Genomic DNA, 144,179 nt, shown 5'->3' with positions numbered 1-144,179 from the left:
GTTGTGTTGGGGTGGAGAAGTACTGTGCACTGGACCTCAAAGAGCTGGTTGGTTCCTGTAGCCTCATCTGTGCAAACAGTGCTGCGTGGTTCTGAAACAGTTCTCCGTTAATTTTAAATAGTGCCTTGTGAGTTTTCGACTGTTTTAACCACTGCCTCTGTATCTGCCTTAATAGATTGTACCATTGTTAGAAGCTGTCGTAGGGGCTCTTCCTGGCCTGTGACAGACAACGTGACAGACAACGTCTGGGGCTGTCGCAGGAAGCTAGGGACGATGGTTGTTGGTGTGGGGCCATGATGTGTGTTAAACTCAGATATTTCGAAATCACCACCTTTTCCCCATTGCCTTCATGCCTCTGTTTGCTGTTTGCCGTGTGTAGATTTGGTGCATTTGGGGATGGCTCCTGGGCCTCCTTCGGCTTGGCTGTTGTACTCAACCTCGTGTTCCTGGAGGCGAGCAGACCATTGAACAAAGCACCCAGAGTGCTGTGGTGTGGAAACATCAGGGATAGGATTATAAAATTATCCATAAACCTAAAACGTACTTACTTCAGCGTCAGGTACACACAACAACAACAGAACCGTACTAAGGACTTGGGCTGCCCCATGCCACCATAAACACTGAACAAACACTCAGCCAAAACAAGGTGCTTTTCAAGGTGAGGAAGAGAGGAATGGTGATTAACAGTGTGAATTCTGGTGTGGTGAGTTGGCAGGAGACCAAGCATGTCCAGGGGATAATTAGGTATTTGGTGAGATGACATGATCCTTCAAAACAGTCCCTTTGAGCAAAGCAAAGTCTACCTGGATCTGGGCCTCATTACTGTCCGTGCATGCAGCCTGGTTTGGAGTTGAGAGAGGAAAGTTGAGTTGTAAATGTCACCTTTGGCTCCTTAGCTTCTGGGAAAGGGCTACAAAGAGTAGAATGAGACACATTGGGATCTGCTGATCCCTAGCCTAGTGACAGATGGCAAGCTCGACCCCTTGGATGAGGGAAGAGTGGGCCATGCCAAACGGCGTAGGGTGCGGGGGCACAGGTCGCATCGCTCAATCAAGGCCACGAACTGCGGCGCCAACGGGGTGGGCCGGCCCCAGCTGCCGAGTTGGCCGTTGTGACTCTAACAATAGGTCAGTGGCCAAGAATAGGACTGAACTGGCCGAGAATTTATACCGCTCTTCCTCTCATTAAAAGACAGGCAGTAATGGAAAGAGTGTGGAGGCAGTGTCTTCACTATGGTTTAAGCCCAATTTGAATCAATTGAGGTTAAATTGCAAATGGAATTTGAAGTGAAAAACAAATAAATTAATGAATAGGGTTACTTGCTTTTCAATTGAGATGTCTTGTCCGAATCAGTTACGGATTGACTGTAATTGAAAATACATGGACCCTTCCTTGGAAGCCTGTACTCCCTTTTCATACAATGCTGATACTATCTGACACGAAACAATACTGGTATGTTTATTCTATTTCTCATGTCTTCTATCTTCGACCCATGAAGCAGGTTAGTTGTCAACACGTCACTGCAAGTGACATATTCGGTATTGAATTTATTGAGCGACAGCATCTTACGATTAATTTCCAATTCAAAAGAACACATTGTGATGTTTTCCAATTACAAGTGAAATGTCAAAAATGAAAGAGGAGTCTTACATGTGCTGAGGTTTTTTTCAAAGATCAAAACCGAGCCCTCAAATTCGAGTTATCCTTGAAATCCCCGTTGTCCCAGCAAGGTAAAGGTCAGCATCTGTGCAGTATTCTATCATCGCTGTAAGAGTGTGTCTCAGTGCAATCCAGTTTTAAATGTCTTCTATTTATTCTCACCGATCTTGTTCTACCATACACACAATGTCTTAGAAATTCAAATAGGGCTTGGAAAGATTTTCCACGTCGTGGACTTGGGGATTCGAACTAGCTTTCACTTATTAGCCTAGCGGTTAAGACCACTTGGACATCTGCCACCGCAGCTGTCACTTTCTATTGTCCAACAACTTTATAGACGCATTGGGAAAATTGTTCAACTAAGAAAATAGTAATTGTGTAATAACATGTGATTGTGCACTTGTTGTCAAAGTCATGTACAATGTATTCAAAAACACCTACTATATAACTCACATGTGTGTCAAAATCGCCAAGATTTTTCACATTGGCTTCCCTTGGGACCACAGCCTAAAAGGACATGTATTTCTTCATTATCACTTAGTTCTGTTGGGTAGGTGAAGACTCTTATTTTCCCACAGACACCCAAGTGTGATATGCATTCATATCATCAAAGCTATTGATCCGTTCCCACCGACACTCTGCCTCATCTCATATGCTACACTTTAGCCCAGTCTGTGGAAAGGAATCTTGACATTTCTATTGGTTTGAGCTCAGAAAGCACTCGCTGTGGTGACCTAATTTGCAAGGTGTACAGGGTCGCCTTCATTAGGCACAAAACGGACTGAAACAGGAGGGACTACTTTTAGTTTCCCATTTCTTAACCTAAAATACTCTACGGGTGGCAGGTAGCTAAGTGGTTAAGCGCATTGGTAACCGAAAGGTCGCTAGTTCGAATCCCTGAGAAGGCAAGGTGAATAAATCTGCTGTTATTCCCTTGAGCAAGATAATAATATAATGCCATTGATGTGTTTGACACTCTACTCCATGTCGTTGTCCTCGGGCAACAGAAAACTTTACCTCTCACGCCCCATCCCCAAAAAATCCTACACATGACAATATGCAATGACAAGTCTGTAAACAATCCAAAAAAGGTGCAGAAGTTGGTATGATGTATTAATTGGGGGAGGGACCTTCATTCAGGAAGCAGAGCGACGTGAGTGCATGGTGTTTTGCATGTTTAAATAGAGATAACTTTCAAATGGAAAAAACATGTACTTGTGTAGGAATCTCTAAAGCAACATATTTGATAGATTGTTTTACATATTTTGTTTCTCTATTCTATTTCTCTTGTTTCTCTATTCAACTATTTTAATATTTTTTTGTTACGTAAGGGCAACGTTGTGCAGTTCGGCTACTTTTCAGAGCAATATCATGCTCAAGGAAAGACTCAATGCTCAATGTATTTTAATGTAAATTATTGCTTTGTCAATGTTTTTGCCAACATATCCACTGACATACACAGAGACATTCTATGGGCGAAAGGAGCCTAAACGAGCAGTTTGAATCATACCCTCTTACAGTGAGGTCAGTAAGCTTGAGGAGAGTGACATCGAGGAAGAATGGACCCAAGAATCAGGTTTGAGATTAAGTGAAATGTTAGTTTAAGACGAACTTGTATGTTCTGAAAATAATGAATTTTCCCTGGTATTTCAGTTCGCCCTAAGGCAACAAAACAAATGCTGTGTTTGGGTGGTAAAAGTAAATATTTGAATTGGTGATATATTATCAGAAAACCTAATTCTTCCAAAAAATAGGATGGAATATTTGCTTGAATCAAAAACCAAAATGTGTGCAGTAGAGGGTTAATATCTTTCTGCCTTCTGGCAGTTTTCGAAAAGTTCAGTTTTTCAATCATTTACATTAACGCACCGTTTGGGACAGAAACAAGGTCAAATGGAAATATGAACAAAAATATTATCATTCACAGTCATTGGCTAACTCAGTGGAGGCTTTTAGTCCCTCCAATCAAAGACCATGAGGTGAGTTGAATAACAGGGCCTAGCAATCCCTTGTCCCACTTACAACTACACTCTTCTTCTGAGTAAAATAGATCAAAACAGTATACCTTTATGCAACAGTCTGTCCATTTGACCAAGCCAAGGTGGACTCTCTGTGTGTGTTTGTTTGTGTGTGTGTGTGTGTCTTGAATAAAATTTGCCGTTCAGTATCTCCATTGCCTGGGGCTGTGTGTGTCTGTTTGTTTTGTGTGTGTGTGTGTGTGTGTGTGTGTGTGTGTGTGTGTGTGTGTGTGTGTGTGTGTGTGTGTGTGTGTGTGTGTGTGTGTGTGTGTGTGTGTGTGTGTGCACGATAAATGTATGTACAGTCCGTGTGTGCTCAGACTCTGCATGAGACTATTACCACCAAGCACTGAATATGTCTGACTCAAGCTACAGTAGCTTCTACTTTGTCATCCGTATGTGCTAAGCCTGCAACCATCTTGTCCTTAGGCAGTATGTCAACCCATTGCAATTCCAGGAAGTGTGTGCGCGTGGTATATGGTATGACGCTATCTCTATGATCAAGGGTCTGACTGTACATGATCACCACTGGGTAGAGAGTCTGGGAATCAGACCTCTTCTCTAGTATGCAGTGAAACAGTGCCATCTATGGAGAGGATGATGCATTCTTATGATGAGTTTTGATGACAAAATGCAACTCTTAACTGCATACAGCAAACAGGATGTTAGCATATTATACAGAACAAAATATAAACGCAACATGTGGTGTTGGTCCCGTGTTTCTTGAGCTGAGATAAAAGATCACAGAAATTGTCCAAATGCGCAAAAGTTATTTCTCTCATGGCTGCATCCTTGCCCAGTCGTGTATATCAATGAACTGATTTCCTTATATGAACTGTAACTCATTAAATCTTTGAAATTGTTGCATGTTGCGTTTATATTTTTGTTCCGTAATTAAGATTGTCTCATGAACATTACAGTGTTGCTCAGTATGGCCAGTTTAATAGTATGAGCTGTTCTGCAATCTAAACGACCACACCTACAGTTGTATAGCGTAGCATCTACTACAACATGCATACGTGTATGTAACAAATGATATGAATTCCCTATGCTTCTAATAAAAAAATACCATAATACACAGAATATTTTCAATAAATAATGCATTCGATTCATTTACTTTGTATTTTCTTTCCCTTGAATTAACAATTACACAGTATCATAGATGCATATGTACTGTACATCCAGTGTTAAGCAAATGCACTGCTCTCATCTGTGTTTGATTGAGCTTGCCTGATGTAATGGACCAATAGAACAGTACCAAAACCACAAAACCTACCCATCTGTCACTCCAGGCAGGCTAGAGCAAACTCTCCAAGTATTTGAAAGATTTCAAATAGTGTTGGAACCCAGGTCTGACTAGAAGAGCCAGTGCCCTGGCTTCATTATTGTACAATATTCAGCTGACCAGAGGTCTCATATGTCAGTTTCCGGTGCTCTCAATCATACTTAATGTTGTTGTGAAAGCCCATCAACTCAGAGCAATATTCTAGCCACCACAGGATTCATCCATTTTCTCCTTATTACCAGCCCAATGGCATTTCCAGTTTACTGACGCCTTTGGACCCACAGGGGATGTAGATTAATTCTGATCTATCAATGCATGTTTCCTCATTTGAAATATGCTTTCAGGACTAAAAGTCTATTTTTGGAGAGGCTCCCCCTCCCTGTATTCTTAACCAAACTTGAAACTTGAAACAATATTGAAACAATATATTGCAATATAGTCTGATATAAACAATGTATATATTGTTCCAGCAGGTTTTCCAAATTGAGTGAAGCTAGCTTGAGTTTCAGAAAATACATAAAAGTCATATTTTGTTAAATGTACTATAACCTGCATGTAGAATATGTGTTACATTTGGTCCTAGAACTTCAACCATATTCTAGAACTTCAACCATATTCTAGAACTTCAACCGTAACCATATTCTAGAACTTCAACCATATTCTAGAACTTTAGCTATATTCTAGAACTTCAACCATATTCTAGAACTTTAACCATATTCTAGAACTTAAAACATATTCTCAAATTAGAACTTCAGAAGAATGTTTCAATTCAGTATACTACTTAGCAATAACAAAAATACTTTGTTACCACTTTAAAACCTGGGACAAAAATTTGCCTGCAATGAATGCAAACAAATAAGACATTGTATCAATCAGATAATAAAAGCTGTGCACATTTTATTGTCATCTCAACAGGTGTTCTTCAAGCCTGTACCTGAATCACTGAAGTGGCAAGAGAACAACCAAAGGGAATTAGCTTTTATGCTAATTTAGTGTCACACTAAAAAGCACCCCAAAAAGTAACCCTCAAAATTACAGTTACACTAGTTAGAACCTCAGTCTGAAAATGCAGCTATCGCTTCAGGTGATTCCCATGTTAAACCATAATCTTTGACTGTGAATGGATGACGATCATTTAGCTCAAAACATTACTTTAGAAAATTGTATTTTTAGAGCTGAGGACCTCAAGGTTAGTACCTCCCAAATGACTGTCCTGGTGTAAACTGAGTAGTTGTTTACTATGTGGTAGACTGCTCATATACCATTACCTCTATTTCAGATGTTTCATTTATGAAGTGCCCTAAGGTTTTTGTCCAAGACATATAAGCTGCTTTAGAAGGAGAGAACACCAGGTGCTAAACGTAGTCTGTGAGAAGATTCCCCTAACCACCAAGTAGAGATGAACCCACTCCTGATACTTCACCCCTTCACCATCCCGCTCTCCTGTCTTCTCTCTATCAAATAGGATATGTGCGGGGCTGCAAACAGTACAAAGTGTTCCTGTAAGGACCTAGAGTCCAATGAGTCTGGAAGTCTGAAAGCCTGGGGTCCTCCGGGGCCAAGAGTCAGTCGGTTCTCTCTCCACCCCACAGACCTCAATTACTGAATCAAAGGAGGGAAGAGGCCTAATCTCACACACACACTGAGTGTAGCAGAACCCTTTTGGGAACCTTGCAAGCGAGCTGGTGGTTGTGCTCCAAAGAAGCTACATAACTTTGTCTTAGTTCATTTCTTTCTACTATAGTTGCCTACACAGACACACGTCTCCATTCTCTCCATCACCCACCACCATCTTTCAGACATTGGTTGTATATACAGATTTTTCTGTTTCCCACAGCCACCTCTGCATTTAAAAACTGCTAGTCCTACGAAAGGAAAATGTACACTATATATACACAAAACCCCTTCAAATTAGTAGATTTGGCTATTTCAGCCACACCCGTTGCTGACAGGTGTATAAAATCGAGCACACAGCAATGCAATCTCCATAGACAAACGTTAGCAGTAGAATGGCGTTACTGGAGAGCTCTGACTTTCAACGTGGCACCGTCATAGGATGCCACCTTTCCAACAAGTCAGTTCGTCACATTTCTTCCCTGCTAGAACTGCCTCGGTCAACTGTAAGTGCTGTTGTTGTGAAGTGGAAACATCTAGGAGCAACAACGGCTCAGCAGTGAAGTGGTAGGCCACACAAGCTCACAGAATGGGGCCGCCAAATGCTGAAGCTCGTATCGCTTAAAAATCATCTGTCCTAGGTTGCAACCATCTGGTTGGTTTAACATTTTTTAAATCTATTAAGTGAAACTGTGAAAACATAGGCCTGTGTGAAGGATATCCCAAGTAGAACTAATACAATATTAAAATGTCCAACTGGTTGTCCTCGGGAGCTTCATGAAATGGGTTTCTATGGCCGAGCAGCTGCATACAAGCCTAAGATAACCATGTTATCAGGAATCAAGGTAAGACTCAGATGCAGACATATCAAATAGACAATGGTTTAATATTCCAACAGGGGCAGGCAATAGACAGGTCAAGGCAGGCAGGGGTCAGTAAACCAGAGGTGGGACAACGGTACCGGACGGCAGGCAGGCTGACGGTAAGGGGCAAGCAGAGTGATCAGGCAGGCGGGCTCAGAGTCAGGACAGGCAAGGGTCAAAACCAGAAGGGCGAGAAAAAGAGAAACAGGAGACAAAGGGCTGTGAGACATAGGTTTGACTCTGGACACAAAATAGGTGGGATGTGTATGAAGGGTAAGGGGCAACAGCAGACGAACATCAGAAAGGCTAATAATCTTGGAGATAGGAGATGGGCCTATAACCCGGGGGGAGAATTTGCGAGATTCCGCCCTGAGGGGCAAGTCCCGGGTGGGTAGCCATACCTTCTGCCCGAGACGATACCGGGGAGCCGGTGTCACGACTTCCGCTGAAGTTGGTCCCTCTCCTTGTTCGGGCGGTGTTCGGCGGTCGACGTCACCGGTTTTCTAGCCACCACCGATCCACTTTTCATTTTCTATTTGTTTTGTCTTCATTGTACACACCTGGTTATATTCCCATAATTATATGTTCCTTATTTAACCCTCTGGTTCCCCCATGGTTTTGTGCGAGTTTATTTGTTGTAGGTTGGTCTGTGTTTGTGAGCTTGATTATTTTCCTTCTTGGAATATTTGTTGTTTTGAGTAAAGTTACGTGAATTACTCATCTCTGTGTCCTGCACCTGACTCCGCCTTACCTGCTACACCTAGACGCCTCACAGCCGGGGTCCGATGGCGATCCGCTTGTCGTCGATACCTGGAAGTGGTCTTGAGGAGGGCCGATCGGGCTCTCCTCCAGGTACGACGAAGATTCCCCTAACCACCAAGTAGAGATGAACCCACTCCTGATACTTCACCCCTTCACCATCCCGCTCTCCTGTCTTCTCTCTGTCAAATAGGATATGTGCGGGGCTGCAAACAGTACAAAGTGTTCCTGTAAGGACCTAGAGTCCAATGAGTCTGGAAGTCTGAAAGCCTGGGGTCCTCCGGGGCCAAGAGTCAGTCGGTTCTCTCTCCACCCCACAGACCTCAATTACTGAATCAAAGGAGGGAAGAGGCCCAATCTCACACACACACTGAGTGTAGCAGAACCCTTTTGGGAACCTTGCAAGCGAGCTGGTGGTTGTGCTCCAAAGAAGCTACATAACTTTGTCTTAGTTCATTTCTTTCTACTATAGTTGCCTACACAGACACACGTCTCCATTCTCTCCATCACCCACCACCATCTTTCAGACATTGGTTGTATATACAGATTTATCTGTTTCCCACAGCCACCTCTGCATTTAAAAACTGCTAGTCCAACGAAAGGAAAATGTACACTATATATACACAAAACCCCTTCAAATTAGTAGATTTGGCTATTTCAGCCACACCCGTTGCTGACAGGTGTATAAAATCGAGCATACAGCAATGCAATCTCCATAGACAAACATTAGCAGTAGAATGGCGTTACTGGAGAGCTCTGACTTTCAACGTGGCACCGTCATAGGATGCCACCTTTCCAACAAGTCAGTTCGTCACATTTCCTCCCTGCTAGAACTGCCCCGGTCAACTGTAAGTGCTGTTGTTGTGAAGTGGAAACATCTAGGAGCAACAACGGCTCAGCAGTGAAGTGGTAGGCCACACAAGCTCACAGAATGGGGCCGCCAAATGCTGAAGCTCGTATCGCTTAAAAATCATCTGTCCTAGGTTGCAACCATCTGGTTGGTTTAACATTTTTTAAATCTATTAAGTGAAACTGTGAAAACATAGGCCTGTGTGAAGGATATCCCAAGTAGAACTAATACAATATTAAAATGTCCAACTGGTTGTCCTCGGGAGCTTCATGAAATGGGTTTCTATGGCCGAGCAGCTGCATACAAGCCTAAGATAACCATGTTATCAGGAATCAAGGTAAGACTCAGATGCAGACATATCAAATAGACAATGGTTTAATATTCCAACAGGGGCAGGCAATAGACAGGTCAAGGCAGGCAGGGGTCAGTAAACCAGAGGTGGGGCAACGGTACCGGACGGCAGGCAGGCTGACGGTAAGGGGCAAGCAGAGTGATCAGGCAGGCGGGCTCAGAGTCAGGACAGGCAAGGGTCAAAACCAGAAGGGCGAGAAAAAGAGAAACAGGAGACAAAGGGCTGTGAGACATAGGTTTGACTCTGGACACAAAATAGGTGGGATGTGTATGAAGGGTAAGGGGCAACAGCAGACGAACTACAGAAAGGCTAATAATCCTGGAGATAGGAGATGGGCCTATAACCCGGGGGAGAATTTGCGAGATTCCGCCCTGAGGGGCAGGTCCCGGGTGGGTAGCCATACCTTCTGCCCGAGACGATACCGGGGAGCCGGTGTCACGACTTCCGCTGAAGTTGGTCCCTCTCCTTGTTCGGGCGGTATTCGTCGGTCGACGTCACCGGTTTTCTAGCCACCACCGATCCACTTTTCACTTTACACAAAACCCCTTCAAATTAGTAGATTTGGCTATTTCAGCCACACCCGTTGCTGACAGGTGTATAAAATCGAGCACACAGCAATGCAATCTCCATAGACAAACGTTAGCAGTAGAATGGCGTTACTGGAGAGCTCTGACTTTCAACGTGGCACCGTCATAGGATGCCACCTTTCCAACACGTCAGTTCGTCACATTTCTTCCCTGCTAGAACTGCCCCGGTCAACTGTAAGTGCTGTTGTTGTGAAGTGGAAACATCTAGGAGCAACAACGGCTCAGCAGTGAAGGGGTAGGCCACACAAGCTCACAGAAGTTTGTTCGTTGTAGGTTGGTCTGTGTTTGTGAGCTTGATTATTTTCCTTCTTGTAATATTTGCTGTTTTGAGTAAAGTTACGTGAATTACTCATCTCTGTGTCCTGCACCTGACTACGCCTTACCTGCTACACCTAGACGCCTCACAGCCGGGGTCCGATGGCGATCCGCTTGTCGTCGATACCTGGAAGTGGTCTTGAGGAGGGCCGATCGGGCTCTCCTCCAGGTACGACGATAGCGGCGGAGAAACATCTGAGCATAAGGTACGCCACCTCTTCCTCCTGCTCGGGGAAGAGCGGGGGCTGATCGGGTTCTCTCGGCAACGAGACCGCTGGGAGCTTCGGGATGACTCGGAGGCAAGGTGGGATCCATGGGCGTGCGAGCAAAATCCAATTTCCTCTCCCTCCGTCATTCCCGTAATCGCCCATCGATACGGATGGTCAACGCGATGAGGGAATTGTGCTCTGTAGGTAACTCCTGTGCTGCCAACTCGTTCTTGACCTTTTCAGAGACACCGTGAAGGAACATATTGAACAGTGGCTCTTGATTCCAAGCACTCTCCACTGCCCACCTGCGGAAATCCACCTCATAATCAGCTACACTGCAGGAGTCCTGCCAAAGCTGGATAAACTTCCGGGTGGCCTCTCGCCCGGAAAATGGGGCATCAAAAACCTTCCTCACTTCTCCCACGAACCCCTCCAGACAGTGCATATGGCCGGCTGTTATTCCCACACGGCAATAGCTCAGGTGAGAGCCCTCCTGGACATCAGCATAATGAGGTAGGTTATCTTGGAGCGATCAGTGTGGAAGGAGGAGGACTGACGCTCGAAGACAAGGGCATACTGAGCTAGGAACGCCCGACAGGTGCTCGGCTCTCCATTGAAGCGTTCCGGGGGAGGTAAGCGAGGATCCTGAGAAGGTGGGTCACTGAGGAGCTGTGGAGTTACCACCATGGTAGGCGACCTACCAGACAACCAGAATAGGCAATGGTTTAATATTCCAACAGGGGGAGGCAATAGACAGGTCAAGGCAGGCAGGGGTCAGTAAACCAGAGGTGGGGAAAGGGTACCGGACAGCAGGCAGGCTCAGGGTCCGAGTAGGCAGAGGTCAAAAATCCAGAGGTGGGGCAAAGGTACAGGTCGGCAGGCAGGCTCAGGGTCAGGGGCAGGCAGAGTGGTCAGGCAGGGAAAAAGAGAGACTGGGAAAAGCTGGAGCTGAGACCAAAACGCTGGTTGACTTGACAAACAAGATGAACTGGCAACGGAGAACACAGGTATAAATACACAGGGGATAATGGGGAAGATGGGTGACACCTGGAAGGAGGTGGAGACAATCACAAGGACAGGTGAAACAGATCAGGGTGTGACACATGTGCAATGCCAAGCGTTGGCTGGAGTGGTGTAAATCTTGGACTCTGGAGCAGTGGAAACGTGTTCTCTGGAGTGATGAATCACGCTTTACCATCTGGCAGTCCGACGGACAAATCTGGGTTTGACGAATGCCGGTAGAACGCTACCTGCTCCAACGCATCGTGCCAACTGTAACGTTTGGTGCAGGACAAATAATGGTTTGGGATGTTTTTCATGGATTGGGTTTATTTCCAGTGAAGGGAAATCTTTACGCTACAGCATTCAATGACATTCCAGACAATTCTGTGTTTCCAACTTTGTGGCAACAGTTTGGGGAAGACCCTTTCCTTTTTCAGCATGACAATGCCCCTGTGCACAAAGCGAGGTCCATACACAAATGTTTTATCGAGATTGGTGTGAAAGAACTTGACTTGCCTGCATAGAGCTGATGAATTGGAACTCCGACTGCGAGCCAGGCCTAATCGCCCAACATCAGTGCCTCACTAATGCGCTTGTGACTGAATGAAAGTCCCCGCAGCAATGTATCAACATCTAGTGAAAAGCATCAGATAAGATTAGAGGCTCTTATAGCAGAAAAGGGGGGGATCAACTTCATATTAATGCCCAGGATTTTTGGAATGATATATTTGATGAGAAGATGTCCACATACTTTTGGTACTCTTTATCTGGTGCAATTTCCACGCATAGCAAAATTTAGAGGCTCAGCCCGGAAGAGAGGAAAAGATGACAGCTGGAATATTAATATCACTGGTACCACTCGACTAGTTTATTATGACATAGACAGGCTGCAAAAATAGCTTCATTTTCTCTTCTGCATCGCGTACACAGAGGATAGATATTCTCCAGACGATTTCTGCTGGGGATGTGCTCCAAAGCCCTGGAGAAAAGACTTCATAAAATCCTGCCCCAGTAAGGTAAAGCAGTGCAGCGCATGGCAAACCAAATTTCCAGCAGCAAAGGAGCTTGAAAGGTTCACCAGGAACCGTGGTACATTGCAAGTCAAGCTCCCTTTTTCGGAGGGGGGGCTTAGTTTTTATGTGAGGGTTTTGTCGACAAGGTTTTTGATGTTGTGGATTTAGGCTAATCCTGCTAGCGTGTTTGGAAATCTGATTTCCACATGTATTTTTTTTATGAAACAATGCATCATTGGAAAGCTTTTGTAATTACAAACTTTAGACTAGTCAGTGATGCTGAACAACATATTAAGCTATTACATGTTTTTGATTTAAACATTTTTTTTTACCTTTATTTAACTAGGCAAGTCAGTTAAGAACAAATTCTTATTTTCAATGACGGCCTAGGAACAGTGGGTTAACTGCCTTGTTCAGGGGCAGAACGACATGCAGTTATACTGAAATATATTGTCTGAAAGAGACATCTATCATGGGTAAAAAATTTATTTGAACCATTTCACTATCAACCTGGGCTGCTACCTAGTGCTACATTAGTTACTGTCACACAGAAACACATTCAAACAGGGTGTTCAAAGCTCTTGTGAGAGTTACAGTAATGGTAAAAGGTTACAGTCCTCGTACACTATACAGTATGGTTATAGATAAGGCATGTCACTAAAACAAACTAAAATGTCCGCCTCTAAGATTAGCTCCTAGTCCTGAAGCTTAAAAGGGTTTGGGAACCCATGACAGCAGGGGCCCTACCAAGATAATCACATTAAATTGAACTTTTTATATCATTTAACTCAACCGTTTAGGTTTCTTCTCATTAAGAAGTGCCCTAAGAGTTTAATCTGGTTGGTTTGAAAAATGTCAAATCTATTAAGTGAAACTGTGAAAAAAATGTAGGCCAATGTGAAGGATACCCCAAGTAGAACTAATACAATATTAAATGTTCAACTACTTGTCCTCAATGCCTTTTCCTGGTTCACTCATACTCCAGCCAAATCCTCAACTTCTAAATCATCCCAACACGTAGTCCATTTTTTTATTTTTTTATAAACAATGCTTATCAAATATACCATTCTGTCATGGCGAGATCTTATTCCACACATACACCCAATGATATATTTATCGGTAGACATTCATTAACACCTTCTTCAAGCTTCAATTGAACTTTTAACAGCAGAAGATCACATGAGAATTACATAAGCGTTACGAATTAGATTTATTTAGTCGAAATGGCATCTGCATAATGCACAACTGTCCCGTTGGACAACAGATGAGATTGCTCAATTGGACTAATTGTTAGATTACAATGCGGTGCAGTGTCATGTGATGCCGACCCTCTCCTCTCTTTCTATGCACAGTACCTGTGTCACCACACCTTTGCTGCAGCAATACACTCTTGGGGCTTTGCGCTTGATAAAGCACGATGTTCCCAGGAGTCAGCCACTGGGAGGAGACAAACATTAATTATCCGAATGTCTCTGACTTCCATTCCCCTCTGCTGCATGTGTCTCCCCTTCCTGCTTTCCTCTCCACGCCTTAGCATTTCTCTAATGAGCTTCCTCCCACATTACAGGGGAAGTCTCTAACGAGCTGCCTCCCACATTACAGGAGAAGTCTCTAACGTGCTGCCTCCCAATGACAAGTCTTCAGCTCAGAGAGTAGGAAGGAGTTTCAATATTCCTGAAAGAGAAAGAGATGCTGGAGTGAGAGTACTGTATTGTAGGTGCCTGAACCAAAGCCAAGAGTAGAGGCATTGGTAGTGCTTTGGGTCTGTGCTTTTGTTTAGCACTAAACTGTTGTTAGTTCAGTTTCAATGAAGTTTAGACTCATCACGTTCAGTGTTGTTGGGAAGATTATGGCTCATTCAGAGACTACATTTCTGTGTGCAACATTATGTCAAACTATCTTTTCCCTTGACATGCAAAGTGTTTGTACCAGTTTTCTTCAGTAAAGGATAAAATATCAAAAACAAAGCTAAAACGAGACTTAATTTGACATTTTTCATTATTCCCTTTCGGAGAAAAGAAACTGGTGCTCAAACGCTTAGTAAATCTGGGTCATAGTGTCACCTATTCCTAAACCAATGAGTTGCCTGACATGAATTGGCAAGTCAGTGAATACAAATGATGATGATATACGTGTAAATGTAAGGGCATTTGTCAACAATTGCTTAAGTACCACTGCCTTTGAAACGTGTAATAAACTCAGATTATTATTTTTGCTTGCTTGCTACAAATTCAGTTGCCTTGAACACTTTCAAACCAGGTGCAGTTCAAAAGGATTCTGACCATACTCACTAGGCCATGGGTAAGTAGGGTGTGATTGATAGGGAAATATGCCTTAAAACTACATGTACAGAGGACAATTAGCTGAGCCCCTTCAACAAGACAAAGCGACAACCCCAACAAACCTGTTTAATCCAGTCTCTAAATCAGTTCATTCTAGCAACATTACCTGTGCAAATTCCTCTCCAAAAGAGAGAAACCGGGCTGTGCTATGTGGGTAGAGATCCCAGACGCTCAATAAAGGTGGGGCACAGGTTCTGTTATTGAGTCAGCCTAGATGAGAAATTACTGTCTGCACAGGAGACTCATGGTGCATTGGCACCGGGCCACAATATCTCTCATTCTCTCACTTTCTCGCCTTTGCACTGAGACTGGCATTCTACTGACAACAGGAGAGGCGGTGGGGGGCGGCGCATTAGTCCTACCCGCCAACGGTATACCCCATTCCATTTTAAGACACCATCTCCACTCTTCACAGGCAGGAGATGGTTGGTGAACAAAGCGACTTGCTGGAATTGAGAGGCTGGAGAAAGCGCATGCTCACATACACACACAGACACTCTATTACATACCCAGACATACACACACACATTTCTCTATACCCACACACACACACGTTTCTCTGTACCCACACACATGCACCTCTTTGTACCTTATCAGTGACTTACATGGGCCTTTCCTTTTGGGGGTTCAGGATTTCCACCTCCATGTATCCCGACTTGTTTCCCCGGCCGAGGTGCAGTCCTTGAGGGCCTCCATCATTGGCCGCAACCTGTGGGAGTCCATGAAAGGTCCTGCTTGCATGCCATTGTACTGGAGGCATCTTTTGACTAGGATATTGGTCTCTTTTATCCACTGAAAGAACATCCTTTAGCCATCTTGTCCACTTATTGACTATGTGTCTGTACAGACACTGTACGAGCTTGCAAACAAAAAGTAATTATCTTCAATAGCTTGGTGGCCCAAACTGTCTTAGGGGACACAAAGTGACATGCCAGGTTAAGTGACATAATCGTAGACACCTAAACAGAGACAAATGATCTATCTTATCAGTGGCTATATTTAAACCTGTCTGGTCCACGCCTCAGCGCTCAGTTTTGCTACGAGGGAAACATGGCTGTCTGCTTATCTTGTTTGGCTGTTGAGGGCTTGGAGTGTTGGCAGCAAGGGCTACCTTTCACAAATTGTCCCAAATGTTGGCAGGGGAGAGTTTATAAATACCTAACCTCTCTAATAAGAATTCATGTTGTGGTAGAAAATGGATGGATGGAGCGACAGTTGGAGCGAAGAATGAAGCGAGGGATGGATGGATGACTTGTACAGAAATTGTGGCGCTACAGAGGGAAAGCGGAAACGAGGTCAATATACAAACATTGGGCACGTATAGCATCCATAACCACAGGCAACATGTATTGATCAGAGAACCCAGTCAAACATGAGGGCTTTCTCTTTTACGGTAGGTCGCCTTCCAGATGACGGGGTCTCACACACCATCAGCCAGGGATATTTTGATTACATATGAAGATAGGAACGTCAAACTTTAAACCAACTTGCCTAAATTATTTATTGAAGGCATTTCTTCTGGGACATTCTCAACGTGGCTATTTTTGACTTGACCCTCTAATGTCCTAGATAAAAATCCCTTTTAGGAAGGGTAAGCTCTTTAGATTTTGAGATATTATGTAAATACTACACTAAGTATTGAAACTGTTTTAAATAAATACTATATTTAAAAGGCAATACAATTCAAATAAATTGGTGCTCTATTCAATCCGTGTCGCTGAAGCTTTACAGATTGGGATTGGGCTGAGAAATGCAGGGTTTACCGTGAATGCAGTCTGCGCTAAAGCAGGAACATTGCCATTCAATTTGAATCCCGCTGTAACGCTGAATGTCCGCGATACGGATTGAATAGAGCCCTTAGTCTTCTCCGTCATGAAAACATCCGATTCTCCATTACCCAACCTCTGATGCGTCGAACCTGTTTCTCCATGCCTCTCAGAATTGAAGTAATAAGATGAGCCCACTTCTTTCCATAGGATGTTCTTTTATTGAAGGCAGAGGCAGGAGTGGTCACCTGATCCAGAGGATAGTAGATGCATGCTGCCATCAGATTAGAGACAGAGCAGCAGTACAGAAGAGAAGAGCCCAGGGTCTAAGTGAGGGCCTGGTCGGGTTTAAATTGTTTTACTGCCTTTACACCTTGTAATGGGCCTTAGGTGGCCATGACATCTCGATTGGGTTTCTTTTCACCCTGAATGAGTTCTAGTGACGCATCAGGAGTGCACTTACCTTAGCATTAGACTTGAGACTAAATTAAAGGGGAACTGCACAAGCTGATTTGGCGCCGTTTTTTTTGGCTTGCTCTTCAAGAACTGCTGGCGGCCATGACAGAGGCCAAGCGTGAGTTGGCTTGGGGGTGTGGTTTGATGTGGGTGTTTCTTGGGTGTGTCCTTGCCACCATCAAGACACACCCATCTGTCAGACCCCACTCAATCATAATAAACAAACCTCCTGCAGGTCGATGCCACATAGTCCGTTTTCAAAGGGATTAGTTGCATTTAAAGTAAAGTTAATAGTTCATAAGGGGTGGCAGGCAGCCTAGTGGTTAGAGCATTGGGCCAGTAACCAAATGGTTGCTGGATCTGAATCCCTGAGCTGACAAGGTAAAAATCTGTTGTTCTGAACAAGGCAGTTAACCCACTGTTCTCCAATAGTCTGTTAATGTAAATAAGAATTTGTTCCTAACTGACTTGCCTGCTTAAAAAAAACATCCACGGTTTGTTTTCAAGCTCTCTACAGTATGTGCCTACTTTGGTGAGTGTGAATCCCACTGCAGGCTCAGACGCTCCCTTACATTCGGAGTATGAACTGACTTTACAGAACTAGCATGTGGTTGGGAATGGTCCAGGACTCGCCGACCCTTGTAACACACTACTGATGATTGTGTTTTCGCCACCGCATGGATTCCAAATGCTTTGACTCCAAATGCTTTGACCCTTCCTCGGCGCTAGCTCCACACAGGCGTGTTACTCACACACACAGGAGAAGATGTTGCAAAGAAAACACAGCGTGACATGATTGTGATCGATGCAAGCTGTCCCAACGAAATCTCAGCATAATTTGGCGGATGGCATCAGGAGAAGAAAATGCATTAGCCAGAGACAGCTGTCGCCGTGGCGCCCGGGCAAAGGGGCAGCTCCGTTCTCCGCTTCTTATTTCAGATAGAGACAGGACAGACAATTAGAATGATTTACAGTTGGTGCCAAGACCACATTGAAGCCCATTCCCACGTATGCAAAAACAAAGGCAAGGCTACCGGGGGCATAAATGGGGATCCTATAGTATATGAAGACACTGTGAGATGTTAAGTCTTACAGTTGGTGGTAGCACCAGGCTAAACATTTTAAAAGTGCATATGGTTTTCCTTTAATTAATGAGCAAATGTAGCCTAACAATGATTATTTTGCCACTGTCACCTGTTGTTACCATTGTACAAGTTCAAATAATAGAATATATACTAGATCTATAATAAACAACAGTAAACATAATGAATTGATAATTGGGTCATTCCATAAAAAGAGTGCCCTTTGATATTTTAAATAGAAATTGTGCACCAATATTGACTTTTAAAAGCCTGTTATTTTAAATTAAATGCCATTTAATATAGACCATATGGAGATGTCAAACCCACATCTGTTTCACCTGTCCTGTGCTTCTCTTCACCCCCCAACAAGTGTCTCCCATTTGTCCCCATTATCTCTTGTGTATTTATAACTGCGTTTTCCATTATCTGTTGCCAGTTTGTCTTGCCCTGTCTCATCGGTTTCGAGTGGCTGTAGTTGCTGTTTTCTAGCCCTGCCCTGCCCTGCCCTGCCCTGCCCTGCCCTGCCCTGCCCTGCCCTGCCCTGCCCTGCCCTGCCCTGCCCTGCCCTGCCCTTCTGTACCTTTCTGACTCTGCCCTGGATTACTGACCTCTGCCTGCCCTGACCCTGAGCCTGCCTGCCTGCCTGCCGTACCATACTGACTCTGCCCTGGATTACTGACCTCTGCCTGCCCTGACCCTGAGCCTGCCTGCCTGCCTGCCGTACCATACTGACACTGCCCTGGATTACTGACCTCTGCCTGCCCTGACCCTGAGCCTGCCTGCCTGCCTGCCGTACCATACTGACACTGCCCTGGATTACTGACCTCTGCCTGCCCTGACCCTGAGCCTGCCTGCCTGCCTGCCGTACCATACTGACACTGCCCTGGATTACTGACCTCTGCCTGCCCTGACCCTGAGCCTGCCTGCCTGCCTGCCGTACCATACCGACACTGCCCTGGATTAGTGACCTCTGCCTGCCCTGACCCTGACCCTGAGCCTGCCGTACCATACTGACACTGCCCTGGATTAGTGACCTCTGCCTGCCCTGACCCTGACCCTGAGCCTGCCTGCCTGCCGTACCATACTGACACTGCCCTGGATTAGTGACCTCTGCTTGCCCTGACCCTGAGCCTGAGCCTGCCGTACCATACTGACACTGCCCTGGATTACTGACCTCTGCCTGCCCTGACCCTGAGCCTGCCTGCCTGCCTGCCGTACCATACTGACACTGCCCTGGATTACTGACCTCTGCCTGCCCTGACCCTGAGCCTGCCTGCCTGCCTGCCGTACCATACTGACACTGCCCTGGATTACTGACCTCTGCCTGCCCTGACCCTGAGCCTGCCTGCCTGCCGTACCATACCGACACTGCCCTGGATTAGTGACCTCTGCCTGCCCTGACCCTGACCCTGAGCCTGCCGTACCATACTGACACTGCCCTGGATTAGTGACCTCTGCCTGCCCTGACCCTGACCCTGAGCCTGCCTGCCTGCCGTACCATACTGACACTGCCCTGGATTAGTGACCTCTGCCTGCCCTGACCCTGACCCTGAGCCTGCCGTACCATACTGACACTGCCCTGGATTAGTGACCTCTGCCTGTCCTGACCCTGACCCTGAGCCTGCCGTACCATACTGACACTGCCCTGGATTAGTGACCTCTGCCTGCCCTGACCCTGAGCCTGCCTGCCTGCCGTACCATACTGACACTGCCCTGGATTAGTGACCTCTGCCTGCCCTGACCCTGACCCTGAGCCTGCCTGCCTGCCGTACCATACTGACACTGCCCTGGATTAGTGACCACTGCCTGCCCTGACCCTGAGCCTGCCGTACCATACCGACACTGCCCTGGATTAGTGACCTCTGCCTGCCCTGACCCTGACCCTGAGCCTGCCGTACCATACTGACACTGCCCTGGATTAGTGACCTCTGCCTGCCCTGACCCTGACCCTGAGCCTGCCGTACCATACTGACACTGCCCTGGATTAGTGACCTCTGCCTGCCCTGACCCTGACCCTGAGCCTGCCGTACCATACTGACACTGCCCTGGATTAGTGACCTCTGCCTGCCCTGACCCTGACCCTGAGCCTGCCGTACCATACTGACACTGCCCTGGATTAGTGACCTCTGCTTGCCCTTGACCTGTTGTTGGCCTGCCCCCTGTTTTGTAAATACACATCGAATTGTATGCATTTGGGTCTAATCCTGAGTCCTGATAGGAGAAATCAGTCAATCAGATTGATTAAAGGCTTGCTAAATGAATAAAGGCTTAAAGGCTTGCTAAAGTCAAGCTTCTAACCCACTTAATCACAAAATGTCTCCAAGTTTCACCATCATTGTAAAGTCCTAATTATTGTGTTGCTTTGACAAAGCCATTTCTGAAAAGCATTATTTATTTCATGTGATAAGTGATTAATTTATGTCTGTCCCTCATTTTAAGGTTAACCTTATGTGAACTGAACTGTCATTTTAATATGGTGAAACAATTCCCTTTTAAATAAAACAAAATGAATAAACATTCAACTAAAAATAACTAATGGTAAGCGCATGCAGCCAAGCAATCCCCTTTGCTTCAGCTGCATGTTCACCACATAACAGGGACAAGCGTGCAGATCTCCTGCACTAAATGATGCCAGGTTAGAATGTAAGGATTATGTGCCTTTATTCTCTAGGAGAGGACTGCAGATGGTTTATTATCAATGTACATACATTGACACGTCGAGTCCAAAACGGGAGGTTTAAAAAATAACAAGGTCATTTTCAATCTTCCATAGTTTCACTTTAAGGTTAGAAGTATAGATCCCCACAGTGGAGGTGTCATAATACCCATAAAACCTAGAGGTCAAAAAGTTTTTCTACCATTAATTTTTCCTATTGGGAATTCTAGAAACACTTCAAATAAGGGCTGTGTTTCGTGTAGGCTTATCCTGGCATGACGTTTTAAAACCATGTAAATCTCTTGGCCAAGGTAGCTTTTATCAATATTTTGGGCTCTATTTACTCTCAGATTAGAAAAGGCTTATTAGCATCAAAGTAGACATCATGCAAGACTACAAATCCCTGCAAGCTCCTGCACGTCATCTCTCGCTGATACCTTTGCTAACAGGTATTGTGTCCATTTAAAACTTGCACAAGACAGAATTGTCATTTTTAAAGAAATAGCCAATGTATTAATTCCTGAATTTAGCTAACAATAGAGAGTTAATCCAATTCTTACCTTTGCCTCGATTTGACAGTCTCGTCGAGATCATCATGGCATTTGTAGTTCTTTATGACAGCCACATTAGCAGATAATCAGCATTTCATTTTTGGGGAGTAAATGCATGCAAACATATTGATAAAAGTCACCTTGTCCTAGAGAGATTTACACGGTTATCAAAACATCATGCCAGGGTAAGCCTACACGAAACAAAGTTCTTCTTTTAAATGTTTCTAAAATCCCCTATGGGAAAATGTATGGAGGAAAAACTATTGGAAGCATTTCCTTGTTTGACCACTAGGTTTTATGGGTATTATGACTCATACTGTGTTACTCTATTAGAAAAGACAATAGCAGTGGTCTAAAATTGAGAGCAGGAGAACACTAGATGGCAGCAAACAATGACTACACAGTAGATAAAACATAGCAGGAGGACAACAAGGAAATATGTTCACTAGACGACTGCAAAGGGACCACTAAGACTCTACAGGAATGGTGAGAAATCAATTAATCCATTTAAAATAGGGTAGGCTACCTAGTGGCCAAGGGTTTGTAAGTCCAAACATTTTCCCTTTGGGAAACAAAGACTACCAGATGGCAAGACACAAGTCCTTACACCATGGCGACCATGCCTACCTACAGGATATGGGTGTTGATCATGTTCCGGCCTCAATTAGAAAAACAGTATGTGATTGTACTGCATTGTACTGTCAGAAAAAGTGGAGTCCTACAGACTGAAAAATAACATTTCCATGTAAAAGTTTGTCACAGACATCCAAAAGATAGATATAATTTATTTTATTGATATTATTTCTTAATATTCTTCCAAATATTTTGTCTTGTTCATTCTGTTGGAGAATTGTATTTCTAAATTGCTGTCCAAAGGTGATAGGCTATTTTTAGAGTACGCAATTGTAGAGACATGATCATATTCATTGCGATTGTAGGAAATCATAACTAGCATATGATTTCGCTGCACTCACATTAACATTTGCTAAGCATGTGTATGTGACAAATAAAATGTGATTTGATTTGACCCGACCCTGGAGGGTGCATCACTATTTTACACTTTGAGGTCAAAGTGACACTGGAGATCTAGCACTGACATTCCACAATTCCACAACAACTACCTAATACATGCAAATCGAAGTAAAGGAATGGAATAAGAACAGGCCTTTCACAAAGCACTTGTGGCTGGAGTGGCAATTTTAATGTAACTGTGCACCAGTGGCATTTTGCACTTCAGTTGTGTACACTTTGTATAAACGTAGGTACAAATATACATAAAATATACTGTAGCGACCCGCACAGACAGCTGTGTGTTATGTGTTAGGCTAGGAGGTGGTTGTGTTGTACTGACCAGTACCCGGTGTTCGCGGGGTCCGACATGTCAATCAACCTGCTATCTGCCAATCACGGGAATGCCTGGAATGTTCTGATGCCGGGCATCCTGGTGGTTGGCGGAGTGGCGTGGAGGGGGGTTGGGCAGGGGGGTGGAGCATTGGAAGTTAAGACCAGGTTCAGCCTTTGTTCTCTCTCTCTTACGTCTGGGCTTCACAAGAGAAGGTCACGATTGGCTTGTGGGTTATCTGTCATCTATTTGGCGTGTGCTACGGCCCAAACAGTAGCCTGTGTAAAGTTGGTTTCATAAACCGTCAATTCGCAAACTCAAGCCTCTGTCTGGACAATTGTTCATTTATGATCTAGTCAGGTCATTACATTGGTGTCAGAAGTAAAAACGTTGATACAAGTTAGCCAGCTAGCTAGCTGACTTATGTGGCTAGCTACCGTAGGTGAGAACGGGATTGAAAATGCTTCGAGGGAATCCGAAAGTGAAGGTGGAGGTAGGGGACGATTATGGCCAAGGAGGTGCGTGTGAATGGACGTCGGGGGTTCTGTCTGAGGAGATCACCAGGGCGTCGGAGCGCAGAGGCCGCTTGAGGGAGGACGTTAGAGCGATGGCGGCTGAAGCGGGCATGAGTGCTTCGTCGACTGTATTTCGCGCGGATTCTGGTGGGCGGACCGGTGGCGACGTCGACGCGGCGTGACGAGGAATCTGGGGCTCAGGATGTAAACAAACATGGCGGCGCCCAGTTCCCGGCTGCGTCCGTATCTGTTAAGACCCCGAAGTATTCCGGTAAGGCGGATTGGGAAGCTTTTCATGCTCAGTTTGAACTGTTAGCTCATTTTAGGGGTGGTCGGATGAAGAAAGGGCACTGCAGTTGGCTTTATGCCTCACGGATGAAGCTCTGGCCTGTTTGATATTGATTAGCCCCGAGGACAGGCATGATTATGGTGCTTTAGTGGGAGCACTGAGGAGGCGCTATGGACAGTGTGTACAGCCCGGGCTACTGCGCTCCGAACTGAGTAATAGACGCAGGCAGCCTGGAGAGCCTCTACGGGTGCTAGCTAATGACATTGAGAGCCTCTCTCGGCGGGCATATGCTCACATGCCCCCCTCCGTGCAGAGCGAGCTAGCACGGGACCAGTTCATACAGGCGCTCTCTCCTACGGAGCTGCGCATACAGACCCAGCTGGCTCATCCTGAGTCATTGCAGACAGCCTTGGAGATGGCTTTGGAGAGGGAGCTGGTGTGGGCTGGTGCTTCAGCTGGGGCTTTGGTGGGGGTGCAGGGAGACACACCCTCTGTGCGAGCTGGGGGGCAGAGCAGCCCGGAGCCGGAAAAGCCTGCTTGGGTGGCCAAAATGACAAAACTCGTTCGGGCTGTGTCGCTACAGGCGGCACGAAACACAAGCCCTGGTCCCAGGATCTGCTGGGGTTGTGGCCAGCCAGGCCATCTGCGCAGAGATTGGCCCATGTCCCCCAGAGCTCAGGGAAACGGCTCGGGGTCCGCATAGACCGGGTAGTGCGGACCCCTGGCTTTCTATCCCAACCACCATCATCTTCAGGAGGAGCCCACCGGCACAGACGGGGAAGCAAGGCTCCACTTCCCCCAGAAGCAGACGAGGGCAAGCGGATGGAGCCTGTTGTTGTGGTGGGCCGGACCTGTGTTGGGGACTTTTGTCATGTCCCTGTCACTGTGGAGGGGGTGCCCTGCTCCGCCCTGGTGGACACTGGGTCCACAGTAACCCTGGTGAGGCCAGATATTGTGCCAGGTTGGACTCAGTGTGAGCCTACAACTGTGCAGCTCTGCACAGTCACAGGTGAGCTGGCACCCATGAAAGGGAAGGGAATAATGACTCTGACAGTAGGGGGCAGGACTGTGCGTCATCCTGTGTGGGTGGCGGCTGTGCAGGACCCTTGTATCCTGGGGTTGGACTTTCTTAGGAGCACAGGCTGCCAGTTAGACCTAAATAGGGGCACACTGAGCTTCCAGGGAGGGACGGAAGTCACCATGGCCCCCCCTAATGTCACATTCACTCAACCCAACAAACCCTTTACTCCAACAGATAAAGCAGCAGAGACTCATGGATGCGCCCCCTCCCCCACAGCTGTGTGTGACTTTTCCCCAGTCCCCCTGTCACCTACGGCGGTGTGTTACATTCCCCCAGCTACCTCCATGACACAGCCCTCTGTGAGCCCGGGCCGCACCCCCCAGCCCAGCTACCCCAGATGGGAGAGGAGAGGACACTGTCTGCAGTGAGGGAGATATGGGGGAGGAACTGTGTTGGTCTTGACCCCGAGCAGCAGGAACGGTTGTGGCAGTTGCTGTTTGAATTCAGAGACAGCTTTGCGTTGAGTGAGGAAGAGGTGGGTCAGACTCATCTGGTGCAGCATGAGATCGACACAGGTGATGCTCGACCCATCAAGATGCGTCCCCGCCGTATCCCGCTGGCACGCCAGGAGGCGGCAGACAAGGCTGTGTTGGAGATGCAGCGGGCAGACTTCATTGAGCCCTCAGACAGCCCCTGGGCGGCGCCAGTCGTCATGGTTCCGAAGAAGGGGGGCAAGCTGAGGTTCTGTGCGGACTACAGGCGGCTGAATGAGGTAACCAGGAAGGACTCATACCCCATACCACGTATCGATGAGTCGCTGGACCTGGTTAGGGGTCCTCCTGGTTCTCCTCACTAGACCTCCGCAGTGGCTACTGGCAGGTGCCCCTCTCCCCAGAGGCCAGAGCCAAAACTGCGTTCTCCACTAACAGAGGACACTGGCAGTTCAAGGTCCTGTGCTTTGGCCTGTGCAACGCTCCAGCTACTTTTGAGCGTTTGATGGACAGGGTGCTGGATTGCATCCCCCGACAGCAGTGTCTGGTATACCTCGATGACATCCTGGCCCATGGCAGCTCCTTCCAGTCAGCCCTGGGGGCGCTACGGCGTGTGCTGGAGAGGGTGGCTGCCGCAGGTCTGAAGCTCCACCCCGAGAAGTGCCACTTCATGAGGAGAGAGGTGTCCTTCTTGGGCCACCGAGTGGGGAAGGAGGGGATCAGCACCATGGAGGACAAGGTAGGGGCTGTCAGAGACTGGCCCACCCCCACCGACCAGCGTCAGCTGAAGAGCTTCCTGGGCCTGGCCTCGTACTACAGGAGGTTTGTACGGGGCTTCTCAAGCGTTGCTGCTCCACTGAACCGCCTGCTGCCGAAGGACAAGGCTTTCACTTGGACAGTGGAGTGTGAGGAGGCGTTCAACATCCTCAAACGTGCACTGATCGAGGCCCCCGTGCTCGCCCCCCCTGACCTCACCTTTCCCTTTATCCTGGACACAGACGCGAGCAATGTGGGCATGGGTGGGGTGCTGGCCCAGGTGGGGCCAGAGGGGAGAGAGTGGTGGCGTACTTCAGCAAAACATTTGACAAACATGAGCGCCGCTACTGTGTCACCCGGCGGGAGCTCTTGGCTGTTGTGGCTTCCGTCAAACACTTCAAGTACTACCTGGGTGGTCTGCCCTTTACTGTAAGGACTGACCACTCTGCTCTCCAGTGGCTCATGTCTTCCAGAGAGCCAGAGGGGTAGGTGGCACGCTGGTTGGAGGAGCTTCAGCCGTATGACTTCACGGTGGTGCACAGGGCAGGGGCACGCCACTCCAACGCCGACGCCATGTCCCGTCGGCCCTGTACTGCAGACGGCTGCCGCCACTGTGAACGGAGAGAGGGACGGGAGAGAGAGCTGCGGGCAGAGGAGGGTGTCTGTGCCACAGTGTGTCGGGCGAGCGGGCCTGTCTGCTGTGAGCTGCAGACTGTCGACGTGGCTGAATGGCGGCAGCAGCAGGGACGGGACACAGACCTACAGCCAGTGCTACAGTGGGTAGAGGCGCAGGTGAGGCCACCATGGGAAGAGGTGACAGCGCTCTCACTCGCGACCAAAGGGTTGTGGTCGAAGTTTGAGAGACTGCGGCTGGCTGATGGCGTGCTACAGCGGGCATGGAAGGAGTCAGCTACGGGAGAGGAGAGGTGGTAGGTGGTGGTCCCAAAAGCATTGCGGGAGGCTGTGCTCCAGAGTACTCATGGGGGTGGGGACTGGACACTTTGGGGTCACAAAAACACTGCGCCGTCTCCGTCAGGGCTTCTACTGGGGGCAGCACAAGAGGGATGTGGAGGACTTTTGTCGCCGCTGTGACAACTGCACAGCGAGAAAGGGCCCCCCAGGCCGCTCTCATGCTCAGCTCCAACAGTTTCCAGTGGGGGCTCCCATGGAGAGGGTGGGAGTGGATGTAGTTGGGCCGTTCCCCACCACAGACAGTGGAAACCGCTGGGTGCTCACGGCCATGGACTATTTCACAAAATGGCCCGAGGCCTATGCTCTGCCTGACCAGGAGGCAGAGACCATCGTCGACGCCCTGACAGCGGGGATGTTCAGCAGGTTTGGAGCTGCAGATTCCATCCACAGCGACCAAGGCAGAAACTTTGAGTCCCGTGTGTTCGCCACCATGTGTGAGAGGCTGGGTATGCACAAGACCCGCACTACTCCTCTCCATCCTCAAAGTGATGGCCTTGTGGAGCGCTTCAACAAAACGCTTGGACAGCAGCTGGCCATCGTCTCTTCCAAACACCAGCGTGACTGGGACAAGCACCTGCCTATGGTCCTCATGGCATGCCGCTCCGCTGTCCAAGACTCCACCTCCTGCACGCCTGCTCTCCTCATGCTGGGGAGAGAGATCCGCACCCCTGCGGAGATGGCGTTTGGTCGGCCCCTGGATAGCCCTCATGTTCCTCCGGGGCCGGAGTATGCCCGGAGACTCCAGGACCGCCTGGAGACAGCCCACACCTTCGCCAGAGAGCAGCTGGTGAATGCAGGTGTGAGGCAGAAAAGGAACTATGACGTGCACACCCGGGAAGGCACTTTGTGGCTGGGGAGCTGGTCTGGGTCTACAGCCCCTAAGGAAAAAAGGCAGATGCCCCAAGTTGGACAGTCACTGGGTGGGACCCTGCAGTGTCCTGGAGAGGGTAGGGGAGGTTGTGTACCGGGTGCAGCTTCCTCCCAGGGGAGAAAGGTGGCACTGCACCGGGACAGGTTAGCCCCATACAGAGGGGCCTCTTCTCCCCAAACCCCAGGAACCCCCACAATTCCCCTCTCTGGCAATGACATTCTCCAGGCACCCACCCTCAGGTGCCGCAGACAAGGCTCCAGACAGCCCACTCCCCCTGTCTCCCCCCCCTGTGTCACCGCGTGGTTCCCCAGAGCCACGGACTGTATTACCCGTTCCCGCTTCCTTGTCCCCCATATCCCTGCCTTCATCCCCTGGTTCCCAGAGGGGCACTCTGCGACCATCACGCAGGCAAAGGAGACCTCCGGGTCGCTTCAGAGACTTTGTTTGTTCCCTCGGGGACGAGGGACTTTGTGGTGGGGGGGCTGTGTAGCGACCCGCACAGACAGCTGTGTGTTATGTGTTAGGCTAGGAGGTGGTTGTGTTGTACTGACCAGTACCCGGTGTTCGCGGGGTCCGACATGTCAATCAACCTGCTATCTGCCAATCACGGGAATGCCTGGAATGTTCTGATGCCGGGCATCCTGGTGGTTGGCGGAGTGGCGTGGAGGGGGGTTGGGCAGGGGGGTGGAGCATTGGAAGTTAAGACCAGGTTCAGCCTTTGTTCTCTCTCTCTTACGTCTGGGCTTCACAAGAGAAGGTCACGATTGGCTTGTGGGTTATCTGTCATCTATTTGGCGTGTGCTACGGCCCAAACAGTAGCATGTGTAAAGTTGGTTTCATAAACCGTCAATTCGCAAACTCAAGCCTCTGTCTGGACAATTGTTCATTTATGATCTAGTCAGGTCATTACAATACTAAAAGCATACTAAGTATGTATTACAAGTATACTTGAAATACACTTACAGTATACCTAAAGTATACTTGTAACACATTCCAAGTATACTTTCAGTCAATATGAAGAAAGTGTAACACAATATATGTAATTTAGCAGACGCTAAAGCAATTTACATTTATGTATAGGTGTCTCCTAGCCAATTAAACTTGAGCGGAGTTGAGTGGCGACTAGTGTGGTCGTACTGGAGCTCTGACGTTGCATAAAATGTTGTTTTATCAAAATCGACTGACTTCAGCACCCAAAGAATAGCACCCAATTACACTTTGTTAATGGCTTGAGAGCAGGCAGAACACTCATCATGGTGTCTCACCATCCACGCCATCTGTGGCTGTAATGAAGCCGCTGTGAGTCGAGAAGCAGGTGTAGGTGAAACGTTTAATAAAACAACAACCAAGTAGCAAGCCAACATAACAGAAGTGGAATACATGAACACAGGGATAATACCAACTGAGGAAGGAACAAAGGGAGGGACCTATAAAGGGGGGGTAATCAGGTCCAGGTGTGAATTATGATGATGAGTGCCAGGTGCGCGCAATGATGAATCCCAGGACCAGTGGTTAGTATTCCAGCACGTCGCCAGCCGGAGGCGAGGAGCCAAGAGTTGACGTGACAGTGGCTTCGTAGTAGGACTCAGTCACTGGACTAGCTAGCTACTCTTCCCTACTACCAAAATGAGGCACCCACAAGGTGCCAGAAACCACACCACACAATAGTAATTCAGGAGTAGCCTTATAACTTATTCCATGATTTCATACGGTAATAGTCATCTGTCATCTCTTTCCACCTCTGCCTTCAGGCTTCTCTCCATCCTCAACCTCCGGACAGTTGGCATAATCAAATCAAAACATTGCTAGCCAGCTAACTTCTGTCTTGAAAACGTGCTGGATTCAAATTATTCAGACTATAATAACAAGCTAAATAAATAGCTAATTAGTTACAAAAAACGTTTGCAAGGGAAAATGCTATACGACCTCACGGTGCCATGGCAACCACAGAACTCATTACGCTCCTCCTCTCTGGTGGATTGATCCACAATTTAACGCAATTAATAAATGCAATACACTATATGCTATCGTAAAAAATAATAACTTGGCTGTGTTGTGAAGGTCTTAGATAACATTAGAATATTGAACAAATATATATTTCAAATAACAAAATAGCATTTTCATTAGTTTATGTTATTGAGGCTTGAGTGGACAGTAGGCAGACCTTCCAATCAACATTTGAGTCACGTCATATAATTAGCAGCTCTGTGTGGGGCATCCGAACCACACATCATTCCAGATACACGCACCTGGGCTGGTGGGGCGAATCTCAACTGACGCACACCACCACTGGGACTGGCTGAGAAGGACGTCAACACCTGGCTGAGAAGGACGTCAACACCTGGCTGAGAAGGACGTCAACCTCCATCCTCCTCTGGTAGCACCTTACACTGGACCAACACTAGACTGTGAATGAGTCTCAGATGGGGTGCCATTTCAGAAAGGGCCCTGGTCAAAAGTAGTGCATTGTACAGGGAACCAATCATATCCCTGTATTGGTCCAAGGATAAAGAAATCTATATTTTGAGGGCACCAATGTTACGTGCAACTTCAACGGGGCTGTGTTTTGTATGTGGACCAAACAACCTTCTCTCAGATCCAGCCATTTGTTTTGTTCTCCACTCTAGGCTGGTTATTGTTGGACATCCAGTCTAAGATTATTACTGCTGAATATAGCATTGAAGGACACAATCGATATACATTTGAATCAATAGCCAAACATACGGACAGGGTAGATGCTGTGTTCCCAGCTACAGGTGTTACTGGTGGCTCTGCTTCAGTGTTGCTAGCGAGGGTCAGCGTCGCTCCACAGAGATGTGCTAAATGCACTACAGAGAGCAAACACATCCAAGGACAAGGTGAGTGGCTGACTAACTTGTGTCAATAGCCTCATTTATACCTAGTTCTTACATGAGTCCTTTGTCCAGATCTTCTCCACATTCTGATAGTGCCCACATTGTAGCCGTTCCAACACATGGTGGTAAAATGTGTCTCATCCATCCAGTATGTCCGCATTGTGAACAAATGTCCCTGTCCCTCCCTGCATTCAAATAATTTGGCATTCTTTCAAAGCAATAATTATTTTAAAGCAAAATATTGATGCCAAAACTCAATGGTTTCATTGTCAAAATCCATCTACACTTGTAACATGTCCAGATACGATGGGTGCCTACTTCCTTTGAAGGCGTTCAGGAAGATCTGGTCACGATCAGATAACTTATTTTGAAAGTCCACATGTTAGCGCGCCTCAACATCACCAAGCAGCCCCTTTCCATGTTGGATCATTTAATTCAACTTCTTTAGGATTGGTGGGTCCCCTGCAGGACGGTTGAACTATCATGCTAATCGCATTAGCCTGAAGTTGTAAGAACATTTCCCAGAACATAGACATCTGATATTGGTCGAAAGATAAAAATTCTTGTTAATCTAACTGCACGGTCCAATTTGTAGTAGCTATTAGTGACAGAATAAAATGCTATTGTTCGTGCACAGTTAACATGAAAAGTTAATACACATTTGGGCAGTCTTGATACATTTTGAACAAAAATGCAATGGGTCATTGGATCAGACTTAAACTCTGCACACAAACTACTGCCGTCTAGTGGATAAAATCTAAATTGCACCTGGGACAGTACATTATGGCGTTCTCTTGCATTTCAAAGACAGGTCAAAAAGTTAACCTTCTACCAGATGTAGTGTTATATTCTCCTACATTACTTCCACAAACTTCAAAGTATTTCCTTTCAAATGATACCAGGAAAATGCATATCCTTGCTTCAGGGCCTGAACTAGGCAGTTAGATCTGGGTATCATTTTAGGGGAGGGGGTCAAAGGGGTCTGAGCCTTGAGGTTAAAGACCTATTTCTTACAATGTCACAGGTACTGTAAATGACAGCTACTTAATTGGTTGCATTGAAGACCTAGATTGGTTATGCTTGACCTCAAATCAAATGAACTTAGTTTAATGTTCTACTAAGTACGTCGCCTTTCCATAGGTTGTCATGTGTAATAACACTGAATTGGTTGGGGACTAATACAGTGGTTTAATCAAAAGACATACACATGGTGTAGTTTAATAAAATATGGTTTATTGTCTTTGATCTTACTACAAATCGGCATTAAAGAAAAAAATAAAGCTAATCATTCACACACCTACTTCATATGCAAGTCAAATTGTACAAACCTGCTCAGTCCATTCCACTCAGACAAATATCATTATTCAGCAGTGGAACATAAAAGTTAAAGTGATGACCATTACCCTCATAATCACATTTACACATCTTAGTGACAATAGCGGTTAATAAGTGAAAAATGCTGTTCAACACAGGGACCATATTGTGCTCATTGACCTAGACGCTGAGAAGAATCAAATACTGAAACACATGATTCTGGACAAAGAAAACAATATAATTGATTTTAAGGGTCTTGTAGTCAGAAGAGAAGCTTCAAAACATACTAGCAGTTTTTACATTATAACAAAGACAGCGGGATGGAGAATCTCAAGGAGAAATTACAACACAATGTTTGAATAACTACAATGTCGCAGAGTTACTTAAACACGGCCAACAAAGCAAACTCCTAAGGCTAAGCTTACACGTGGCAAGCATGGAGATTCCCCTTTCTCAGTAAGACGAGCATACTTCATCGCACCGCATTCATCTTCATATTTAAGTATCAAATCAACCCAAGTGTTAAAAGGAAAAATATCTAAAAAGCACTTTCACATATTAAAAGATAGTTTGGACTGGTATACAAGTAACATTCTCTGAAATGCAGTACCAGTTTTGTTTACAAATCACTGTCCTGCGAAATAAAATATTTGTTATGTTCTGACATGTGGTTCAAGATTTAATTATATTGACAGATTAAATTCTGTAGTAACAGCCAATGAGATCAAAGCAATGACTTCAGTGATCTTGTTCGATCTAATCAGTCTTCCTAAAAACTCAATTCACTACACAACACACTGACTACACCCACTAGCTCTGCCATGAAAGGTCTCCAAACACATCCACTCCACAACCAAAAACACCTGTAATATAAAATCGGGTCACAGAAATACTTTGCATATGTGCACTTTGCTTATGAGGCAGTTCGGCACGGTTATTGACTTTAGTGGTATACAAAATATATGTTCCAATACCTGGACTGGTCAGTTACCCCACAGCCAGGTAGACACAGTATTCCTCATTATCCTCAATATCACCTCATTTTTCTACTTATCCTCCACAACATCAATCCCATTGGTGTCTGGCAGGATGGTGTGTGTGAGGGTGCGCAACATGCAGGAAAGTGTGTGTGAGACAATGTGCAACATGCAGGATAGTGTGTGAGATGAGCAGTGGTGCAGTCAAAGGTTTGAACGGGGGGGGGGGAGAGAAATAGTGCAGCCCTCAGCTTTATTCTTCAGATGCCCAAAGATAGGCCATGAGCTGATAAAAGTGAAGGGGGATGAAGTTGTCCTTCGACACTGATCTCAAGTCAGTTTAACATCTCCCCCTTGTTGTTAAGGTTCATTCCAGATCTGTTTAGGCCAACTTTTACCCCAGAGCATGTGAAATGGAAGGGTTGAGGGGGTCATCGGTTAAAGGTCAGAGGTGACTTCCTAGTTGGTTAGCAGTCAGTTGAGATTTTGGCTGAGGGGTTCAGGATGTGCTGGGCGCTGCAACCCTTACACAGGATGTGACCGTTCAGGGGGTAACAGCATCGCTCCTCACCCTCAGAGGACAGGAGCAGACCACACTCCTGGAGGGGACAAAGAAAATCCACAGGGTCAATCCAGGAACACTGGATTAGGTGCAACTGAGGTGGTCTGTGTACATTTGATGTGATAGCCTGCCAACCTCATTCAACTTGAGTGACCTTTTTAACTAACAGTGACCACTCACCTCACACGCATAGCAGTTGACGTGGAAGTTGCGGTCCAGCGCCACTATACTGATTGTCTCATCCTGGCCCGGTCCGGGAATGATGGCCTGGCCACACACTGAGCAGCGAGGGGCAAACTTCCTGTGTAGGACAGGAAGCACCAGTGTCAACACTAACAATAAAGAGATATAGTCTGTCCAATAGACTCATGTCTAAAACTTAAACTCGTAAAGTGCAATTAAGTATTGGACAGATATCTGATTGTTGTGCTAGTCTTTCAGTTGATTGCCTGCCTAAAGTAAATCAGTGGCGCAGCAGTATAAGGCACTGCTTTAGGAGTCACTGAAGACCAGGGTTCGAGATCTGTGAGGCGGCACACAATTGGCCCAGCATCATCCGGGTTAGGGGAGGGTTTGGCTGGCACGGATGTCCTTAGCCCATAGTGCTCTTACGACTCCTGTGGAAGGCCGGGAGCATGCACGCTGACACGGTCACCAGTTCTACGGTGTTTCCACCGACACATTGGTGCGGCGTGCTTCCAGGTTAAGCGAGCAGTGTGTCAAGAAGCAGCACAAGCTTGGAAGGGTCGTGTTTCGGAGGACGCACAGCTCTCGCCTATCCCGAGACCGTACGGGAGTTGCAGTGATGGGACAAGACTAACTGCCAATTGGATATCATGAAAATAGGGGTAAAAAAATAAATACAGTCAGTATCTGCCACCGAGTACTGTCAGTGTGGTCTGTGTTTCTGACCTGTGGAAGTCATCTATACAGTGGATCTGGGAGGTGGCGTCCACGGTGAAGGGCACGCCGTCCAGGCAGCAGCCACACACCACACAGTTGAAGCAGCGCGGGTGGTAGGCATTGCCCATGGACCACAGGACACGGTCCAGGATGGGCTTGGAGCACATGCAGCAGCGCTCTAGGATACGCTGAGGGGGGAGGGAGAGGAGCAGCACACGTTCAAATAGAATAGTGAGAATGAAAATCCAATAGATACGGATATGGAGAGATGTGGCGATCAACTGATGAATTGAGAGAACACTACTAAAAGGAAGTGTAGAACAAAAGAGGGAGAAAAAAACTTCTCAATACAAAAAGAGGACAGTCAGTGACAGCCACTCACAATGTAACAGCTCCTGCAGTGGCTCTGCTTGTCAATAGCGTAGAACGGTTGCCCCCGGAGATGAGCCTGGCAGGTGACACAGGTGAAACAATCCACATGAAACACCTGCTCCATGGTGATACAGTCGCTGCCGTCGTCAAGGACTTTGTCGCCGCAACGTGCACAGCAACCTGGAAGTATGGAGGGAAAGGGGAGAAGCGAGGAGACAAATATTGTGGAATTCAACTGAGTCTCCCAAGGAGAAATTATAATGTAAATAACAGTCCAGTCAACACAAAGGACATCCAATTTTATTAGAAAGGAAATCGGAACATACCAAAGTCTTCCTCTGTCGGGGGATGATTCATGTCATACACAAACTTCTTAGTGGGCTGGCCCAACTCTTCCTCTGGCCTCGGAGCTGCTGTCCCCTGCTGGACAAATATATGAACATTTTCCAGAAAAATCAGCATAGAGATTTTACTTTCCCATTTAGATCCGTGAAACCAAGAGACTGGAGATACAAGTATTCAAAAAAGGACCATAGTTTACCTTAAAAAAGAGACACCACAAACATTAGATGTCTGAACTCCAGACACTCACCTTGCTGGGCTGATAGGCGGAGCTTGGTGCCGAGCCTGACTGGTGAGTTTCTGTGACTCCATTGGATGTGGGGCACTGGGTAGCTCTCCCACCAAACCTTGCGGCACTCCCCTTGTAACCCCTCTCAGAGTGCAGATCCTGGACTTGGGATGCAGGGTGGCGAGGGAACCAGCCCTGGGGGCCAGTCTGATTCCTGGGCGGGGACCACAATGCATGCTGGCGGTGTGGGGGAGGGGTGTAAGCCTGCCCAGCTTGCCTACCAGTCTGGAAGTAGGTGACAGTTTGGGCTGTTTTGACCTGAAGACTGAATCTTGGGCCAGTATGGGTGGAGGCGGTATTGTAGGAGGCAGGGAAAGGCTGGGGGTAGGATTTGGAGACCTTGGTGTCGTTTTCATCTGGCTGGGGGAAGTACTGGAGACCCTGGTGGGGATGACTGGGGTTCGGGGTGTAGAATGGTCTGTGGACTGAGGTGGGAATCCCATAAACAGCTCTCCCTGAGATGGGGCTCCTGGCTGGGCTGAGGGTCTGTAGTGGTCCCCCAAGATGTATTTGTTGTAAGGCACATTGTGGTACAGCTGCGAAATAATGGATCATCATTTTATGCATTCCTTACAATATAACTAACCAAGGAATAAATATCCAGAGGACCCAGTGAAACACTTTCAGACAGATATGAAAATACACAAAGTCACATGTTTATGTTTTGGAGGAATCGTTTACTCCACAGTCCAACGTAGTCAGTCAGGTAGCCTACCTGTGTGCCGTTTAGTGTATGGCTGTCCTGATCAGCCAGCATGCAGGTGAGTGAGTCAATCTCCGCATCACTGTTGGAGTGGTGTCTAATCAGCTTCTCAGGAGTTTCCCAGTGCTGGGAAAAAGAAAAAAAATGGGTCCCTTCATAAATAATGTCAGAACAGGAGGAGATGGATAGGTAGAGGAAGTGTAGTCATGCATTTGTCCCAATACATTTTTATTTGAATATTCTGAGCAATTTCAGGCTTCATAACAAAATTACATTACTACAAATCTTTGCCTGGAAACTACATTAAACACCAGAGAACTGGACCAAGACAGTGAGAATTCCAGGCTACAGAAACAATTACAACCTACCATCAGCTGGTAGCGGTCCATGTGAAGGTTCAAGGATTGGTCTTCGTCGAGACCTTGGGGAAGTGGTTGGTAGTAGTGGTCATTAGAGTTGGGGTGAAACCCTGAGTCCTCTTGGTGGTGGTGCTGCTGCATGGGCCCAGCTGTAGAACAGACAAAACAGTGCACTTTACATTTACAAACAAGACTTAACTTGTTAGGGCCGTGGTTCCGTGGTGGGAACATAAATCAGCGGAAATGTTGAAGTGCGCCACCTATAGTTGTTGATAAAACTCAAAATTTCATTAAAATGACTTAATAACCACAGGGTACACACTTATCATTAATCACATGACAAACATTTTATTTACATCAAGAACTAATCACCAAAGCTGTTGATGTACTTAGTAGTGTGTCAGGTCCAACGCACTACTCCAAGGCTTGAGCTACAGAATAACAGACTTCTGATTTTCACAATAGTCCATCACAAGATCTCATTATAGTAAGGTTTCACACAAGACAAGCCCAGTGTAATGTAAGGCCCACCACTGTGTTCTTACCTGTGGGACTAGTAGCCAAGTACCTAGTGGCCATTCCTCCTCCTCCTCCTCCGTTCTGGTCATAGACCACATACTTGGGCCGGGTGTCCGAGGAGACCTTCTTGGGCGGCTGTCTGTACACGGCTGGTCCAGAGTCGGACATCTGGGGGACGGGTCTCTCCGGGCTACCAGGAGTCTTCGGGGGCAGCCAGTTAGGACTAGACATGTCAGGGTTCTGAAAAAAAAAAGGGTTGTCGTGATTAAACTGTTACACTATAACAAAACACTTACATGTTGGTATTAATAAGATTCTCATAATACATTTTTAAAAAGATGCACTAATATTTTGTCAAGAAGAATTCCTGTCACTGCCACAAAAACATACTTGCTGATTGCATATTTAGGTCACAGGTAAGCACTGGAAATCCAAAGATGCTTCAACCTGCATTTCTTATGTCAACTCACATACACAGTTAAACAACAGGCTTATAGTTGAGAAGCAGGAAGACAGCGACACTCCCAACTATCAGGGAATTCCAGCAGACAGAGACAAAAGAGTATACCACAAAGCAGGTTTGATGAGTTAAGCAGCTAACTTGCCTAAATAGTCAGAAAGAAAGGTTATTCTTTGGAAAGAACCTTGAAATGGGTAATGGGCTGATTCAGAGCTTCCCTGGGTGCAAGTTTTTATTTATACCCTAGCATTACACAGCTGATACAAATAATCAAAGCTTGATGAGTCAGTTATTGGAATCAGCTGTGTAGTGCTAGGGCAAAAGCCAAAACATTCACCTGGGGGCGGGGCATGACCGTGTTTGGGAAACCCTGGTCAATTGACTCAATAACCGAAACATATCTAAGTTTAACTTCCTTAATGAACCAGAAATTTCTGGTTGTTTATCAAAGTTAGCTAGCTCATTGATCCAGCTATGTAGTATACCACTATGTTCCACAGAGTGAACCAACACACGCACTCAAAAAACACACACAATCCCACAAGTGCGAAATCTATGGCTTGTCCTACAAGGACAAAGGATGCATGTTAGAACCAGGTATAAACAGGGAAAGTGTGTATATTGTTTTTATTCATTCTTGAAAGATTTTCTGTAATATTGTCAACTCAAAAGTGATACCATTTCAAGAGGACTGGTCAGATTAAATGACCATAACTTGTACTTGTTAAATGATTTGATGAAGCTTCTGATAATGTTTTGGTCCTTGAATAACTAACAGAAGTGGTCCCATGAAAACCCATCATGTTATGGAGTCTAGCAAAAAAGATCAAATATACATGGCCATATCCATGGTGCCAGTCAGGTAGTGGTTTCTGTAGTTGTATTTTATTATATTGTACTGTACTCTACAGGACCTCTCCCACATCCTCCTGCTGAAGATGTTGGACCTGATGACCACAGCAGCGGTGGAGAACGAGGTTCTACCAGACCTGGAGGAGGCACTCGGGGTGAGGTCGGAGGTGGTGCGCCAGCTACCCCTCAACCAACGGGAACGCAAGGCAGGATGCCGGAACTTCTATTGGAAGACCTTCACATCATATTAGCCCACCTCCTCACATTCACCAAGCAGCCCCTCTTCTTCCAGTTGGATCATTTAAAGACCCATTTCTTATGTCACACAGGTACTGTAAATGACAACTACTTATTTTGTTGCATTGTTTAAGACCTATAATGTTGGTTATGCTTGACCTCAAAATCAAATAAACTTCAGAGAACATTAAACTAAGTATGGTGCCTTTCCATAGGTTGTCATGTGTAATAATACTGAATAGGTTGGGGTCTAGTACAGCGGTCTAGCAAAAGACATACACATGGTGTAGTTTAATGGGAAAAAAGGATGGTTTATTGTCTATGTAGTATGATCAATTGCCATTAAAGACAAAAAAAAAGCTAATCTTTCACACACCTACTTCTAACTTGAGTCAAAAATTGTACAAACCACCTGCTCAGTCTATTCCTCTCATGGACAAATATGATTATTTTGCAGTAGTTATCAATAGGATGCTGTGGAACAAATTTACACAGTGAAAACAAAGTGATGACCCTTACCCTCATAATCACAGATAAACATCAACTGTGTGACAATAGCAGCACAATAGGAGTTGAAATAAATAAAGTGAAAAATGCAACTTATAGGGCTCAAAACAAGGACCTTCGTATCATTGTGCTCATTGACCTATACTCTGAGAAGAATCAAATACTGAAACAAAACATGATTCTGGACAAAAACAATATAATTGATATTGATATTTCTTTTAGTCAGAAGGGAAGCTTCAAAACCATCATATCATACTAGCAGTTTTTACATTAAAAACAGATGACAGCGGGGTGAAGAATCTAAGACACTTTCAACACAATGTGTGAATAATTCAAAATGTCAGAGTTACTCAAACATGGCCGATAGTGCTTTGACGGGGATTAGCAGCACAAATCATACTCCTAAGGCTAAGCTTAAACAAAAACCCATAATGAACACAAGAGGATATTCTCAGCCCACGTGGCCAGTATGGAGAACCCGGTTTCTCAGTAAGACAATGGCAAGCATACTTCATTGTGCCTTATTCATCTTAATTGTAAAGTATCAAAAATCAACCCAAACGTTAAACAAGGAAAAATATTTAAAAAGCGCATTCACATTTTAAAAGAGGGGGTTTGAAATGCAGTACCAATTATCATTATGCAAATAACTGTACTGTGGAATAAAATATTATGTTATGACATGTGGTGCCAGATATCATTATATGAAAGCCTGCATAAGGGCTCTCGAGTGGTGCAGTGGTCTAATGCACTGCATATCAGTGCAAGAGGAGTCACTACAGTCCCTGGTTCGTTTCCAGGCTGTATCACATCCGGCCGTGATTGGGAGTCCCTTAGGGCAGCGCACAATTGGCCCAGCGTCATCCGGGTTCGGCTGGGCTAGGCCGTCATTCTAAATTAGTGTGGTTAACAGAGTTACCTAGTAAAATTGAAAAGGTTGCATTTAAAATCAAAACTATTAACATCAAAGCATTAACTTCAGTGATCTCGTTCTCTAACCAATCTTTCTTACCATCTATTTTCTAAAAACTCTTCAATGCACAACACTGACTACACCCACTTGGTCTCCAAACACATTCACTCCACAACCAAAACCACCTGCAATATAAACTCAGGTCACAGAAATACCTTGCATATGTGCACTTTGCTTATGAGGCAGATCAGCACGGTTATTAACTTTAGTGGTATACAAAATATATGTTCCATTATCTGGACTGTTACCCAACAGCCAGGAAGACATTGTATTCCTCATTATCCTCTTCAATATCACCTCATTTTTCTACTTATGATCCTCCACATCGTGAATATCTATCAATCTTAATTTTCCATGGAGCTCCTTCCATGTCCCACCTGGGTCTGGAAGGATGGCATGTGAGCGACAGTGTGCAACATGTAGGATAGTGCGTGAGCGACAGTGTGCAACATGTAGGATAGTGCGTGACAGACAGTGTGCAACATGTAGGATAGTGCGTGACAGACAGTGCGCAACATGTAGGATAGTGCGTGACAGACAGTGTGCAACATGTAGGATAGTGCGTGACAGACAGTGTGCAACATGTAGGATAGTGTGTGACAGACAGTGCGCAACATGTAGGATAGTGCGTGAGAGACAGTGTGCAACATGCAGGATAGTGTGTGAGATGAGCAATGGTGGAGTCAAGGGTTTGGGGTAGTGCAGCCCCTGCTGCCTGCAGGTCAGGGGCTCTATACAGTACTGCTATGGGACTGAGGGGTAGGGAATAGGGTGTGGTGGAAAGGGAGCAGGGGGTCGAGAATATATATAGGTGATAGTGTAAAACAGAGGATACGGAATGGGATAGGGGTCGAACTATTTGTCAATCCATGTTTCAATACCCTGTCTTGAACCTGTACAAATAAACCTGGTCAAGGGAAATTAAATAATGACTTCATATTGAAGACTGTCAGATTGAGGTTCAATAGTAGGCCAACTACTACTGAGTCCTCAGCTTTGGGCACCAGAAGTATAAAGAAAGGCTATGAGAGGATAAAAGTGAAGGGGGATGAAGATGCCCTTTGACACTGATCTTCAAGTCAGATTAACATTTCCCCCTTGTGGTTAAGGTTATGAATAAGAGTATAACTGATTTAGGATCTATTACTTAGGGCAACTTCTAACGCAGTGCAGATTAAAGTAATGGAAGAGTCATTGGTTAAAAAGTCAGAGGTGACTTCCTAGTTGGTTATCAGTCAGTGGAGATTTTTGGGTGAGGGGATCTGGATGTGCCGGGCGCTGCAGCCCTGACATAGGATGTGACCTTCCAGGAGGTAACAGACTCGCTCCTCACCCTCAGAGGACAGGAGCAGACCACACTCCTGGAGGGGACAGAGAAAACAAGGGCAATCCAGGAACACTGGATTAGGATCAACTGAGGGGGCTGTGTACATTTGATGTGATGGCCTGCCAAACTGTGAACATCATTCAACTTGAGTGACCTATTCTAGTAACACACAGTGACCACTCACCTCACACCCATAGCAGTTGACGTGGAAGCTGCGGCCCAGCGCCACTATACTGACCGCCGCATCCTGGCCCGGCTCAGGCACGATGACATGGCGACACACTGAGCAGCGAGGGGAAAACTTCCTGTGTGGGACAGGAAGCACCAGCGTCAACAATAAGAGCTCAGAGGGTGGAAAACTAACAACAATCAGATATAATAATCTGTCCAATAGACATGTGAAAAACTTGAAATCTCAAAGTGTAATTCAGAAATGAATTGATCAAGTAATCTCTGAATTACACTTTACGAGTTTAAGTTCTAGACATGGGTCTATTGGACAGATAATTATATCTGATTGTTGTGCTAGTGTTCCATTTGATTACATTCCTAATGTACAGTCAGTGGTCTCCTGAGTGGAGCAGCAGTCTAAGGCACTGCTTGAGGCGTCACTAAAACTAGGGTTCGAGACCAGAGAGGTGGAGCACAATTGGCCCAGCGTCGTCCGGGTTAGGGGAGGGTTTGGCTGGCATGGATGTCCTTATCCCACCGCGCTCTAACGACTCCAGCAGCAGGCTGGGAGCATGCATGCTGACACCATCGCCAGTTCTACGGTGTTTCCTCCGACACATTGGTGCGGCGGGCTTCCGGAATACATGAGCAGTGTGTCAAGAAGCAGTGCGGCTTGGCGGGGTCGCACGGCTCTCCATCTTCGCCTCTCCCGATACCGTTTAGGAGTTGCAGCGATATGACAAGACTAACTACCAATTGGATATTGTGAAATTGAGGGTAAAAAATTTTTAAAAAAATGTTTTTAAAGTAAAGTCAGTATCTGGCGCTGAGTAAGTGTGGTCTATCCGTGTTGCTGACCTGTAGAAGTCGTCCATGCAGTGGATCTGGTAGGTGGCGTCCACTGTGAAGGGCACACCATCCAGGGAGCAGCCACACGCCACGCAGTTGAAGCAGCGCGCATGGTAGGCCTTGCCCATGGACCGCAGGACACGGTCCAGGATGGGCTTGGAGCACATAAAGCAGCGCTCTAGGATACTCTGAGGGGGGAGGGAGAGGGCAGCACACGTTCAGACAGAATAGTGTGTGTGAGAGAGAATCTAATAGATACGGATATAGATGGCGAGAAAGATAAAAAAAGATGGAGATCAACTGATGAATTGAGAATACTGCTTAAAAAGAAATGTAGAACAAAAGAGGGAGAAGAGCCTTCTCAATACATAAAGAGAACAGTCAGTGACAGCCACTCACAATATAACAGCTCTCGCAGTAGCTCTGCTTGCCTAGGGCGTAGAACGTTTTCCCCCGGAGACGAGTGTGGCAGGTGATGCAAGTTATACACTCCAGGTGGAACACCTGCTCCATGGCGATACAGCCGCTGCCGTCGCCAAGGACGTTGTTGCCGCAACGTGCACAGCGACCTGGTAGTATGGATGGAAAGGGGAGAAGACATGAGGCAAATGGGAGGGACATATTGTGACATTGAAATGAACTGTCACAAAAGGGGAAATGATGTAAATAACAGTCCAGTCAACACAAAGGACATACAATTTTATTAGAAAGAAATCGGAACATACCAAAGTCTTCCTCTGTCGGGGGATGATTCATGTCATACACAAACTTCTTAGTGAGCTGGACCAACTCCTCCTCTGGCCTCGGAGCTGCTGTCCCCTGCTGGACAAATATATGAACATTTTCCAGAAAAGTCAGCATAGAGATTTTACTTTCCCACTTAAATCAGTGAAACCAAGAGACTGAAGATACAAGTATTCAACAAGTATTCAAAAAAGGACCATAGTTTACCTTAAGAGGCTCCAAAAACCGTAGACGTTTACAGTGATGGAAGCATCTTACTGCAAAATTAAGCTTATCCGCCCCTAAAGGAAAAAAAACAAACAACTCCAGACACTCACCTTACTGGGCTGATAGGCGGAGCTTGGTGCCGAGCCTGACCCTGATTGATGAGTCTCTGGGCCTCTATTGGACATGGGCCACTGGGTGACTCTCCCTCCAGACCCTGCGACACTCCCCTTGTAACCCCTCTCAGAGTGCAGCTCCTGGACTTGGGATGCAGGGTGGGGAGGGTACCAGCCCTGGGGGCCAGTCTGATTCTTGGGTGGGGACCGCAACGCGTGCTGGCGGGGTGAGGGAGGGGTGTAAGCATGCTCGGCTTGCCTACCAGTCTGGGAGTAGGTGACAGGCTGGGCTGTTTTGACCTGGACACTGAACCTCGGGCCAGTAAGGGCGGTAGTGTAGGAGGCAGGGACAGGCTGGGGTACCGTTTGGAGACCTGGGCATCGGTGTAGTGTGGCTGGGGGAAGTACTGGAGACCCTGGTGGGGATCACTGGGGTATGGGGGTGTACGACGGTACTGGGGTTGGGGGTGAGAGGGGAAACCCATGGACGGCCTGCCCTGAGCGGATGCTCCTGGCTGGGCTGAGGCTTTATAGCGATCCCCTGAGATGTGGTCGTTGTCATTAAGCTACGAAAGAATGGAAAGGGACCATAAATATATATTTTATTATGCATTCCTTACAATGCAACTAATGACCGAGGCCTAAATATCCACAGGAGCCAGGAACACTTTCAGACAGACATGAAAACAATAAACAATGTCAAAGGTTTCTGTATTAAGATTCAGAAGAATCCTTTATTCCGCAAAGTCCCATGTAGTCAGTCGGGTGCCCTACCTGTGCGCTGTTTTGTGGATGGCTGTCCAGATCGGCCAGCATGCATGTGAGCGAGTCAATCTCTGCATCACTGCTGGAGTGGTGTCCAATCAGCTTCTTAGGAGGTCCCGGGTGCTTTAAAAAATGTAACAGGATCACATAATAAAGATGTGTGCCTTTATAAAATGTCACAACAGAAAAAGATGGATAGGTAGAAAATGTATAAATGTGAAAATGTGTCCAAATACATTTTAGTATTGGACATTATGAGCAATATCTGGCTTCATAACAATATTACATTACTACAAATCTTTGCCTAGAAACAAAAATAAACACCATGGTGAAATGGACCAATAATCAGTGGGAATTTCAGGATACAGAAGCAATTACAACCTACCATCAGCTGGTAGCGGTCCATGTGAGGGTTCAATGATTGGTCTTCTTCAAGCCCTTGGGGAGGTGGTTGGTAGTAGTGGTCAATAGATTTAGGGTGAAACCCTGGGGCCTCTTGGTGGTGGAGCTGCATGGGCCCAGCTGTAGAACACATACAAAACAGTGCACTTTACATTTACAAACAAGACTTAATAACCACAGGGTACACACTTAACATTAATCATGTCAAACATTTATTTACATCAAGATGTTTATTTACATCAAGTACTAATCACCAAAGGCGTTGATGTACTCAGTATTGTGTCAGGGTCAGCGCTGTACTCCAAGGCTTGAGCTACAGAATAACGGACTTCTGATTTTCACAATAGTCCATCACAAGTTCATTATAGCAAGGTTTCACACAAGACAAGCCCAGTGAAATGGAAGGCCCATCACCATGTTCTTACCTGTGGATCTTGTAGCCATGTACCTAGTGGCCATTCCGCCTCCTCCTCTGTTCTGGTCATGGACCACATACTTGGGCCGGGCGCCCAAGGAGACCTTCTTGGGCGGCTGTCTGTACACGGCTGGTCCAGAGTCGGACATCTGGGGGACGGGTCTCTCCGGGCTACCCGGAGACTTCGGAGGCGGCCGGGTAGGACCAGACATGTCAGGGTTCTGAAAAAAAGGTTGTCGTGATTAAACTGTTACACTTTTAAAACTATAACAAAGCACTTACATGCTGGTATTAATCAGGTTCTTATAATAAAAAGAAAACAGCTGGACTGTCCTATTTTGGCAAGAAGATGTCACTGCCACAACAACTTGCTGTTTGCATATTTGTCACAGGTAAGCACTGAAACCCAGAGATGCTTCAACCTGGATTTCTTATGTCAACACACATTTGCAGTTTAACAATACTTATATTTGAGAAGCAGGAAGACAGCTCCATTCCCAACCATAAGGGAATTCCAGCAGACAAAAGAGGGGTATACTAGAAAGCAGGATCAATGCGTTTGCCAGCTAACTTGCCCAAATAGTCAGAAATAAACTTTAAAAAGGTATGGCCTGATTCAGGGCTTCCCAAACTCTGTCCTGAGGCCCCCTGGGTGCACTTTTTCTTTTTGCCCTAGCAATACACAGCTGATTCAAATAATCAAAGCTTGATGAGTCGGTTATTTGAATCAGCTGTGTTGTGCTAGGGCAAAAACCAAAACATGCACCAGGGGAGGGAGCCAGGACTGAGTTTGGGAAACCCTGGTCTATTTGACTTAACAACCGAAAAAAAACCATCTAATTTTAATTTTCTTAATGAACCAGAAAATCTACAGTTATTTCTGGTTGTGTATCTGGATAACTCATTGATTAGCTGGCTAACTCATTGATCCAGCTATGTAGTATACCACTCTGTTCCACAGAGTGCGCCAACAGACACACACACACTCAAAAAAACAAAATCCCACAGGTGTGAGACTTATGGCTTGTCCCACTATTACCGATGGGTCTGTATCCACTACAATAGTTATTGTCTCTGACATTTACGATCAACTCTAAATGATCCCAAATGAAGTTGTAGCGTATCGTATATGAAGGCATTGTGAGATGTTAAGTCTTTCAGTCTGACAAACCTGCTGTTGGTAGAAGCAGGCTAAACATTTTAAAGGTGTATATGGTTTTCCTATAATTCATGAGCAAATGTAGCCTAACAATGGTTATTTTGACACTGTCAGCTGCTGTTCCCATTGTTTCCTTTTGGCGATAGAGGAACAAGATCAAGTAATATAGTCTATAATAAACAACAGTAATCTTGTCAAATCAAATTGTATTTGTCACATGCGCAGAATACAACAAGTGTAATAGACCTTACAGTGAAATGCTTACTTACAAGCCCTTAATTTAAAAGAAAATAGCTATGAAAAAAAGGTAAGAGATAAGAATAACAAATCATTAAAGAGCAGCAGTAAATTACAATATCGGGGCTATATACAGGGGTTACCGGTACATAGTCAATGTGTGGGGGTACCGGTGTCGATGTAATTGAGGGAATAAGTACATGTAGGTAGATTTATTAATGTGACTATGCATAGATAATAACAGAGTAGCAACAGCGTAGAAGATGGGGGTGGGGAAATGCAAATAGTCTTGGTAGCTCTTTCATCAGCTGATCTTATGGCTTAGGGGATAGGAGCTGTTTAGAAGCCTCTTGGACCTAGACTTGGTGCTCCGGTACCACTTGCAGTGCGGTAGCAGACAGAACAGTCTATGACTAGGGTTGCTGAAGTCTTTGACAATTTTTAGGGCATTCCTATGACACCACCTGGTATAGATGTCCTGTATGGCAGGAAGCTTGGTCCCGGTGATGTACTGGGCCGTACGCACTACCCAGTAGTGCCTTGCGGTCGGAGGCCGAGCAGTTGCCACACCAGGCAGGGGTGCAACCTGTCAGAATGCTTGATGGTGCAGCTGTAAAACCTTTTGAGGATCTAAGGACCCATGCCAAATCTTTTCAGTCTTCTGAGGGGGAATAGGTATTGTCGTGCCCTCTTCACAACTGTCTTGATGTGCTTGGACCATGTTAGTTTGTTGGTGATGTGGACGCCATGGAACTTGAAGCTCTCAACCTGCTTCACTACAGCCCCGTCGATGAGAATGGGGGCATCCTCAGTCCTTTTCCTGTAGTCCACAATTATCACCTTTGTCTTGATCACATTGAGGGAGAGGGTGTTGTTCTTGCACCAGACGGTCAGGTCTCTGACCTCCCTATAGGCTGTCTCATCATTGTCGGTGATCAGGCCTAACACTGTCATCGGCAAACATAATGATGGTGTTGGAGTCGTACCTAGCCGTGCAGTCATGCGTGAACATGGAGTACAGGAGGGGACTGAGCACTCAGCCCCGAGGGGCACCAATGTTGAGGATCAGCGTGGTGGATGTGGTGTCCCCTACCCTTACCACCTGGGGGCGGCCCGTCAGGACATTCAGGATCCAGATGCAGAGGGAGGTGTTTAGTCCCAGGGTCCTTATCTTAGTGTTGAGCTTTGAGGGCACTATGGTGTTGAACGCTGAGCTGTAGTCAATGAATAGCATTCTCACATAGGTGTTCCTTATGTCCAGGTGTGAAAGGGCAGTGTTGAGTGCAATAGAGATTGCATCATCTGTGGATCTGTTGGTGCGGTATGCAAATTGGAGTGGGTCTAGGGTTTCTGGGATAATGGTGTTGATGTGAGCCATGACCAGCCTTTCAAAGAATTTCACAGATACAGATGTGCTACGGGCACTATGTTGGTCTGCTTGAAACATGTTGGTATTACAGACTCAGACAGGGAGGGGTTGAAAATGTCAGTGAACGCACTTGCCAGGTTGTCACCTCATGCTCGGAGTACACGTCCTGGTAATCCATCTTGCCCTGCAGCCTTGTGAATGTTGACCTGTTTAAAAGGTCTTACTCACATCGGCTGCGGAGAGCGTGATCACACAGTTGTCCCGAACAGCTGAAGCTCTCATGCAGTGTTATTTCAGTGTTATTTGCCTCGAAGCGAGCATAGAATTTTTTAGCTTGTCTGATAGGCTCGTGTCACTGGGCAGCTCTCGGCTGTGCTTCCCTTTGTAGACTGTAATAGTTTGCTAGTCCTGACACATCCGACAAGCGTCAGAGCTTTTGAAGTACAATTTGATCTTAGTCCTGTATTGACGCTATGCCTGTTTGATGGTTCGTTGGAGGGCATTGCAGAATATCTTATAAGCTTCCCGGGAACATTGAAAGCGGCAGCTCTACCCTTTAGCCCAGTGCGAATGTTGCATGTAATCCATGGCTTCTGGTTGGGGTATGTACATACAGTCACTGCGGGTACGACGTCCTAGATGCACTTATTGATAAAGCCAGTGACTGATGTGGTGTATTCCTCAATGGCATCGGAAGAATCCCGGAACATGTTCCAGTCTGTGATTGATAAACAGTCCTGTAGATTAGCATCTGCTTCATCAGACCACTTTTTTATAGACTGAGACACTGGTGCTCCTGATTAAATTTTTGCTTGTAAGCAGGAATCAGGAGGACAGAAGCAGGAATCAGGAGGACAGAATTCCTTACAATGCAACTAATAACCGAGGCCTAAATATCCACAGGAGCCAGGAACACTTTCAGACAGATATGAAAACAATAAACAACGTCAACGGTTTCTGTATTAAGATTCAGAAGAATCCTTTATTCCTCACAGTCCCATGTAGTCAGTCGGGTGCCCTACCTGTGCGATGTTTTGTGGATGGCTGTCCAGATCGGCCAGCATGCATGTGAGCGAGTCAATCTCTGCATCACTGCTGGAGTGGTGTCCAATCAACTTCTTAGGAGGTCCCCGGTGCTTTTAAAAATGTAACAGGGTCACATAATAAAAAGATGTGCCTTTATAAAATGTCACAACAGAAAAAGATGGATAGGTAGAAAATGTATAAAATGTGTCCCACTACATTTTAGTATTGGACATTGTGAGCAATATCTGGCTTCATAACAATATTACATTACTACAAATCTTTGCCTAGAAACTAAAATAAACACTATGGTGAAATGGACCAATAATCAGTGGGAATTCCAGGCTACAGAAGCAATTACAACCTACCATCAGCTGGTAGCGGTCCATGTGAGGGTTCAATGATTGGTCTTCTTCAAGCCCTTGGGGAGGTGGTTGGTAGTAGTGGTCAATAGATTTAGGGTGAAACCCTGGGTCCTCTTGGTGGTGGTGCTGCATGGGCCCAGCTGTAGAACACATACAAAACAGTGCACTTTACATTTACAAACAAGACTTAATAACCACAGGGTACACACTTAACATTAATCATGTCAAACATTTATTTACATCAAGATGTTTATTTACGTGAAGTACTAATCACCAAAGGCGTTGATGTACTCAGTATTGTGTCAGGACCAACGCTCTACTCCAAGGCTTTAGCTACAGAATAACGGACTTCTGATTTTCACAATAGTCCATCACAAGTTAATTATAGCAAGGTTTCACACAAGACAAGCCCAGTGTAATGGAAGTCCCATCACCATGTTCTTACCTGTGGATCTTGTAGCCATGTACCTAGTGGCCATTCCGCCTCCTCCTCTGTTCTGGTCATGGACCACATACTTGGGCCGAGCGTCCGAGGAGACCTTCTTGGGCGGCTGTCTGTACACAGCTGGTCCAGAGTCGGACATCTGGGGGACGGGTCTCTCCGGGCTACCCGGAGTCTTCGGATGCGGCCGGGTAGGACCAGACATGTCAGGGTTCTGAAAAAAAGGTTGTCGTGATTAAACTGTTACACTTTAAAACTATAACAAAAAACACTTACATGCGGGTATTAATAAGGTTCTTATAATAAAAAGAAAACAGCTGGACTGTCCCATTTTGGCAAGAAGATTTGTCACTGCCACACCAACTTGCTGTTTGCATATTTGTCACAGGTAAGCACTGGAACCCAGAGATGCTTCAACCTGGATTTCTTATGTCAACACACATTTGCAGTTTAACAATAGACTTATATTTGAGAAGCAGGAAGACAGCTCCATTCCCAACCATAAGGGAATTCCAGCAGACAAAAGAGGGGTATACTAGAAAGCAGGATCAATGAGTTTGCCAGCTAACTTGCCCAAATAGTCAGAAATAAACTTTAAAAAGGTATGGCCTGATTCAGGGCTTCCCAAACTCTGTCCTGAGGCCCCCTGGGTGCACTTTTTCTTTTTGCCCTAGCAATACACAGCTGATTCAAATAATCAAAGCTTGATGAGTCGGTTATTTGAATCAGCTGTGTTGTGCTAGGGCAAAAGCCAAAACATGCACCTGGGGAGGGAGCCAGGACTGATTTTGGGAAACCCTGGTCTATTTGACTTAACAACCGGAAAAAAAACCATCTAATTCTAATTTTCTTAATGAACCAGAAAATCTACAGTTATTTCTGGTTGTGTATCTGGCTAACTCATTGATTAGCTGGCTAACTCATTGATCCAGCTATGTAGTATACCACTCTGTTCCACAGAGTGTGCCAACAGACACACACACTCAAAAAAACAAAATCCCACAGGTGTGAGACTTATGGCTTGTCCCACTATTACCGATGGGTCTGTATCCACTACAATAGTTATTGTCTCTGACATTTATGATCAACTCTAAATGATCCCTTAATGAAGTTGTAGCGTATCGTATATGAAGGCATTGTGAGATGTTAAGTCTTTCAGTCTGACAAACCTGCTGTTGGTAGAAGCAGGCTAAACATTTTAAAGGTGTATATGGTTTTCCTATAATTCATGAGCAAATGTAGCCTAACAATGGTTATTTTGACACTGTCAGCTGCTGTTCCCATTGTTTCCTTTTGGCGATAGAGGAACAAGATCAAGTAATATAGTCTATAATAAACAACAGTAATCTTGTCAAATCAAATTGTATTTGTCACATGCGCCGAATACAACAGGTGTAATAGACCTTACAGTGAAATGCTTACTTACAAGCCCTTAATTTAAAAGAAAATAGCTATGAAAAAAAGGTAAGAGATAAGAATAACAAATAATTAAAGAGCAGCAGTAAATTACAATATCGGGGCTATATACAGGGGTTACCGGTACATAGTCAATGTGTGGGGGTACCGGTGTCGATGTAATTGAGGTAATAAGTACATGTAGGTAGATTTATTAATGTGACTATGCATAGATAATAACAGAGTAGCAGCAGCGTAGAAGATGGGGGTGGGGAAATGCAAATAGTCTTGGTAGCTCTTTCATTAGCTGATCTTATGGCTTAGGGGATAGGAGCTGTTTAGAAGCCTCTTGGACCTAGACTTGGTGCTCCGGTACCACTTGCAGTGCGGTAGCAGACAGAACAGTCTATGACTAGGGTTGCTGAAGTCTTTGACAATTTTTAGGGCATTCCTATGACACCGCCTGGTATAGATGTCCTGGATGGCAGGAAGCTTGGGCCCGGTGATGTACTGGGCCGTACGCACTACCCAGTAGTGCCTTGCGGTCGGAGGCCGAGCACTTGCCACACCAGGCAGGGGTGCAACCTGTCAGAATGCTTGATGGTGCAGCTGTAAAACCTTTTGAGGATCTAAGGACCCATGCCAAATCTTTTCAGTCTTCTGAGGGGGAATAGGTATTGTCGTGCCCTCTTCACAACTGTCTTGATGTGCTTGGACCATGTTAGTTTGTTGGTGATGTGGACGCCAAGGAACTTGAAGCTCTCAACCTGCTTCACTACATCCCCGTCGATGAGAATGGGGGCATCCTCAGTCCTCCTTTTCCTGTAGTCCACAATTATCAGCTTTGTCTTGATCACATTGAGGGAGAGGGTGTTGTCCTTGCACCAGACGGTCAGGTCTCTGACCTCCTCCCTATAGGCTGTCTCATCATTGTCGGTGATCAGGCCTAACACTGTGTCATCGGCAAACATAATGATGGTGTTGGAGTCGTACCTGGCCGTGCAGTCATGCGTGAACATGGAGTACAGGAGGGGACTGAGCACTCAGCCCCGAGGGGCACCCATGTTGAGGATCAGCGTGGTGGATGTTGTGTCCCCTACCCTTACCACCTGGGGGCGGCCCGTCAGGAAGTTCAGGATCCAGAGGGATGTGTTTAGTCCCAGGGTCCTTATCTTAGTGTTGAGCTTTGAGGGCACTATGGTGTTGAACGCTAAGCTGTAGTCAATGAATAGCATTCTCACATAGGTGTTCCTTATGTCCAGGTGTGAAAGGGCAGTGTTGAGTGCAATAGAGATTGCATCATCTGTGGATCTGTTGGTGCGGTATGCAAATTGGAGTGGGTCTAGGGTTTCTGGGATAATGGTGTTGATGTGAGCCATGACCAGCCTTTCAAAGAATTTCACGGATACAGACGTGCTACTGGCACTATGTTGGTCTGCTTGAAACATGTTGGTATTACAGACTCAGACAGGGAGAGGTTGAAAATGTCAGTGAACGCACTTGCCAGGTTGTCACCTCATGCTCGGAGTACACGTCCTGGTAATCCATCTTGCCCTGCAGCCTTGTGAATGTTGACCTGTTTAAAGGTCTTACTCACATCGGCTGCGGAGAGCGTGATCACACAGTTGTCCCGAACAGCTGATGTTCTCATGCAGTGTTATTTCAGTGTTATTTGCCTCGAAGCGAGCATAGAAGTTTTTAGCTTGTCTGATAGGCTCGTGTCACTGGGCAGCTCTCGGCTGTGCTTCCCTTTGTAGACTGTAATAGTTTGCAAGTCCTGCCACATCCGACGAGCGTCAGAGCTTGTGAAGTACAATTTAATCTTAGTCCTGTATTGACGCTAAGCCTGTTTGATGGTTCGTTGGAGTGCATTGCAGAATATCTTATACGCTTCCCGGGATCTTTGAAAGCGGCAGCTCTACCCTTTAGCCCAATGCGAATGTTGCATGTAATCCATGGCTTCTGGTTGGGGTATGTACATACAGTCACTGCGGGTACGACGTCCTAGATGCACTTATTGATAAAGCCAGTGACTGATGTGGTGTATTCCTCAATGCCATCGGAAGAATCCCGGAACATGTTCCAGTCTGTGATTGATAAACAGTCCTGTAGATTAGCATCTGCTTCATCAGACCACTTTTTTATAGACTGAGACACTGGTGCTCCTGATTAAATTTTTGCTTGTAAGCAGGAATCAGGAGGACAGAATTATGGTCAGATTTGCCAAACGGAGGGTTAGGGAGAGCTTTGTACACATCTCTGTGTGTGATGTAAAGATTGGTCTTGAGTTTTTTCCCACTGGTTGCACATTTAACATGCTGATAGAATTTAGGTAAAACTGATTTAAGTTTTACTAGGAGCGCCGCCTCTGGATGAGCGTGTATTTATACCTGCGTTTTCTGTTAGTCTGTTGCCAGTTCGTCTTGTCCCGTGAAGTCCCACCCTTGTGTTTTCCCATTTTCGAGTTGCTGTAGTTGCTGTTTTCTAGTCCTCCCGGTTTTGACCATTCTGCCTGCCCTGACCCTGAGGTTGCCTGCCGTTCTCTACCTTTCTGACACCGCCCTGGATTACTGACCACTGCTTGCTCTTAGCCTGCTGTTTTGTACCTTACTGACACTGCCCTGGATTACTGACCTCTGACTGCCCTTGAACTGTCGTTTGCAGCCCCCTGTTTTGTAAATTAACATCTGTGAATCGAACTGTACGCATCAATCAGATTTGTAATTTTTTACCCTCTTATCTCCCCAATTTCGTGGTATCAAGTTGTTAGTAGTTACTATCTTGTCTCATCGCTACAACTCCCGTACGGGCTCGGGGGAGACAAAGGTCGAAAGCCATGAGTCCTCCAAAACACAACCTGCATGCTGCTAAACATACCCTCGTAAAACTGACTATCCTACCGATCCTTGACTTCGGCGATGTCGTTTACAAAATAGCCTCCAACACTCTACTCAGCAAACTGGATGTAGTCCATCACAGTGCCATCCGTTTTGTCACCAAATCCCCATATACTACCCACCACCGCGACCTGTATGCTCTCGTTGGCTGGCCCTCACTACATATTCGTCGCCAAATCCACTGGCTCCAGGTCATCTATAAAAGTCTTTGCTAGGTAAAGCCTCGTCTTATCTCAGCTCACTGGTCACCATAGCAACACCCACCCATAGCATGTGCTCCAGCAGGAATATTTCACTGGTCATTACCAAAGCCAACACTTCCTTCGCCGCCTTTCCGTCCAGTTCTCTGCTGCCAATGACTGGAACGAAGTACGAAAATCACTGAAGCTGGAGACTTTTATCTTCCTCTCTAACTTTAAGCATCAGCTGTCAGAGCAGCTTACCGATCACTGTACTTGTACACAGCCCATCCGTAAATAGCACACCCAACTACCTCATCCCCATATCCTTTATCCTTTTGCTATTTTGCACCCCAGTATCTCTACTTTAATTTATTTATTTTTATTTTACCTTTATTTAACTAGGCAAGTCAGTTAAGAACAAATTCTTATTTTCAATGATGGCATAGGAACAGTGGGTTAACTGCCATGTTCAGGGGCAGAATGACAGAGTTTTACCTTGTCAGCTCAGGGATTTGATTTTGCAACCTTTCGGTTACAAGTCCAATGCTCTAACCACTAGGCTACTTGCACATCATCATCTGCACATGTATCACTCCAGTGTTAATGCTAAATTGTAATTATTTCGCCTCTACGGCCTATCTATTGCCTAGATTTCTATATTGTGTTATTGACTGTACATTTGTTTATCCCATGTGAAACTCTATTGTTTTTGTCGCACTGCATTGCTTTATCTTGGCCAGATCGCAGTTGTAAATGAGAACTTGTTCTCAACTGGCCTACCTGGTTAAATAAAGGAGGAATAAAAAATAAATAAATAAACAATTATTTTTGGAAAAGACAATAGCAGTGGTCAAAAATTGAGAGCAGGAGAACACTCGATGGCAGCAAACAAGGACTACACAGTAGATAAAACATACAGGAGGACAACAAGGAAATATGTTCACTAGAGGACAGCAAATGGATGACTAAGACTACAGGAATGGTGAGAAGAAAGGAGAGATCAATTTATTCATTTAAAATAGGGTAGGCTACCTAGTGGCCAGGAGTTTGTAAATCCAACAATTTCCCTTTAGGAAACAAGGACTACCAGATGGCAAGACACAAGTCCTTACACCATGGCAACCCTGCCTACCTACAGGATATGGGTGTTGATCATGTTCCGGCCTCAATTAGAAAAACAGTATGTGATTGTACTGCATTGTACTGTCAGAAAAAGTGGAGTCCTACAGACTGAAAAATAATTTCCATGTAAAAGTTTATCACAGACATCCAAAAGATAGATATCATTTATTTTCTTGATATTATTTCTAAATTATTTCTAAATTATCCAAATATTTTGTCCATTCTGTTGGAGAATTGTGTTTCTAAATTGCTGTACAAAGGTGATAGGCTATTTTTAGAGTACGCAAGAGTAGAGACATGATCATATTCATTGCGATTGTAGGAAATCATAACAGACCATGATGACAGGGCATCCCCTATCCATAGGGAATCCCCTCTATCCACATCGAAGGGACAGAAGTGGAGAAAGTGGGCAGTTTTAAGTTCCTTGGCATACACATCAAAGACAAACTGAAATGGTCCAACCACACAGACAGTGTGGTGAAGAAGGCGCAACAGACACCGGAGATCCTACAGTAGTCATTGTTTGTTTTTTTTGTAGTCATTGTTAACTGAGTATAACCTGAACACTTCACTCGCCTGCCAAGCCAAAACCTACAGGCATCGACTACAAAACAACCCTTCAGGTCTCAGGCAAGGTTACGCATCACACAAGCGTGGTCAGTCACCAAACCACCGCGCGGCAGATGGAGTCTCCAGGGGCCTGTTCAGGAAGATGTTACGTTACAGAATGTTCAGATAGAAAAGTATTGTATAGATCAAATATGAGTGTCTGTGAGAAAGAAAAGGGAATCGTGTCTGTTCTATACATTACACTGAATTTATAGGTGCAGTGGGCATATTAATCACTCTCAATCAACTTGCGCCACTTAGTTCATAGAACCGTGTTACACGAGTAAACTCCGATAGCCGCTAAATGCAGTTGTGTCAAACTGAGCAGGTCCAGTTCTCTTTGGCTCTAACTATTGTACGGTTGGAGCTATCATTTGCTATTATGGCCCATCCCTGGACACCCATGTCTTCTGTTTCCCTCTACTACTCTCACAAGCCGCGCATGACAGGTTAGAAAGGACTGTGGCAAAAACGCATTTAAAAGCATTATGCACACACACAGAATGTCAATTTGGCCATATAAATTAAATCAAATGTTACTGGTCACACACACATGGTTAGCAGATGTTATTGAAAGTGTAGCGAAGTGTCTGTGCTTCTAGTTCCGACAGTGTAGAAATATCTAACAATTCCACAACAACTACCTAATACACACAAATCGAAGTAAAGGAAAGGAATAAGAATATGTACAGATAAATACATGGATGAACAATGATAGAGCGGCATAGGCAAGATGCAATAGATGGTATAAAATACAGTATATAGATATGAGAGTGATGCAAGATATGTAAACATTATTAAAGTGACATTATTAAAGTGACTAGTGATCCATTTATTAAAGCAGCCAATGATTTCAAGTATGTATGTAGGCAGCAGCCTCACTGTGTTAGTGATGTCTGTTAACCAGTCTGATGGCCTTGAGATAGAAGTTTTTTTCAGTCTCTCGGTCCCAGCTTTGATGGACCTGTACTGACCTCGCCTCCTGGATGGTAGCGGGGTGAACAGGCAGTGGCTCGGGGGGTTGTTGTCCTTGTTGATCTTTTTGGCCTTCCTGTGACATCGGGTGCTGTAGGTGTCCTGGAGGGCAGGTAGTTTGCCCCCGGTGATGTGTTGTGCAGACTGCACCACCCTCTGGAGAGCCCTGCGGTTATGGGCGGTGCAATTGCCGTACCAGGCGGTGATGCAGCCCGACAGGATGCTCTCAATTGTGCATCTGTAAAAGTTTGTGAGGGTTTTGGGTGACAAACCACATCTTCAGCCTCCTGAGGTTGAAGAGGCGCTGTTCACCACACTGTCTGTGTGGGTGGACCATTTCAGTTTGTCCATGATGTGTACACAGAGGAACTTTCCACCTTCTCCACTGCTGTCCCATCGATGTGGATAGGGGGGTGCTTCATCTCCTAAAATGCTTTCAAATAACTTATAGAAATGGATAAAAATATTTTACAGTTTGAAATTTGACACATACAAGACACCTGGAACCAACACAATGGCCTTGTCATTAAAAGTTGGGAGTTCGATCCCCTGAGTCCTACCAAAGACTCTATAAATGTAACCCGATGCCTCTGTTTGGCACTCAGCATGAAGGAGATAGATTGGTGGTAAGAGCCTGTGTCAGACTAGCGTCCTGGCCAATGGGTGTACTCGTACATCAAGTGGCTTCATGCCACAGAAACAAGAAGATAGGCTCCTGCCACTATGGACTGTTCTGTCTATGACAAGACTTACTTAATGGAAGCCTGGGCCATGACATGGATGAGAGCAATTACAAACATATTGGTGTAAGATATCTGCTTGACAAGATGATAGGGAGTCATCGAAGGGGAATATTGACCAACAGAGCATCATTGAATAGACCTCTTCATTTACAACTAAAAAAACAAGGTTATGTTTTAATTTTCTGTGCTGTAAATAACATGCCATATTGGGACGTAAACAGACACTTAAATACAGTTCAACTAAATATCTGACATGGTACAGGGGTCTTGTCAAATTTGAGCCAATAACCATATATGTGTGAGGTATATACTTTTGATACCATGAAGATTTGTAAGACTACCAAAATGAAACCTGTGTGACCATGTTTTAGTCCATTGTGACACAGGGGGGAAACACTATTTGGAAGTTTGCACTATTTGGCATGACAGGAAACTGCCACATTTTCCAAATCTGTTGGTGACAAGTCAACCCAATGGCTCCTTTAAAGGCTCTCTGAAATGTAATTGGTAAACATTTTCACACCCATTGTCTTTTCTATATTGTCCTTAAAAGTACACTTCTTACTTATGAACCACATTGGCTATTGAAATGAATGAGTAAGCCACTAAGGTTACCTTGACTAAACAAGGCTTCCTCTCAGCCATTGTTACAACAGGCCTTTCACAAAGCACTTGTGGCTGGACTGGCAACTTTAATGTAACTGTGAACCAGTGGCATTTTTCACTTCTGTTGTGAACACTTTGTATAAACTTAGGTACAAATATACTTACACAATACTAAAAGCATACTAAGTACATTTGCGATATGCATAAAGTATACTTAAATAATACTAGAAGAATACTTGTAATACACTTACAGGATACCTAAAGTACACTTGTAACACATTCCAAGTACACTTTCAGTCAATATGAAGAAACTGTTACAATACAATGTAATTTAGCAGACACTTATCCAAAGTGATCTACATTAGTTTTTGTATAGGTGTCCCCTAGCCCCCAATTACACTGTGCCAATGGCTTGAGAGCAGGCTAGCAGCAGGCAGAACGTTGTCATAATGGTGTCTCGCCATCCATGCCATCTGTGGCTGTAATGAAGCCGCTATGAGTCGAGAAGCAGGCGCAGGTGAAACATTTACTAAAACAACAACCAAATACCGAGCCAGCATAACAGCGCCGGGAATACATGAACACCGGGATAATAACAAAAGAGGAATTAATAAAGGGAGGGACCTATAAAGTGGAGGTAATTAAGTCCAGGTGTGAATCACGATGAGTGCCAGGTGTGCATAATGATGAATCCCAGGACCGGTCATTAGTATTCCGGTGACGTCGCCCGCCGGAGGGGAGGAGCCGGAGTAGACGTGACAGTGGCTTCGTAGTAGGACTCAGTCAGATGAAGTCACAGTTCCGTACTAGCCACTGGACTAGCTAGCTAGCTACTCTTCCCTACTACCAAAATCCAGCACCCACAAGGTGCCAGAAACCACACCACACAATAGTAATTCAGGAGTAGCCTTATAACTTTTTACATGATTCCATACGATAATAGTCATCTGTCATCTCTTTACACCTCTGCCTTCAGGCTTCTCTCCATCCTCAACCTCCGGACAGTTGGCATAATCAAATCAAAACGATGCTAGCCAGCTAACATTAACTAGTTAGCTATCCAAAAATTATATTATATTATATTCGAAAATGTACAGCAGCTCTCTGCCTAGACGACCTCACGGTGCCATGGCAACCACAGAACTCATTAGATATCAGTTTGTCTCTGTGAATGGTTTGTCATCTGACAAATCAACTGTACATTTCGGTGTTCTTCAAGGTTCGTTTAAGGACCACTATTGTTTTCACTATATATTTAACCTCTTGGGGATGTCATTCGAAAACATAATGTTAACTTTCACTGCTATGCGGATGACACACAGCTGTACATTTCAATGAAACATGGTGAAGCCCCAAAATTGCCCTCACTAGAAGCCTGTGTTTCAGACATAAGTAAGTGGATGGCTGCGAAATTTCTACTTTTAAACTCGGACAAAACAGAGATGCTTGTTCTAGGTCCCAAGAAACAAAGAAATCTTCTGTTGAATCTGACAATTAATCTTGATGGTTGTACAGTCGTCTCAAATAAAACTGTGAAGGACCTCGGCGTTACTCTGGACCCTGATCTCTCTTTTGATGAACATATCAAGACTGTTTCAAGGACAGCTTTTTTCCATCTACGTAACATTGCAAAAATCAGAAACTTTCTGTCCAAAAATTATGCAGAAAAATTTATTCATGCTTTTGTTACTAGGTTAGACTACTGCAATGCTCTACTTTCTGGCTACCCGGATAAAGCACTAAATAAATTTCAGTTAGTGCTAAATACAGCTGCTAGAATCCTGACTAGAACCAAAATATTTGATCATATTACTCCAGTGCTAGCCTCCCTACACTGGCTTCCTGTTAAGGCAAGGGCTGATTTCAAGGTTTTACTGCTAACCTACAAAGCATTACATGGGCTTGCTCCGACCTATCTTTCCGATTTGGTCCTGCCGTACATACCTACACATATGCTACGGTCACAAGACACAGGCCTCCTAATTGTCCCTAGAATTTCTAAGCAAGCAGCTGGAGGCAGGGCTTTCTCCTATAGAGCTCAATTTTTATGGAATGGTCTGAATACCTATGTGAGAGACGCAGACTCGGTCACAACCTTTAAGTCTTTACTGAAGACTCATCTCTTCGGTGGGTCATATGACTGAGTGTAGTCTGGCCCAGGAGTGTGAAGGTGAACGGAAAGGCTCTGGAGCAACGAACCGCCCTTGCTGTCTCTGCCTGGCTGGTTTCCCTCTCTCCACTGGGATTCTCTTTTTTCTCTGCCTCTAACCCTATTACATGGGCTGAGTCACTGGCTTACTGGTGCTCTTTCATACCGTCCCTAGGAGGGGTGCGTCACTTGAGTGGGTTGAGTCACTGACGTGATCTTCCTGTCTGGGTTGGCGCCCCCCCTTGGGTTGTGCCGTGGCGGAGATCTTTGTGGGCTATACTCGGCCTTGTCTTAGGATGGTAAGTTGGTGGTTGAAGATATCCCTCTATTGGTGTGGGGGCTGTGCTTTGGCAAAGTGGGTGGGGTTATATTCTTCCTGTTTGGCCCTGTCCGGGGGTATCATCGGATGGGGCCACATTGTCTCCTGACCCCTCCTGTCTCAGCCTCCAGTATTTATGCTGCAGTAGTTTATGTGTCGGGGGGCTAGGGTCAGTTTGTTATATCTGGAGTACTTCTCCTATCTTATCTGGTGTCCTGTGTGAATTTAAGTATGCTCTCTCTAATTCTCTCTTTCTCTTTCTTTCTCTCTCTATGAGGACCTGAGCACTAGGACCATGCCTCAGGACTACCTGGCATGATGACTCCTTGCTGTCCCCAGTCCACCTGGCCGTGCTGCTGCTCCAGTTTCAACTGTTCTGCCTGCGGCTATGGAACCCTGACCTGTTCACCGGACGTGCTACCTGTCCCAGACCTGCTGTTTTCAACTCTCAAGGGACAGCAGGAGCGGTAGAGATACTCTTAATGATCGGCTATGAAAAGCCAACTGACATTTACTCCTGAGGTGCTGACTTGCTGCACCCTTCACAACTACTGTGATTATTATTATTTGACCATGCTGGTAATTTATGAACATTTGAACATCTTGGCCATGTTCTGTTATAATCTCCACCTGGCACAGCCAGAAGAGGACTGGCCACCCCTCATAGCCTGGTTCCTCTCTAGGTTTCTTCCAAGGTTTTGGCCATTCTAGGGAGTTTTTCCTAGCCACAGTGCTTCTACACCTGCATTTCTTGCTGTTTGGGGTTTTAGAATGGGTTTCTCTACAGCACTTTGAGATATCAGCTGATGTAAGAAGGGCTATATAAATACATTTGATTTGATTTGATTTGACTACGCTCCTCTCTGTTGGATTGATCCACAATTTAACAACGTAATTAATAAATGCCATACACTATATCACATATGTCAGAGTCAAGGCCCGCGGGCCACATCCGGCCCGCAAGAAGGTATGCTGGGATGATCTTGAAAATAATAACTTGGCTGTGTTTATCTTTTAAGGGTGACGCTTGCTTCATTTCAATATTTATTGGCACAGCAGTCGTCAGCATCACAGTAAAATTAACTTTCAGATACCCATCAAAAATGGCAAAACGGAAGGTGGATACTGAGAACCGGGTTTCAAACAAGGTGGGAGTCGGAGTATATGTTCAAATAGCTGGAAAACCTGTTTTCTTCTGTGTGGAGAAAGTGTGGCGTTTGAAAGAGTATAATCTGAGACGACATTATGAAACGAAACACACGGACAAAAACAAGAATATGGACATGGAACAAAGACAAAAGGCAGAGGAATTAAAACCCTCAAATCTCGACAGGCTCTGTTCAAAAAGCCAAATCACAAGGCCAGGCTGCTGTCAAAATTTTGGCAGAAGAGATCGCTAAATCAGCCCGGCCATTTACGGAATCAAAAACTGCATGATTAAAGTTTGTGACGAAGTTTGCCCAGAAAAAAAGGCAACTCTTTTTAAATGTGAGTCTGAGCAGAAACACCATTGCCGAGAGAGTAGACCAGTTGTCCATCAATCTAAAAGAGCAGCTTGTGAAAAAGGGAAAAGATTTTATTGCATATTCCTTGGCTGTGGATGAGAGCACCGACATTTCTGACATTGCCCAGTTGTCAATTTTCATCCGCGTTAAGCGTGAAGAGGAGTTTTTGGCTTTACGTGCATGGCACAACTGGGGCATGATTTGTATGAAGAGGTGTCAAGATGTGTAAATGAGATGGAGCTGCCTTGGGAAAAACTCGGGGTTTGACACCGACGGAGCACCTGAGGAGCGGACTGGTTACGGGAAAAGATGCAAGAGGAAAACGCGACAGGTGAGCTGACAGCTTATCATTGTATCATACACCAGGAAGCGTTGTGCGGTAAAGCCTTGAAAATGGAGCATGTAATGAGCATCATCACGACAGTTAACTTTATCAGAGCCAAAGGTTTGAATCACCGCCAGTTCAAGGCATTTCTGACGGAGTTAGAAACGGAGCATGGTGATTTGCCTTATCACACAGAGGTGCGATGGCTAAGCCAGGGAAAGGTGCTTCAAAGATGTTTCGAGCTTCGTGAGGAGATTTGTCTGTTCTTGGACAGCAAAGGGAAAGACACAACACAACTCCGAGACGAAATGTTTCTGTGTGAAATGGCTTTTCTGTGTGACATTACGAGTCATCTGAATGCAATAAACTTGCAGCTGCAGGGTCGGGATCGTGTCATCTCTGATATGTACAGTACAGTGAAGGCATTTAAAACCAAACTGACTCTGTGGGAGACGAGATGCTTTGAGCCACTTTCCCAGCTGCCAGACCATGAAAGAGAAGCTTCTACCAGTGCCTGATAAAATAGGTATGCTGTGACTGGCCGATTTGCTGACTTTGAAGCACAAAAAAGCAGGTTGGAACTGCTCAAACCCATTTGCTGTTGACGTGGAAAGCTCACCACCAAACCTCCAAATGGAGTTGATTGACCTCCAATGCAATGATGCACTGAGGGCAAAATATGCGGCAGTGGGTGCTGCGGAGTTCGCCCGTTTCCTCCCGGCACAATGCCCCAGCTGCGCATCCAGGCTGCTCAAACGTTGTCTATGTTTGGCAGCACATACCTGTGTGAACAACTGTTTTCTTTGATGAACCTGAACAAAACATCACACAGAAGTCGACTCCACTCAATTCTGAGGATTTCTTCAGCTCAGAGCCTTACCCCGAACATTGATGAACTTGTGGAAAAGATGGGACACCACCAAGTATCACCCTCAACCTCAAACAAGTGAACATTACTGTGCAATCACACTATTTAGAGTTTTTACTCAGTTCAAGTTTAAAAGTTAAAATTTAATATTTGTTTTCACTGCATGTTACTTCTCCTTAAACAAAGTGTTGTTTTTGATTAATAGATTTTTGCACTTTATTTTTTGTATTTCAATCCAATTATATTTTAAAAATATTTCAGTTGAGTGGATGATAGAAAATTGCTATTATTGTTTTTTCTTTGAAGTAAATTTAGCCCACTTTTGCTAAAATAGAAAATATAGTCTACTGATGGTGCCTTGAATACCGGTTTCTTTCATTTAATGTTCATGTTATGGGGATATTTATATAAAGGAAATTTGTCTTTTGTGTCTGTTGAAAATTAAAGATTACTGACAGAGCCATAAGAAAATATTGCTTTATTTATCTGATCATATTGTAATATATTTGTTAGGTTTTCAGTAGGTTCAATTAGGTTCACTAGACTATATGCGTCATTTAAAAAATTTTCAATGAACATTCGAACAGTCCGGCCCTCGTCTTGTAGCTGATTTTTTTATTTGGCCCTCCGTCCATTTGACTTTGACACCCCTGCACTATATGCTATCGTAAAAATAATAACTTGGCTGTGTTTATGAAGGTCTTAGATAACATTAGAATATAGAAAAAATATATGTCAAATAACAAAATAGCATTTTCATTAGTTTATGTAGGCTAGATGTAAAACCCCCCAAAAATAAAAATGTAAATCAAAAAAGTATTCAATTTTATTTGTGGAGTGTTTAAAGTTACAACTATGAAACAGAAAGCATATGTGTTGAAACAAGGTAACGACTTCCACATTTATTTGTTTGAATATGCACCTGGCGAGATGAATGCTTACTTCTTCTGCGAACATGATGGGGGGGTGGGAAGAAGACGCTAGAGACTAAGGGTATGTTGATGGGACAGTAGGCAGACCCTCCAATCAACATTTGAGTCTCTTCATATAATTAGCAGCTCTGTGCGGAGCGTCAGAACCACACATCATTCCAGATACACGCATCTGGGCTGGTGGGGCTGATCTCAACTGACACACACCACCACTGGGACTGGCTGAGAAGGACGTCAACATTCAAACTCCTCTGTTAACACCTTATACTGGACCAACACTAGACTGTGAATTAGTCTCAGATGGGGTGCCTTTACTATTCCCAATAGGGTGCAATTTCAGACAGGGCCCTTGTCAAAAGTAGTCCACTGTACAGGGAACCAATCACATCCCTGTATTCGTCCAAGGGAGGGTGATCCAAGGATGAAGAAATCTATATATTGGTGGCGCCAATGTTACGTACAACTTCAACGTGGCTGTGTTTTGTATGTGGACCAAACAACCTTCTCTCAGATCCAGCCATTTGTTTTGTTCTCCACTCTAGGCTGATTATTGTTGGACATCCAGTCTAAGATTATTGCTGCTGAATATAGCATTGAAGGACACAATCGATATACATTTGAATCAATAGCCAAACATACGGACAGGGTAGATGCTGTGTTCCCAGCTACAGGTGTTACTGGTGGCTCTGCTTCAGTGTTGCTAGCGAGGGTCAGCGTCGCTCCACAGAGATGTGCTAAATGCACTACAGAGAGCAGACACATCCAAGGACAAGGTGAGTGGCTGACTAACTTGTGTCAATAGCCTCATTTATACCTAGTTCTTACATGAGTCCTTTGTCCATTTCTTATCCACATTCTGATAGTGCCCACATTGTAGCCGTTCCAACGACACATGGTGGTAAAATGTGTCTCTTATCCATCCAGTATGTCTGCATTGAGAACAAATGTCCCTGTCCCTCCCTGCAATCAAATTATTTGACATTCTTTCAAGTCAAATATTGATGTCAAGACTCAATGGTTTCATTGTCTAAATCCATCTACACTTGTAACATATCCAGATACGAATCCAGATCCACCAGATCCACCTCTGAAGGTGTTCAGGAAGAACTCAACACAATCAGATGAGTCTTTTAATCGTCTACTCTAAAAATGTGAAGAAAAATCAGGACAAACGATTCATGTTAGAACCAGGTATAAACAGGACAAATGTGAAGTGTTTTAATGCATTCTTGAAAATATAGTCATTTTGTCAACTCAAAACATTTCTAGAGGACTGATCAGATTAAATAATCCTAACTTCTACTTGTATGTTAAATGACTTCATGAAGCTTCTGATAATGTCTTGTTCCTTGAATAACTGACAGAATAAGTGGTCCCATGAAAACCCATCATGTTGCAGAGTCTAGCAACAAAGATCAAACATCCATGGTGCCAGTCAGGTAGTGGTGCCAGCACCAAGCAGCCCCTCTTCTCCTTGGATCATTTAAAGACCCATTTTTTACATTGTCACACAGGTACTGTAAATGACAGCTACTTCATTTGTTGCATTGTTTAAGGTCTAGAATGTTAGTTATGCTTGACCTCATAAGGGTCATCACTTTGTTTTTCACTGTGTAATGTTGTTCCACAGCATCCTATTGATAAGTACTGCAGAATAATAATTTGTCCATGAGAGGAATAGACGGCGCAGGTGGTTTTGTACAATTTGACTTGAGTTTGAAGTAGGTGTGTGAATGATTAGCTTCTTTTTCCCCTCTAATGGCGATTGTAGTCTGATCAAAGACAATAAACCATCCTTTTTTCCCAGCAAACTACACCATGTGTATGTATTGATAGACCGCTGTACTAGTAGACCCCCAACCTATGGAAAGGCACCATGCTTAAATTAATGTTCTACTAAGTTTATTTGATTCGAGGTCAACCGTCCAGTTCTCTGCTGCCAATGACTGGAATGAATTGTCAAAAATCACTGAAGCTGGAGACTTATCTCCCTCACTAACTTGAAGCGTCAGCTGTCAGAGCAGCTTACCGATCGCTGCAGCTTTACACAGCCCATCTGTAAATGGCCCATCCAACTACCTACCTCATCCCCATATTTGTTTTTGTTTTTCTGCTCGCACACCCTCATCGCAAACCACCTACTCCGTCTATTCCTCTCATGGACAAATTATTATTCTGCAGTACTTATCAATAGGATGCTGTGGAACAGAATTACACAGTAAAAAACAAAGTGATGACCCTTACCCTCATAATCACAGATAAACATCAACTTAGTGACAATACATTTACATTTAAGTAATTTAGCAGACGCTCTTATCCAGAGCGACTTACAAATTGGTGCTTTCACCTTATGACATCCAGTGGAACAGCCAGTGGAACAATAGTGCATCTAGGTCTTTTAAGGGGGGGGGGGGGGTGAGATGGATTACTTTATCCTATCCTAGGTATTCCTTAAAGAGGTGGGGTTTCAGGTGTCTCCGGAAGGTGGTGATTGACTCCGCTGTCCTGGCGTCGTGAGGGAGTTTGTTCCACCATTGGGGGGCCAGAGCAGCGAACAGTTTTGACTGGGCTGAGCGGGAACTGTACTTCCTCAGTGGTAGGGAGGCGAGCAGGCCAGAGGTGGATGAACGCAGTGCCCTTGTTTGGGTGTAGGGCCTGATCAGAGCCTGGAGGTACTGAGGTGCCGTTCCCCTCACAGCTCCGTAGGCAAGCACCATGGTCTTGTAGCGGATGCAAGCTTCAACTGGGAGCCAGTGGAGAGAGCGGAGGAGCGGGGTGACGTGAGAGAACTTGGGAAGGTTGAACACCAGACGGGCTGCGGCGTTCTGGATGAGTTGTAGGGGTTGAATGGCACAGGCAGGGAGCCCAGCCAACAGCGAGTTGCAGTAATCCAGACGGGAGATGACAAGTGCCTGGATTAGGACCTGCGCCGCTTCCTGTGTGAGGCAGGGTCATACTCTGCGGATGTTGTAGAGCATGAACCTACAGGAACGGGCCACCGCCTTGATGTTATTTGAGAACGACAGGGTGTTGTCCAGGATCACGCCAAGGTTCTTAGCGCTCTGGGACGAGGACACAATGGAGTTGTCAACCGTGATGGCGAGATCATGGAACGGGCAGTCCTTCCCCGGGAGGAAGAGCAGCTCCGTCTTGCCGAGGTTCAGCTTGAGGTGATGATCCGTCATCCACACTGATATGTCTGCCAGACATGCAGAGATGCGATTCGCCACCTGGTTGTCAGAAGGGGGAAAGGAGAAGATTAATTGTGTGTCGTCTGCATAGCAATGATAGGAGAGACCATGTGAGGTTATGACAGAGCCAAGTGACTTGGTGTATAGCGAGAATAGGAGAGGGCCTAGAACAGAGCCCTGGGGGACACCAGTGGTGAGAGCACGTGGTGAGGAGACGGATTCTCGCCACGCCACCTGGTAGGAGCGACCTGTCAGGTAGGACGCAATCCAAGCGTGGGCCGCGCCGGAGATGCCCAACTCGGAGAGGGTGGAGAGGAGGATCTGATGGTTCACAGTATCGAAGGCAGCCGATAGGTCTAGAAGGATGAGAGCAGAGGAGAGAGAGTTAGCTTTAGCAGTGCGGAGCGCCTCCGTGATACAGAGAAGAGCAGTCTCAGTTGAATGACTAGTCTTGAATCCTGACTGATTTGGATCAAGAAGGTCATTCTGAGAGAGATAGCGGGAGAGCTGGCCAAGGACGGCACGTTCAAGAGTTTTGGAGAGAAAAGAAAGAAGGGATACTGGTCTGTAGTTGTTGACATCGGAGGGATCGAGTGTAGGTTTTTTCAGAAGGGGTGCAACTCTCGCTCTCTTGAAGACGGGAGGGACGTAGCCAGCGGTCAGGGATGAGTTGATGAGCGAGGTGAGGTAAGGGAGAAGGTCACCGGAGATGGTCTGGAGAAGAGAGGAGGGGATAGGGTCAAGCGGGCAGGTTGTTGGGCGGCCGGCCGTCACAAGACGCGAGATGTCATCTGGAGAGAGAGGGGAGAAAGAGGTCAGAGCACAGGGTAGGGCAGTGTGAGCAGAACCAGCGGTGTCGTTTGACTTAGCAAACGAGGATCGGATGTCGTCGACCTTCTTTTCAAAATGGTTGACGAAGTCATCTGCAGAGAGGGAGGAGGGGGGGAGGGGAGGAGGATTCAAGAGGGAGGAGAAGGTGGCAAAGAGCTTCCTAGGGTGAGAGGCAGATGCTTGGAATTTAGAGTGGTAGAAAGTGGCTTTAGCAGCAGAGACAGAGGAGGAAAATGTAGAGAGGAGGGAGTGAAAGGATGCCAGGTCCGCAGGGAGGCGAGTTTTCCTCCATTTCCGCTCGGCTGCCCGGAGCCCTGTTCTGTGAGCTCGCAATGAGTCGTCGAGCCACGGAGCGGGAGGGGAGGACCGAGCCGGCCTGGAGGATAGGGGACATAGAGAGTCAAAGGATGCAGAAAGGGAGGAGAGGAGGGTTGAGGAGGCAGAATCAGGAGATAGGTTGGAGAAGGTTTGAGCAGAGGGAAGAGATGATAGGATGGAAGAGGAGAGAGTAGCGGGGGAGAGAGAGCGAAGGTTGGGACGGCGCGATACCATCCGAGTAGGGGCAGTGTGGGAAGTGTTGGATGAGAGCGAGAGGGAAAAGGATACAAGGTAGTGGTCGGAGACTTGGAGGGGAGTTGTAATGAGGTTAGTGGAGGAACAGCATCTAGTAAAGATGAGGTCGAGCGTATTGCCTGCCTTGTGAGTAGGGGGGGAAGGTGAGAGGGTGAGGTCAAAAGAGGAGAGGAGGGGAAAGAAGGAGGCAGAGAGGAATGAGTCAAAGGTAGACGTGGGGAGGTTAAAGTCGCCCAGAACTATGAGAGGTGAGCCGTCCTCAGGAAAGGAGCTTATCAAGGCATCAAGCTCATTGATGAACTCTCCGAGGGAACCTGGAGGGCGATAAATGATAAGGATGTTAAGCTTGAAAGGGCTGGTAACTGTGACAGCATGGAATTCAAAGGAGGCGATAGACAGATGGGTAAGGGGAGAAAGAGAGAATGACCACTTGGGAGAGATGAGGATCCCGGTGCCACCACCCCGCTGACCAGAAGCTCTCGGGGTGTGCGAGAGCACGTGGGCGGACGAAGAGAGAGCAGTAGGAGTAGCGGTGTTGTCTGTGGTGATCCATGTTTCCGTCAGAGCCAAGAAGTCGAGGGACTGGAGGGAGGCATAGGCTGAGATGAACTCTGCCTTGTTGGCCGCAGATCGGCAGTTCCAGAGGCTACCGGAGACCTGGAACTCCACGTGGGTCGTGCGCGCTGGGACCACCAGATTAGGTGGCCGCGGCCATGCGGTGTGGAGCGTTTGTATGGTCTGTGCAGAGAGGAGAGAACAGGGATAGACAGACACATAGTTGACAGGCTAGAGAAGAGGCTACGCTAATGCAGAGGAGATTGAATGACAAGTGGACTACACGTCTCGAATGTTCAGAAAGTTAAGCTTACGTAGGAAGAATCTAATTGACTAAAATGATTAAAATGATACAGTACTGCTGAGGTAGGCTAGCTGCGTTGTTGACACTACCCTAATCAAGTCGTTCCGTTGAGTGTGAAGTTTCTACAATGCTGCTTTTCGGGGCAAGCTGGCTAGCTAGCAGTGTTGGTTACGTTACGTTGCGTTAGGAGAACGACAATAGCTGGCTAGCTAACCTAGAAAATCGCTCTAGACTACACAATTATCTTTGAAACAAAGACGGCTATGTAGCTAGCTATGTAGCTAGCTACGATCAAACAAATCACACCGTTGGGACTGTAATGAAATGAAATGAAAATATGATACTACCTGTGGAGCGAAGCGGAATGCGACCGGAATGCGAAAGTTCTATTCAGTAGACGTTGGCTGGCTATTGGCTAGCTAGGAGTGTCTCCTACGTTAAGGACGACAAAATAGCTGGCTAGCTAACCTCGGTAAATTAAGATAATCACTCTAAGACTACACACTCTAACTACACAATTATCTTGGATACGAAGACAGCAAAGACAACTATGTAGCTAGCTAACACTACACTAATCAAGTCGTTCAGTTGAGTGTGATAGTTACTACAGTGCTACGGTAGACGGTGAACGTGTTGGGCAGATAGGAGACGACGAAATACGATAATTACGCAATTATCTTTGATACAACGACGACTATGTAGCTAGCTAAGAAGAAATTGCTAAGATTAGACAAATCAGACCGTTGTACTATAATGAAATGTAATGAAATGTAATGAAAAAGTTATACAACCTGCAGACCGAAGCGCGGATGCGACCGGCTCGCTCCAACCCGGAAGGTTGATGACGTTGGATCAATTGTCGTGCTATTATTTGCGCCTGGAGCACAACAGGAGTTGAAATAAACAGTGAAAATGCAACTTATAGGGCTCAAAACAAGGACCTTCATATCATTGTGCTCATTGACCTTTACTCTTAGAAGAATCAAAATACTGAAACAAAACATGATTCTGGACAAAGAAAACAATATAATTGATATTTTAAGGGTCTTGTAGTTGGAAGAGAAGCTTCAAACCCATCAAACCATACTAGCAGTTTTTATATTATATTACAAGACAAAATGAGGACAGCAAGACAAACTAAATAGCCAAATTACAATTTGGGAATAACTCTGTCAGAGTTACTTAAACATTGCCAACAAATCTAACTCCTAAGGCTAAGCTTAAACAAAAACCCATATTAGGATGTTCTCAGCCCACGTGGCCAGCATGGAGATCCCAGTTTCTCAGTGATTTAAGGGCAAACATTTCATTGCAGATTAGGGGCTCTATCCAGTACTGGTATGGGACTGAGGGGTAGGGAATAGGGTGTAGTGGGACGGGAGTAGGAATAGAGAATGTGATCGTATGATGCAGAGGATAAGGCATAGGGGTCAAACTTATTGTCAATCCATGTTTCAATAACCTGTAATCCTGTACCAATAAACCTGGTCAAGGGAAATTAAATAATGACTTCATATTGAAGACTGTCAGATTGAGGTTCAATAGGCCAAGTACTACTGATTCTTCAGCTTTGGGCATCTGAAGAATAAAGAAAGGCTGAGAGGATGAAAGTGAAGGGGAGTGAAGATGCCCTTAGACACAGTCAGGTTTACATTCCCCCTTGTGGTTAAGGTTATGTATCATAGGAGTAGGACTGATTCCAGATCTCTAGCGTCTACCCCAGAGCAGGTGAAAGTAATGGAAAAGTTGAGGGGTCCTAGGTTAAAGGTAGGAGGTGACTTCCTATAGTTGGTTAGCAGTCAGTGGAGATATTGGCAGAGAGGTCCTGGATGCGCCGGGCGCTGCAGCCCTTACACAGGATGCTACCGTCGAAGGGGTAACAGACTCGCCCCTTAACCTCAGACGACAGGCGCAGACCACACTCCTGGAGGGGACAGAGAAAACACAGTCAATCCAGGAACACTGGATTAGGTTCAACTGGGGGGCTGTGTACATTTGATGTGATAGCCTGCCAACTGTAAACATGATTCAACTTGAGTGACCTGTTTAACTCACACACACACGTGACCGCTCACCTCACACACATAGCAGTTGACGTGGAAGCTGCGGTCCAGTGCCACTATACAGACCGCCGCATCCTGGCCCAGCTCAGGCATGATGGCCTGGCCACACACTGAGCAGCGAGGGGAAAACTTCCTGTGTGGGACAGGAAACACCAGCGTCAACACTAACAGAGCTCAGAGGGTGGAAAACAACAATCAGGTATAATAATCTGTCCAATAGACTCATGTCTAGAACTTGTAAACTCAAAGCGTAATTCAAAGTTGAATTGATCAAGTCTCCCGTTGATCAGTTCATCTCTGAATTACACTTCACGAGTTTAAGTTTTAGACATGGGTCTACTGGATTACATCTGATTGTTAACTAGAACACTAGCACGATTGCATGCCTGAAGTATAGTCAGTGGCCTCCCGAGTAGCGCAGAGGTCTAAGGCATAGCTTTAGGCATCACTACAGACCCGGGTTGGAAACCCGTGACGCGGCACACAATTGGCCCAGTGTCGTCCAGGTTTTTTATTTAACCAGGTAGGCCAGTTGAGAACATGTTCTCATTTACAACTGCGACCTGAACAAGATAAAGGAAAGGAGTGAGGCAAAAGCAACTGAGTTGCACATGGGGTAAACAAACATAGTCAATAACGCAATATAAAAATCTGTATAATGTGTGCGCAAATGAAGTAAGGAGGTAAGCCAATAAATAACCCATAGTGGCGAAGTAATTACAATTTACACTGGAGTGATTGATGTGCAGATGAGGGTGTGCGAGCAGAAAAACAAAAACAAATATGGGGATGAGGTAGGTAGTTGGATGGGCCATTTACAGATGGGCTGTGTAAAGCTGCAGCGATCGGTAAGCTGCTCTGACAGCTGACGCTTCAAGTTAGTGAGGGAGATAAGTCTCCAGCTTCAGTGATTTTTGACAATTCATTCCAGTTATTGGCAGCAGAGAACTGGACGGAAAGGCAGCCAAAGGAAGTGTTGGCTTTAGGGATAACCAGTGCAATAATCCTGCTGGAGCTCGTGCTACAGGTGGGTGTTGGTATGGTGACCAGTGAGCTGAGATAAAGCTGGGCTTTACCTAGCCAAGACTTATAGATGACCTGGAGCCAGTGGATTTGGCGACGAATATGAAGCGAGGGTTAGCCAACGAATGCATACAGATCGCAGTGGTGGCTAGTACACTGCTCAAAAATATAAAGGGAACACTTAAACAACACAATGTAACTCCAAGTCAATCACACTTCTGTGAAATCAAACTGTCCACTTAGGAAGCAACACTGATTGACAATAAATTTCACATGCTGCTGTGCAAATGGAATAGACAACAGGTGGAAATGATAGGCAATTAGCAAGATACCCCCAATAAAGGAGTGGTTCTGCAGGTGGTGACCACAGACCACTTCTCAGTTCCTATGCTTCCTGGCTGATGTTTTGGTCACTTTTGAATGCTGGCGGTGCTTTCACTCTAGTGGTAGCATGAGACGGAGTCTACAACCCACACAAGTGGCTCAGGTAGTGCAGCTCATCCAGGATGGCACATCAATGCGAGATGTGGCAAGAAGGTTTGCTGTGTCTGTCAGCGTAGTGTCCAGAGCATGGAGGCACTACCAGGAGACAGGCCAGTACATCACGAGAGGTGGAGGAGGCCGTAGGAAGGCAACAACCCAGCAGCAGGACCGCTACCTCTGGCTTTGTGCAAGGAGGAGCAGGAGGAGCACTGCCAGAGCCCTGCAAAATGACCTCCAGCAGGCCACAAATGTGCATGTGTCTGCTCAAACGGTCAGAAACAGACTCCATGAGGGCCCGACGGCCACAGGTGGGGGTTGTGCTTACAGCCCAACACCGTGCAGGACGTTTGGCATTTGCCAGAGAACACCAGGATTGGCAAATTCGCCACTGGCGCCCTGTGCTCTTCACAGATGAAAGCAGGTTCACACTGAGCACGTGAGAGACGTGACAGTCTGGAGACGCCGTGGAGAACGTTCTGCTGCCTGCAACATCCCCCAGCATGACCGGTTTGGCGGTGGGTCAGTCATTGTGTGGGGTGGCATTTCTTTGGGGGGCCGCACAGCCCTCCATGTGCTCGCCAGAAGTAGCCTGACTGCCATTAGGTACCGAGATGAGATCGTCAGACCCCTTGTGAGACCATATGCTGGTGGAAGGGATTGATGCTATGGACTGGCCCGCCCGTTTCCCAGACCTGAATCTAATTGAGCACATCTGGGACATCATGTCTCGCTCCATCCACCAACGCCACGTTGCACCACAGAGCCCCATTTTGACTTGTTTTAAGGACATTACATCAAAGTTGGATCAGCCTGTAGTGTGGTTTTCAACTTTAATTTTGAGTGTGATTCTAAATCCAGACCTCCATGGGATGATAAATTTGATTTCCATTGATAATTTGTGTGATTTTGTTGTCAGCACATTCAACTATGTAAAGAAAAAAGTATTTAATAAGAATATTTCATTCATTCAGATCTAGGTTGTGTTATTTTAGTGTTCCCTATTTTTTGAGCAGTGTATATGGGGCTTTGGCGACAAAATGGATGGCACTGTGATAGACTGCATCCAATTTGCTGAGCAGGTTGTTGGAGACTTTTGTAAATGACGTTGCCGAAGTCAAGGATCGGTAGAATAGTCAGTTTTGCGAGAGTATGTTTGGCAGCATGAGTGAAGGAAAATAGGAAGTCGATTCTAGATTGGAGATGATTAATATGAGCCTGGAAGGAGAGTTTACAGTCTAGCCCGACACCTAGGTATTTATAGTTGTCCACATATTCTAAGTCAGAACCGTCCAGAGTAGTGATGCTAGTCGGGCGAGTAGCTATCGGTTGAAGAGCATGCACTTAGTTTTACTTGCATTAAAGAGCAGTTGGATGCCACGGAAGGAGTGTTGTATGGCGTTGAAGCTTGTTTGGAGGTTTGTTTACACAGTGTCCAAAGAAGGGCCAGATGTATACAGAATGGTGTCGTCTGCGTAGAGGTGGATCTAAGAATCACCAGCAGCAAGAGTGACATCATACACCGAGAAGAGTCGGCCCGAGAAATGAACCCTGTGGCACCCCCATAGAGACTCAAATAAAAGAAAGCCGCACACTCTTGGAGCTCAGATGCAAAAATGTAATACCAACGTTTCGACAGCCAAGCTGTCTTCATCAGGGTATAATCACAAACACTGCGGGATGACTCGTTTATATAGTGTCAAAAGACATAGGTGTCTGTAATCATGGCCAGGAGTGGCCTAATATCATTGGTTAATAATCAAATATTAAAATGTCATGCAAAGAACAGCATACAAACAAATGGATAGCATACGATCATAGATTAATTTGACTATACAAGTTTACACACAATTACAATGGCAAAGTCACAATAATCACAAGAATGGCTTCAGATCAAAGTCTACGTTGAGACCGAAGGGCGCAAGGGTCTTTAAATTAAAGATCCAGCCAGCCTCTCGTTTTAACAATGAATTATCAAGGTCACCCCCTCTCCTAGGGAGGGTGACATGTTCGATGCCAATATAACGCAGAGACGAAATCGAGTGGCCTGCCTCCAAGAAGTGTGCCGCAACTGGATAAGTAAAGTTTTTACACCTAATGGTGCTACGATGCTCTGAAATACGTACTTTTAATTCGCGCTTTGTTTTACCTACATCATTTTTACCACAAGGACAAGTTATAAGATAAATAACTGCCTTAGTGGAGCACGTAATAACACCTTTTATTGGGATCGATTTCCCCGTTTGTGGGTGTTTGAAGGATCTACATTTATAAGTGCCATTGCATTGAGCACAGCCATTACATTTGTAATTTCCATCCAGTAGGGGCGCAAATAGACGTTGTTCGGGAATATTTTGGGGTGGTAAATCAGAGTTTACCAATTGGTCTCTGAGATTTCTGCCCCGCGAGAATACGACCAAGGGAAGGTCCGAAAACACATTACCGAGACTATGATCGGATTTTAGGATGTGCCAATGTTTGTGAACAATTCCCTTAATTTGTTCAGAGCACTTTGAATAGCGGGTAGTTAAAACGCAAGAATGCGTCTTTTTTGCGAGATTGACCTTGAAAAAGGTCATCTCTCGTTTTGTTTTGAATTTTCTCAATGGCAATATTAATCTGATCATTCTTGTAGCCCCTCTCCTTGAACTTTCTTTGCGTCTCAGCCATATTTCTGTCGAAATCGGACTGTTTTTTACAAATTCTTTTGATTCGACAGAATTGGCTGTAGGGCAAACTATTTTTTAAGGGAAGTGGGTGACAACTATCAGCCCTCAACAAACTGTTACGATCAGTAGGTTTCCTGTAAAGATCAGTGTATAGAACATTATCTTCACACAAGATCAGAAGATCAAGAAAACTGATTCGACGTGTATCAGATTGCATAGTAAATCTCAGATGCTCAGAACAGGAGTTAAGAAAAGCATGGAACGCCTGGAGCTGTTTTGCATCACCCCTCCATAGAACAAAAATATCACCAATATACCGTTTCCAAATAATGATGTGAGGCAAGAAAACATTTTTGAGAGGATTGAAAATAGACTGTTTCTCCTTGTAACCCACATACAAATTAGCATAGTTAGGAGCCATGCGGGATCCCATAGCAGTACCTTTTGTCTGAATAAAGAAATAATTTAGAAACATGAAGTAGTTATGGGTGAGTACTATTTCAGCCAATGTTACAATGCATGTGCACTGGAAGGTAGTTCATTAGGGTCACGTTGCAGAAGAAAATGTTCCATAGCTTCAATACCGCCCTCGTGTGGAATATTAGTGTATAATGACTCAACATCAAAAGTAACTAACAAGGTATTCTCAGGGAGAGGTTCAAGAGATTCAATGATAGAGATCATACTGCTGGTGTCCTTTACTAAGGAGGGTAGCTGTTCTGCGAGTGGTCTAATAAAAAAGTCAACCAAAGTAGATAGAGGGGCCGTTACTGCATCAATGCCCGCTACAATAGGGCGCCCTGGAGGTTGTGTAACATTCTTGTGTAATTTCGGCAAAGTATAGAAAGTGGCAATTTTAGGGTGTTGAATTTTATTGAAATGGATAACACGATTAAGGACAAACGCACAGCTCTACAAACAAACAAAACGAGAGATGACCTTTTTCAAGGTCAGTCTCGCAAAAAGACGCATTCTTGCGTTTTAAACTACCCGCTATTCAAAGTGCTCTGAACAAATTAAGGGAATTGTTCACAAACATTGGCACATCCTAAAATCCGATCATAGTCTCGGTAATGTGTTTTCGGACCTTCCCTTGGTCGTATTCTCGCGGGGCAGAAATCTCAAAGACCAATTGGTAAACTCTGATTTACCACCCCAAGATATTCCTGAACAACGTCTATTTGCGCCCCTACTGGATGGAAATTACAAATGTAATGGCTGTGCTCAATGCAATGGCACTTATAAATGTAGATCCTTCAAACACCCACAAACAGGGAAATCGATCCCAATAAAAGGTGTTATTACGTGCTCCACTAAGGCAGTTATTTATCTTGTAACTTGTCCTTGTGGTAAAAATTATGTAGGTAAAACAAAGCGCGAATTAAAAGTACGTATTTCAGAGCATCGTAGCACCATTAGGTGTAAAAACCTTTACTTATCCAGTTGCGGCACACTTCTTGGAGGCAGGCCCCTCGATTTCGTCTCTGCGTTATATTGGCATCGAACATGTCACCCTCCCTAGGAGAGGGGGTGACCTTGATAATTTATTGTTAAAACGAGAGGCTGCCTGGATCTTTATTTAAAGACCCTTGCGCCCTTCGGTCTCAACGTAGACTTTGATCTGAAGCCATTCTTGTGATTATTGTGACTTTGCCATTGTAATTGTGTGTAAACTTGTATAGTCAAATTAATCTATGATCGTATGCTATCCATTTCTTTGTATGCTGTTCTTTGTATGACATTTTAATATTTGATTATTAACCAATGATATTAGGCCACTCTTGGCCATGATTACAGACACCTGTGTCTTTTGACACTATATAAACGAGTCATCCCGCAGTGTTTGTGATTATACCCTGATGAAGACAGCTTGGCTGTCGAAACGTTGGCATTACATTTTTGCATCTGAGCTCCAAGAGTGTGCGGCTTTCTTTTATTTTATTTTCAAGTTTCTACTCCGCTAGCCAGCACCTCGTCTTAATAGGTGTGCGTTTCTTTTTCTTCTAGACCCCCATAGAGACTAACAGAGGTACGGACAACAGGCCCTCCGATTTGACACACTGAACTCTGAGAAGTAGTTGGTAAACCAAGCGAGGCAGTCATTAGAGGAACCAAGGCTGTTGAGTCTGCCGATAAGAATGCTGTGATTGACAGATTCGAAAGCGTAGCCAGGTCGATGAAGACGGCTGCACAGTACTGTCTTTTATCGATGGTGGTTATGATATTGTTTAGTACCTTGCGCTTGGCTGAGGTGCACCCATGACCAGCTCGGATACCGGATTGCATAGCAGAGAATGTCCAGTGGGATTCGAAATGGTCGGTGATCTGTTGGTTCACTTGGCTTCCGAAGACTACAGAAAGGTAGGGCAGGATGGATATAGGTCTGTAGCAGTTTGGGTCTAGTGTCTCCCCCATTGAAGAGGGGGATGACCATGGCCACTTCCCAATCTTTAGGAAACTCAGACGATACCAAAGACGTTGAACAGACTAGTAATAGGGGTTGCAACAATGGCAGCGGATAATTTTAGGAAAAGAGGGTCCAGATTGTCTTGCCCAGCTGATTTGTAGGGGTCCAGATTTTTCAGGTCTTCAGAACATCAGCTGTATGGATTTTTTGTGAAGGAGAAGCAGGAGGGGGCTTGGGCTGATGCAGAGCTGTTGGTCAGGGTTGGGCTAGCGAGGTGGAAAGCATGGCCAGCCATAGAGATATGCTTATTTAAATGATCATTTATCGTGGATTTATCGGTGGCGACAGTGTTTCCTAGCCTCAGTGAAGTGGGCAGGTGGGAGGTGCTCTTATTCGCCATAGACTGGTGTCCCAAGACTCGACTCCCTAAATTTTATCAGCATATCGATTGCGCAACCAGGGGTGGTAAAACCCTGGATCATTGTTACTCTAACTTCCGCGACGCATATAAGGCCCTGCCCCGCCCCCCTTTCGGAAAAGCTGACCACGACTCCATTTTGTTGATCCCTGCCTACAGATAGAAACTTAAACAAGAGGCTCCCACGCTGAGGTCTGTCCAACGCTGGTCAGACCAAGATGACTCCACACTCCAAGACTGCTTCCATCACGTGGACTGGGACATGTTTCGTATTGCGTCAGATAACAATATTGACGAATACGCTGATTCGGTGTGCGAGTTCATTAGAACTTGCGTTGAAGATGTCGTTCCCATAGCAACGATAAAAACATTCCCTAACCAGAAACCGTGGATTGATGGCAGCATTCGCGTGAAACTGAAAGCGCGAACCACTGCTTTTAATCAGGGCAAGGTGTCTGGTAACATGACCGAATACAAACAGTGCAGCTATTCCCTCCGCAAGGCTATCAAACAAGCTAAGCGTCAGTACAGAGACAAAGTAGAATCTCAATTCAACGGCTCAGACACAAGAGGCATGTGCCAGGGTCTACAGTCAATCACGGACTACAAGAAGAAACCCAGCCCAGTCACGGACCAGGATGTCTTGCTCCCAGGCAGACTAAATAACTTTTTGCCCGCTTTGAGGACAATACAGTGCCACTGACACGGCCTGCAACGAAAACATGCGGTCTCTCCTTCACTGCAGCCGAGGTGAGTAAGACATTTAAACGTGTTAACCCTCGCAAGGCTGCAGGCCCAGACGGCATCCCCAGCCGCGCCCTCAGAGCATACGCAGACCAGCTGGCCGGTGTGTTTACGGACATATTCAATCAATCCCTATACCAGTCTGCTGTTCCCACATGCTTCAAGAGGGCCACCATTGTTCCTGTTCCCAAGAAAGCTAAGGTAACTGAGCTAAACGACTACCGCCCCGTAGCACTCACTTCCGTCATCATGAAGTGCTTTGAGAGACTAGTCAAGGACCATATCACCTCCACCCTACCTGACACCCTAGACCCACTCCAATTTGCTTACCGCCCAAATAGGTCCACAGACGATGCAATCTCAACCACACTGCACACTGCCCTAACCCATCTGGACAAGAGGAATACCTATGTGAGAATGCTGTTCATCGACTACAGCTCGGCATTCAACACCATAGTACCCTCCAAGCTCGTCATCAAGCTCGAGACCCTGGGTCTCGACCCCGCCCTGTGCAACTGGGTACTGGACTTCCTGACGGGCCGCCCCCAGGTGGTGAGGGTAGGCAACAACATCTCCTCCCCGCTGATCCTCAACACGGGGCCCCACAAGGGTGCGTTCTGAGCCCTCTCCTGTACTCCCTGTTCACCCACGACTGCGTGGCCACGCACGCCTCCAACTCAATCATCAAGTTTGCGGACGACACAACAGTGGTAGGCTTGATTACCAACAACGACGAGACGGCCTACAGGGAGGAGGTGAGGGCCCTCGGAGTGTGGTGTCAGGAAAATAACCTCACACTCAACGTCAACAAAACTAAGGAGATGATTGTGGACTTCAGGAAACAGCAGAGGGAACACCCCCCTATCCACATCGATGGAACAGTAGTGGAGAGGGTAGCAAGTTTTAAGTTCCTCGTCATACACATCACAGACAAACTGAATTGGTCCACTCACACAGACAGCGCCGTGAAGAAGGCGCAGCAGCGCCTCTTCAACCTCAGGAGGCTGAAGAAATTCGGCTTGTCACCAAAAGCACTCACAAACTTCTACAGATGCACAATCGAGAGCATCCTGGCGGGCTGTATCATCGCCTGGTACGGCAACTGCTCCGCCCTCAACCGTAAGGCTCTCCAGTGGGTAGTGAGGTCTGCACAACGCATCACCTGGGGCAAACTACCTGCCCTCCAGGACACCTACACCACCCGATGTTACAGGAAGGCCATAAAGATCATCAAGGACATCAACCACCCGAGCCACTGCCTGTTCACCCCGCTATCATCCAGAAGGCGAGGACAGTACAGGTGCATCAAAGCTGGGACCGAGAGACTGAAAAACAGCTTCTATCTCAAGGCCATCAGACTGTTAAACAGCCACCACTAACATTGAGTGGCTGCTGCCAACACACTGACATTGACACTGACCCAACTCCAGCCACTTTAATAATGGGAATTGATGGGAAATTATGTAAATATATCACTAGCCACTTTAAACAATGCTACCTTATATAATGTTACTTACCCTACATTATTCATCTCATATGCATACGTATATACTGTACTCTATATCATCGACTGCATCCTTATGTAATACATGTATCACTAGCCACTTTAACTATGCCACTTTGTTTACATACTCATCTCATATGTATATACTGTACTCGATACCATCTACTGTATCTTGCCTATGCTGCTCTGTACCATCACTCACTCATATATCCTTATGTACATATTCTTTATCCCCTTACACTGTGTATAAGACTGTAGTTTAGGAATTGTTAGTTAGATTACTTGTTGGTTATTACTGCATTGTCGGAACTAGAAGCACAATCATTTCGCTACACTCGCACTAACATCTGCTAACCATGTGTATGTGACAAATAAAATTTGATTTGATTTGGGAGTGTTTGACAGTGATGAGGGGTGGTCATTTGACCGCGGACCCATGGCAGTGATTGCTGAGATCCTGGTTGAAAACAGCAGAGCTGTATTTAGAGGCCAAGTTGATCATGATGATATCTATGAGGGTGCCCATGTTTACGGTTGTATCTGGTAGGTTCCTTGATCATTTGTGTGAGATTGAGGGCATCTATCTTAGATTGTAGGACAGACAGGGTGTTAAGCATATCCCAGTTTAGGTCACCTAGCAGTACGTACTCTGACGATGGATGGGGGGGTCAATCATTTCACATATGGTGCCCAAGCACAGCTTAGAGCTGAGGAGGAGGGGGGGTCTCTAACAAGCGGCAACAGTGTGGGACTTATTTCTGAAGAGGTGGAGCGGCAGCGTAGCTTAGTGGTTAGAGCGTTGGACTAGTATCCGAAAGGTTGCAAGATCGAATCCCCGAGCTGACAAGGTTCAAATCTCTCCTTCTGCCCCTGAACAAGGCAGTTAACCCACTGTTCCAATCATTGAAAATAAGAATTTGTTCTTAACTGACTTGACTAGCTAAAAAGGTAAAAATAAATACGTGTTAAAGTAGAAGCTGTTTGGGCATAGACCTGGATAGAATGACAGAACTCTGCAATTCCGCCCCCTTTAGCAGTTCTATCTTGACGATAATTGGGGATGGAAATTTCAGAAGTTTTGGTGGCCTTCCTATGCTAGGATTCAGACAAGGCTAGGACATCAGGGTTAGAGGAGTGTGCTAAAGCAGTGAATAAAGCAAATTTAGGGAGGAGGCTTTGATGAAAAACATGAATTAACCCGAATTACCCCATGGTTTTTAAGGTTACAGAAGTCAACAAATGAGCATCTGGGGACACGCAGGGCCTGGGTTAACCTCTACTTCACCAGAGGAACAGAGGAGGAATAGGATGAGGGTATGGCTAAAGGCTATTTGAACTGGTCGTCTGGTGCTTTGGGAACAGAATTAAAAGGAGCAGATTTCTGGGTGTGGTAGGATAGAGTCAGGGCATAGTGTACAGGCAAGGGTATGTTAGGGTGCGAGTACAGTGGAGGTAAACATAGGCATTGAGTGAAGATGAGGTTGCAGGCGCCAGTTAAGCTAGGTGCGGTCTCCACATGTGTGGGGGATGGGACAAAAGGGCTATCTGACATGTTGAGAGGGAATAGGGGCTCCGCAGTAAAGGGCTAGGCATCCCGCTAGCAGGAAAACTTCAGGTGAAACTGAAGGGCGTGCAATTCAAAAGATAATCAGAATTACGGATATTAAACATTTAGGTACAGTGGGGCAAAAAAGTATTTAGTCAGACACCAATTGTGCAAGTTCTCCCACTTAAAAAGATGAGAGGCCTGTAATTTTCATCATAGGTACACTTCAACTATGACAGACAAAATGAGAAAAAAATATCGATGGTGCAGCTGTAGAACATTGAGGATCTGAGGACCGATGCCAAATCTGTTCAGTCTCTTGAGAGGGAATAGGACTTGTCGTGCCCTCTTCATGACTGTGTGTTTGGACCATGACAGTTCGTTGGTGATGTGGATACCAAGGAACTTGAAGCTCTCAACCTTGTTCCACTAAAGCCTGTGGATAAGAATGAAGACGTGCTCAGTCCTCCTTTTCCTGTAGTCCACAATAATCTTTGTTTTGATCACATTGAGGGAGAGGTTGTTGTCCTTGCACCACAGGGTCAGGTCTCTGACATCCTCCTTATAGGCTGTCTCATCGTTGTCGGTGATCAGGCCTACCACTGTCATTGGCAAACTTGGATTTGGAGACGTGCCTGGCCATGCAGTCATGAGTGAACAGGGAGTACAGGACAGGACTGAGCACGCACACCTGAGGGCCCCTAGTGTTGTGGACCAGCGTGGCGGATGGAGTGTTCCCTACCCTTACCACCTGGGGGTGGCCCGTCAAAGTTCAGGATCTAGTTGCAGAGGGAGGTATTTAGTCCCAGGGTCCTTATCTTGGTGTTGAGCTATGAGGGCACTATGGTGTTGAACGCTGAGCTGTAATCAATGAACAGCATTCTCACATAGGTGTTCCTTTTGTTCTGGTGGGAAAGGGCAGTATTGAGTACAATAGGGATTGCATCATCTGTGGATCTGTTGGTGCGGTATGCAAATTAGGAGTGGGTCTAGGGTATCTGGGATAATTGTGTTGATGTGAGCCATAACCAGCCTTTCAAAGCATGTCAAGGCTACAGATGTGAGCGCTATGGTCAGTAGTCATTTAGGTAGGTTACCTTAGTGTTCTTGGGAACAGGGTATATGGTGATCTGCTTGAAACATGTTGGTATTACACACTGACAAAGACCTTTTGAAAATGTCAGTGAGGACACTTGCCAGTTGGTCAGCGCATGCTCGGAGCACACATCCTGGTAAGCAGTCTGACCCTGCAGCCTTGTGAATATTGACTTGTTTAAAGGTCTTACTCACATCAGCTACGGAGAACGTAATCAACATTGTCCAGAACAGCTGGTGCTCTCATGAATGTTTCAGTGTTACTTGCCTCGAAGCAATCCTAGAAGTAATTTAGCTCATCTGGTAGGTTTGTGACAGGTTGTCCTGTATAATAATACTGAATAGGTACAGCGGTCTATCAAAAGACGTACACATGGTGTAGTTTGCTGAAAAAAGGATGGTTTATTGTATTGATCACATACTACAATTGGCATTAGGGATGAAAAATAGCTAATCATTCACACACTTCAAACTCAAATCAAATTGTGCAAACCACCTGCTCTGTCTATTCCTCGGCATGGACAAATACAATTATGCTGCAGTACTTTTTAATAGGATGCTGTGGAACACAAAACAATTACACAGTGATGAACCTGAGCCTCAATATCACAGATAAACATAGACTTGGTGACAATAGCAGTACAACAGGAGTTGAAATAAATAAAGTGGAAAATTCAACTCACAGGGCTCAAAACAAGGACCTTCATATCATTGTGCTCATTGACCTATACGCTGAGAAGAATCAAATACTGAAACAAAACATTATTCTGGACAATGTAAACTAACAGCATGAATCAAACTCAAGGCTAAGCTTAAACAAAAACCCGTAATGAACACAAGAGGATATACTCAGCCCACGTGGCCAGTATGCAGAACCCGGTTTCTCAGTAAGACAATGGCAAGCATACTTCATTGTGCCTTATTCATCTTCATTGTAAAGTATCAAATCAACCCAAATGTTAAACAAGGAAAAATATCTAAAAAGCGCATTCACATTTTAAAAGAGGGGGTTTGGACTGGTATAAAAGTAACATTCCCTAAAATGCAATACCAATTATCATTATACAAATCACTGTCCTGTGGAATAAAATATTGATGTTCTGTTCTGACATGTGGTGCAAGATATTATAAGACAACCTACATACTGTTAACATCCAATGAGAGGAAAGCATTGACATGACTCAACCCGTTCTTTTCCCAATCTTTCCTTCAGTCTACTTTCTAAAAACTCTCACTGCACCACACTGACTACACCCACTTGGTCTCCATATGTGTTCCATTATCTGGACTGGTCAGTTACCTCACAGCCAGGAAGACTTTGTATTCCTCAATATCACCTAATTTTCCTACTTATCATCCTCCACATCCACAATATCTATCAGTAATTTTCCATAGAGCTCCTTCCATGTCCCACCTTTGTTGGGCAGGATAGTGTGTGTGAAACACGCATGATCGTGTGTGTGAGAGTGTGAAACACGCATGATCGTGTGTGTGAGAGTGTGAAACACGCATGACCGTGTGGGTGAGAGTGTGAAACACGCAGGATCGTGAGTGTGTGTGAGAGTGTGAAACACGCAGGATCGTGTGTGTGTGAGAGTGTGAAACACGCAGGATCGTGTGTGTGTGAGAGTGTGAAACACGCAGGATCGTGTGTGTGTGAGAGTGTGAAACACGCAGGATCGTGTGTGTGTGAGAGTGTGAAACACGCAGGATCGTGTGTGTGTGAGAGTGTGAAACACGCAGGATCGTGTGGGTGAGAAGCAGTGGAGCAGCCCCTGCTGCCTGCAGGTCAGGGGCTCTATACAGTACTGGTATGGGACTGAGGGGAAGGAGGTGGAGTGGAAAGGGAGTAGGGGTAGAGGATAGTGTAAAGCAGAAGATAAGGAAAATGGGTTGAACTTACATCCATCCACGTTTCAATACCCTGTACCTATAAACCTTATGAAGTCATCATTTAATTTTACTTGACATTGAAGACTGTCAGGTTGAGGTTCAATAGTAGGCCTATTACTAATTCCTAAGCTTTGGGCATCTGAAGAATAACGAACAACTATGAGGATGAAGTTGCCCTTCGAGACTGATTTCAAGTCAGGTTAACATTTCCTCCTTGTGGTTAAGGTTATGTATCAGAGGGGGTAGAACTGATCCCAGATCTGTTCCTTAGGGCAACTTTTACCCCAGAGCAGGTGGAAGTAATGGAAGGGTTGACGGGTCATCGATTAAAGGTAAGAAGTGATTTTCCATAGTTGGTTAGCGGTCAGTGGAGATGTTGGTGGAGGGGTTCTGAATGTGCTGGGTGCTGCAGCCCTTACACAGGATGTGACCGTCCAGGGGGTAACAGCCTCGCTCCTCACCCTCAGAGGACAGGAGCAGACCACACTCCTGGAGGAGACATATCACACAGGGTCAATCCAGGAACACTGGATTAGGTTCAATTGAAGGGGCTGTGAACATTTAACATGGCCTGCCAAACTGTAAAAATCATTCAACTTGAGTGACCGTTTTACTAACACAATGACCTCTCACCTCACACACATAGCAGTTGACGTGGAAGTTGCGGCCCAGCGCCACTATAATGACCGTCTCCTCCTGGCCCGGCTCGGGGATGATGACCTGGCCACACACTGAGCAGCGAGGGGCAAACTTCCTGTGTGGGACAGGAAGCAGGAAGTACAGCGTCAACGCTAACATTAGAGCTCAGAGGGTGGAAAACTAACAATCAGATATAATAATCTGTCCAATAGACGCATGTCTAAACTTAAACTCGTAAAGGGTAATTCAGAAATGATTTGATCAATGGGAGACTTGATCAATTAATCTTTGAATTATGCTTTGAGTTCAGGTTTTAGACATGAGTTGATTGTATGCCTAAAGTACAGTCAGTGGCCTCCCGAGTGGTGCAGAAGTGTAAGGCACTGCTTGCGATGTCACTACAGCCCCGGGTTCGAGATCTGTGAGGCGCACAATTGGCACAGCGTCATCTGGGTTAGGGTAGGGTTTTGCATGCCGGGATGTCTTTATCCCATCGCGCTCTAGCGATGGGATAAGGATGTGCCAGGCCGGCAGCATATACGCAGACACCCTCGCCAGTTCTACAGAGTTTCATCCGACACATTGGTGCGGCTTGCTTCAGGGTTATGTGAGCAGTGTGTCAAGAAGCTGTGCGGCTTGGCGGGGTTGTGATTTCCCTCTCCCGAGTCCGTACGGGAGTTGCAGCGATGGGACAAAACTGCCAATTGGATATCATGAAATTTGGTTTAAAAAATAAGTACAGTCAGTATCTGGCGCTGAGTATGTGTTTCCAATCCATGTTTCTGACCTGTGGAAGTCGTCAAGGCAGTGGATCTGGGAGGTGGCGTCCACGGTGAAGGGCACGCCGTCCAGGCAGCAGCCACACACAACACAGTTGAAGCAGCGCGGGTGGTAGGCATTGCCCATGGCCCGTAGGATACGGTCCAGGATGGGCTTGGAGCACAGAAAGCAGCGCTCTAGGATACTCTGAGGTGGAGGGAGAGGAGCAGCACACGTTCAAATAGAATAATGTGCGAGTGAGAGAATCCAATAGATACGGAGAAAGAACGAAAAAGAGCAACTGATGAATTGAGAGACTACTGCTAAAAATGAATGCAGAACGAGAGCGGGAGAAGAGACTTCTCAATACATAAAGAGGGCAGTCAGTGACAGCCACTCACAATGTAACAGCTCTTGCAGTAGCTCTGCTTGTCCAGGTCGTAGAACGGTTGCCCCCGGAAAGGGGCGTGGCAGGTGGCACAAGTGAAACACTCTACGTGGAACACCTGCTCCATGGCGATACAGCCGCTAACGTCATCAAGGACGTTGTCACCGCAACGTGCACAGCTACCTGGTAGTATTGAAAGGGGAGAAGAGATGAGGAAAATGGGAGCGACATATTGTGGAATTGAAATTAACTGTGTCGTCCAAGGGGAAGTTAAGATGTGTTGACTGGACTGTTATTGACAAAGGACATACAATTTTATTAGAAAGAGGAACGTACCAAGGTATTCCTCTGTAGGGGGATGATTCATGTCATACACCAACTTCTTTGTGAGCCCATCCAACTCCTCTTGTCTCAGAGCTGCTCTCCCCTGCTGGACAAATAAATGAACATTTCCCAGGAAATATAAAAAATAACGTTCAGCATTTAGATTTTAGATCAGTGAAACCAAAAGACTGGAGATACAAGTATTCAAAAAGGACCATAGTTTATCTTAGAGAAACCACAAACAGTAGTAGATGTTTGAACTCCACAGACTCACCTTACTGGGCTGATAGGCGGAGCTTGGTGCCGAGCCTGACCCTGATTGGTGAGTCTCTGGGCCTCTTTTGGGAGTAGGACTCTGCGATGCTCTCACTGCAGACCCGGCGGCACTCGCCTTGTAGCTCCCCTCATAGTGCAGTTGCTGGGCTTGGGATGCGAGATTCTGGGGCGAGTTCCGCAGCGTGTGCTGGCGGTGTGTGGGAGGGGTGTAACCCTGCTCGGCTTGCCTACCAGTCTGGGAGTAGGTGACAGGCTGGGCTGTTTTGACCTGGACATTGAGCCTCGGGACAGTAGGGGTGGAGGCGGTAGTGTAGGAGGCAGGGACATGCTGGGGGTAGGGTTTGGAGACCTGGGCGTCAGTGTCGTCTGGCTGGGGGAAGTACTGGAGACCCTGGTGGGGATCACTGGGGTTTGGGGGTGCAGGATGGCTGGTGGAATGAGGAGGGAAACCCATTGACGGCCCTCCCTGAGATTGGGCACCTGGCTGGGCTGAGGGGTTGTAGCGGTCCCCCGAGATGCGTTTGTTGTAAGGCACATTGTCATACAGCTGCAAAAGAAAGGAAAGGGACCATAAATATATATTTTTAAATCCATTCCTTACAGTGTAACTAACAACCGAGGCCTAAATATCCAGAGGAACCAGTGATACTGTTTTCATAGCTGTCTGAAAGTGTAAACAGTCTTATGCTTCTGTATTAAGTCTCGAAGGTATCCTTTATTCCTCACAGTCCCATGTAGTCATGTAGCCTACCTGTGTGCTGCTTAGTGAATAGCTGTCCAGATCAGCCAGCATGCAGGTGAGCGAGTCAATCTCTCCCTCAATGTTCGAATAGTTTCCAATCGGCTTCTCAGGGTGTGCAAGGTGCTTTAAAAAAAATTGAGCAGGATCACATAATATAGATGGGCGCCTTTATCCAAAAAAAAGTCAACAGAAGGAGATGGATAGGTAGAGCAAATGTAGAAACGTGCAAATGTGTTTGTCCCAATACATTTGAATATTGGATATTATGAGCAATTTCCGGTTTCATAACAATATTACATTACTACAAATCTTTGCTTAGAAACTACACTAAACACCACAGAAAATTGGACCAATAATCAGTGGGAATTCCAGGCTACAGAAGCAATTACAACCTACCATCAGCTGGTAGCGGTCCATATGAGGGTTCAATGATTGGTCTTCTTCAAGCCCTTGGGTAGGTGGTTGGTAGTAGTCATTAGATTTAGGGTGAAACCCTGGGTCCTCTTGGTGGTGGTGCTGCATGGGCCCAGCTGTAGAACACATACAAAACAGTGCACTTTACATTTACAAACAAGACTTAATAACCACAGGGTACACACTTAACATTAATCACAACAAACATTTATTTACATCAAGATGTTTATTTAAGTCAAGTACTAATCACCAAAGGTGTTGATGTACTCAGTAGTGTGTCAGGTCCAACGCTGTACTCCAAGGCTTGAGCTACAGAATAACGGACTTCTGATTTTCACAATAGTCCATCACAAGTTCATAATAGCAAGGTTTCACACAAGACAAGCCCAGTGTACTGTAAGGCCCACCACCATGTTCTTACCTGTGGGACCGGTAGCCAAGTACCTAGTGGCCATTCCGCCTCCTCCTCTGTTCTGATCATGGACCACATACTTGGACCGGGTGTCCGAGGAGACCTTCTTGGGCGGCTGTCTGTACACGGCTGGTCCAGAGTCGGACATCTGGGGGACGGGTCTCTCCGGGCTACCCGGAGTCTTCGGCGATGGCCGGGTAGGACCAGACATGTCAGGGTTCTGAAAAAAAGGTTGTCGTGATTAAACTGTTACAATTTAAAACTATAAAAAACACTTACATGTTGGTATTAATCAGGTTCTTGTAAAAATAAAAATGCTGCACGGTCCTATTTTGGAAAGAAGATTGGTCACTGCCACACCAACATACTTGCTGTTTGGATATTTACATCACAGGTAAGCACGGTAAACCCAGAGAGGCTTCAACCTGGATTTCCTATGTCAACTCACAAACCTTTTTTTAACAATAGGTTTGGGAAGATATCACCATTCCCAACCATAAGGGAATTCCATTATACAGAGACACCAGAGGGGTATACTACAAAGAAGGATCAATGAGTTAGCCAGCTAACTTGCCTAAATATTCAGAAAGAACTGTGTGCTTTGGAAAGAAACTTAAAAATGGACATGCCCTGATTCACAGTTTCCTTTTGTGTATTTGTTTTTGCCCTAGCAATACACATCTGATACAAATAATCAAAGCTTGATGAGTTGGTTATTTGAGTCAGCTGTGTAGTGCTAGGGCAAAAGCCAAAACATTCACCTGGGGGCGGGGCATGACCATGTTTGGGAAACCCTGGTCTAAATGACTCAACAAGAAACATCTAAGTTTAAGGTCCTTGATTGTAATGAACCAGAAAATGAATAGTTATTTCTGGTTGTTTATCAAAGTTAGCTGGCTAACTCATTGATCCAGCTATGTAGTTTAAAATCAAACTTTTTATTTGTCACGTGACAAATACAAGTGTAGACCTTGAAGTGAAATGCATACTTACAAGCCCATAACCAACAATGCTTTAAGAAAAAGTTAAATAATTAACAAATAATTCAACAGCAGCATTAAATAACAAGCAAGGCTGTAAACAGGTAGTACCGGTACAGAGTCAATGTGGAGGCTATATACAGGGGGTACCGGTACAGAGTCAATGTGGAGGCTATATACAGGGGGTACCGGTACAGAGTCAATGTGGAGGCTATATACAGGGGGTACCGGTACAGAGTCAATGTGGAGACTATATACAGGGGGTACCGGTACAGAGTCAATGTGGAGGCTATATACAGGGGGTACCGGTACAGAGTCAATGTGGAGGCTATATACAGGGGGTACCGGTACAGAGTCAATGTGGAGGCTATATACAGGGAGCACCGGTACAGAGTCAATGTGGAGGCTATATACAGGGGGTACCGGTACAGAGTCAATGTGGAGGCTCTATACAGGGGGTACCGGTACAGAGTCAATGTGGAGGCTGTATACAGGGGGTACCGGTACAGAGTCAATGTGGAGGCTGTATACAGGGGGTACCGGTACAGAGTCAATGTGGAGGCTATATACAGGGGGTACCGGTACAGAGTCAATGTGGAGGCTATATACAGGGGGTACCTGGTACAGAGTCAATGTGGAGGCTATATACAGGGGGAACCGGTACAGAGTCAATGTGGAGGCTATATACAGGGGGTACCGGTACAGAGTCAATGTGGAGGCTATATACAGGGGGTACCGGTACAGAGTCAATGTGGAGGCTATATACAGGGGGTACCGGTACAGAGTCAATGTGGAGGCTATATACAGGGGGTACCGGTACAGAGTCAATGTGGAGGCTATATACAGGGGTACCGGTACAGAGTCAATGTGGAGGCTATATACAGGGGGAACCGGTACAGAGTCAATGTGGAGGCTATATACAGGGGGTACCGGTACAGAGTCAATGTGGAGGCTATATACAGGGGGTACCGGTACAGAGTCAATGTGGAGGCTATATACAGGGGGTACCGGTACAGAGTCAATGTGGAGGCTATATACAGGGGGTACCGGTACAGAGTCAATGTGGAGGCTATATACAGCTATATACAGGGGGTACCGGTACAGAGTCAATGTGGAGGCTATATACAGGGGGTACCGGTACAGAGTCAATGTGGAGGCTGTATACAGGGGGTACCGGTACAGAGTCAATGTGGAGGCTGTATACAGGGGTACCGGTACAGAGTCAATGTGGAGGCTATATACAGGGGGTACCGGTACAGAGTCAATGTGGAGGCTATATACAGGGGTACCGGTACAGAGTCAATGTGGAGGCTATATACAGGGGGTACCGGTACAGAGTCAATGTGGAGGCTGTATACAGGGGGTACCGGTACAGAGTCAATGTGGAGGCTGTATACAGGGGGTACCGGTACAGAGTCAATGTGGAGGCTATATACAGGGGTACCGGTACAGAGTCAATGTGGAGGCTATATACAGGGGGTACCTGGTACAGAGTCAATGTGGAGGCTATATACAGGGGGAACCGGTACAGAGTCAATGTGGAGGCTATATACAGGGGGTACCGGTACAGAGTCAATGTGGAGGCTATATACAGGGGGTACCGGTACAGAGTCAATGTGGAGGCTATATACAGGGGGTACCGGTACAGAGTCAATGTGGAGGCTATATACAGGGGGTACCGGTACAGAGTCAATGTGGAGGCTATATACAGGGGGTACCGGTACAGAGTCAATGTGGAGGCTATATACAGGGGGAACCGGTACAGAGTCAATGTGGAGGCTATATACAGGGGGTACCGGTACAGAGTCAATGTGGAGGCTATATACAGGGGGGTACCGGTACAGAGTCAATGTGGAGGCTATATACAGGGGGTACCGGTACAGAGTCAATGTGGAGGCTATATACAGGGGGTACCGGTACAGAGTCAATGTGGAGGTTATATACAGGGGGTACCGGTACAGAGTCAATGTGGAGGCTGTAAACAGGTAGTACCGGTACAGAGTCAATGTGGAGGCTGTAAACAGGTAGTACCGGTACAGAGTCAATGTGCGGGGGGGCACTGGTAAGTTAAGGTAATTTGTACATGTAGAGTTAAAGTGACTATGCATAGATTATAAACAGAGAGTAGCAGCAGCGTAAAAGAGGAGTCTGGGTAGCCCTTTGATTAGCTGTTCAGGAGTCTTATAGCTTGGGGATAGAAGCTGTTAAGCCTTTTGGACATCGACTTGGCGCTCTGGTACCGCTTGCCGTGCAGTAGCAGAGAGAAGTCTATGACTATGGTGGCTGGATTCTGACAATTTTTAGGGAATTCCTCTGACACCACCTGTTATAGAGGTCCTGGATGGCAGGAAGCTTGGCCCCAGTGATGTACTGGGCCGTCCGCACTACCCTCTGTAGTGCCTTACAGTCGGAGGCCGAACAGTTGCCATACCAGGCAGTGGTGCAACCAGTCAGGATGCTATCGATGATGCAGCTGTAGAACATTGAGGATCTGAGGACCGATGCCAAATCTTTTCAGGCTCGAGGGTGAATAGGATTTGTCGTGCCCTCTTCAAGACTGTGTGTTTGGACCATGACAGTTCGTTGGTGATGTGGATACCAAGGAACTTGAAGCTCTCAAACTGTTCCACTGAAGCCTATCGATGAGAATGGGGAAGTGCTCGGTCCTCCTTTTCCTGTAGTTCATAAAAATGTCCTTTGTTTTGATCACATTGAGGGAGAGGTTGTTGTCCTTGCACCACACGATCAGGTCTCTGACATCCTACTTATAGGCTGTCTCATCATTGTCAGTGATCACTGTCATTGGCACACTTGGATTTGGAGACGTGCCCGGCCATGCAGTCATGAGTGAACAGGGAGTACAGGACAGGACTGAGCACGCACACCTGAGGGCCCCTAGTGTTGTGGAACAGCGTGGCGGATGGGGTGTTCCCTACCCTTACCACCTGGGGGTGGCCCGTCAGAAAGTTCAGGATTCAGTTGCAGAGGGAGGTATTTAGTCCAGTGTCCTTATCTTGGTGTTGAGCTATGAGGGCACTATGGTGTTGAACGCTGAGCTGTAATCAATGAACAGCATTCTCACATAGGTGTTCCTTTTGTTCTGGTGGGAAAGGGCAGTATTGAGTACAATAGGGATTGCATCATCTGTGGATCTGTTGGTGCGGTATGCAAATTAGGAGTGGGTCTAGGGTATCTGGGATAATTGTGTTGATGTGAGCCATAACCAGCCTTTCAAAGCATGTCAAGGCTACAGATGTGAGCGCTATGGTCAGTAGTCATTTAGGTAGGTTACCTTAGTGTTCTTGGGAACAGGGTATATGGTGATCTGCTTGAAACATGTTGGTATTACACACTGACAAAGACCTTTTGAAAATGTCAGTGAGGACACTTGCCAGTTGGTCAGCGCATGCTCGGAGCACACATCCTGGTAAGCAGTCTGACCCTGCAGCCTTGTGAATATTGACTTGTTTAAAGGTCTTACTCACATCAGCTACGGAGAACGTGATCAAAATTGTCCGGAACAGCTGGTGCTCTCATGCATGTTTCAGTGTTACTTGCCTCAAAGCAATCATAAAAGTAATTTAGCTCATCTGGTTGGTTTGTGACAGGTTGTCCTGTATAATAATACTGAATAAGTACAGCGGTCTATCAAAAGACGTACACATGGTGTAGTTTGCTGAAAAAAGGATGGTTTATTGTATTGATCACATACTACAATTGGCATTAGGGATGAAAAATAGCTAATCATTCACACACTTCAAACTCAAATCAAATTGTGCAAACCACCTGCTCTGTCTATTCCTCGGCATGGACAAATACAATTATGCTGCAGTACTTTTTAATAGGATGCTGTGGAACACAAAACAATTACACAGTGATGAACCTGAGCCTCAATATCACAGATAAACATGTACTGCTATTGTCACCAAGTCTAACAGGAGTTGAAATAAATAATGTGGAAAATTCAACTCACAGGGACCTTCATATCATTGTGCTCATTGACCTATACTCTGAGAATAATCAAATACTGAAACAAAACATTATTCTGGACAATGTAAACTAACAGCATGAATCAAACTCAAGGCTAAGCTTAAACAAAAACGCGTAATGAACACAAGAGGACATTCTCAGCCCACGTGGCCAGTATGGAGAAGCCGGTTTCTCAGTAAGACAATGGCAAGCATCATCTTCATTGTAAAGTATCAAATAAACCCAAATGTTACACAAGGAAAAATATCTAAAAAGCACATTCACATTTTAAAAGAAGGGGTTTGGACTAGCATAACATTCCCTAAAATGCAATACCAATTATCATTATACAAATCACTGTCCTGTGGAATAAAATATTGATGTTCTGACATGTGGTGCAAGATATTATAAGACAACCTACATACTGTGTTAACATCCAATGAGAGGAAAGCATTGACATGACTCAACCCGTTCTTTTCCCAATCTTTCCTTCAGTCTACTTTCTAAAAACTCTCACTGCACCACACTGACTACACCCACTTGGTCTCCATATGTGTTCCATTATCTGGACTGGTCAGTTACCTCACAGCCAGGAAGACTTTGTATTCCTCAATATCACCTAATTTTCCTACTTATCATCCTCCACATCCACAATATCTATCAGTAATTTTCCATAGATCTCCTTCCATGTCCCACCTTTGTTGGGCAGGATAGTGTGTGTGTGTGTGTGAGAGTGTGCAACACGCAGGATCGTGTGTGTGTGTGAGAGTGTGCAACACGCAGGATCGTGTGTGTGTGTGAGAGTGTGCAACACGCAGGATCGTGTGTGTGAGAGTGTGCAACACGCAGGATCGTGTGGGTGAGAAGCAGTGGAGCAGCCCCTGCTGCCTGCAGGTCAGGGGCTCTATACAGTACTGGTATGGGACTGAGGGGAAGGAGGTGGAGTGGAAAGGGAGTAGGGGTAGAGGATAGTGTAAAGCAGAAGATAAGGAAAATGGGTTGAACTTACATCCATCCACGTTTCAAAACCCTGTACCTATAAACCTTATGAAGTCATCATTTAATTTTACTTGACATTGAAGACTGTCAGGTTGAGGTTCAATAGTAGGCCTATTACTAATTCCTAAGCTTTGGGCATCTGAAGAATAACGAACAACTATGAGGATGAAGTTGCCCTTCGAGACTGATTTCAAGTCAGGTTAACATTTCCTCCTTGTGGTTAAGGTTATGTATCAGAGGGGGTAGAACTGATCCCAGATCTGTTCCTTAAGGCAACTTTTACCCCAGAGCAGGTGAAAGTAATGGAAGGGTTGACGGGTCATCGATTAAAGGTAAGAAGTGATTTTCCATAGTTGGTTAGCGGTCAGTGGATATGTTGGTGGAGGGGTTCTGGATGTGCTGGGTGCTGCAGCCCTTACACAGGATGTGACCGTCCAGGGGGTAACAGCCTCGCTCCTCACCCTCAGAGGACAGGAGCAGACCACACTCCTGGAGGAGACATATCACACAGGGTCAATCCAGGAACACTGGATTAGGTTCAATTGAAGGGGCTGTGAACATTTAACATGGCCTGCCAAACTGTGAATATCATTCAACTTGAGTGACCGTTTTACTAACACAGTGACCTCTCACCTCACACACATAGCACTTGACGTGGAAGTTGCGGCCCAGCGCCACTATAATGACCGTCTCTTCCTGGCCCGGCTCGGCGATGATGACCTGGCCACACACTGAGCAGCGAGGGGCAAACTTCCTGTGTGGGACAGGAAGCAGGAAGTACCAGCGTCAACACTAAAATTAGAGCTCAGAGGGTGGAAAACTAACAATCAGATATAATAATCTGTCCAATAGACGCATGTCTAAACGTAAACTCGAAAAGGGTAATTCAGAAATGATTTGATCAATGGGAGACTTGATCAATTAAACTTTGAATTATGCTTTGAGTTCAGGTTTTAGACATGAGTTGATTGAGTGGTTCAGCAGTGTAAGGCACTGCTTGAGATGTCATGACAGCCTCGGGTTCGAGATCCGTGAGGAGGCGCACAATTGGCCCAGTCTCCAACCCAGGGTTAGGGGAGGGTTTTGCTTGCCGGGATGTCCTTATCCCATCGCGCTCTAGCGATGGGATAAGGATATGGCAGGCCAGGAGCATACACGCCGACACCCTCGCCAGTTCTACAGCGTGTCATCCGACACATTGGTGCGGCTTGCTTCAGGGTTACGTGAGCAGTGTGTCAAGAAGCTGGGCGGCTTGGCGGGGTTGTGATTTCGCCTCTCCCGAGTCCGTACGGGAGTTGCAGCGATGGGACAAAACTAACTGCCAATTGGATATCATGAAATTGTGTAAAAAAAATAAGTACAGTCAGTATCTGGCGCCGAGTAAGTGTTTCCTATCCATGTTGCTGACCTGTGGAAGTCGTCAAGGCAGTGGATCTGGGAGGTAGCGTCCACGGTGAAGGGCACGCCGTCCAGGCAGCAGCCACACACAACACAGTTGAAGCAGCGCGGGTGGTAGGCATTGCCCATGGACCACAGGATACGGTCCAGGATGGGCTTGGAGCACATAAAGCAGCGCTCTAGGATACTCTGGGGGGGGGAGAGGGGCAGCACACGTTCAGACAGAATAGTGTGTGTGTTAGAGAATCTAATAGATACAGAGACACAAAAAAAGAGCAACTGATGAATTGAGAGACTCTTGCTAAAAAGAAATGTAGAACAAAAGAGAGGGAGAAGAGACTTCTCAATACATAAAGAGGACAGTCAGTGACAGCCACTCACAATGTAACAGCTCTTGCAGTAGCTCTGCTTGTCCAGGTCGTAGAACGGTTGCCCCCGGAAAGGGGCTTGGCAGATGACGCAAGTGAAACGCTCCACGGCGATACCGCCGCCAAGGATTTCGTCACCCCAACGTGCACAGCTACCTGGTAGTATTGAAAGGGGAGAAGAGATGAGGAAAATGGGAGCGACATATTGTGGAATTGAAATTAACTGTGTCGCCCAAGGGGAAATTAAGATGTGTTGACTGGACTGTTATTGACAAAGGACATACAATTTTATTAGAAAGAGGAGCGTACCAAGGTATTCCTCTGTAGGGGGATGATTCATGTCATACACCAACTTCTTTGTGAGCCCATCCAACTCCTCTTGTCTCAGAGCTGCTCTCCCCTGCTGGACAAATAAATGAACATTTCCCAGGAAATATAAAAAATAACGTTCAGCATTTAGATTTCACTTTCCCATTTAGATCAGTGAAACCAAAAGACTGGAGATACAAGTATTCAAAACGGACCATAGTTTATCTTAGAGAAACCACAAACAGTAGTAGATGTTTGAACTCCACAGACTCACCTTACTGGGCTGATAGGCGGAGCTTGGTGCCGAGCCTGACCCTGATTGATGAGTCTCTGGACCTCTTTTGGGAGTGGGACTCTGCGATGCTCTCACTGCAGACCCGGCGGTACTCCACTTGTAGCTCCCCTCAGAGTGCAGTTGCTGGGCTTGTGATGAGAGATTCTGGGGCGAGTTCCGCAACATGTGCTGGCGGTGTGGGGGAGGGGTGTAACCCTGCTTGGCTTGCCTACCAGTCTGGGAGTTGGTGACAGGCTGAGCTGTTTTGACCTGGACACTGAACCTCGGGCCAGTAGGGGTGGAGGCGGTAATGTAGGAGCCAGGGACATGCTGGGGGTAGGGTTTGGAGACCTGGGCGTCAGTGTAGTCTGGCTGGGGGAAGTACTGGAGACCCTGGTGGGGATCACTGGGGTTTGGGGGAGCAGGATGGTCCGTGGACTGAGGTGGGAAACCCATAGACGGCCATCCCTGAGATGTGGCTCCTGGCTGGGCTGAGGGTTTGTTGTAAGGCACGTTGTCGTACAGCTGCAAAAGAATGGAAAGGGACCATAAATACATTGTAAGTACTGGATAAAAAAATATGTAACTAACAACCGAGGCCTAAATATCCAGAGGAACCAGTGATACTGTTTTCATAGCTGTCTGAAAGTGTAAACAGTCTTATGCTTCTGTATTAAGTCTCGAAGGTATCCTTTATTCCTCACAGTCCCATGTAGTCATGTAGCCTACCTGTGTGTGGTTTAGTGAATAGCTGTCCAGATCAGCCAGCATGCAGGTGAGCGAGTCAATCTCTCCCTCAATGTTGGAGTGGTGTCCAATCAGCTTCTCAGGAGGTGCAAGGTGCTTTAAAAACAAATTGAGCAGGATCACATAATAAAGATGGATTCCTTAATAAAATGTCAATAGAAGGAGATGGATAGGTATACAAAAAAGAAATGGCCAAATGCATTTGTCCATTGTCCAAATACAATTTTATTTGAATATTATGAGTAATTTCTGGCTTTATAACAAAATTAAATGACTACATATCTTTGCCTGGAAACTACACTAAACACTATGGTGAAATGGACCAATAGTCAGTGGGAATTCCAGGCTACAGAAACAATTACAACCTACCATCAGCTGGTAGCGTTCCATGTGAAGGTTCAATGATTGGTCTTCTTTGAGCTGGTGGGGGGGTGGTTGGTAGTAGTGGTCAATAGATTTAGAGTGAAACCCTGGGTCCTCTTGGTGGTGGTGCTGCATGGGCCCAGCTGTAGAACACATACAAAACAGTGCACTTTACATTTACAAACAAGACTTAATAACCACAGGGTACACACTTAACATTAATCATGTCAAACATTTATTTACATCAAGATGTTTATTTACGTCAAGTGCTAATCACCAAAGGTGTTGATGTACTCAGTAGTGTGTCAGGACCAACGCTCTACTCCAAGGCTTGAGCTACAGAATAACGGACTTCTGATTTTCACATTAGTCCAGCACAAGTTCATAATAGCAAGGTTTCACACAAGACAAGCCCAGTGTAATGTAAGGCCCACCACTGTGTTTTTACCTGTGGATCTTGTAGCCAAGTACCTAGAGGCCATTCCGCCTCCTCCTCTGTTCTGGTCATGGACCACATACTTGGGCCGGGTGTCCGAGGAGACCTTCATGGGCAGCGGTCTGTACACGGCTGGTCCAGATTGGGACATTCGAGGGACCGGTCTCACTGGGCTACCCAGAGTCTTTGGAGGCGGCCAGGTAGGACCAGACATGTCAGGGTTCTGAAAGAAAAATAGGTTGTCGTGATTAAACTGTTGTGCGAGTGTTTTATAGTTTGAAAATATGTTGGTATTAATATGTTTCTCATATAAAAAAAAAACATTTAAAAAACAGGTGCACTGTTATTTAGGTTACAGGTAAGCACTGGAAACCCAATGATGCTTCAACCTGGATGTCCTGTGTCAACTCACATACGCAGATTAACAATAGTCTTATAGTTGAGAAGCAGCAAGAGAGTACCATTACCAACCATAAGGGAATTCCAGCAGACAAAGACACAAGAGGGGTATACCACAAAGCAGGGTCAAGGAGTTAGCCAGCTACCTTGAATAATTATTCAGAAAGAACTGTATTCTTCAGAAAGAAACTTGAAATGTGCATGGCCTGATTCAGGGTTGCCCTGGGTGCACTTTTTCTTATTGCCCTAGCAATACACAGCTGATTCAAATAATCAAAGCTTGATGAGTTGGTTATTTGAATCAGCTGTGTAATGCTAGGGCAAAAGCCAAAACATTCCCCTGGGGGCGGGGCATGGCTATGTTTGGGAAACCCTGGTCTAATTGACTCAGCGACAGAAAAAAAAACACATCAAAGTTTAACTCCCTTAATGAACCAGAAAATCAAGTTATTTCTGGATGTTCATTACATTTGGCTGGCTACCTCATTGATCCAGCTATGTAGTATACCACTATGTTCCACAGAGTGAACCAACAGACACACTCAAAGAACAAAACACGTGCACGATACCACAGGTGCGAGCTCTATGGCTTGCCCCACAACAAAAAAGGACGCATGTTTGAACCAGGTATAAACAGGGTAAATGTGGATAGTGTTTTTATTCATTCTTGAAAGATATTCTGTAATATTGTCAGCTCAAAAGTGATACAATTTCAAGAGGACTGGTCAGATTAAATGACCATAACTTGTACTTGTTAAATGATTTGATCGACCTGGCCGGGGTGTCCTGGAAGGATATTGATCTCATCCCGTCAGTAGAGGATGCCTGGATATTTTTTTTAAATGCCTTCCTAACAATCTTAAATAAACATGCCCCATTCAAGAAAATTAGAACCAGGAACAGATATAGCCCTTGGTTCTCCCCAGACCTGACTGCCCTTAACCAACACAAAAACATCCTATGGCGTTCTGCATTAGCATCGAACAGCCCCCGTGATATGCAGCTGTTCAGGGAAGCTAGAAACCGTTATACACAGGCAGTTAGAAAAGCCAAGGCTAGCTTTTTCAAGCAGAAATTTGCTTCCTGCAACACTAACTCTAAAAAGTTCTGGGACACTGTAAAGTCCATGGAGAATAAGAACACCTCCTCCCAGCTGCCCACTGCACTGAAGATAGGAAACACTGTCACCACTGATAAATCCACCATAATTGAGAATTTCAATAAGCATTTTTCTACGGCTGGCCATGCTTTCCACCTGGCAACTCCTACCCCGGTCAACAGCACTGCACCCCCAACAGCAACTCGCCCAAGCCTTCCCCATTTCTCCTTCTCCCAAATCCATTCAGCTGAAGTTCTGAAAGAGCTGAAAAATCTGGACCCCTACAAATCAGCCGGGCTAGACAATCTGGACCCTTTCTTTCTAAAATTATCTGCCGAAATTGTTGCCACCCCTATTACTAGCCTGTTCAACCTCTCTTTCGTGTCATCTGAGATTCCCAAAGATTGGAAAGCAGCTGCGGTCATCCCCCTCTTCAAAGGGGGGACACTCTTGACCCAAACTGCTACAGACCTATATCTATCCTACCATGCCTTTCTAAGGTCTTCGAAAGCCAAGTCAACAAACAGATTACCGACCATTTCGAATCTCACCATACCTTCTCTGCTATGCAATCTGGTTTCAGAGCTGGTCATGGGTGCACCTCAGCCACGCTCAAGGTCCTAAACGATATCTTAACCGCCATCGATAAGAAACATTACTGTGCAGCCGTATTCATTGATCTGGCCAAGGCTTTCGACTCTGTCAACCACCACATCCTCATCGGCAGACTCGACAGCCTTGGTTTCTCAAATGATTGCCTCGCCTGGTTCACCAACTACTTCTCTGATAGAGTTCAGTGTGTCAAATCGGAGGGTCTGCTGTCCGGACCTCTGGCAGTCTCTATGGGGGTGCCACAGGGTTCAATTCTTGGACCGACTCTCTTCTCTGTATACATCAATGAGGTCGCTCTTGCTGCTGGTGAGTCTCTGATCCACCTCTACGCAGACGACACCATTCTGTATACTTCCGGCCCTTCTTTGGACACTGTGTTAACAACCCTCCAGGCAAGCTTCAATGCCATACAACTCTCCTTCCGTGGCCTCCAATTGCTCTTAAATACAAGTAAAACTAAATGCATGCTCTTCAACCGATCGCTACCTGCACCTACCCGCCTGTCCAACATCACTACTCTGGACGGCTCTGACTTAGAATACGTGGACAACTACAAATACTTAGGTGTCTGGTTAGACTGTAAACTCTCCTTCCAGACCCATATCAAACATCTCCAATCCAAAGTTAAATCTAGAATTGGCTTCCTATTTCGCAAACAAAGCATCCTTCACTCATGCTGCCAAACATACCCTTGTAAAATTGACCATCCTACCAATCCTCGACTTTGGCGATGTCATTTACAAAATAGCTTCCAATACCCTACTCAACAAATTGGATGCAGTCTATCACAGTGCAATCCGTTTTGTCACCAAAGCCCCATATACTACCCACCATTGCGACCTGTACGCTCTCGTTGGCTGGCCCTCGCTTCATACTCGTCGCCAAACCCACTGGCTCCATGTCATCTACAAGACCCTGCTAGGTAAAGTCCCCCCTTATCTCAGCTCGCTGGTCACCATAGCATCTCCCACCTGTAGCACACGCTCCAGCAGGTATATCTCTCTAGTCACCCCCAAAACCAATTCTTTCTTTGGCCGCCTCTCCTTCCAGTTCTCTGCTGCCAATGACTGGAACGAACTACAAAAATCTCTTAAATTGGAAACACTTATCTCCCTCACTAGCTTTAAGCACCAACTGTCAGAGCATCTTACAGATTACTGCACCTGTACATAGCCCACCTATAATTTAGCCCAAACAACTACCTCTTTCCCAACTGTATTTAATTTATTTATTTATTTTGCTCCTTTGCACCCCATTATTTTTATTTCTACTTTGCACATTCTTCCATTGCAAAACTACCATTCCAGTGTTTTACTTGCTATATTGTATTTACTTTGCCACCATGGCCTTTTTTGCCTTTACCTCCCTTCTCACCTAATTTGCTCACATTGTATATAGACTTGTTTTTTTTTTTTTTTTTTTACTGTATTATTGACTGTATGTTTGTTTTACTCCATGTGTAACTCTGTGTCGTTGTATGTGTCGAACTGCTTTGCTTTATCTTGGCCAGGTCGCAATTGTAAATGAGAACTTGTTCTCAACTTGCTTACCTGGTTAAATAAAGGTGAAATAAAAAATAAAAAATGAAGCTTCTGATAATGTTTTGGTCCTTGAATAACTGACAGAATAAGTGGTCCCAAGGAAACCATCATGTTATGGAGTCTAGCAACAAAGAAGATCAAATATACATGGCCATATCCATGGTGCCAGTCAGGTAGTGGTTTCTGTAGTTGTATTTTATTCTATTGTACTGTACTCTACAGGACCTCTCCCACATCCTCATGCTGAAGATGTTGGACCTGATGGCCACAGCCGCGGGAGGGAACGAGGTACTACCAGACCTGGAGGAGGCACTCGGGGTGAGGTCGGAGGTGGTGCGCCAGCTACCCCTCAACCAACGGGAACGCAAGGCAGGATGCCGGAACTTCTATTGGAAGACCTTCACATCATGTTAGCCCGCCTCCTCACCATCACCAAGCAGCCCCTCTTCTTCCTGTTGGATCATTTAAAGACCCATTTCTTACAATGTCACACATGTACTGTAAAATGATAGCTACTTAATGTTTTGCATTGATTAAGGTCTGGAAAAAAATCAAATAAACTTATTGTAATGTTCTAAGTATGTCGCTTTCTCATAGGTTGTCATGTGAAATAATACTGAACAGGTTTAGGGTTGGGGTCTAGTACAGCAGTCTATCAAAAGACATATAGTTGAAGTCGGATGTTTACATACACCTTGGCCAAATACATTTAAATTCTGTTTTTCAAAATTCCTGACATTTAATCTAATAAAAAATTCCCTTTCTTAGGTCAGTTAAGATCATCACTTTATTTTAAGAATGTGAAACATGCAGAAAAATAGTAGAGAGAATGATTTATTTCAGCTTTTAAATCTTTCATCACATTCCCAGTGGGTCATAAGTTTACATACAGTACAATCAATTAGTATTTGGTAGCATTGCCTTTAAATTGTTTAACTTGGGTCAAACGTTTCAAGTAGCCTTCCACAAGCTTCCCACAATAAGTTGGGTGAATTTCAGCTCATTCCTCCTGACAGAGCTGGTGTAACTGAGTGAGGTTTGTAGGCCTCCTTGTTCACACACACTTTTTCAGTTCTGCCCACAGATTCTCTATAGGATTGAGGTCAGGGCTTTGTGATGGCCACTCCAATACCTTGACTTTGCTGTCCTTAATCCATTTTGCCACAACTTTGGAAGTATGCTTGGGGTCATTGACCATTTGGAAGACACATTTGCGACCTAGCTTTAACTTCCTGACTGGTGTCTTGAGATGTTGCTTCAACATATCCACATAATTTTCCATCCTCATGATGCCATCTACTTTGTGAAGTGTACCAGTCCCTCCTGCAGCAAAGCACCCCCACAACATGATGCTGCCACCCCCGTGCTTCACGGTTGGGATGGTGTTCTTAGGTTTGCAAGCCTCCCCCTTTTTCCTCCAAACATAACGATAGTCATTATGGCCAAACAGTTCTAACTTTGTTTCATCAGAACAGAGGACATTTCTCCAAAAAGTACGATCTTTGTCCCCATGTGCAGTTGCAAAGCGTAGTCTGGCTTTTCTATGGCGGTTTTGGAGCAGAGGCTTCTTCCTTGCAGAGCAGCCTTTCAGGTTATGTTGATACAGGACTTGTTTTACTGTGGATATACTTTGTACCAGTTTCCTCCAGCATTTTCACAAGGTCATTTGCTGTTGTTCTGGGATTGATTTGCACTTTACGCACCAAAGTACGTTCATCTCTAGGAGACAGAACACGTCTCCTTCCTGAGCGGTATGACGGCAGCGTGGTCCCATGGTGTTTATACTTGCGTGCTATTGTTTGTACAGATAAATGTGGTACATTCAGGCTTTTGGAAATTGCTCCCAAGGATGAACCAGACCTGTGGATGTCTACAATTGTTTTTCTGAAGTCTTGGCTGATTTCTTTTGATTTTCCCATCATGTCAAGCAAAGAGGCACTGAGTTTGAAGGCAGGCCTTGAAATACATCCACAGATACACCTCCAATTGATTGAAATATTGTCAATTAGCCTATTAGAAGCTTCTAAAGCCATGATATCATTTTCTGGAATTTTCCAAGCTGTTTGAAGGCAATCAACTTGTGTTTGTAAACTTCTGACCCACTGGGATTGTGATACAGTGAAATAATCTGTCTGTAAACAATGGTTGGCAAAATTACTTGTGTCATGCACAAAGTAGATGTCCTAACCGACTTGCCAAAACTATAGTTTGTTAACAAGAAAATTGTGGAGTGGTTGAAAAACTAGCTTTAATGACTTCAACTTAAGTGTATGTAAACTTCCGACTTCAACTGTACACATGGCGTAGTATGCTGGAAAAAAAGGATGGTTTATTGAATTGATCACATACTACAATCGGCATTCGAGAAGAAAGCTAATCATTTACACACACCTACTTCAAACTCGAGTCAAATTGTACAAACACCTGCTCAGTCTATTCCGCTCAAGGACAAATAAGATTATTCTGCACTTATCTGTACGATGCTGTGGAACATAAAACAATTACACACAGTTAATCTCAATATCACAGTTAAACATATACTTGGTGACAATAGCAGTACAACAACAGGAGTTGAAATAAATAAAGTGGAAAATTCAACTCACAGGGCTCAAAACAGGGACCTTCATATCATTGTGCTCATTGACCTATACTCTGAGAAGAATCAAATGCTGAAACAAAACATGATTCTGGACAAAGCGAACAATTGGTATTTTAAGGGTCCTGTAGTTGGAAGAGAAGCTTCAAAACCGTAAAATCATACTACCAGTTTTTACGTTACAAAATGAAGACAGCGGGACGGAGAATCTTAAGGACAAATTACATCAACACAATGTGTGAATAATTCCAATGTCGCAGAGTTACTTAAACATGGTCGATGGTGCTATGAGGGCAGGGATTGGACACAAATCAAAGTCCTATGGCTAAACTTAAACAAAAACCCATAATGAACACAAGAGGATGTTCTCAGCCCAAGTGGCAAGCATGGATATGCCGGTTTCTCATTAACCTCCACGGGATCGGTGACCCCCCACCCCACAGGACAGTTGAGATAACGTGCGCTAATGTGATTAGCACGAGGTTGTAAGTAACAAGAACATTTCCCAGGACATAGACATATCTGATATGGGCAGAAAGCTTAACTTCTTGTTAATCTAGCTGCACTGTCCAATTTACAGTTGCTATTAGTGAAAGAACACCATGCTATTGTTTGAGGAGAGTGCACAGTTATGAACCTGAAAATGTATCAATAAACCAAATAGGCACATTTGGGCAGACCTTAATTTGTATTTTATTTTTAAATACAGAAATGCAATGGTTCATTGGATCAGTCTAAAACTTTGCACACACATTCCTGCTATCTCGTGGCCAAAATCTAAATTTAGCCTAAACTGGAATAATACTTTTGGGGCTTTCTCTTGCATTTCAAAGATGGAACCAAAAATATATATAAAGACTTGCATGTTCTTTTTAATTATCTTTTACCATATCTAATGTGTTATATTCTCCTGCATTAATTTCACAATTCCACCAACTTCAAAGTGTTTACTTTGAAGTTGTATCAAGAATATGCATATCCTTGCTACAGGCAGTTAGATTTGGGTTTGTCATTTTAGGTGAAAATGGGGGGGTGGAGCTTAATAGGTTTTTACAGTTTTTCCTCAGTCTCTTTGGTGCATTTCTTAGATCAAAAAAGTGCAATTCTTGATACTACTTGTACAAATTCCAAATCATCTAGTCACTTGTGCACATCATTAAAGCAATTTCTTATTCCTTTGAACAAATTGCAATATATAATGTACAAGTGTCAGCTTTTTTCCACATGATCAATTGCTCCTGTCATGTTGATCAAAATATAGTAGATGGTTCTCTGTTGAATAGTCTTACCCTTCAAAACATCTAGGCATTAGTTCCTTGCATAAGCCATTACATGCAAAACAAACTATTTGTCATAAACTGTCAAGCATAGTTTTACACATTTCTAGTAGACCTTTTGTACAAAAACTTGAATGGATGAATCGTGCAGGTGAAATTGACCCTCACTCATGAAGAAATGTAAAGTGTTTGTTGGTTGAACTATCAACCAGTTGTCTAAATAGCTCACAGGTGCATCTCATGAAGAATCAATTGGCAAGCATATATAGACAGACCACAACACAGAGTTGCAATTTTCCAATAATGGATGGACCAGGAAACGAACAGGGTCAACAGCCAAGAGGAGGAAGAAGAGAAGCAAGGATGCGTGGTGGAAGGCAAAACAGAGGAAGAGACAGAAGAGGACATAGGCGCATATCTGATGACATAAGGGCCACTATTGTAGACCATGTTGTCAATCATGGCCTTACAATGGCTGAGGCGGGTCGAATGGTGCAGCCGAATATTGGGAGATCAACAGTGTCCTCAATAGTTCAAACGTTTCGAAGAGAGAACAGGTATGTCCAATGTACAGTGCACTGTTACTGTATATAAGCAGTATACTGTATACTTCCTACAATGCTTCATATTACAGTAGTCCACTTGTATTTCACAGCATACAGAAATATACTCTATACAGATACATACTGCACCTTACATGCATCCACCTGTATGTTTTACAGTAAAATGTGTGTTCGCATAGTTTTTGTCTATGTGAAAGTGTGCGATGCATCACTGCATTTTTCCCCACATAGGACTGCAAGATTACCTCAAACCGGTGGCAGAGGACGCCTTTTCACACCTCAACAGGAGGAGGCTATTTGCACCATGGTCCTAGCAAACAATGCCATGAGACTCAGGGAAATACAAAGGACCATTAAGCACAGTAAGTACAGTAAGCATAAACTGCACACATTTCCATTGCTGTGGAAGGAACATGCAATATGTACATTTTGTCACTCTTCCTTACCAAAACAAATTCAACTGTGTGTTCTGGGATATAGCGTATAATGGAGTTGGAATCAAGTGAACCCTCTCACAATTTTTTATACGTGGATGAGGCTGGCTTCAACCTGACCAAATGCAGAAGGAGGGGTCGGAATATCATCGGTCACAGAGCTACTGTGGATTTGCCAGGCCAACGGGGAGGAAATATCACCATGTGTGCTGCTATTTCGGAGCATGGTGTCCTAACCCATTTCCCCCTTATAGGGCCATGCAACACCCAGCATCTACTCAACTTTTTAAAGACTCTCTACAGGGCTCTCATCCCTGATGATGAGGGGTCTGTTTAGAGAGGATTTGCCAAAGTATGTGGTCATTTGTGATAATGTGAGTTTCCATCGATCAAACATCATAAGGCAATGGTTTGTGACCCACCCGAGGATGCTCATAGAATTCCTCCCAATTGAGGAGTTATTTTCAGCATGGAGGTGGAAGGTGTACGATCGTCAGCCACACACACAGATGACCCTGCTGGCTGCAATGGATGCAGCATGTGAGGACAACACAGTAGATTCCTGCAGAGAATGGATAAGGCATTCCAAAAGATTCTTTCCACGTTGCATTGGAAGGGAAAATATCCGGTGTGATGTGGATGAGAATATGTGGGCCGACAGACAGGAACGTCTGGATGTGTAGAGACAGCACAACTGTGCTGCGGGCAAAGTTGTGCCTAAGGGGTGGTTTCCTGTGTTTCTTTCTAATTTAGTTTTTTTTCATTTGTGCCCATTGGGTTGTCCAGTCTCTTTCAATCAATAACCCACATACAGTAATATGTAAATAGTACTGTTGAAATTGATATGCTATAGAAGTGCAGCCTTGTGCATTTTCAATACAGTACCTGTCATCCAAACTATAGCCTAAGTTTACATCAGGTAATACTGTCAAAGTACAGTTACATTAACATGCCTAAACATTTTGACGACCTTGTTCGTGAACAATGACTCAATGACAACATTCTGATGATCATTCTCATGATCATTGGCATGAATATTTACTTTTGAGATGTACTAAGGATTTTTAGTGACTGACTAGCTTTAGAAACATAAATATTGTATATTGCAGTTTGTACAAATTGTTCTGAGAAATGCACTTATTATTTTGCACATGTTAGGGATGATGTGAAAAATGCACCAAAGCGACTGAGAAACTGTAAGACATTGGCAAGCATACTTCATTGCACCTTATTCATCTTCATTGTAACATCAAATCAACCCAAATATTAAAAAAGGAAAAACATTTGAAAAGCACATTCACATTTTAAATGAGGGGGTTTGGACTAGTATACTAGGTAACATTCTCTGAAATGCAGCACCATTATCATTATACAAAACGCTATCCTGGGGAATACAATATTGATGTTATGTTCTGACATGTGGTGCCAAATACCATTACATGACGGGCTACAGTGCATAAGGGCTCCCGAGTGGCGCAGCGGCCTAAGGCACTGCATGAGGCATCACTACAGTCCCTGGTTTGATTCCAGTCTGTATCACATCCGGCCATGATTGGGAGTCCCATAGGGCGGCTCACAATTGGCCCAGCGTTGTCCGGTTCGGCTGGGGTAGGCAGTCATTGTAAATAAGAATTTGTTCTTAACGGATTTGCCTAATTTTAAAAAAAAAAAGGTTGCATTTAAATTTAAAAAATACGTTATTAACATCCAATGAGATTAAAGCATCGACTTTAATGATCATGTTCTCTCTAACCAATCTTTACGTCTACTTTCTAAAAACTCTTATTCACTGCACAACACACTGACTACACCCACTTGGTCTCCAATGAAAGGTCTCCAAACACATTCACTCCACAACCAAAACCACCTGCAATATAAACTCAGTCACAGAAATACTTTGCATATGTGCACTTTGTTTATGAGGCAGTTCAGCGCGGTTATTGACTTTAGTGGTATACAAAATATATGTTCCATTATCTGGACTTGTCAGTTACCCCACAGCAAGGAAGACATTGTATTCCTCATCATTATCCTACTCTTCCTCAATATCACCTAATGTTCATACTTATCATCCACCACATCGTCAATATATATCAATCATTATTTTCCATAGAGCTCCTTTCATGTCCCACCTGTGTCTGGTAGGATAGTGTGAGACAGTGTGCAACATATGCAGGATCGTGTGTGAGACATGATCTGTGTTGGAAATACCCATACTAACATACTGTATAGTACATGATGAGTACTACAAACGATTAGTTAATTTCAGTATACTGTGAACGAAATGAGATCCTTACAGTTGAGAGTACTAGCGCTTCGCCTGTCTACCGGAAGTTGTGAATGTTAATATACAACCTCATACTAGCTAGTTTGCATAAATTACTAGATAAGACGTTTTACGACTTCGGGTGTGTTCTTAAACTCAATATGGAGTGCCAGACTGGGCTTGTAAATTCAGAGCATTCCGCTCTCTGAGCGCACACTGGACGCTCAGGACGAGGAGTACAGTTTATTTCAGCGTTCTGACCCCAAGCTAACGTTGGCTACTTCCAGACAAATGAAACCACTGACCATTTACTCGCCCTAGCAGATCTGATTATGCAGTGTTCATGTTATCCAGAGCGTTAGTGACTAACTGTGCTCCTGGCAACAATTTAAGTACGTTTTTTTTTGCCGACGTTTACTGACACCGGCCATATTCAACAGGTGTTGAGCGCTAGTACATTAATTATTCTGCGCTGGTACACTCAGACGAGAGAATTTAAGAAAGCGTCCGAATGTCCAACGACTATACCATTTAACTAAACTAAGAATGACGGGAATAATCAAGTCAATAAACGTTGGGTAGTTAGATAGCCTATAGATAAGATACTGGCAAGTTTGATGTATAAGTAGGCAACGAATGTATAAGTAGCCTAGCTTAACATACCGCCTGAATATACTGCTGTAATGACTTTTTATTTAACTAGGCAAGTCACATAAGAACAAATTCTTATTTACAATGACCGCCTACAGGGGAACAATGGGTTACCTGCCTTGTTCAGGGGCAGAAAGACAGATTTTTACATTGTCAGCTCGAGGATTCAATCCAGCAACCTTTCGGTTACTGGATTACTTCTTATTTTGGTACAAGATACCATTTAGTAAGACATACAGGAACGTTTGGAATACTAACTATATCCATACTATGACCAATAAGCATAGTATATAGACAATTCACGTCACAAATAGTATGGTTAGTATGAGTATTCAAACACAGCTGCAACATGCAGGATAGTGTGTGAGATGAGCAATGGTGGAGTCAAGGGTTTGGGGTAGTGCAGCCCCTGCTGCCTGCAGGTCAGGGGCTCTATACAGTACTGCTATGGGACTGAGGGGTAGGGGATATGGTGTGGTGGAAAGGGAGTATGGGTAGAGAATGTAGAGGATAGGTGATAGTGTAAAGCAGAGGATACGGAAGGGGATAGGGGTCGAACTTATTGTCAATCCATGTTTCAATACCCTGTCTTGAACCTGTACAAATAAACCTGGTCAAGGGAAATTAAATAATGACTTCACATTGAAGACTGTCAGATTGAGGTTCAATAGTAGGCCAACTACTACTGATTCCACAGCTTTGGGCATCTGAAGTATAAAGAAAGGCTATGAGAGGATAAAAGTGAAGGGGGATGAAGATGCCCTTCGACACTGATCTCAAGTCAGGTTAACATTTCCCCCTTGTGGTTAAGATTATGAGTCAAAGAAGGGTAGAACTGATTCCAGATCTGGTCCTTACGGCAACTTCTACGTAAAGCAGGTGAAAGTAATGAAAGGGTTGAGGGGGTCATAGGTTAAAAGGTAAGATGTGACTTTCCATAGTTGGTTAGCAGTCAGTGGATATTTTAGCAGAGAGGTCCTGGATGTGCCGGGCGCTGCAGCCCTTACACAGGATGTGACCGTCCAAGGGGTAACAGCCTCGCCCCTCACCCTCAGACGACAGGAGCAGACCACACTCCTGGAGGGGACAGAGAACACACACACACACACACAGGGTCAATGCAGGAACACTGGATTGGGTTCAACTGATTGGGCTGTGAACTTTTGACGTGATGGCCTGCCAAACTGTAAACATCACTCAACTAGAATGAGATGTATAACTAACACACACACAGTGACCACTCACCTCACACACATAGCAGTTGACGTGGAAGCTGCGGTCCAGCGCCACTATCCTGACCGTCTCCTCTTGGCCAGGCTCGGGCATGATGGCCTGGCCACACACTGAGCAGCGTGGGGCAAACTTCCTGTGTGGGACAGGAGGCTGGAAGTTTCAGCGTCAACACTAACAGAGTTCAGAGGGTGGAAAACTAACAATCAGATATAATCTGTCCAATAGACGTATGCCTAAAACTTCAAATCAAAGCGTAATTCGCGTCCGTGTTTCTAACCTGTGGAAGTCGTCTATACAGTGGATCTGGTAGGTGGCGTCCACGGTGAACGGTACACCATCCAGGCAGCAGCCACACACAACACAGTTGAAGCAGCGCGGGTGGTAGGCCTTGCCCATGGCCCGCAGGATACGGTCCAGGATGGGCTTGGAGCACTTGGAGCAGCGCTCTAGGGTACTCTGAGGGGGGAGGGAGAGGGGCAGCACAGGTTCAGACAGAATAGTGTGTGTGTGTGAGAGAGAGAGAAGCTGATAGTTATGGAGATAAACACAGAGAAAGAGTGAAAGAGAAGGCGAGATCAACTGATGAATTGAGAGAATACTGCTAAAAAGAAACGTAGAACAAAAGAGAGGGAGAAGAGACTTCTCAATACATAAAGAGGACAGTCAGTGACAGCCACTCACAATATAACAGCTCTCGCAGTAGCTCTGCTTGCCTAGGGCGTAGAACGGTTGCCCCCGGAGATGAGTGTGGCAGGTAATGCAAGTGAAACACTCCACGTGGAACACCTGCTCCATGGCAATACAGCCACTGCCGTCGCCAAGGACGTTGTCACCGCAACGTGCACAGCGACCTGGTTGTATTGAAAGGGGAGAAGAGATGAGGAAAATGGGAGGGACATATTGTGGCATTGAAAGGAACTGTGTCGCCCAAGGAAAAATTAAGATGTAATAACAGTCCAGTCAAAACAAAGGACATACAATTTTATTAGAAAGAAAGTGGAACGTACCAAAGTATTCTTCTGTAGGGGGATGATTCATGTCATACACCAACTCCTTAGTGAGCTGGTCCAACTCCTCCTCTGGCCTCAGAGCTGCTGTCCCCTGCTTGACAAATATATGAACTTTTTCCATAAAGATCAACATAGAGACTTTACTTTCCCATTTAGGTCAGTAAAACCAAGAGACTGAAGATACGTATTCAAAAAGGACCATAGTTTACCTTTTAAAAAAAAGAGACACCACAAACAGTCGTAGATGTTTGAACTCCACAGACACTCACCTTACTGGGCTGATAGGCGGAGCTTGGTGCCGAGCCTGACCCTGATCGATGAGTCTCTGGGCCTCTATTGGACATGGGGCACTGGGTAGCTCTCCCTCCAGACCCTGCATCACTCCCCTTGTAACCCTTCTCAGAGTGCAGCTCCTGGGCTTGGGAATCGGGTTGTGGAGGGTACCAGCCCAGGGGGCCAGTCTGATTCTGGGATGGGGGCCACAACGCGTGCTGGCGGTGTGGGGGAGGGGTGTAAGCCTGTTCGGCTTGCCTAACAGTCTGGGAGTTGGTGACAGGCTGAGCTGTTTTGACCTGGACACTGAACCTCGGGCCAGTAGGCGTGGAGGCGGTAGTGTAGGGGGCAGGGACAGGCTGGGGGTAGCGTTTGGATACCTGGGCGTCGGTGTAGTCTGGCTGAGGGAAGTACTGGAGACCACTGGGGTATGGGGGTGCAGGAGGGTACTGGGACTGGGATTGGGGGTGAGGGGAGAATCCCATGGACTGCCTGCCCTGAGAGGGTTCTCCTGGCTGGGCTGAGGATTTGTAGCAGGCCCCTGAGATGTGTTTGTCGTAAGGCACGTTGTCGTACAGCTGCGAAAGAATGGAACGGGACCATAAATATATATATATTTTTAAAGCATTCCTAACAGTCCCATGTAGTCAATCAGGTAGCCTACCTGTGCGCTGTTTTGTGGATGGCTGTCCAGATCGGCCAGCATGCAGGTGAGCGAGTCAATCTCTGCATCGATGTTGGAGCGGTGCTTTAGAAAATTGAGCAGGATCACATAATAAAGATGGGCACCTTTATAAAATGTCACAACAGAAGGAGATGAATAGGTAGAGCAAATGTAGAAATGTGCACGTGTTTGTCCTTTGTCCCAATACATTTTTATTTTAATATTACTGAGCAATTTCTGGCTTCATAACAAAATTACATTACTACAAATCTTTGCCTAGAAAGTACACTAAACACCATGGTGAAATGGACCAATAATCAGTGTGAATTCCAGGCTACAGATGTAATTACAACCTACCATCAGCTGGTAGCGGTCCATGTGAGGGTTCAAGGATTGGTCTTCTTTGAGCTGGTGGGGGGGTGGTTGGTAGTAGTGGTTATTAGATTTAGGGTGAAACCCTGGGTCCTCTTGGTGGTGGTGCTGCATGGGCCCAGCTGTAGAACACATACAAAACAGTGCACTTTACATTTACAAACAAGACTTAATAACCACAGGGTACACACTTAACATTAATCACGTCAAACATTTATTTACATCAAGATGTTTATTTACGTCAAGTGCTAAATCACCAAAGGTGTTGATGTACTCAGTAGTGTGTCAGGACCAACGCTCTACTCCCAAGGCTTGAGCTACAGAATAACGGACTTCTGATTTTCACAATAGTCCATCACAAGTTCATAATAGCAAGGTTTCACACAAGACAAGCCCAGTGTAATGTAAGGCCCATCACCATGTTCTTACCTGTGGGTCCAGAAGCCAAGTACCTAGTGGCCATTCCGCCTCCTCCTCTGTTCTGATCATGGACCACATACTTGGGCCGGGTGTCCGAGGAGACCTTCATGGGCAGCTGTCTGTACACGGCTGGTCCAGATTGGGACATTCGAGGGACCGGTCTCACTGGGCTACCCAGAGTCTTTGGAGGCGGCCAGGTAGGACCAGACATGTCAGGGTTCTGAAAAAAAGGTTGTTGTGATTAAACTGTTACAATTTAAAACTATAACAAAACACTTACATGTTGGTATTAAGGTTCTTATATTAAAACAAAAACTGCCACACCAACATACTTTCTGTTGGCATATTTAGGTCACAGGTAAGCACTGTAAACCCAGAGATGCTTCAACCTGGACTTCCTATGTTAACTCACATACGTGGTTTAACAATAGGCTTATAGTTGAGAAGCAACTATGCCAACTGCTCGGCATCTGACCCTAAGGTGCTACAGAGGGTCGTGCATACGGCCCAGTTCATCACTGTGGCCAAGCTTCCTGCCATCCAGGACCTATATAATAGCCAGTGTCAAAGGAAAGCCCATAAAATTGTCAGAGACTCCAGTCACCCAAGTCAGACTGTTTTCTCTGCTAGCGCACAGCAAGCGGTACCAGAGCGCCAAGTCTAGGACCGAAAGGGGATCCTTAACAGCTTCTACCCCAAGCCATAAGACTGCTGAACAATTAATCAAATGGCCACCAGACTATTACATTGACACCCCCCCCCCCATTGGTTTTGTACACTGCTGATACTCGCTGTTTATTATGTATGCATAGTCACTTCACCCCTACCTACATGTACAAATTACCTCAACTAACCTGTACCCCCACACACTGACGACTCGGTACTGGTTATTATGTTACTTTTTACTTTAGTTTAATTGGTAAATATTTTCTTAACTCTTCTTGAACTGCACTGTTGGTTAAGGGCTTGTATAAGTAGGCATTTCACGTTAACGTTATACATATGACAAATAAAGTTCGATAGTGCATTCCCAACCATAAGGGAATTCCAGCCAACAGAGGCACCAGAGGGGTATACTACAAAGAAGGATCAATGACTTAGACAGCTAACATGCCTAAATATTCAGAAAACACTGCATTCTTTGGAAAGAAACTTGAAATGTTCACGTTTTTCTTTTAACCCTAGCTTGATGAGTCGGTTATTTGAATCAGCTGTGTAGTGCTAGGGCAAAAGCCAAAATTTGCACCTGGGGGGTTACATTTTACATTTTTAATGAAGCAGAACATCTATAGTAATTTCTGGTTGTTTATCAAAGGTAGCTGGCAAATATTGTTTTAGCGATGTAGTATACGACTCTGTTCCAGAGTGCGCCAAAACACAAACTCAAAAACGCACACAAACCCCACAGGTGCGAGACCTATGGCTTGTCCCACTATTACCCATGGGTCTGTATCCACTACAATAGTTATTGTCTCTGACGTTTACACTCAACTCTAAATGATCCCAAATTAAGTTGTAACAACAAAAACAAGAGGAAATGTTGTGCAATAAGGTCTCTGCTTAGGCACCTGGACCTGGTTCATAACCAAAAACACAGTACAGGCAGTGGAAAAAATAAAACCACTGACTGGTAGGGTACAGCTGTAAGGATGGGACTGTAATTAGGCCTACAATCTTATTAGGATACAAGACATTCTTCTCCAAACTTTGACCATGACAGCCCCTATGGTGATAATTAATCTACCTTACACCTCATATTTATAAACTATCAAATGTATAACGTAGTTTGCATTATGTTAACTACAAGTTAATGGCTCGAGTCATGGTCTATATGTTATGGAGTCCCTCCTCCCACCGATCTAATTTAAACCTAAATCCGGCTGAGCACACACTCAAATCCGAGGATTGCTGGGCCGGATAATTTATCACAGCGGCGTTATCATTCTGTGATTAAAATCCATTTGTTTTAGTCTTACGGTGGATCACAAGACCACTAACCAACTTGATATCAGTTGCCTAATCATGATAACCACACTTTTGATTTGAGCCAACTGTCAAACGTAAATTGAATTGGAGAGCTGGAGCGCGCTAGAGTTGATACATTGTCGCAGCAATAGCAACTTTACATTGTTGCAATTCCAGCCTACCAAAACTTCAGCCAGTAAAACAATAACACGACTCCTGCGATTGGGACGTAGGTATTGTAGGCTACGGCGAATAGGCTGGAATTAAGATGTCCTACCTCTTAAAATCCCAAAGCATTCGGTCTCCTCGTCTTCATACTCATTTACAAACGAAAGATATTTCAGTGAAGCGACAATGAGGCTAGATCACGTACAAACAATGTTACATCTTATAGCCTACTTGCACCGCAACTTTATACACGATCAAATGTAGAAACTATTGCTTTGTCAAATTGCGCTGAGGCAAAGAACATGTGTACGCTAGTTAGTAGGCTAACTAATTATGTCTATAAAATGATTCACTTTTTTCAGTTTTAATCCAATTTGGTTGCTGCAGCGTCAATGTCGCCTAGCTAGGGATATCAAATTGGTCAGTTACACTGACGTCTACTTGCGAGATAATGCAGGTAAATTACAACAATTACCGTAATGACATGTTTGTTTACTTGTTTGTTTGGGCTACACATGAAGGATAGCCTACACTTGAACACAAACACGCGAAATTAAACTTTGAGTTATTCGGTGTAGAATAAAAGTAGCTCTTTACAGTTAGCTACTTATTTTTTTCGTCTAGTAACCTACTTTCTCATGGATCCTGCTTTTATCACATGCCTTCAGCTTGCTACGTCATCATAGCCTTTCAAATGTGCGACGTGAACTTCGTGGTGAACCATGAATGTATTAATTTATTATGAATAAAAAATGTAAATAAAAAAACGTGGTGGACCATGAGCACATGCCTGAAGTAGGAGGATGGGGTATGACGTGCTGCATTTGTACATTACAGAGGGATCAGCCAGTTGTGAAGATGAAAATGTACTACTTCAAAATGGAGATTACCTCAACTACACTGCTCATGCTGTTACAGACGCTGTAATGGCAGAGACTCTGCATGGCACAGGCACAGTCTTTGATCAGTTATAACCCAATGCATAGCCCATGTCAGACAGATTTGGAAATGTCCATTTTGTTAGCTGATCCTGCTTTAAGCCATCCCCCTCTTACTAAAAAAAACGACTTAAAAAAAACGTGAGTCAATTCAGATTCTTAGAATCTGAATTAAATTCTTAGCCTTACATCGACACCTGTTAGGCTTCTAGGAATTTGCAATTGACAAACAATGTTCTTCATCTTACAAAGAAGCCTTTGCAAAAAGATAGATAGATAGATAGATAGATAGATAGATATAAATGTATTAAGTATATGTTTTTCCTCATCAATCTACACACAATGTCCTATAAGCAAAGCAAAAACAGAAATACCTTATTTACATAAATATTCAGACCCTTTGCTATCAGACTCGAAATTGAGCTCAGGTGCATCATGGTTCCATTGATCATCTTTGAGATGTTTCTACAACTTGATTAGTGTCCACCTATGGTACATTTAATTGATTGGACATGATTTGGAAAGGCACAAATCTGTCTATATAATGTCCCACAGTTGAAAGTGCATTTCAGAGCAAAAATCAAGCCATGGGGTCAAAGGAATTGTATGTAGATAGATGAGGGGGGGGAAACTATTTAATACATTTTAGAATAAGGCTGTAAGGTAAAAAAACATGTGGAAAAAGTCAAGGGGTCTGAATACTTTCCGAAGGCACTGTATCTCGCTCGCTCTCTGTCTCGCCCACTCGCCTATGTCCCCAGACAGTGCTTCAAATGAAGCTATATTTCAATATGTTTTGCTTTATTGTTTTTCATTGCACCGGTTTTCTGTTATTTTTTTCTAATTCCTACCACCAACTAAGGGAGACAAAATTCCTACCCCCCCCTCTAACCTTCTCTACCAGGATAGGGGTTACAGCTTGCCCTTATATGTCCAGAATGCTCGGCAAGCACAGGAAGAAACAGTTTATATGAATCTGTGTTATTGTTTCAGGCTCTTGTTGTCAACACCTTTTAAGGTATGTAGTAAAGTAGTTCCCCAAGCAACAAAGCGACAGCCCAATCAAGGGCTTTCCCGGAATTGCATTTTTTTTGTGCTTTAGAACCAGAAACAAAATAGGAAATATAGTCAAACATGAAAGAATTCATTGTCAAATGCATTATGAAAAATGTGCATAAATCAAAAAGCTAAGTATTTTAGAGTGTTCTTTAAATTGTACTCTTTAACTATGTCTTGTTTTATTTGGTAAGATTCTTGACCTTTGCCCTTGATTATATAACCACAATGTTACTGTACGGAGGGGATGTTTCACCCAACCGGTCTCTAATCCTGTACATACAGTATCAGAATGACAACCATAACACACTACAATAACCAAAACCTTCCAAATTAAAGTTTTGATAAAGCCCCTATCATTTACATGGGCATAGTAGTGGACACTGACAGATTGGGTGAACAAGGGGAAGTGTCCATTAGCTAGCAGAGCCTTGCCAACTGGACAGACTGAATGGCTTCCGCTCATTGGCGAACCTGTTTAGTAATGTTCTCACTTTTCCTCAACCGCCCCCCTCTTCCGTTCCTCTCACAATGCCTGGAAGTATCTTAGACCCAGGCTACATCTTTTTCTCTGTTTTCTTAAATGTTGTTTATCTTTCATCTTTTTTTTTCCTTTTTTATAAGACACAATTGATCTTGCCTCCATCAAAACAAATACAAGCACAAGGACACACACACGCACTCAACACCCCGGGCAAAACACTCTGCTTCCGACTCGCATTTACACTATGGGTTTATACCCAAACATGGCCATATTGGTTGATTTGTCGTTGTTTGCAGCTTGTACACATATTTCAATTCTTACACAAAAAAAAATTCACTGACAGAAAAATGGGATTAACATTGGTCTCCTTTTAAAGGGAAGTATTTTTCTTCTATTTGATTTGGGTTGGCTTCAACAGTCCATGAATTTGTTGTTTCATGCATAATAACTTTAACACCCTATTACAGAGATTAAATAATACGAATCAGGGAGTATTATCTGCATCATCTTGACAGATTCAACACTTGTTTTCCTTAAATGGTGGAAAACCTACCCTCTCTCACTGCTTATTAAACCACAAAACGATAAAAAAGAAAAACACATTCAACAGAAACTGAAATCTCAGGTTTGCAGTTTGCATCATCCCTATGGACTGTCTGCTGTTTCTGCAAGGGCGGGCCTCTCTCTCTCTCTTGACTCTTATCTCCTTCTGGTCTTGACCAACCGACAGATGCCTTGAAACTCGCTCAAGGTCCTCCGGTTCTGTCAGAATTATTTGATCTGAAGGAAATGCAAGTTCATGGTGCACTGAAGCAGCCCGTCTATTAGGTCTGTGTGTTGTAATGTCATGCACCTCTTTGTGAACCAAGGCTGTGCTTAAGATGGTCACTTTTCCACTTGTTTTTAAGTTAATGCTGACCTTTGACACTTTGTCCCCCCCCCTTCCTCATCCCCTCCCCATGTCTCCTGCTCCACTTATTATTGACGGATGTCCTGCGCAGGCGTTTTCCTCCTCTTCTTGGTGCGCCTCGCAGGATGCATTCATATATGGTGTGTGTGTGCGTGTGTGTGTGTGTGTGTTCGGCAGTTCCTGCGCATCTGTCCTCTGCTTTTCTAATAGTCTTGGCGGTTGTTGTTTTGCAAGCCAGGGAGAGAGTATCTCCCATATCGCCCCCCTGCCTCCCTCCTCCCCACACTCTCCCGTTTCCTTCCTCTAAGTGCCCATAACACGTTGGCCTCTCCCCTCAGGCAGTAGGCCAGAGGCTTCCGGAAGACTTTACGGAGAGCTCATAACTTTACGTTCACCTGGATCTGTCACCTCAGAAATATACTCTTTATGACTGCATGACTAAGAGGTATACATCATGTCATTTGCGAGTCTCTGTCTGATTTTCACACAGATTTTGCTGTATGCTCACCCTAAGTTGCAGTGAGTTAAGTAAGGATACTATATGCGTCTGGTGTGAAAGAAAAGGTTCCAGCCTGATGTATGTGGAAGTGCAACGTTAAATCCATCAAGTCAATGGCTTCTGCTCTGTCTATACAATGTTACATTTCAAGAATGGTCCCTTCTCTGATATCTGAAGAGCCTCAGTTCCCGAGGGGCAGGTTGTGAGTTTGGAACAAGGTTTGTTTATCTAACATGTAGGTGTTCTTTAACTTCCTGGAGAGGGTTCATGGGGAGGAAGGCGTTGGTGGTGGAGGATGGAGGATGGTCTTCTCTGACCCTAAGGTTCAGCTCCTGGAGAGCCTCACCCTCAGCAACATAATCCCTATTCCCTTCGGATCCTCGTATATATTTGTTCTACTCACACCACTTTCCTGTCATTACTTTGTTTGCAGAGACTATGGGGTTAGAAAAACTAATAGTCCACTAAAAATACCCTGCCGGGTGGCCTTTTCCTGCAGGCAGCACAGCTTCCAGGGTACGTGTGGGCTGTTGAGGAAAGAGGACATGAGTGGAGCTGGTCTGCATGCGGCTTCCTGCTCTATGTTATAAAGACTCCCCTCCCTCCGGCTAACCTCCACAGTCTTTCTCAGACAACTGCGGTAGGTTATATCTTGGGATAGCTATATTGAGGTAGCTGACAGTTGAACTGAGGGTTGCGAGGTCAGCATTGTGCACATTGGTTCTCGTCCCTGCTGGTCGGGGTGAGTGGTTACCTAGATGTTTATTTAAGGGTTCGATCATGTTTCATGATGTTTGATAACATTTAGGGGTTGCCTGGATTGGTGTGATTGAAACCGGCGTCAGGGATGCTCGTTATACCACTTTTCTGTCTAAAAGTACATTCTATCAACATGGTTTCACCCGGAGGGCGAATTATGTTGTTGATAAGAATCTATTTTTGTGGCTATTTCTTTTTTTTGTTGGTATTTTTCATGATGTAATGAGATCCATGTCTTGTGCATGAAGTGTTTCATATTAAGTTGCATTATGTTTCAGTGTCGTCATGTTTTGCTTCCTGCAGGTACGAGTAGGGAGCTGGTCTCACCTAACAGAGGCGTCCAGGAGACTGCCCTCTATGTATTCTCTAGCTGGTGCCTTCCTCAACAAGGTAGGTCAATGTGAGAGAGCTGCACTTTTACTGGGACAGTACATTGTACATTTTAGAAACTTTAATATAATACATATTGCCATTGCAACTCTACCGTTATATATCTTTTTCCTTCCTCTCCCAAACAAAAGATGAGCAAGATCCAGGTGGTGGAGGGATACCAGGTTGGAGGAAGGCGTGCGGTGGTGGCGTCTGATGCGGTTGCTGCGGAGGGATATGTGAAGGAGTTTACGCGCCACTCCAACGACGTCCTGCTGAATCTGAATGAGCTGAGGCACCGGAACATTCTGACCGATGCCACCCTCATGGTGGGCGCTGCCCAACTGCAGGCTCACTGTGCTGTGCTCATTGCCTGCAGGTCAGCTCAGAGGATAATATGCATTGTAATCTTCTTGTTCTTGTTCTTCTTGTTCTTTTTCTTCTTGTTCTTGCACTAAATTGCACATTCTGTCCTCTCTCTCTCAGTGGGTTCTTCTACTCCCTGTACTGCCATCGTACCGTACAGAGTGGTGCTGGAGGCCAGGCCCTAACCCTGTCTCTCCCTGACTCCCTGGACCCCTCCAGCGTCTCTCTGCTTCTGGACTTCATGTACACCTCCCGGCTGCCCCTCACGTCACACACCGTCCCCGGGGTGCTCGCCGTCGCCACCTACCTGCAGATGGACCACGTGGCTGACACCTGCAGAGCGTTCATGTTACACATGTGAGCCCCTTTTTTCTATAAGTCTATGGGTGAGCCTTGGGGGGTGGGAGGTAAGAGAGTGATGATGCTAGCTAACAGGATAAACTCAAATCACCCATGGGGAAAGTTTACTGAAAATTGACTGAAATACCATGTCAGCTAGAGACTTTGGGGTAGACTTGAATAGGCAGTTAGCTGTAAGCGTTTTAAGCTTTAAATAGGCTTCTAAATCTGTCCTACAGGCGCCATGGCTGCTGGTCGAAACTATGTTAAAGAATCCTTTACCTATGGTCTATAGTTAATTGGTTTTGACTGGCGTTACCTGACTGTTCCTTTTGTTTCCCCACACAGTGAGAGGATGAGAGGGACGCCCCCTCAAGTGGAGCTGGACTCCACGGTGTCTGCAGTGTTTGAGGCACCCTCAGGGGGAGTTCCTCCCAGTCCCCCTATCAATGGAAGACCCTGCCCGTCTGTTCTCGCTGTCTCCACCCCCTCACAGCCCGCAGCGGAGGCTGAGGGCCATATTTTCCCTGACTCAGCCAGGTGAGAGAGAGAGAGAGAGAGAGAGAGAGAGAGAGAGAGAGAGAGAGAGAGAGAGAGAGAGTGTACATGTGTATGCTTATCTCTTTGTCAGTACTGTGTATGTGCCATTGTCTATGTTCAGTTTGCTCATTACATGAGTTCCTTTTTTTCTCCTGCAGGGTCCCCGGAGACATCCGGGCCTCTCTGCAGCCAGGGACTTTCCTCACCCGTAAGCCCAGGTCAAAGGAACTAAAGTTGGAGCCCGAATCCCCTCTCCCCACACCCTCTCCAGAAAGCCCATCCCGCTCCAGCTGCCAGCCCAACTCTCCTGCTGAGTCCAAAACCTGTAACATGGGTGAACCCAAGAACAGCCCTGATCCTAAGGCGTGCAACTGGAAGAAGTACAAGTACATCGTCCTCAATCCATTCTGTGCCATAACCACAGTGAAGGAGGAGGAGCCTGAGGAGGTCCAGCAGCAGCTAAGGCACACCCCCACCTCTGATAGGATGGAGGTGACATTGAAGCCAACTATAGAGGCGTGGCCAGGGGAAGGATCTGGCCAAAATGACAGGTGTGTTGTCAATATTTTGCAATACTGGTATTATAAAACCAACAAGTCATATTGACCAAATAAACTATCCAAGGAGATAGTTTAAATGGGCTAACTTGGCAATGATGTTGACAATATGACTATGTTCTGTCTTCCAGGCACGTCTCCTGCTATGATGTCCCTGGCCGTAGCCCTCCTCTGGTGCCCCTCACAGGGCTGTCAGCACACTCTGCGGACCACCCCATGGAGCATCCCACCCACAAGGAAGGGACAGGTACTACAGCAGTTACTACAACCTAAAACACTTATTTTCTCCAGCTAAACAGTGAGAGATCATACTTGTGTTGTATGCTTACAATGTACATACGTGTCACATGTATATATATGAGATACGTATTAGTATATATTTTCTGCCCCTCCCTGTCAGCCTCGCCTTGCTATCTGGCACCCCGCCCATTGGAGCCAGAGGCTGCCCATCACTGCCAGCACCCAATCAAGCGCAAGAATTACGGCTTGCCATTCCGTTACTCCGACAACCTGAGTGTGATAAAGGCTATCTGCACAGGTAAGGCAGGTAACCAATGACATCTGATGATGTGGTCATTTGACATACAAACCTCCATGACATGATGTTTGAGTGCCATTTATCATCAAAGTAACGAACGGAGGCATTGCAGCAGTTTGGACAGTTATGTATTATGACTGCAGTTGATTATCCCCATAGGTAGTTGATGTGTGTGTTTCATTGAACTTCTCTTTCCCTTCTTTTCCAGCCCCTGCTGCCGGCGACAAGCCGTACCGCTGCAACGTGTGTGGCGCCCAGTTCAACCGGCCCGCCAATTTGAAGACTCACTCCCGCATCCACTCTGGAGAGAAGCCCTACCACTGTGATACCTGCGGGACCCGATTCGTTCAGGTGAGGACCCACCACAGATGAGAGACAGGTGTTGAACAGAGGGTGTGTGTGTGTGTGTGTGTGTGTGTGGTTGATGTTATAGCCATGTTATGTTATACGTTATTTATCAATGTTCATTTGGCTGACCCGTGCACGTGTGTTAACCTACAGGTGGCCCACCTGCGAGCCCATGTTCTGATTCACACAGGGGAGAAGCCCTATCCCTGTCACACCTGTGGCACTCGCTTCCGTCACCTGCAGACCCTGAAGAGCCACCTGCGTATTCACACGGGCGAGAAGCCTTACACTGTGAGTACATCACTCACACCTTACAAGGAACTGCATTGTTGGTTAACGACTTGAGAGTAAGAATTTCCTGGTAAGGTCTACACCTGTGGTATTTCTGCGCATGTGACGAATACAATTTGATTTGATTTGACACACACATTCGTGTGCAGACAGACACACATATGCACGCAGGCGCGCCGCACACCTCTTGTGTTTGACCTCTTGCAATAAAAACAGTTGTTCCATGACGAAATAGATCATTTGTCTGTTTACAACCATCAACAACATTATGATGCCATGACATTGCCCCCTCCCCTCCCTCTCTCTCCCAGTGTGAGAAGTGTGACCTGCACGTCCGCCACAAGAGCCAGCTGCGTCTCCACCTGAGGCAGAAGCACGGCGCCGTCACCAACAACAAGATCAACTACAAGGTCCTGGCCGACCCCTACCAGTCCATCCTGCAGGCCTGTTAAATGTCTTCCTTTTGAACCCGGACCTTTAACCCCTAACCCCATTATAACACCTAAACATATAGTTGGAAGTACATGGGTCCTGTATGTGATTAGCCAATCAAGCCATGATGTTCTAATATGATTTGGGGAAAGACAGCAGGACCAGAGATCTGAGCTGATATGTAGATAGCATGCTGATGCCTGTCCTCTACATGCTGTCAGTGAGGCACATATGAGTTAGGTCAGTATGACCTGGATCTTGTCAAGAGTTACTGGGAGTAGTATGGAATGTTTTTGTAGCCCATCAGTTTGAGAGAGAGAGAGAGAGAGAGAGAGAGAGAGAGAGAGAGAGATTTGACAGTTAAGAACATGAAATTAGGATTTGACTGTATTAGAGTGATAGAGAGAATGATGTAGTAAATTGCTATGAGCTTGGGAGCTGTAGAAATGGATAGAGCACGTGAAAGAAAGTTGTATTTATTTTCCAGTCTCACAGGTATTTTTAGGGACTGGGACACATTGGGGATCGTTGAGTATTTGGAAGGGATACTACAAAGATGTCATTGCATAACAATATAGACAAAGATAGGTCAAAGATCATGATGCCCTCAGCACTAACGTGTGAATAGACTACCCCGACTGTGACAGCTTTAAATAGCTTTTTAAACTAATGTTTATTTTTTACATACTTGGGGCTTTTGTATAATGATGTGTCATATTTGATCAGATATTTGCCCGTTACATCCCTGCCGTGTTTTTCTAAAGCTTTTTATTTAAATGTAAGATTATAACTTGTCATCCGTGATTAATTATAATTTTATTTCGGAGTCCAAGCAGGCACAGGACTTCCGTCTCTTGTATATGAAGGAATATGGGCTCTCAGAGCATAAAAGCTAGATAATGCTACTGTAAAAAATGGATGAGAGATGATATTGATATCTGAAATTGTATGGTGTTCTTTTGCTGGACAAAGACCAGGACTGTTTTATACCAATGAAATGAAACTGATTGCCATTAACTACAAATGAGTTGTATCTTTTTAAGTTGTACTGTATGTGTTGAACGTGTGAGGACTAAATATCATACCCCCTGGAGATGGCTTGTGCCTCGGTTCCTGTACCACCGTTAAGGAAACAACGATATGGTACTACTGTATTTATCTGAAAAGATTCAGACATGAGATATGGATGCAATCTAAATATTCATATCATTTTGGACTCAGCATTCTACCCGCCATACTAATATTGAGTGATTTAGGATTTAGGGATGTAGGACTTTCCAAATCTACACATACACCGTTTGTTTACTATCGTTGTGGGGAACAAACAATTGATTCCCATTTAAAAATCTTATTTTCCCGAACCCTTAGCCTAACCCTTACCCTAAACCCCTACCCCTAAACCCCTAACCCTAAACCCCTAACCCTAATTGTAACCGTAAACCTAACCCCGAAGTCTCTAGTAATACTATTCCTTGTGGGGCCCGGCAAAATGTTTTACTATCCTTGCAAGGACTACTGGTCCCCACAAGGATAGCAAAACCAAAAACACACATCTCCTCCCTAGACTTTCTTCCTCCCATTAACTCACCCTTCAAACCCCCATGACTCACTTCTTGTGCAGAGGAGCTAACAATGACGCAAACCGCTCTCTGGGTCTGGCTGTTGTTGAGGGAAGGAACAATAGATAGAGACCTGGGCACCTGTTTCCGGCAGGGCTGTAATGCGGAGTGCACTATGTGATAGCATACTGCTTCCTGTGGTGAAGGGGGCAGTGGCCCCTGCTGAACACTCCAACCGTCTGTCACCCTCAGTTCCTGCTCTTCCTATACAGTGCACTAACTTTGGCCAAGCCCTAGTCTGACCAGAGCCCTTGTCAAAAGTAGTGCACTATAGGGGATTGAGTGCTATTTCGGGTGCAACCTGTGTGAATACTATCTGTCTAATCCTTGTTTCCACCTTCCTTGATTCCACTCAAAGCTCATTGGAGGACGAGGTCTGAGGGAGGGACCTTGTGTAACGGATGTGAAACGGCTAGCTTAGTTAGCGGTGCGCGCTAAATAGCGTTTCAATCGGTGACGTCACTTGCTCTGAGACCTTGAAGTAGTGGTTCCCCTTGCTGTGCAAGGCCCGCGGCTTTTGTGGAGCGATGGGTAACGATGCTTCGTGGGTGACTGTTGTTGATGTGTGCAGAGGGTCCCTGGTTCGCGCCCGGGTATGGGCGAGGGGGCGGTCTAAAGTTATACTGTTACACTTGGATCCACTCCTCCAATGCGCTCCTTTGAGAGTCATTGAGGAAACATGGATGGAGGATGCATTACGTTTGCAGACACAGCCATTGTCTGTGAGGGAACAGCAGCGAGGAGAAGAGGCATTTGGAGAAATGTTGGAAACGAGAGGGGACTTTCCAACCCCTTCCCCCAGCCTTTCCATCAACGAGATAGTCACTGACATGACATGGCCGACCGTCTGTAAATCAACAGACATTTAATCTGCTGACCCATATTAGTTCTTGACACTGGCAGCATCCTCACACATGTCAATGCTTGTATCACACGTTACAGGCTATCTATCAATAGATCATTCATTCTATGCTCCATAACCAGCGCGGACTATTCTGCTCACTTTGGCACATTTTTCAGATGTAAGTGATATATTTTAAAAGCTCTAAGTACAAAACTCTAAACCGATAACACTACCCACTGTGCAAGAACTGCGTGAATCAACGTTGAAAACTGACTGGATTTGCAAGAAGTCATCAACTTAAGGGAATTTTGTATTTTTTTCCCCACCAACTTTTAAACTTAATCCAATGACATGGTGACATGTATTTCTTGTTGATTAAATGTTGAATTCACATTGACATCTCAACCAAATATATATATAAATCACAACTAGATGTTGAACTGACGTCTGTGCCCAGTGGTTAGTAATGTCCCCTATCTTATGTGCAGAACCCTTGGTTGTGCATTCATTGGGGTTTCACACAGCTTTCACCCCTGAGACATTCATACAAAAGTTTTCTGTGAAATACCATGAGCATGGGCCTCCCGAGTGGCGCAGTTGTCTAAGGCACTGCATCGCTGTGCTCTAGAGATCTGTGTTTGAGTCCTGGCTCTGTTGCAGCCAGTCGTGACTGGGAGACCCATGGGGTGGCGCACAATTGGCCCAGCGTTGTTCGGGTTAGGTGATGGTTTGGCCGGCAGGGATGTCCTTGTCCCATCACGCACTAGTGACTCCCGGTGCAGTGCACGCTGGCAAGGTCGTCAGGTGTACGTTGTTTCCTCCGACACATTGGTGCTGTTGGCTTCCGGGTTAAGTGGGCATTGTGTCAAGAAGCAGTGCGGGTTTGGTACCTTCCTCTCTCCCGAGTCTGTATGGGAGCTGCAGCGATGAGACAAGACTGTAACTACCAATTGGGGAGAAAAGGGAGTAAAAAATAAATAAATAGCATGAGCACATTTTGTTTAGTCACCAATAAATAATGTACTGTAATTATAGGCTCACCATTTAGTCATTTTAACTACCATTTAATCCCATAGCAAAAAAATACAAGACATACATGTAGTGCTGAATAGAAAGAATATAAAATTGTCAATATAATTGTACATACAGTATTTGACTAGAACCTGACATTTTATCCAATGGCAGGATGTGTGCATGTTGAGAAATATGTCAGTCTTACAGTTTCATTATCCTTATACAGTACATATGTAGGACAAATATTGTACAAATATTTGACTTGTCAACTGATACAGTATCGCCTGCCTCTCTGCTTGAAATTCAACAGCTTACAGTGCATGATATTCATATAATATGACTGGTCGGTAGGGTAACCTCCAGGATACCGCTTTTTCCGCGGTCCAGTGCTGTATGCCAGCCAGTTACCAGAAACGCATCTTACCACCGAGTTCCACAGTCTTCACGGGTGTTAAAAGTGTTGTCTCCTATTTGTGAGTTCGATGAAAAGTGTTCCTTCTCCACACACGGTTGTCAAGAGTGGTGGAAATGGAAGAAGAGACAATCTCTCCCAGTCCATAAGGTGGCATCCCGCCCTTTCAGATGGCACGGGTGTCTCGCTGTCTGCTCCGACCAATTACACGTCTGAGCAGTGTCACCCTGGATCATGCCAACTGTGATGTCAGGATACAGGCTACAATTTGTTGTGTCCCCTAATGCTTCTGCAGCGTCATCGCGCTGACGATTCCCAAGGCCTCAGTGGCCATTTTGAGGGAGGAATATCCTCCCGTATCCAGAAGCAGGCAATCCGAGTGGTTCCCGTGTCGAAATCCAGGACTGTTGGATCTTCAGCTTTGCCTCCCATTCTAGCAAGCACCTCAGTCTATAAACTCAGAATGCTCAAAGAACCGCTGGTGGCTGTGGAGTCGAGTGGGGCAAGCAGTGTTACACACATCCATACTACTGTCCCATATTCAGACTCTAGGCCTCATAAGAAACCAGAAAAAGAGCTGTCTAACTCCATCTCAGCGCATTCCGTTTCCGGGTCTTGAGCTAGACTCACTCACGTATCATGCTTTTCTATCCCCACGGAGGGTGTCCGGGTTTGGGCCCTGCCAAATTTTGATTGGGTCACACAGTGCGTTTTTTGCCAGTGCCTATGCCTACTGGGGATGATGGATTCTGTGAAGGAAGTCGTTCCCGTGGGGCTATTGTTGATATGGCCCTTCCATCGCTGTGCTAGCAAATCACCTGGACGCATCTCACAGTCTAAGTCGGTCACTTTGGGTGTCCCTGTCAGGCCTACGGGCTATGGCCCAGTGGTGGGACCCTCTGCTATTATCAGGGGGCTCCCATGGGCTGAGTTGTATCCTGCAAGATGATCACGACAGACACATCCTTCCGGAGGGTGGGGTGCGCTGTACAAAGTAACTCAATTTGGGTGGTTTGACACTGGTGAAGAGCGCACTGTATTTCAATTACCCGGAGTATCTGGTGCTCAGGCGCTTCCCCCTGTTTTCGTCAGGCCGGCTTGTGATGGTCAGAACCAACAATGTGTCAGTGGTGGTGGGTATCAACAGATGGGGACAGACTATCTCTATCCCGCCCAACATTGACTCGCTCCCTATCGCTGGGCAGCAGTGCACACATGCTTTCGCTTTGGGCAACGCATGTCTCCGGTTGCCTCAACTTGAATGCAGATGTTTTATCCAGGTGGGACCCTCTCTCTCAGGAGTGGAAGCTCTCCCAGGTGACATTTTCGGCAGGTCCAAAGTAGATCTTTATGCGTCACAAGAAAATGTGCAGTCTAGTTTTCTCGATGAGGAACCCGAGTGGCCCGTTGGGAACGGATGCACTGGCGATTCTTGTGGTTCACCATTGGCCCAGGCAGCCTTGGTTCACGCAGGTCATTTATGTTGGGACTCCCGTTGCACAGGGATCTGTTGTCCCTGGAACACGGCATGTTTGGCAAGCGAGGCCAGAGATTTGATTCCTTTGGGCCTGGCCTCTAAGAGGGCCAAACTGATGGCTAGAGATGTACCTCTGAATGTTATTGCTACCATTCAGTCTGCAAGGGCACCCTCCACGAGAGGGCTGTATTCGTATAAGTGGCAAGCGTTTGAGCTCTGGTGCCAAGATAAAGGACTTGTTCCTTATCAGTGCTCTGTGCATTCTTCACTTTAAAAGTGTACATGGCCACATCTCAGCGAGTCATGTGGAAATTGATTGAACCTTACCGGGGGCTCACCCGCTGGTGGTGTGGTTCCTGAAATGTCTACGTCATCTCAGACCAGTCTCTAAACCTATTGCGCCCACATGGGACTTGGCGCTGGTTTTGGAGGCACTGTTCCCCCTTTGAGCCTCTGGAATCTGTGGATATGAAGATCCTTTCCTACAAAACGTCCCTGCTCAGCACTTTGGCATCGACTAAACGTGTTGTGGACCTCCACGAGTTATCCGTACACCCTTCCTGTACTCAATTCGCCCCGGGTCGACTCTATGGTTACGTTGTGTCCAAATGTGGCCTTCACCCCGAAAGTCATGGCTGTGTCCTGCAGGTCCTCAGCTTTTGAGCTATTTCCCTTTTCACCTCCTCCTTTTTCTTCTGAAGAACAACAGAGGACACATGCCCTGTGTCCGGTGCGAGTTTTACCCACATACATTGAAATGACCCGGGATATCCGGTTACGTGACCAACTTTTTGTCTGTTTTTCTAATCCAGCTCGCGGCCGGGCGCTGTCTAAGCAGCGTCTCCCCCACTGGATTGTGGAGGCTCCCTGGCATATAGCAGCAAGGGGCAAGGGTTACTACACGGTGTACACGCCCACTCCACCAGGGATCTGCGTCTTGGGCATTGTTTAAAGGGTTGACTATAGGAGATATTTGTGCTGTGGCGAGTTGGGCATCAACACACACTTTTGTGAGGTTTTATCGCTTGGATGTCACTGCACCCAGTGTAACACACAGTCTGCTTATGGCTGGGACTGGGGAAAGTCACTAAGCAGTGCGTCGTTTTCGCAATACCCAGACTGCCGCATCTGGAGAGGTCAGGTCTGGGTGATCTGCCATGGGTCGTATCATGTAGTATCCCTTGGGGTCGGCTTGAGGCATGATTATATTTTCCCATAGTATATTGTACCGAAGTTGAATGACTAAAAAGGGAACGTAGTGTTATAGCTACTGTTCCTTGCAGGATGGCAATGAGGTACACCACCTGTTTTGCCCCGCACCACCCATTCCTGGACTCTGTGAAGAGCGGTATTAAATGAAGGAATGAATCTGAGCCTCACGCTTACAGTATCACCTGTACAGATTTCATTGGCCTTGTCAGGCGCGGTGGTGTAAAGTACTTAAGTAATAGTGCCCCTGACTATCCATAAATAACAAAAACAAAACATATGGTTTGCTTAATGTAAGCAATTACTGGGTGACTTTCACTTTTACTTGAGTAATTTTCTATTAAGGAATCTTTACTTTTACTCAAGTATGACAAATGGGTACTTTTTCCACCACTGGTCAGGAGTGATTGTATATCCTTCAACCAAAGCCGCGAGAGTGTGACTCCCCATAATATATGGTACCTCGTTTCCCTCCGTCAGGGAACATTAGTTATAGTCATAATGCTACGTTATGAAACTATATACAGTACCAGTCAAAGGTTTGGACACACCTACTCACTTTTTCTTTATTTTTACTATTTTCTACATTGTAGAATAATAGTGAAGACATCAAAACTATGAAAGAAAACATATGGAATCATGTAGTAACCAAAAAAGTGTTAAACAAATCAAAATATATTTTAAATTTGGATTTTTCAAAGTAGCCACCCTTTGCCTTGATGACAGCTTTGCACACTCTTGGCATTCTTTCAACCAGCATCAATGCATTTAAAATTAACAGGTGAGCCTTGTTAAAAGTTAATGAGTGGAATTTCATTCCTTCTTAGTGCGTTTGAGCCAATCACTTGTGTTCTGACAAGGTAGGGTGGTATATAGAAGATAGCCCTAAATGTTTTTTCATAGTTTTGACGTCTTCACTATTATTCTACAATGTAGAAAACTGTCAAATTAAGAAGAAAAAAATTGAATTAGTAGGTGTGTCCATACTTTTGACTGGTACCGTAGGTTAACTATGCACCTCATCATTTTGGTTTAGTAGCTATCAACTTTGAGCAGATTAATGAAGTGATAGGTAATTGTATTGTTAACAAATTACAAGAAAATCATTGAAAAAATGAATTGAATATGGCATTTTTAATAGCAGATACTTAGATTGAATATCTATTCAAATTGAAAGACTGATTTGGTACAGTGGATTTGTGAATTTCTTTGTTGTACTCAGTAAATTGAAAATGTGCTCGGGGTTATGAAACATGAGAATTTTGATGATCTGTTTTTATTTTTATGCTTAGAGTTGGAAATGAACGACATGAAATGAACGACATCCTTGCAAAAATTAAACAAAACAAAAACGAATATAACAAAATGTAGATTTTTTAAATTGCACTGCTCATTGTATTGCCAGTCTGATAGAATTGAGTTTGGGGCCAATTGGCATAGGTGAAAATGTGAATGTGAAAATAATTTTTGGTTGTGATGTTGGAGAAGTGTGTGTGTGTGTGTGCGTGTGCCCTTGTGTGTGTGTACCCAATAGTACAGGACACAATGGGTTGAGTTACCCTCAACATGAGTTAAAGTGTTCTTTTACTTCCCTCTAGTGTTGGTTTCTGTTAGTTGGTAAAACTGCACTTTAGAGTCACAACTAATCTCAGTTAACCCCATAGAGAGTGATAGAGGACTGTAGTGCTCAAAAGTCAGTTTTAACATGTGCAGCGTCATTGAGGAATTCCACATGTTTTAAGTAGTCAACTGGGTGGGACATCCTATGGGTTAAGATAGAATCACATAATTTCATCCAGGTCATCAGAAGGGACAAGCCAATGAATTGTACTCGTGATCAAACATTACATAACTGCAGGTGGAAGGAAATGGCCAATCTTGGCTTGATATCTGTTCAAACAACACACTCCAGTTGGCAGTATGCACTCTTTCAGTTTGTTCACCAATTCAGAGGTAGTAGAAAAAGGAAACGGACTACTTAAAAATGGAGATGGGCTCAATCAATGGTGCAGCCCATGTGCTCACAGATACCATAATGGGACAGATACAATGATGAGTCCTCTATCATTCTTTATGCTTAACCCAGAACTAAAGTCTGGTATCTCTGGTTGGTTGGCCATTCCTATGGTGGAAATTAATGGGGGCAAAATAGAGTTTTGGGATATATGCCGAAAATGAGGTCTGAGGTTAAGGCTTACACGGAACCCAAACCGGCTGCAAGCGTGCGCCACCGTGCGCTATCGTGCATACATTTATTTTGTCCCACTACACCAAACGGGATCACGACACGCAGGTTAAAATATCAAAACAAACTCTGAACCAATGACATTAATTTGGGGACAGGTCGAAAAGCATTAAACAACTATGGCAATTTAGCTAGTTAGCTTGCACTTGCTAGCTAATTTGTCCTATTTAGCTAGCTTGCTGTTGCTAGCTAATTTGTCCTGGGATATAAACATTGAGTTGTTATTTTACCTGAAATGCACAAGGTCTTCTACTCCGACAATTAATCCACAAATAAAACGGCCAACCGAATCATTTCTAGTCATCTCTCCTCCTTCCAGGCTTTTTCATCTTTGAAATGATATGGTGATTGGCATCTACACTTTTACCACGACAACTGGCAAAACATTTCGTCTTTCAATCACCCACGTGGGTATAACCAATGAGGAGATGGCATGTGGGTACCTGCTTCTATAAACCAATGAGGAGATGGGAGAGGCAGGACTTTCAGCACGATCTGCGTCAGAAATAGGAATGACTTCTATTTTAGCCCTTGGCATCGCAGACGCTCGTTGGTGCGCGCGAGCAGTGTGGGTGCAATAATTGAATAACATGGATTTCTAAATGTATTTTGTGACGCTCGCGCACGTGACGTGTCCGGTCTGGTCAGCATGTTAGGATATCTTATTTGTTTTGTTCTATCAGATAATATCAGTCATTTTATCATGACCTTTCTGATTGATGAAGCCTTTATGTGATTTATGTACTTGTATTGATTGCATAAATGCTTCAACATTCACAAAAAGTTAGCTGATGAAGATTATACCATAAAATGTATAAGAACTAAGAGGGGATTCTTACCAATAAATATAGATTTAAAAAACTTTGACAGCGCTATCTAGTGGTCAGAACCTAGTAATATCAGGATGTAGGATGGGACATAAATCTAACAACTTCAATGACTAATTTATCCAAACAGGGGGAAAAAACATCACCATATTACCTGAGAATACATTACATAGGAGGAAGAAACAATACTCCGAGCCGCAGTTCCATAATACTTGTCAGACGTAGGGAATTTATACTATATACTCGTTGTTGGGATGCAATTGGCGTAGGTTGTAGGGGGTTGTTGGTGATTTTTTTTGGCAATTTCTTTGGATTCCTCATGTCTAACTCATTGTTAGAAAATAGTTTGGTCCAAATCAGATGTTAGGTACTATATTCATTGAATATTATATGAATCCTATAGATCAAAATGGGCAATTTGGGTGCAATCGATTTGTTTAATTTCTCAGAGATCAAATTACATTTCAACAAAATAATGTTGAAGGAAAGCTAATCTTACCTGTTTCGAACAAAGTCCACAAAGAAAGAAAACAGAATGAAAACTGAAAGAACAAAGAAAATTAGGACAAAAAGTTATTCTGTCAGAAGATGGGACTAAAAAGGCCGGATGTGGATTTTGATTTAATTTGATTTATTAGGATCGCCATTAGCCGACGGCAACGGCGACAGCTAGTCTTACTGGGGTCCGAAACAAAACGAAAAAGACATTACAGGCAAAAGACTACAATTTGCATAACACGTAGTATGACGCAGTCAGTCTTTCCTCAATTCTTAGCCAAGAGAGACTGGCATGCATAGTATTAATTCATATCAGCCCTCTGATTACAATGCAGAGCGAGACATTCCGGCCCTGTTCTGGGCCATCTGCAGCTGAACTAGGTCTTTCTTTGCAGCACTTGACCATATGACTGGACAACAATCCAGATAAGATTCAACTAGAGCCTGCAGGACTTGTGGATTGTGGTGTCAAAAGGCAATGCATCTCTTTATTATGGACAGACCTCTCACCATCTTTACAACCATTCAATCTATATGTTTTGACCATGACAGTTGACAATCTAAGGTAACTCCAAGTAATTTAGTCCACACCATTCATTACCAGATTCAACAGAGGTCTAGAACTTAGGGAATTATTTGTACCAAATGCAATGCTCTTAGATTTAGAGATGTTCAGGACCGGTTTGTTACTGGCCACCCATTCCAAAACGGACTGCAACTCTTTGTTAATTAAGGGCATCAGTGACTTCATTAGCTGGTGTTGCTGATGCGTATGTGGTTGAATCATCAGCATACATGGACACACATGCGAAGACAACACTATTATAGGGAAGCAAAGCAACTCTGGATCATTCACAATGTGGGTTTGAAATTCATAGATGTGTGATGGATTCACTTTTGTAAAATGTTCTATGAATAACGGTTTATTTGAATGATGATGTAATGATTAAACAGTACAGAGTATTGCAGGATGCTCACAGGCCTGCTGTTTAAAGTCTGGATGTATTCAAGTTCTTAAAAACAGGAATATCTGTTTGTTTTTTTGTTTTAGAATGTCTCTCAGGGTAATGAGAGAATGGTCTGACTGATGTTGTTATGGGTATGTTAAGCTCCTAAAAAACAATGAGGAGATGGGGGGCGGGACTTGCAGCGTGTCGAGCGTCACAAATGGAACCAAGTTATATTTTAGCGCCTGGCTACGCAGATGCTTGTTGACATGCGCGAGCAGTGTGGGTGCAATGATTGAATAACATGTGTACATTTATTTTGCACACTTGCGCAAGCGACACAAACGGTGTGGTCAGCATGTTAGTCTCCTAGTGAGGAGACTATAAAACGTAGCTAGATTCATAAACATATTTCTGGGAACTTTACCAAACTGTAAAACTAGCTAGCCAGCTATTACATTTACATTTAAGTCATTTAGCAGACGCTCTTATCCAGAGCGACTTACAAATTGGTGCGTTCACCTTAAGACATCCAGTGGAACAGCCACTTTACAATAGTGCATCTAAATCTTTTAAGGGGGGTGAGAAGGATTACTTTATCCTATCCTAGGTATTCCTGAAAGAGGTGGGGTTTCAGGTGTCTCCGGAAGGTGGTGATTGACTCCGCTGTCCTGGTGTTGTGAGGGAGTTTGTTCCACCATTGGGGGGCCAGAGCAGCGAACAGTTTTGACTGGGCTGCGCGGGAACTGTACTTCCTCAGTGGTAGGGAGGCGAGCAGGCCAGAGGTGGATGAACGCAGTGCCCTTGTTTGGGTGTAGGGCCTGATCAGAGCCTGGAGGTACTGAGGTGCCGTTCCCCTCACAGCTCCGTAGGCAAGCACCATGGTCTTGTAGCGGATGCGAGCTTCAACTGGAAGCCAGTGGAGAGAGCGGAGGAGCGGGGTGACGTGAGAGAACTTGGGAAGGTTGAACACCAGACGGGCAGCGGCGTTCTGGATGAGTTGTAGGGGTTTAATGGCACAGGCAGGGAGCCCAGCCAACAGCGAGTTGCAGTAATCCAGACGGGAGATGACAAGTGCCTGGATTAGGACCTGCGCTGCTTCCTGTGTGAGGCAGGGTCGTACTCTGCGGATGTTGTAGAGCATGAACCTACAGGAACGGGCCACCGCCTTGATGTTAGTTGAGAACGACAGGGTGTTGTCCAGGATCACGCCAAGGTTCTTAGCGCTCTGGGAGGAGGACACAATGGAGTTGTCAACCGTGATGGCGAGATCATGGAATGGGCAGTCCTTCCCCGGGAGGAAGAGCAGCTCCGTCTTGCCGAGGTTCAGCTTGAGGTGGTGATCCGTCATCCACAGCTATGGGTTACTGTAGCTAGCTACCTGACAGGAGTGCTATCTAGATACGTTAGATTATTAGGTACATTAATAGCTTTAGGTTGGTTGTTTTTAAACTCAACTTCAAGATGTCCACCAAGGACGTTGCCTCTCCGATCATCACTCTCCCTCGCTTGCGCAATGGACATTTAAGGTACACTCGGATGTGACGATGTAAAACGTAATTCAAGGGCTCAGGATTTAGGGCTGAGAGATGTCTACTTTGAGTTTGAAAGGCAGCCTTAATGATTACAAGCATACCATAACATAACATGAAGCAGTCCCACTTTGCTTGAAAATATGGAGATTGGTACTCAGTAACGTGGTGTATTGGCTTTCCTCTTTTCACTCTGTCATTTAGATCATTCTCAGGAGGTGGGGATGAAACACGTTTAGGAGCCACACAAATAATTGTCAGTTCCCTGATCCACGCCTGCGTGACTGGTAGCCTATATTATGTCTGCCTCACCGGTCACATAATGGAATTGGCAAAACAACAAGCTCCTTGTAAAAAAAATATATTATCTTGATAAAACGTTTCAACCCGCAATAAATCAAATCAAATCAAATTTTATTTGTCACATACACATGGTTAGCAGATGTTAATGCGAGTGTAGCGAAATGCTTGTGCTTCTAGTTCCGACAATGCAGTGATAACCAACAAGTAATCTAACTAACAATTCCAAAACTACTGTCTTATACACAGTGTAAGGGGATAAGGAATATGTACATAAGGATATATGAATGAGTGATGGTACAGAGCAGCATACAGTAGATGGTATCGAGTACAGTATATACATATGAGATGAGTATGTAGACAAAGTAAACAAAGTGGCATAGTTAAAGTGGCTAGTGACATAAGAATGCAGTCGATGATCTAGAGTACAGTATATACATATGCATATGAGATGAATAATGTAGGGTAAGTAACATTATATAAGGTAGCATTGTTTAAAGTGGCTAGTGATATATTTACATCATTTCCCATCAATTCCCATTATTAAAGTGGCTGGAGTTGGGTCAGTGTCAATGACAGTGTGTTGGCAGCAGCCACTCAATGTTAGTGATTGCTGTTTAACAGTCTGATGGCCTTGAGATAGAAGCTGTTTTTCAGTCTCTCGGTCCCAGCTTTGATGCACCTGTACTGACCTCGCCTTCTGGATGATAGCGGGGTGAACAGGCAGTGGTTCGGGTGGTTGATGTCCTTGATGATCTTCATGGCCTTCCTGTAACATCGGGTGGTGTAGGTGTCCTGGAGGGCAGGTAGTTTGCCCCCGGTGATGCGTTGTGCAGACCTCACTACCCTCTGGAGAGCCTTACGGTTGAGGGCGGAGCAGTTGCCGTACCAGGCGGTGATACAGCCCGCCAGGATGCTCTCGATTGTGCATCTGTAGAAGTTTGTGAGTGCTTTTGGTGACAAGCCGAATGTCTTCAGCCTCCTGAGGTTGAAGAGGCGCTGCTGCGCCTTCTTCACGACGCTGTCAGTGTGAGTGGACCAATTCAGTTTGTCTGTGATGTGTATGCCGAGGAACTTAAAACTTGCTACCCTCTCCACTACTGATCCATCGATGTGGATAGGGGGGTGTTCCCTCTGCTGTTTCCTGAAGTCCACAATCATCTCCTTAGTTTTGTTGACGTTGAGTGTGAGGTTATTTTCCTGACACCACACTCCGAGGGCCCAATATAATTATTCTGAACGGCGAACCGACATGCGGGTTGAAATAATGATTTAATACCACCCCCCAGCGGATTTATTTGCCGGTCAACTGCGGGGAACCATGAATATCTGACCCAATGCAGGACTATGTGCATCATCTTTCAGGTGACTTTTTTTTGTTGCTGTTGTGGGACATTAAATAAATGCCATTGTACATTCAGGCATGTCTAAAGGCTGAATAGATAACCTCTGCTCCTCCTCTCCTTCCTTCCAGACTCCCTTCAGCTCTCTCTAGTTGTCTCTGAAGAGGAGGTTCTCCCTGAGCAGCAGCACTGTGAGCAGGAGTAGAACCCCAGTCTGAGGCAGATTAAAGAGGTACAGGAGGAACTCGGGACGAATTAGGAGGAAAAGTGGCTTCAAGGGCTCTTTGATACCAAAGACTCCATTTTCACTTCGTCCTGTCTGGAAAGTGAATGTGATCAGGAGGACCCACTTTTGTCCTTGACTCTTCCCCAAACCCAGACTGTGAAAAACAGAGAGGGTGACTCTAAACCAGTAGATCTTAAACATTTTGGCACTGTGACTCATCAAAAGGGTCTCAACAATACCTGTGACCCTCCAGATAATCAAAACAATGTCTCCAGCCACAGCTCAGCTGTAAGCAGCAACCCAGTAGGATTTGACAACAGCCCACCATTGGATTCCAACCCACCATTGGATCCCAGCCCACCATCGCAGAAACACTGTTCCAAACCCAGCATCATGTCTAGAAAAATGCATCACTGCCATGACTGTGGTGAAACACTTGATTTGAAAGCTGACACGCAGAGACATGTTTCTCTCACCAAGAAGAAACTTCAACTCCACCCGTGAACTGATTCCTGTGGAGAAATCCTGCACCTGCCCTGTTTGTTGCAAGACATCGAATTACAAAATATATCTGTCCAAGCACATGAAGAATCACACAGGAGAGAAACTATTTAGCTGTGGTGACTGTGGAAAAAGCTTAAATCGAAGATGGACATAACCATGCACAAACTGACACACACAGGAGAGAAATCATTCAGTTGTGGTGACTGTGGGAAAGGCTTCAATAAGAAGGGGCACCTAACCAGGCATAAACTGATTCACAAAGGTGAGAAAAGTTTTAGCTGTGATGACTGTGGGATAAGCTTCAGTCTCAAGAAGAACTTAATCAGGCATAAAAGGAACATTCACACAGGAGAGAAACCATTATCTGGGGTGACTGTGGGAAAAGCTTCAGTCTGAACGGAGACCTACGGAGGCATGAACGGATTCACACAGGAGAGAAATAATGTAGCTGTGGTGACTGTGGGAAGAGCTTCGATCAGAAGGGAAACCTAACCAATCATATTCGGATTCACACAGGAGAAAAAAACATTTAGCTGTGATGACTGTGGGAAAAGCTTCAATGTCAAGGGGACCCTAAATGCTCATAAACTGTCTCAACAACAGAAACAAGATGGCTGCTCAGTCTGGTGAAAGTTTCACTAAGAATGATAATCTGCTGAAGCATGTAAAAAATCCACAAAGAAAGAAAACGAGACAAATAAAGACGTTTAGGACACGGACACAGAGAGTGGACTAAGCAAAGAAAAGTTGCATTTTGAGTGCAGCTAAACACATTTTGAGACTCAGTGATTTTACAGCAGAGGCCTTGCAAGGAATCTTGAAGAATGTTCTGCCCTCACAGGCCCCCGAACCTGTAGGGATGTGATTTGAATTGTACTGTAAGGAGTGGAATGGTTTCTTTGTCGTTTTTCTCTATCGTTCACTACCCTGTAAAGTAGGTGGCAGCTATATACCTTATAGGTTGAAGTCTCCCAATAAACCCCAAAAGAAGACACTTGGAAAAGACTGAAATGACTGTTTTGATTTAGCATTCCTTCATGTTTCATTCTTGAAGAAAGACCTACTGAACTAACTAAATAAGCTACCCAACTCTCATTAGATTTGAAATGTCCAAACTACAGTTGTTGCGTGTGTTTTTAAAGCTTTAACATTTTCCCTGTGTTTTACAAATGTTCCATTTCGAAAATAGTGTCTGCAGGTTTTTGCTCCTCCCTAATTAGTAAGGATCTCCCCTCACCTGGTTGTCTATGTCTTAATTGAAAGGAAAACCCCAAAACCCACAGACTCTAGGCCCTCCATGGAAATAGTTGGACACCCCTGAAATAAAGCATATAACTAGGTCTGGATTCGTTTAGAGCTTTGATCGGCATCAAAATTCAAGTTTGATGCTGTGTACTGTACCTGAGCCTGATGAGCCATACATCAAATACATTTTATGAGCCCTACATTAAAATACATTTCATGAGCCGAAATGATTGTGCCTTTAATAGGCTACGTACCGCATATTACACAAGACAGAAAAACACAAAAGCCCATAGATGTAGCTATGCTCTCTTGGGTACATAAATTATACAATCTCCAGTAGGCGAATTTTTCTGAGTGTGGATTGTATTACTGTACTGTATTGTATTGTACTGTATAATATGGACTGGAATTACGCACCTCGTTCAAACCATGAAGCTGGGAGAGAACATGCGATGCTGGTGCAGGACATGCGGCCTACAAAGTTACAATTATAGGATAGGGGCTATTTTAAACTGAACAAATATATAAATGCAACGTGCAACAATTTCAACGATTTTACTGAGTTACAGTTCATAGAACAAAATTAATTAATTAGGTCCTAATCTATGGATTTCACATGACTGGGCAGGGGCGCAGCCATGGGTTTTCCACAGGACAATGAAGCAACACACAACTCCAGGCTGTGTAAGGGCTATTTGTCCAAGGAGAGTGATGGAGTGCTACATCAGATGACCTGGCTTCCACAATCACCTGACCTCAACCCAATTGAGATGGTTTGGGATGAGTTGGACTGCACAGTGAAGGAAAAGAAGCGCTCAGCATATGTGGGAACACCTTCAAGACTTTTAGAAAAGCTTTTCTCATGAAGCTGGTTGAGAGAATGTCAAGAGTGTGCAAAGCTGTCATCAAGGCAAAGGGTGGCTACTTTGAAGAATCTGAAATATAAAATATATTTTGATTTGTTGAACACTTTTTTGGTTACTACATGATTCTACATGATTCCATGTGTATTATTTCACAGTTATTATTTCATAGTTATTATTTTTTACATTATTCTACAATGTAAAAAATTGCAAAAATAAATAAAAACCCTGGAATGAGTAGGTGTGTCCAAACTTTTGACTGGTACTGTACCTTTCATAATATTTCCCCTCATGTTATTAGCCTATATCCTCTTTCTCTAGCATTGCTTAATTTCTTCCCCTCTTTCAACAGTTAAATTGAAGAAGTTCCCATTGTCCTTATCTTCATCATTGTAATGACATGCTTGAATAATATAGGACCAGAATAAGATGCAGACGTCTTACACTTCTCTTCAGGAAGATTGAATGGCTATGTGTCTGAATAAACAACCGCTCTTCTCTCAAACCACCCGTGAGTTCTATTGGCTGCTGTATTTAACATTTAGCAAACAAGCGCTTCCATCCCTCTTCAAATAACCTATTCTAGTATAGCTTTTCCTTGGACTCCAAGAGCTAAGGAACGCTTTTTAAGGAGAGAGGCCAGAGGAGCACAGGTGCCTATTGCCAAGCAGCCTGGTCTCATAGACTAGATGTAACATAGTAAAAGTAAATCCGGGACACGTAAATTAGTATGATATGTTACGTTTGGTATGGTTACATAAGACAGATGGTTACTTAAGGCAAAAAGTTGGGTGCTTGGTCGGAGTGGATGTGTCTTCTTATAACGCGAACGTCTAGCAACCCAAAGGTTGCGAGTTCGTATCTCATCACAGACATCATTTGATCTAATTAGCAACTTTTCAAATACTTACTACTTTTTAGCTACTTTGCAACTACTTAGCATGTTAACTAACCCTTCCCCTAACCTTAACCCTTTAATCTCAAATCAAACTTGATTTGTTTCATGAGCCGACTACAACATGTGTAGATCTTACCATGAAATGCCTACTTACAAGCCCTTAACCAACAGTGCAGTTCAAGAAGAGTTAAGAAAACATTTACCAAATAAACAAAATGTAAAAATAATAAAAAGTAACACAATAACATAACGATAACGAGGCTATATGCAGGGGGTACCGGTACCGAGTCAGTTTACGGGTCAATGTGTTCCTTCAGACATGATGCTTGGCATTCAGGCCAAAGAGTTCAATCTTGTTTTCATCAGACCAGAGAATCTTGTTTCTCATGGTCTTAGAGTCCTTTAGGTGCCTTTAACTCCTTTAACTCCAAGCGGGCTGTCATGTGCCTTTTATTGAGGAGCGGCTTCCATCTAGCCACTCTACCATAAAGGCATGATTGGTGGACTGATGCAGAGATGGTTGTCCTTCTGGAAGGTTCTCCCATCTCCACAGAGGAACTCTAGAGCTCTTTCAGAGGGACTATCGGGTTCTTGACACCTCCCTGATCAAGGCTCTTCTCCCCCGATTGCTCAGTTTGGTCGGGCGGGCAGCTCTAGGAAGAGTCTTGGATGTTCCAAACTTCTTCCATTTAAGAATGATGGAGGTCACTGTGTTCTTGGGGACCTTCAATGCTGCATAACTATTTTGGTACCCTTCCCAAGATCTGTGCCTCAACACAATCCTGTCTCTGAGCTCTACGGACAATTCCTTCAATCCTCATGGCTTGGTTTTTGCTCTGACATGCACTGTAACTGTGGGACCTTATATAGACAGGTGTGTGCCTTTGCAAATCATGTCCAAACAATTGAATTGAGATGTTTCTACAACTTGATTGAGTCCACCAGTGGTAACACTGGTGGACTCCAATCAAGTTGTAGAAACATCTCAAGGATGATCATTGGAAACAGGATGCACCTGAGCTCAATTTCGAGTCTT

At 45.0% G+C, this 144,179-nt stretch overlaps 4 protein-coding genes and 3 pseudogenes across 16 annotated transcripts; 2 read left to right on the top strand and 5 right to left on the bottom strand.

Moving 5' to 3' along the window:
- Nucleotides 1-31,702: 31,702 nt before the first annotated feature.
- Nucleotides 31,703-37,503, bottom strand: LOC115133542 (thyroid receptor-interacting protein 6-like; annotated as a pseudogene).
- Nucleotides 37,504-38,665: 1,162 nt separating this feature from the next.
- On the bottom strand, nucleotides 38,666-50,109 carry LOC135572952 (lipoma-preferred partner homolog; annotated as a pseudogene).
- Nucleotides 50,110-64,728: 14,619 nt separating this feature from the next.
- LOC135572951 (somatostatin-1-like) lies at nucleotides 64,729-103,298 on the top strand (annotated as a pseudogene).
- LOC115133543 (thyroid receptor-interacting protein 6-like) lies at nucleotides 83,861-90,006 on the bottom strand. Of its 5 annotated transcripts, none has more exons than XM_029666842.2 (10): nucleotides 89,903-90,006; nucleotides 89,338-89,548; nucleotides 88,899-89,032; nucleotides 88,512-88,625; nucleotides 87,759-88,307; nucleotides 87,497-87,590; nucleotides 87,174-87,343; nucleotides 86,801-86,979; nucleotides 86,008-86,128; nucleotides 83,861-85,863 (listed from the first exon to the last, which is right to left on the bottom strand). In XM_029666842.2, the coding sequence occupies exons 2-10, from the start codon at nucleotides 89,537-89,539 to the stop codon at nucleotides 85,732-85,734; spliced, it is 1,695 nt and encodes a 564-aa protein (XP_029522702.1). In that variant the 5' UTR covers nucleotides 89,540-89,548; nucleotides 89,903-90,006; the 3' UTR covers nucleotides 83,861-85,731. The 5 variants fall into 5 exon arrangements, with proteins under 5 accessions (XP_029522702.1, XP_029522705.1, XP_029522704.1 ...); XM_029666845.2 differs by having other exon boundaries at nucleotides 87,497-87,587; XM_029666844.2 differs by having other exon boundaries at nucleotides 89,781-89,996.
- On the bottom strand, nucleotides 94,130-99,827 carry LOC115133540 (thyroid receptor-interacting protein 6-like). 4 transcript variants are annotated; one of them, XM_029666831.2, is made up of 10 exons: nucleotides 99,643-99,827; nucleotides 99,184-99,394; nucleotides 98,742-98,878; nucleotides 98,355-98,468; nucleotides 97,626-98,150; nucleotides 97,352-97,445; nucleotides 97,056-97,198; nucleotides 96,685-96,863; nucleotides 95,910-96,030; nucleotides 94,130-95,765 (listed from the first exon to the last, which is right to left on the bottom strand). In XM_029666831.2, exons 1-10 carry the CDS (start codon nucleotides 99,643-99,645, stop codon nucleotides 95,634-95,636), a joined length of 1,659 nt encoding a protein of 552 aa, XP_029522691.2. In that variant the 5' UTR covers nucleotides 99,646-99,827; the 3' UTR covers nucleotides 94,130-95,633. The 4 variants fall into 4 exon arrangements, with proteins under 4 accessions (XP_029522691.2, XP_029522692.2, XP_029522694.2 ...); XM_029666832.2 differs by having other exon boundaries at nucleotides 97,352-97,442; XM_029666834.2 differs by having other exon boundaries at nucleotides 99,717-99,822.
- A 2,789-nt stretch (nucleotides 103,299-106,087) lies between the features above and the next one.
- On the bottom strand, nucleotides 106,088-117,442 carry LOC115133539 (thyroid receptor-interacting protein 6-like). 4 transcript variants are annotated; one of them, XM_029666829.2, is made up of 10 exons: nucleotides 117,347-117,442; nucleotides 114,591-114,801; nucleotides 114,147-114,283; nucleotides 113,790-113,873; nucleotides 113,122-113,703; nucleotides 112,850-112,946; nucleotides 112,524-112,693; nucleotides 112,120-112,298; nucleotides 111,855-111,975; nucleotides 106,088-111,686 (listed from the first exon to the last, which is right to left on the bottom strand). In XM_029666829.2, exons 2-10 carry the CDS (start codon nucleotides 114,790-114,792, stop codon nucleotides 111,555-111,557), a joined length of 1,704 nt encoding a protein of 567 aa, XP_029522689.2. In that variant the 5' UTR covers nucleotides 114,793-114,801; nucleotides 117,347-117,442; the 3' UTR covers nucleotides 106,088-111,554. The 4 variants fall into 4 exon arrangements, with proteins under 4 accessions (XP_029522689.2, XP_029522688.2, XP_064877964.1 ...); XM_029666828.2 differs by lacking the exon at nucleotides 117,347-117,442 and adding an exon at nucleotides 116,824-117,337; XM_065021892.1 differs by lacking the exon at nucleotides 117,347-117,442 and adding an exon at nucleotides 116,824-117,336 and having other exon boundaries at nucleotides 112,850-112,943.
- A 3,624-nt stretch (nucleotides 117,443-121,066) lies between these two features.
- On the top strand, nucleotides 121,067-126,233 carry bcl6b (BCL6B transcription repressor). 3 transcript variants are annotated; one of them, XM_065021890.1, is made up of 11 exons: nucleotides 121,067-121,241; nucleotides 121,664-121,750; nucleotides 121,882-122,108; nucleotides 122,216-122,452; nucleotides 122,783-122,974; nucleotides 123,133-123,525; nucleotides 123,663-123,778; nucleotides 123,932-124,078; nucleotides 124,278-124,420; nucleotides 124,571-124,708; nucleotides 125,020-126,233. In XM_065021890.1, the coding sequence occupies exons 2-11, from the start codon at nucleotides 121,718-121,720 to the stop codon at nucleotides 125,158-125,160; spliced, it is 1,767 nt and encodes a 588-aa protein (XP_064877962.1). In that variant the 5' UTR covers nucleotides 121,067-121,241; nucleotides 121,664-121,717; the 3' UTR covers nucleotides 125,161-126,233. The 3 variants fall into 3 exon arrangements, with proteins under 3 accessions (XP_064877962.1, XP_064877961.1, XP_029523189.2); XM_065021889.1 differs by having other exon boundaries at nucleotides 121,067-121,343; XM_029667329.2 differs by having other exon boundaries at nucleotides 121,070-121,343; nucleotides 123,932-124,069.
- Nucleotides 126,234-144,179: the final 17,946 nt, after the last annotated feature.

This window comes from Oncorhynchus nerka, linkage group LG8 (assembly GCF_034236695.1).
Source record: "Oncorhynchus nerka isolate Pitt River linkage group LG8, Oner_Uvic_2.0, whole genome shotgun sequence".
Taxonomy (NCBI): domain Eukaryota; kingdom Metazoa; phylum Chordata; class Actinopteri; order Salmoniformes; family Salmonidae; genus Oncorhynchus; species Oncorhynchus nerka.
This window is presented reverse-complemented; position numbering and strand designations above follow the sequence as displayed.

What these genes read in the sequence shown, in the direction of transcription:
- LOC115133543 (XM_029666842.2), bottom strand. Translation starts at nt 89,539, where the DNA reads ATGTCTGGTCCTACCCGGCCATCGCCGAAGACTCCGGGTAGCCCGGAG. An exon ending in TGGACCGCTACCAGCTGATG is followed by an intron (nt 88,626 to 88,898) that starts GTAGGTTGTAAT and finishes TTTTTTTTAAAG; the next exon opens with CACCTTGCACACCCTGAGAA. An exon ending in TGCCTTGACGACTTCCACAG is followed by an intron (nt 86,129 to 86,800) that starts GTCAGAAACATG and finishes TGTCCCACACAG; the next exon opens with GAAGTTTGCCCCTCGCTGCT.
- LOC115133540 (XM_029666831.2), bottom strand. An exon ending in CCGCCTATCAGCCCAGTAAG is followed by an intron (nt 97,446 to 97,625) that starts GTGAGTCTGTGG and finishes TTATTTGTCCAG; the next exon opens with CAGGGGAGAGCAGCTCTGAG. An exon ending in TCAAGTGCTATGTGTGTGAG is followed by an intron (nt 95,766 to 95,909) that starts GTGAGAGGTCAC and finishes TGTCTCCTCCAG; the next exon opens with GAGTGTGGTCTGCTCCTGTC.
- LOC115133539 (XM_029666829.2), bottom strand. Translation starts at nt 114,792, where the DNA reads ATGTCTGGTCCTACCTGGCCGCCTCCAAAGACTCTGGGTAGCCCAGTG. An exon ending in CCCTACAGAAGAATACTTTG is followed by an intron (nt 112,694 to 112,849) that starts GTACGTTCCACT and finishes CAATACAACCAG; the next exon opens with GTCGCTGTGCACGTTGCGGT. An exon ending in TGTATAGACGACTTCCACAG is followed by an intron (nt 111,976 to 112,119) that starts GTTAGAAACACG and finishes TGTCCCACACAG; the next exon opens with GAAGTTTGCCCCACGCTGCT.
- bcl6b (XM_065021890.1), top strand. Translation starts at nt 121,718, where the DNA reads ATGTATTCTCTAGCTGGTGCCTTCCTCAACAAG. An exon ending in CTGGTGCCTTCCTCAACAAG is followed by an intron (nt 121,751 to 121,881) that starts GTAGGTCAATGT and finishes CCCAAACAAAAG; the next exon opens with ATGAGCAAGATCCAGGTGGT. An exon ending in AGAGCGTTCATGTTACACAT is followed by an intron (nt 122,453 to 122,782) that starts GTGAGCCCCTTT and finishes TTCCCCACACAG; the next exon opens with TGAGAGGATGAGAGGGACGC.